General features: G+C 44.2%; 2 protein-coding genes across 4 annotated transcripts in view; both read left to right on the top strand.

Moving 5' to 3' along the window:
• Positions 1 to 12946, top strand: part of MRPL52 (mitochondrial ribosomal protein L52) — a 14667-nt gene extending 1721 nt beyond the window's left edge. For both annotated transcript variants that reach the window (XM_066603970.1, XM_066603969.1), the window contains exons 2-5: positions 6201 to 6306; positions 6398 to 6465; positions 10883 to 10947; positions 12766 to 12946. In XM_066603970.1, the coding sequence (XP_066460067.1) occupies positions 6201 to 6306; positions 6398 to 6465; positions 10883 to 10947; positions 12766 to 12912 (386 nt within the window). In that variant the 3' untranslated portion in view covers positions 12913 to 12946. The remainder of the gene's footprint in view (positions 1 to 6200; positions 6307 to 6397; positions 6466 to 10882; positions 10948 to 12765) is intronic.
• An 18189-nt stretch (positions 12947 to 31135) lies between these two features.
• MMP14 (matrix metallopeptidase 14) lies at positions 31136 to 69096 on the top strand. 2 transcript variants are annotated; one of them, XM_066603967.1, is made up of 11 exons: positions 31136 to 31487; positions 49175 to 49219; positions 62208 to 62356; positions 63223 to 63345; positions 63431 to 63738; positions 63932 to 64099; positions 64355 to 64521; positions 64636 to 64774; positions 64930 to 65080; positions 65173 to 65288; positions 66424 to 69096. In XM_066603967.1, the coding sequence occupies exons 1-11, from the start codon at positions 31407 to 31409 to the stop codon at positions 66741 to 66743; spliced, it is 1767 nt and encodes a 588-aa protein (XP_066460064.1). In that variant the 5' UTR covers positions 31136 to 31406; the 3' UTR covers positions 66744 to 69096. The 2 variants fall into 2 exon arrangements, with proteins under 2 accessions (XP_066460064.1, XP_066460065.1); XM_066603968.1 differs by lacking the exon at positions 49175 to 49219.
• The last annotated feature ends 45323 nt before the right edge of the window (positions 69097 to 114419 follow it).

The raw sequence follows: 114419 nt of genomic DNA, 5'->3' as shown, positions 1-114419 counted from the left end.
ATGATTGGCAGCTCTCTCTCTGTGCACAGTAATAGGCAGACGGCTGTCAGGGATTGGAGGGCGGAGCTAACCTGCAGCTCATGAATATCCAGGACTACTATAAGTAGTCCTCTATGCATGTGCTGCTACTGATAAAATGCAAGTTTCTCCAAAACTACTGCAGAGATCCACACAGCAGACATATCACTGTAATCAGTGTGGCTGGCACTACCCTGTGCTGCCCTTAGAGAGGGCTCGCAGGTTACGTGGGGGGCTGTAGCATTTATTGGGCCCGTTTTGGGGTGCAAAAAAGTTTGACTTTTATTACACTTTTGGGCCGGCAGGATGAAATAACATCAATTCTGCCTCTTTTTTTCCTTTTACGATATCACTACGCATTGTGACATGATACGTGTTTTCTGCAGGATGGCACGATTAAGACCGCACCAAAACTAGATAGATTTTTTTTTTTTTTTAAGTTTGCGTAATAAAAACACTATTTTTGGAAAATACTCTTTTTTTAGCATCGTTGTATTCAAAGACTTATGACTTGTGTTTTTCTGTGATGAGCTATATTTTTCAGCGGTACCATGTCGGTGATTTTGGGGTATAGATGACTTTTTTGATCACTTTTACTGTGTTGTTTTTTTTAGCATGAGAAATGGGTGGTTTTCTAAAGCTCCTGCGCACTTGCGCATTTTTTAACGCGCATGCCAACGGGACTTTCTGATGTTAAAAATGCATCACGCAAAAATCACAAACTTGCAATGTGTTTTTTACATTAGAAAGTCCCGCTGATAGTCGCGTAAAAAAAAAACCGCGCCGTTAAAAAAATGTAAGTGTGTGGGAGCCGTAATCTGTAGCTGATGGGCGGAGGCCTGCCGGGTTTATCATTCAGCGCTGTGAGGACACAAGCGTGTTCAGACTGTCTAGTATAGGTTTACGCTGTCTAACATTTAGTCGGGATTAGGGAATCTGCGCCAATGTGTTTTCATCAAAGTGGGAGAAATATTTGAATGATTTCCAGGATGTGATGGGGCAGATTATAGGTTGTCTACATCTGCACAGTGACGGGATATTGGATGATAAATCTGGCGCATCTTTACCCACTTTGGCCTGAAGAAGAGCCTCAGTGGGCTGGAAAGCTCGCTATAACATTGCGTATTTTTGTTAGCCATTTAAAGCTATTACATCTTGCTGGGAACAATCCTGTTTTGCTCCTCTGGTTACACCGCACCAAACCTTTTCCTTTTCACACACTTTTATGACCCCTATTAATTGCTTTAGTTTATTCCAGTTTTTGTGGCAAAACATTGATACAATTTTTGACACACAATGTTGCATCTAGGAGCGCCATCCGCCTTTTGTGAAGCCGCTGACGTTATTTTGGACACAGCACAAAAGTGTCTAAAACATATCCAAAATGTGTTGCATGTAAGGGTGGATTCACGTCAGAGGGGGGCGCCGCCACAGCAGAACAGGCTCCAAATACCAAAAGGAAAACTGTTGCATCCAACGTTGCTTCTTCCATCCCAAAACCGTAAAGCGGGCGGACTCCATTATAGTCAATGAGACGGAACCGTTCAACCATGGGGATTCCTCCATGAGCAGAACAGGAACCCGGAATCCCCAGCACTGGACATCAATGGAGGCCGTGCATGTGAATTCTGTGTCAAAATAGAGCGTGCTGCAATTTTGCTTCCTCTCGTGGGATATGCAATTGGTTTCTGCGAGTGCGGCGATTGTGGAATCTGCAATCCAAATCCGCCCGTGTGAGCCCGGCCTGAGAGAGCCCCTAGTCTCCACACCTAATATCAGGAACATGGGGGAAATGAGCGATCTAATGGCCAGAATCCAGTATCGGTCCTCATCTACACATGGCCGTTATCCGCAAGGTTAATTACCACCTAACGACATCCCTTCTTCCTGATGGTAATTCCATCCAATCTGCTATTTAACAAGGCAGGAAATTGTAAACTGAAGGAATCTCCGTCCTCTGTAAATCCGTGGGGTCGCTGCTCTTATCTCCCTGCTGTAACCTCCCATCGGGGCGTTTAGGTTCATACTAGTAGATACACAATTGTTTGGACCCGAATCTTTACCCCATTCGCCCCTCTTACACCCGTGTGCGGGGTATGTTGCACAATTTCCTTCCTCGGTCGCTATTGGAATACCTGTGTTCATTTTGGAAATTCATGTTGTGGAAAAAAAATACTTGGCGTGTCCGCTCTTGGCGCGGTCGTCACGGGAAATCCACACATAAACCGCGTTGGGTTGTGCGCATATTTTCGCACCGTTGATTGAGGCTGAATTCCCGTGCAGATCTGCATGATAAGCGCTCAGAGGCTCAGCCTCGCCGTTCTGTCCGGGATTACAGCGTTATCCAACGTGGATCTGACGGCAATAAAGCCCATGTGATCGAGGCCTTAGGGCGCCTGCGCACTGGCGAGAAAGCCACAAGACGCGAGAGTGAGTAAAACGCTGAATTATGAGACTTATGATTTATAATGGTTTCCTGCACATTTGCAATGTTTTCACTCGTGCGATGTTGCGAGAAATAGAAATTGCGGCATGTCCTATCTTTCTGCGATGTACGGGTTTTTTTTTCCTATGGAGCCCCCTTTTTATCGAGCAAACTTGCGATTTTTGTTCGATGCGTTTTTAACATTTAACCCCTTGAGTGGCGGGTTTCCTACCACCCTGTCGTGCCCACCAGGGCAGGTTTTTAAAATGGTCTAATCATTGAATTTCAACTAATTTTGCAGTTGCGTCTCAAGAGCCATAACTTTTTCATTTTTCCATTGACATGGCCATATGAGGGCTTGTTTTTTGCGGGACAAGTTGTGATTTTTTAAACAGGGGGGAGGAAAAAAAGAAATGAGGAAAAAAGAAAAAAAGGGGCCATGTCATTAAGGGGTTAAATAATGCATTAACTTCCTTCTCTGGGTCATTACGACGCACACGGATACCACATGTGTGATTGTATTTTTGATTTTTTAAGTAAAGGGAGACAAGTGTTTTTATAACTTTTTACCTTTTTTTTTTTTTTTTAATTTTTTTTTTTGTCCCTTTAGGGGACTTCCACAGGGACCCATCAGGACCCCTGATCACATTCCAGGGGTCCGATGGTGACAGCCCTTTACATGCTGCAGTGACAGCCCTTTACGTGCTGCAGTCACATAGACTGCAGCATGTAAAGGGTTAACACAGCAGAGATCGGAGGTTTTCTCTGATCTCTGCTGTAAGAGCTGGTACCTAGCTGTCCTCTGACAGCTAACAACCAGCTCTCCCTGCCACAGAGACCATCGGCTTGCTTCTGACAAGCCGATGGTCTCTATGGTAACCTGTGAACAAAGCAGGAGGTTGCCGACATATCGGCAATATCTTCTGCTGGTTTTTCAAAGCCCTTGCTTTGCTCTCTGTGGGACTGTGCAGGCAGAGCACACTGTCACAGCTTGTGGCAGTGTGCTCTGCAGCTCCCATAGTGATACATAGCCCGGGAATCTTCCGGGCTATGTCGCTATGAGTAGTGGAGCTCGTCCCAGAAAATTTCCGGGCGTGCCACTCAAGGGGTTAAAAGTCCTATTGACTTCTTTGCTAAAAAATCATGCAAGAAAATTGTGAGCGGCAGCGATGTTTAGTGAGGAAAAACAGCGCTGTCGCTCAAAAATTGCTGGGAAAAAGTTGCAATTTTGCCTTTTTTTTTTTTTCTCCACGCAGCGATATCGCGATCGCCGGTGTGAAGGAGCCCTTAGGGGATGTTCACAGGTAGCAGAAAGGATGCAGATCTTGCAGAGGAACTGGCTGCAGCAGCAATGTGGAGGAGACTTCAAGAAACCGCAGCCGTGCTTTGCAGAAAAAATCAGCAGCGTAAATTGTCTTCCCAGGCAATCAGTCATGACAGCCGCCTTCGTAAGACCCCAGGCTGCCATAGCAATCAAACAGCACCTTGTGATCTGCTTATGGAGGGGGATGTTCAGGACCCCCAAACACCAATCTGGATATTTTGACAGCAGCATTTAAAGGGTTAACAGCCGTGAATGCTGATCATCGCTGTAGCGGGCTGGTGTCGGCTGTCCTGCCCTGTCTTGAGCCGGATCAGCTCCATACATACACTGTGCCCCGAGACATCACTGTACCGCCTGGGCGTGAAGGGGTTAAGAAGGAGCGCCCAGCACATGGCTGAGTAAGGATGCTCCAGGAGGATGACAGCTCCTCTTTAAAGGGGCTTTACCACTACAGTAAATGATGGCATTTTTCTCGGCTCTACCAGCACTTACTAATCAGTGGAGTTGTCCGCGCCGGCCCCCCGCTGATCCTTAGAGTGGAGGGGCTGCAGCAGCTCCTTCCCGGCACAGCCACGCTCTCGGTCACCCACTGTGCAGGGAACTACAACACCGTTATTTTAGTCCATCCGCCGTTCCCCGGATCGGTGGGGGGCGCCGGCTTGTCTAGTTTTGCTTTAGGAGTTTTCCAGTCTGTTCCTTCCAGAGCTGCTGGGTCAGAGACCTCCTCCTGTTATCTCGCAATCATGATGCACTTCTAATCCCCTCACATATATAGTCGGGGGGCTGGAAGGTTTTGGTAAACCCTATAGGCTGCTCCACACGGGGTCTGATTTGTAGCGGAGGGTTGTGGAAAGAGGTCAAGAATTTAAGGCCGGTAAATCAAAACTGGATTTGAATTGCAGATTCCGCGATTGCTGTCCACATGGACGATCGGTATGCGGTAAAACGCGCGGATTAAACGGCATGTATGTTCCAGTTTCCTTTCACAGTAACGGATATGTATTGTGAGCGCAAGAAAAATCGCAGCATGCTCTATTGTAAAGCGGATTCCACTCGGACGGCCTCTATAGATGTCAATGGAGGCGTCCGACCCGCAGGCTATACGCAATTAACAGGAGCTGCCGGTACCTGCGTCATCGCTAAGCAACAGCGTAAATATACCAACACACAAAACCCTGCACTGCGCATGATCGCCTGCGAGCCGCCGCAGTCATATGTAATACAGTTACTTGCCATACGCAGGGTCACAGCCGGAATCTGACCCGGGCGTCTGAGCCCGGCCTAAGGGATCATCTTCAATTATGTAAATCTCTCCAAAGCTCACCCCATAGTGTGTGCTCTAACCGTGTCAGCGACTTCTAGTGTATGACTGGTCGTGGCCCACGAGGGCCTGATGTCTGAGCGCAGGGATCCGTGTACGGAGCAGCTTTTGTTCCTTCCACATAGTATCTGACTTCCGTTTCTATCCCGGCTGTCGGCTCGCAGGATCCATTCCTCCCTCTATCTGCACTGTGTTTCCCGCTGACTGCCACAGTCCTAATTGTCTCCCCGGGGCACCACTGACTTCTGCATCTCCACTATTTGTCTACTGGAAGATATTTTTGGATTCATCTATTTAAAAATAGACCTCCCAATTCGCAGATCTGTTCCCCAAGCAGATAGGACTGTGATGTGTGCTTCCTGGTAAATCTGTGCATTTAGCCCTCGTTATGTGCTCATTAGTATCATTAGCCAAAAACACAAAGAAGTCTGTTCCCTGGATGGGTTTTCTCAATCAATCGTCTAGATCCGGTCAAACTTGTGCCAAATGTAAGGGTTCTGAAATAACTAAGGATGGTTTATCAGTTTGAACCATCCGATAATGTAGGGCCGCCTGCACACGGCAGAGCCGGATTGCGCACGTGGAAGCCGGCTCTGGCAGCAGTGACGTCCGCGCGTACCTGCTATGTCGCCGGCTCTACTGTGGATGGACCCGGCGGCTCGCTGTCGCACATGAGCGGTGCACATTTTTTGTCCTGTGCTGTCGCTAGGCGATAACGCGGAATCCACTACCTGTCCGCAACGTTCATTTCAGACGGGCCGCGGGTCAGACGGCTTCCATTGACTTCAATGGAAGCCGTCCGTGTGGAGCCCACATGAAAATGGAGCATGCAGCAATTTTTCCATCGCAAGCGGAAATTGCAATTAATTTCCGCTGGTGTGTATGTAGGAAGCAGCGGATCTCCATAGGAAGTAACAAGCGGTATTTACGGTGGATTCCGCAGCATATATCCACCCGTGTGCAGGCGGCCTTAAACGGGATCCCCCAACAATGCACAGACCTTAGATTAGTTCTCTGCACCCCCCACCCTATAGGAGTTACCCTTCAGATCCCCTGTCCTAATGCAGTGAAATACAAGTCTGAATATTGCTGTTTTCCTTGTCTGTTTTCAGCGGCCCGCCTGCAGTCCGGGGTGTTACACAGTTTTGTACGGTGTCCATTGAAACGAAGTTTGCATAGCTGCCCCTTGCTCTGCGCTGCACAGAACTGGAGGATTAAGTAAGTGTTTTGCATTACCCTATAATTCCTATGCAGTCTATAGACTTCAGTACATCCACACCCTCCTCCGTTTTTATTTTTCTTCCTTTAGGCATGGCTTTGCACGCAGTGATTCAGAATATGGGCCTCTGACAGATCTTCCAGACTGGAGTTTTGCAGGTGTGTGTGTGTGTACGTGTGTGTGTGTGTGTACGTGTGTGTGTGTGTACGTGTGTGTGTGTGTACGTGTGTGTGTGTGTACGTGTGTGTGTGTGTGTACGTGTGTGTGTGTGTGTACGTGTGTGTGTGTGTGTACGTGTGTGTGTGTGTGTACGTGTGTGTGTGTGTGTACGTGTGTGTGTGTGTGTACGTGTGTGTGTGTGTACGTGTGTGTGTGTGTACGTGTGTGTGTGTGTGTACGTGTGTGTGTGTGTACGTGTGTGTGTGTGTGTACGTGTGTGTGTGTGTACGTGTGTGTGTGTGTGTGTGTACGTGTGTGTGTGTGTGTACGTGTGTGTGTGTGTGTACGTGTGTGTGTGTGTGTGTACGTGTGTGTGTGTGTACGTGTGTACACAGTGTATATATAATCTTGCTGGAGAATATTGAACTGTTTCTATACATTATTGCCTACCAGCACTTCTTTGGAGATGATGCAGCTTGTAAATGATTAGAAAAATGCAGGTTTAACCCTTTCCAATCCAATTTCCCTCCCACTCGCACCCTGCCCAGCTCTTTTTTATTTTGGGTGGTAAAGCGAGTTGTGGATTCCTTGAACTGTCATGATGATTTTATTAGCAATTTTTTGAAAATTTAACGTGAGTTATGAGTGTTTCACATCGGGAAGATCATTTGTAATAATGCGCTACGGAATAAGTTGGCGCTATACAAATAAAGATTATTATTATGCTGTAAATGTATGTAATATTAATATTACATATATTTATATAATACAACTCTTCATTTCTAATTTCTCTAATGATTCTATCTATGTCTGTAGTACAGTGCCATATAGGGGCATCTTATAACAGCATACATTGTGTATAGCATATGTTTCTAACATTATGCAGAGGAACACTCCCACATTGGTATAGTGTAGTATACGTATGCAGAAGAGAGCTCCCACATCGGTATAGTGTAGTATACGTATGCAGAAGAGAGCTCCCACATCGGTATAGTGTAGTATACGTATGCAGAAGAGAACTTCCACATCGGTATAGTGTAGTATACGTATGCAGAAGAGAACTTCCACATCGGTATAGTGTAGTATACGTATGCAGAAGAGAACTTCCACATCGGTATAGTGTAGTATACGTATGCAGAAGAGAACTTCCACATCGGTATAGTGTAGTATACGTATGCAGAAGAGAGCTTCCACATCGGTATAGTGTAGTATACGTATGCAGAAGAGAGCTTCCACATCGGTATAGTGTAGTATACGTATGCAGAAGAGAGCTTCCACATCGGTATAGTGTAGTATACGTATGCAGAAGAGAGCTTCCACATCGGTATAGTGTAGTATACGTATGCAGAAGAGAGCTTCCACATCGGTATAGTGTAGTATACGTATGCAGAAGAGAGCTTCCACATCGGTATAGTGTAGTATACGTATGCAGAAGAGAGCTTCCACATCGGTATAGTGTAGTATACGTATGCAGAAGAGAGCTTCCACATCGGTATAGTGTAGTATACGTATGCAGAAGAGAGCTTCCACATCGGTATAGTGTAGTATACGTATGCAGAAGAGAGCTTCCACATCGGTATAGTGTAGTATACGTATGCAGAAGAGAGCTTCCACATCGGTATAGTGTAGTATACGTATGCAGAAGAGAGCTTCCACATCGGTATAGTGTAGTATACGTATGCAGAAGAGAGCTTCCACATCGGTATAGTGTAGTATACGTATGCAGAAGAGAGCTTCCACATCGGTATAGTGTAGTATACGTATGCAGAAGAGAGCTTCCACATCGGTATAGTGTAGTATACGTATGCAGAAGAGAGCTTCCACATCGGTATAGTGTAGTATACGTATGCAGAAGAGAGCTTCCACATCGGTATAGTGTAGTATACGTATGCAGAAGAGAGCTTCCACATCGGTATAGTGTAGTATACGTATGCAGAAGAGAGCTTCCACATCGGTATAGTGTAGTATACGTATGCAGAAGAGAGCTTCCACATCGGTATAGTGTAGTATACGTATGCAGAAGAGAGCTTCCACATCGGTATAGTGTAGTATACGTATGCAGAAGAGAGCTTCCACATCGGTATAGTGTAGTATACGTATGCAGAAGAGAGCTTCCACATCGGTATAGTGTAGTATACGTATGCAGAAGAGAGCTTCCACATCGGTATAGTGTAGTATACGTATGCAGAAGAGAGCTTCCACATCGGTATAGTGTAGTATACGTATGCAGAAGAGAGCTTCCACATCGGTATAGTGTAGTATACGTATGCAGAAGAGAGCTCCCACAATGGTATAGTGTAGTATACGTATGCAGAAGAGAGCTCCCACATCGGTATAGTGTAGTATACGTATGCAGAAGAGAGCTCCCACATCGGTATAGTGTAGTATACGAATGCAGAAGAGAGCTCCCACTTCGGTATAGTGTAGTATACGTATGCAGAAGAGAGTTCCCACATTGGTATAGTGTAGTATACGTATGCAGAAGAGAGTTCCCACATTGGTATAGTGTAGTATACGTATGCAGAAGAGAGCTCCGATGTCACAGGCAGTTCTGCATTTGTATATTACACTATGCAGAAGAGAGCTCTGATATCGGTGCTCTCTTCTGCATAGTGTAATATACATATGCAGAACAGCCTCAGACCTCGCCTGACATGGGAGATATGTAGGGAAATCTCACAAGGTCCGATACTGTACTGTCCTTGCAGCTCTAGCACTACACCTCTCTACAGGTCTGTTAACAGGCTGCAGAGGTAGTCTGTGAACCGGACGTTACAGGCTGCTGCAGCCAATCACAGACCTCAGCACTTGAATATTGAGGTCTGTGATTGGCTCCAGCAGCCTGTGATCTCCTGCAGCCCTTAAACATAACGTCAGAGGGGAGTCTGGAGGTGCGATGCTGGAGCTGTGTGGACCCATGAGAGGTGATTATAGGATTGTTATCATGTTTGCGCATGGGGAATACGGATTTAAAAAGAAAAAAATAACTTGGACAACCCCTTTAAGCTTTACTACATAGATTAGGAACATATTATTCATGCAGGAAGTGGAGAAGTAGCAACTTTCAGAAATGTGAACAAGCAGTAGAACAGTAACAGATCAGTAGTTCTCAGCCAGAGTACAGAATCGCATTGCTGTTGTAGAGGAGATCTAATCATTTCAGCCAGCAGGTGGCGGCATCACACAGTGAATCTGTCTGCTGATAAAGAGTAGTAGTCTAATAATAATAATAATAATCTTTATTTGTATATAGCGCCAACATATTCCGCAGCGCTTACATAGACAGGGGGAATACAGAAAGACAAAATACAAACATTACAGAACCATGGTTACATAGTAATCAGATGATGGAAACAATAGGGGTGAGGGTCCTGCTCCAACGGGCTTACATACTACAAGTAATGGGGTCATACAGAAGGTAAAGGGGCTGGAGATGTTCACGGTATGGCGAGATGGAGATGTGCTTGGTATGGCGAGGTGGGGAGTGAGCGATGTTATACACATAGACAATGGTCAGACAGTTAGCCGTGTGACGGCAGAAACGGTGTGACTGCAGGAGCGGTTTATGATGGCTAGCAGGGATTGCAGTCACTAGGGCAGAGAGTATGTTATCAGGCGCAGTACAGAGGGGTTTGTTTAGTCTACATGGGGGAAGGAGATGCATGTATATAAGAGGGTAATAGGCTGCACTGTGTATGAAGCACATATGACTGCACCCTGCATTGGAGAGGGCAGTATTGCTAAACTTGGGAAACACATTAAACTTGATGCTATATGGAAGACATATAGCTTCACTGTGGGGACTCTATATGGTGGGGATGTCATTGTATTATGGAGCTTTGTGATTATCGCTGAATTTGGGAGCAGGTAGCCAACGCTGCATGAGGTGTTGTGACTCTATTTTCACCCTGTAGTTGCCAGTCTAAATTCACGCTAGAATTCTTCTCTTCCATTGTTTGTCTCTGTTTTTGGAACCAAACAACAGAAAGCCAAAAGCATTGAATTCGGTACATGCCAGACTTGGGCGGTAACAGACAGGCCCTATTGTCTATAATGGACTCTGTGCAGCATGCAGGAAAAAATTTTCCAGGTCAAAATGGCGCAGTATGCTGCACTATTTCATCCAGGACTTTGTGCCAGATCTGCGTCGGAGGCTCTGAACAGGACGTTGGATGTAGATGTGAACTTAGCCTTAGAGAGACCGCAAAAGTATCTGAAAAGACAGGGCACAAATTTAGTTGATCGTCAAACTTTTGAGCTATTGATGACTGCACTGTTATTGGATGCATGGAATTGTTATGCGTATGAACAGTTTAGCAAAGTTCTCCTATGCATTTTGAATTGTAAACATTTATTTACTTTTCATTATGTACATAGTTTCTCCTCCACTCTCAATGTATTATCATCTCTTAACAGATGGGCGACCAGGTCAACCATGGAAAGGACAGACCAGGAGAAAAGAGGAGAACAAGGAATTCGCTGTAAGTACATAGCCAGTATATGCTTCTGTATATGGCCAGTTTCACACAAGCGTATTATCTGCACATTTATGCATCCATAATGTGGACGAATGTCCCGGTCCAAGACTGCAGATATCCTGACCTGAACTAGGAATCTATGATGCTCTGAGTTCAGGTCAAGATACCAGCAGTTGTCCGTATTATAGACCTATACTGTAAATGTGCCCATAATTGATCGTGGCCTATAGGGCCTTGCACAGCTCCTTAGCATTCCAGACAATATTCGCTTAACATTCTTGGTAGTTGTAAAACTAGAAATCCTTTTGGTTACACCACAGACAGGTCTACTGATCTGGTGGTACATTTGAAGTGTACCTGTACTTTCAGGTGACTTTCCAGAGTAAGCTGCTATCTGTGTACATGAGGAATAGCACTATTTATGACATTTATCAGCAGTTGTTTTCGCTCTGCAGGCTGTATATCCAATTTTCAGTTCTCTCTGATCTAGTGGGTGAAGGCTGCTGCTGTGATGTCTTCTATAAACTGCATATAGAGAAAACAGCAGATTATGCTCCCTAACTGTCTGTAGCACACACAGAAAAAAACCCTCAACATAGCGAACCCTAAAGAAGTACTGAGAAATGTAGATTGCATCTTTTTTTTTTTTAAGTTAAATTTTTATTGAAGTTTTCCATATAAATAACAATCTCTCATCGCCAAGGAGAAATATACAATACAGGATGAAATATGCATCTATTGTCGGTAAATCTGATGTATAACGAGAGTCAGGACCAAGGACTGCTTCGGCCCAGTGCCCTTATAACAGCATGTCACACCAGAAATATCCCAAACTCCTTGCGTGGGAGAAACACAAAAAATAAGGGGGGGAAGGGGTGAATAGGGGGAAGGGAAGGTATATGGAAAGAAAGGTAGGGTAGAGGGAATGTAGATTGGATCTTTGTTCCTGCATTTTTTGAGCGTCAGTGATGCTTTTTCCTGAGAATAATCTGACATCGCTGCCACCTGAAATCAAATCACATGATTTGTTTTAGCGCGAAAGTCAATAGGACTTTCTAATGTTAAAAACGCATGGCATGAAAATCGCAAGTTGGTGCGTTAAGATGCAATAAAGAGAAGGCACCAAAGGGGGGGGGGGGGAAATCGCACATCACAGAAAGATAGAGTATGCAGCGCTTTTTTTCCTCGCGACATCGCAAATGTGAAGGAAATCGTCGGTTTCATAATTGTGCATTTTTACTCACTCTTACATCACGCGAAAATCGCTTGTAGTCTGTAATCTGCGCCACTTTCCTATAAAGTGGACTAACTGAAAAACATTAAAAACGCATTGGTGCCCATACGTGCAGCTTGCCACTCTATGTTCGTCACATACCTATCTGCTAGATATACCCAACTTGTGTGCTTGAATGCAAAGCATGAAGCAAAGGTATAAATGGTGCAATGGCGTGCTAGAAATGTCAGGAAGTATGCTAACATTGGATAAGGCAATTCTGCACTGCAGTACAGCTATATTTACTATACATATAAAGTTGGAGTTCTTTGCGCACGCTGTCATCAGATTGCGGGTGTCCATCTGCCTGTGACAAGATGACCTCGTTAGATGGGACCCTATACTAGACTCAACTCTCTTTGGCCCTAGACCCTCCAAACTCGAGCTTCTCACTACATCCATCCATTTTTCTTTGGCTCTGGTGTCTAATTGCTTTTGTAGCACTGTAAGGCATGAATGCAATGCAAGCAGAGCCGTGATATATGTTACACCGGCTGGTTTCTGTGATTATTGGTCTTATAGCATAACTTTTTCCCCTCCTTTTGCAGAGTCGTATCATCAGGCTCAATAATGAAATTGATCAAGGAATGAAAAAGTGGACAGAGAAACGGGAAGGTCTCAAGGAGCGGCAACTTTTGAAAGAGAAGAATCAACTAAAATCCAAAGCTATATTTAAGAAAAGTTCAAAATCCTAACAAATATTCATGTATTAAATGTTTCTTTTCAGTTTTTTGTTCCTTTGTGAAGGTCACTGTTGATTGCTTATCTTATGTTTTTATCATTATGAAGTGAATCCTTAAAGTGTTCCTCCAGTTTTGAGACGTAATTCTATCCTGGGCCCACAGAGAGCGGGTGGTATATTACTTGCAGTAGTTCTTTGCCATCTGTCCCATCTGCCAGTTTTGTGTCTCATTTTCGGTTGTCCAAGATAGTAAATGCAATCTTCATACTACCTAACCCCCATAGTGCATTGGCAGTGTTAGACTACCAATGCTCTAAACCTGCTATCTGATTGGTCAGTGCTACTCATGTGATCAGAGTGCAGTGCACAGTGTGCAATTTGCTAGATAAAACATTGCAGTGGCCAGAATCAGTTTGTTGGAGGGTTGGCAGAGAACAACTACTGCTGGCAGTATACCCCCCGCTTTTTCATGAGCTTCTTCTCAGAAGGGGATGGCAATAATTGCCATGATGTTTTTCCACACTCGTGAGCATTGAATCCTGTCCCCATACTACAATTCTGTAGCTGTATCTAATGGTCTAGCAGAAGTTGTGGTCAACCTCTTAGTGATCTCCACGTGTTCCTCCATCCTCAATACAGAGATCAATCATATGCTTGTCATGAGACATTTGAATCAGCAGATGCTCCCCATCCCCTAAAGGCTGTCACCGTAGCAATGAAATCCTTTTTCAACTTTAATGAAACTTGTCACCGAAAGGACCAAAAATAATAAAACTTAGCTTTTATTGATTTTTAAATAATAAAAAGGCGTCCTTATATTTTCTCATATGTGCTAAAAGTCACACAATAATTAAAAACAGTAGGGCTTAGATATATAGATGAACACTGCTCTGTCCCAACAATCTAGGTGCATTGGCCGGGAATCGAACCCGGGCCTCCCGCGTGGCAGGCAAGAATTCTACCACTTCTACCACTTTTGTATTCCCTGATGTCTTTTTCTATCCAGGGTTACTCAGATTTCTATTTGTCAATGACTTGCACCACCAGATGTTTATTAAAGTGTGGTGAAGCACTCACTGTCAGTGACCTTGAACACTTTTAGTTCTCTATCACAGGGTAGGCCTGATGTCCTCTGATTAGTCACGGTACAGTGATGTCTGTTAATTTACAGTCAGTAATATTGTACCTGACACACACATTTACTAGTACTGTCGTCCCATTTATAACAGTTGCTCATTAATATTGCTTGGGTCGTATTTGTTCTTATTATTTCTAGAACAATATCGCGGTGATTGATTTATGTAGAAATCACCCCGATATGTCACCAATAGGTGTTAAGTCCGGAGTATGTTTTTGTATAACGCAGACCCAAGCTTATATTGGCTTGATACTCTATGGTATTCCCTTATGCTTATGACTGATCGCATGAGCCATTCATTTCTTATGGCTCATGTGATTATATACCAAGGTTAATTGCAACCAGACGACAGTTTCAGTGATTATCAAGGATAGAGATAAGTTGTTCCAAATAATAGTGTGTTTTCAATATGTTCTCTCTCCTACTTATACATAGGCTCTATTCCGGAGAGATGATGCTCCCACTTGTATAAGTGATTATTACAGGTAGAACGTATATAAGATGAATAAAGACAGTGGCTGCATTAAATGGAACAGCTGCAGTATTCATCTATGAGCTACTCATCCTTCAGGATTTAAATAGCTGCAATAAAATGCTCTGTCCTAACAATCTAGGTGTATTGGCCGGGAATCGAACCCAGGCCTCCCGCGTGGCAGGTGAGAATTCTACCGCTTCTACCACTTTTGTATTCCCTGATGTCTTTTTCTATCCAGGGTTACTCAGATTTCTATTTGTCAATATGTTCTCTCTCCTACTTATACATAGGCTCTATTCCGGAGAGATGATGCTCCCACTTGTATAAGTGATTATTACAGGTAAAACATATATAAGATGAATAAAGACAGTGGCTGCATTAAATGGAACAGCTGCAGTATTCATCTATGAGCTACTTATCCTTCAGGATTTAAATAGCTGCAATAAAATGCACATAGATAGTTTGGTGGTAGCCCAGAATGAATTCTAGGCTATCACCTATATCCAATGCCCTTTTGGATAAATCTCTGTCTCTGTATATGCAGTCTGTTGTGATGCACCAACAGCTGCTGACTAGAGTGATAATGATAGACTCTGTCTGTTATAGTTGTAGTTGTATATGTCTACGTGGGTTGCATTATGATGAACATACAACCCCCACATAGATTAGTTCTTATGGAGAGAATCGGCCCATGGAACCTATCCCTCCCTCTCCATCTACGCGTTTCCACAACCTTGGAGATGGTTGCTTCCTCAGGATGGAGCTAACCTAACATGACCAGCCTCTCAGGCTGTCAGGATGTAAAATGAGCAGAGAATCTGCTCTATTAGTTTACGCTATATTTGGAGCACGGGTGTAACTATAGGGGATGCGGTTGCACCCAGGTCCAGGAGCCTTAGGGGGCCTATAAGGCCTCTCTTCTCCATATAGGAAGCCCAGTACTATGAATAAAACATTATAGTTGAGGGCCCTGTTACAGGTTTTGCATTGGGGCCCAGAAGCTTCAGGTTACGCCTCTGCTTTGCAGCATAGAATAACGCAGTCGACTATGCTATTCTATACTCCAAATATAACGGAAACTGACACCAAAGTGGTCATGCAAGCTAATGGTTCTTTTGTATTTGGTGGGGTCCGTCACAATGCTGTTTTTGGCACCTGTGACGGAACCCAGTGAATAAACCTACGGCCTATTAAAAACCACTGTAGAAAATCTTTTATTTAACCTCCACCAGCCTGAACTGTTGACACCTAACAGGAAGACTTCCTGGATTCATGCCGCTTGCGCCAAATTCTGACCCTCCTATCATCGTGATACAAGGGAGATCTGGAATCATCTGACCAAGTGATGTTTGTCCACCGCTCACTAATCCAATTTTTGTGCTCTTTTTGCCCATTCGAGTCTTCCTTTTCTGTTCCTCTTAGCAATGGCCCTAGAAGTAGTCATGTGCTGTTACAGCCCAATCATGGTAAGTAACGACAGGCTGTGCGTTCAGCCATGTTAGTTGGAGCTCCAGCAATTTGACTGTGCACCCCATTTGTCAGAATTATTCTTGGCATTCTCTTCTGTCCCTTTCATCGACAAGTTTACATCCACAGCATCTCCTTTCGCTGGATGTTTTTCTTCGGTCACACCATTCTTGGTATACTCTTCACAATGTTGCAATTTTTTAAATGCTGTCTCGGGCTGGTCTAGCACTGATGACCATGCCTTGTTCAAAGTCACTCAGATCACTTGATTTTCCTATTTTCATGTGGATTCACTCGGAAACTAATACACAGAAAACTCGCTTTTTGCTACACTCCAGGGTTATGTGTCTATTCAGAGAAGCTCCAATTATGAAAGGGCCGGTGTCTGAGAAGGTGGCTATGTACTGTATCTGTGTCTGCAGGCACCTGGAAGGGGGATTTATTAAATGAAAAGTGGCGTACAAAATTGCAATTCTCCCCCAGCCTCTGTACATAGACTGCATAGGAGCTGGTACTACCCTGTTTCCCCGAAAATAAGCCCTACCCTGATTTTTCGGAGAAACTTGAAATATAAACCCTACCCTGACAATAAGCCCTAACTGCATTACACTAAAGAAAAGGAATACGACCCAGCCAGCTCAGTCGGGATCCTCTTGCTGCTTTTTGGAGCTCCGCCGTGCGCCCTGCAGCTTTCATTCACTTCCTGGTTACGGGATTCATAAATCCAACCTCCAGGAAGCGATGGCTCTGATTGGTTCTCAAGCGCTAGTCAGCCAAATAATGCAGCGCTTGATGACCCAATGAAATGGCTGCGATTGGCTCATCGAGTGCTGCATTGATTGGCTGAGCAGTGGTCAAAGAACCAATCACAGCCATCAATTTATGGAGGCGGGATTTATGAATTAACCAGTGTCGCGGCTCAGCATATCGGAGAGCAGCGGGAGGGACCTGGACTGAGCCTGCTAGGTAAGTATAACAAGACATTCCCCGAAAATAAGACCTAGCACCTCTTTTGGGGCAAAAATTAGTATAAGACAGGGCCTTATTTGGGGGGAAACACGGTACCTATAGCAACCAATCATATTCCAGCTTTCATTTTTCCAGTAAGAAATAGAAAGAAATGCTGTGGTTTCTTGCTATGGGCGGCCCTCGCCCCTTTAGTCTGCCCTAGTTCTTCTGCAGGAAGCTGTGGGTGCCTACAGACACATGGAGTCCAGAGTTGGACATCCAGCTGTGGATACAGCATTGCTAGCAGCTGCCGGTGGCTGCTGACTACAGCACTTGTAATGGCAGAATGTAAACTGCATGCCTGCTGCTCGGGTTTTCCCCGGAAGTGACAGACATAATTCTCATGAAAGCTATTTCCAGGGTGTATACATGAGGAAACGGAGTCATAACGGTTCATCATTAATTAAAGCTTTTCATCCTGATTACTTTGCATTGAAAGCTGCCACAAAGAAGATGTCTGTTACTGATGCCTTTGAATGGGAACAGTAGTCCATTCAGCATAAAGGAAGTTTGTAGTATGACTAGTCGGTTACATCAAGGGAAACTAAATAACCCTTTATGGTTGGGCACAGGCAAGTGACACTGGGCTGCGATGGTCTTCATCCCAGGAGCTTTCAGCCCTTTTCTGTCTGGTAGTAATGTCTTCCTCATCCATCTGTATTTGACAGACTCTGCTCGCCGTAAGGCCGGTGTCACACGGGCGTAAGTGCATTTACGCCATATATTTGCATAATGGCGTGCACATGTGCGCTTTACTGTACTTTTGTGCAGGCAACTCATGTGCATTTGCAGAGACAAAAAAAACATGTAACCGATTCCCATTCACTGAAATATGCAATTAAGTTAATTAGTCCAATATGAGCTATTTTTGTGCGCAAATGTGCAGGAAAATACGTCATTCTGAATATCTTTTGGATCAAGTGAAATGTGCAAACAAAATAAGCTTATGGGAATGAACCCATTGAAATCAATGGGTTCTATTCACTGTGCATTGCGTGTGCAAAATGCTGCGCAAATACGTTCGTGTGACAGAAGCTTAAAAGCGCCTTCACACTGGCGAGAAAATCGGGCGAACTTCTTACGCTGCGAGAGTGAGTAAAAACGCGTGATTATGAAACCAATGAATTTCAATGGTTTCATTCTCATTTGCGATGTTTTCACTCCTGCGATGCTGCGTGGAAAAAAAATTACAGCATGCCTTTTCTTTTTGCGATATTGCTAATGGTTTCCAGCGGGGCCGGCCCCATTGAAAGCAATGGGAGAAGATCGCGATCACCTGCTGCAACTGTGACAGCTGCAGCAGGGGATTCCTTCAGCCACGCAAGGATGTGAGTCTGTAACATCCAGTGGTTTTACCTTGTTTTAAATGGGGTTGGCGACAGCAGCAGCGCCGGCCCTATTGAAGACATAGGAAGAAGATCGCGCTCCTCTGCCACTGCTGTGACAGGGGATTCCTTCAGGGATGAGGTGATTCCCTGCAGGGATGAAGGTATCCCCTGCCGCTGCTGTCACAGCTGCAGTAGGGGATCGCGATCTTCTCCCATTGCTTTTAATGGGGACGGCGCTGCTACCCTTGAAATCTGCAGCGGCCAAATCCACACGTAAATGTTGCAGATTTGGCCGCGTTTTTTGTAGTGGATTTTAACCCTTGTGTATCTGTGGTTAAAATTATCAGCATACGTAGGCATGCAGTAGATTCATTGTGGAAATTGTTCAAAAACCAGGCAGCTGGGTGGAAAGCCGGGTGGACCCTGTTATAGTCATTGGGGTTTGTCAGGCGATGTTCAGTTACTTCCAGAGACAGAACCGTTCGGCCGTGGGGATTCCCTTTTCCTGCTCCCCTAAGACATTAGCAGCAGATGCTCTAGGTCCTGCAGGTAGCCTGGTGGACCACCACGGGTCAGACTTATTGTTCCCGCACATCTCACAAATGTTCAATCAGATTGAGATCTGGGGAATTTGGAGGCCAAGTTAACACCTTGAACGTCGTCACGTTCCTCAAACCATTACTGAGCAATATTTGCAGTATGGCAGGGCGCTGTATCCTGCTGAAAGAGGCCACTGCCATTAGGGCATGCCGCTGTCATGGACTGGTGTACGTAGTCTGAAACAAGGTCAATAAAATGAATATTTTAAAAAACTCTTCCGCATATTCAATTTCTTTTCAAATTTCCTGCTTTAAAAGAAAGAGCTATTTCCATTCACATTGTAAAGTCCAGTGTGATCATTTGAGGAAGTCTGAAATGACCATATCCTGTCTAATCACTTCCCCTCTCAGGGTTGAGTTGCTAGTGATTCCTTATTGACTCATTACTCTGCTTCACACATGGGCACAGATATCTTTCATTTCCTAGTTAGATTTACCTTTTATTAAGAAGTCTCACTACTGAGCTCAGGAAGTCACAAAGGAGAACCACCTGGCAAAGCAAAGAGAGAATACAAAAATGGTTAAAGTAGGAGTCTTTAAAATGATATTTCTTGATATCAGGGGCGTAGCTAAAGGCTTATAGGCCTGGGTGCAAAAGTTTATCTTGAGGCCCCCCAAATTCTCTTAACCCCTTAATGCAGAGGGCTAACTTGAAGCTCCTGGGCCCCAATGCAAAATATGTAACGGCCCCCAACTATAATGCTTTATACATAGGTAGTACTGGGCTCCCTATATGGAGAAGAGGGGCCTTATGGGCCACCAAAGGCTCCAGGGCCCAGGTGCAACTGCATCCTCTTACGCCAGTGCTTGATACGATATGCATTGACACACAAAGCACTGAATGTGGCCTCCTCTCTGCGAGAAGACATAGGAGGGTTGCTGCATGTTGCTTGGGGCTGGTCGGAGTGCTTCTTAGGATGAGTAGCGGTAAGGTTAGCAATAAGAAGAGCTAAGATTACGCCCAATAAGCTAGAGGAGTGTAGCAGTCAGAAGGCGGGTTTGGTTAACATGCATAGTACTTAAGGACGAAAAAAGACATCTGTCCATCCAGTTCAGCCTATTACCCCCCAATGTTGATCCAGAGGAAGGCAAAAAAAAAAAAAATGATGAGTTAGAAGCCAATTTTCCCCATTGAAGGGAGTAATGTTGAGGGGACAAAACATAGTTTTAATAAGAAAGGGGGGTTTGGATTGGACCAGGTGTGAGAAGAGGTATGAATGGGCTTGGGGGTATAGAGATAAAAGAGTTTCCAGGGGAGAATACCTCCATTTCTGCAACAATTATTTTTTCTGATGGGTTTGTAAGATACCTGACAGAAAGAACCTCTACATACTTTCATATGAAATTAGATATATCGGGGTATAGTACAGGGTTCATGTATGCCTTGTATGGTGGCTCTATTATGTTACACAAGGGAGCTGTAGTATGATTATGTGTATGAGTCTTTACAGGAAGAGCTGCCAATATTACCAAAAAAGCCAAGAGGTGAAGGAGCACTGTAGCCAAAGTGACTTCCCACAGGATGGGTGCAAACACTGAGTCCTCATTTCAAGGTCTCCAATACATCCAGTAGACTGAAAAAGAAGCAGCTCTCAACAGAGTAAGGCTCAATGCCCACGGGCGAATTTAAATTGCGGAATCCACGCAGTGCCCATAGGGAACTATGGGCGTCTGCCCTTAAATTTACACATGCTGATCTGTTTTCTGGATTCCACATGCTGGAAACAAATTGCAGCATGCTCAAGTGTGAATGACTGCCTGTGTGCAGTGAATGGAGATGGGTGGCCAGAAGAGATCGCCAGCCTCACAGAATGACTATCGCTCCTGTGTGATGGGACCTTTAATTTAGCCATGTTCACAAGGCCTTGAGTGAATAAATGACATATTTCACCTTACTCTATGGGGTGCTCCTTCTTTTCCCCTCTAGAACAAGTTGACAATATTGTTTCTGGATATTCATAAGCTAGAGATGTGCGAAATGAAGTAGTGATGATGTGTGCAGGCAGTTTTTTGTGGACTTCCTGTCATTATTCTATCTGAGGAAGACTACAGTCAGGCTCTCCCCAGCTTGAAATACCTGATCTCAGGGAACAAAAGATAGTATTCAGACCAGTAAATAGACATTAAGTAAACGAAGTTTAGTTTTTATGTAAGGCTAAATTCACGCAGCGTTTCTGGGCTTGTCTCTTTCCTCTTAAGTGTTTCGTCTTTTTTGTTGCAAAAGCATGGAGTTGGAAACATGGTCCGCTTTGGTCTCTGCTTCGACAAGGTTTCCGCCCCTGTCTGTCTTTTTAGCTGGATAGTAAAGCGCCATCCACTGTGTTTTCTGTTCAGCTAAAAAGAGAATCACAGGGACGGAAACCTTGCTGAAATGGAGACCAAAGTGGTCTCTGTTTCATGGCACAACTTTAATTTCATATTCTTCTCTTCTGTGACAGGCTGTTACAGGCAGGAAAAACAGTTACCATAAATGTGCCTCATTAACTGCAGGGCCCAGAAGGTTGTCAGAGTGCTGGTCATGTGACCTGGAGGTCGGAAGAGAAGTGCAGAATACACAGCCTGGAGGGGACGAGCTACAGAACTGGATTCTTCACAGCAGGCCAGTGATACTGTGATGGATTACTCAATAATACATGAAAAAAACCCTGGAGTGCTTCTTTAGTTTGTTACCAAGTTAAATACTACCAGTCTACTATTCAAGTTCAGTGGGCAACTTCGACTACACTTTGCAGCTTGGTTCAAGTTTCTCCAATCTACCACGGAAGAGACAGTGGTGGTTTTATTGTCTTAACAAGCACAGTGCTTCAGGAAAGGACTTTCTGTAAATCTGAACATCTATGCTCACATTTTTTTTTAAATTCCTTACACAACCCCAATTCCAAAAATGTTGGGGCGCTGTGTAAAATGTAAATAAATGTAAAGAAAAAAAGAATGCAATGATCTGGAAATCTCATACAGGCCACCTGTAGACGGCCGGGTTGGATCCTGTGTAAAATTGCAATTGATTTTTCCTTAGCATGTCCATGGACAGTATTTGCTGCGGAATCTGGAGGTGGACGCCCACTCCGGATTCCGCAACGCACATACGCCCGTGTGCATTGGGCCTGATGTTCAAGAACTGCGCCTCTATCACAGAGAAATCTGTGTGAATTCCTGTAATTCTCTTGCTTGTAAAAATTCTGCATTGTTGTAGTGCCGTTCTCATCAGTAAATTCAAGTTCAAGTTTGCCATTTATAATATAAATGTATGGCACCCCAATTAACCCTTTAGTGACAAAGCCTGTTTGCGCCTTAATGACAAGCTAATTCCTCCGTTTTTTCATAACAGCATTCCCAGAATCCGGACGTGCCGCGTGAGCATGGTCTAAGGCCTCATGTCCACGGGGGGAAAATCAGAAATTCATGCAGAATCCCGCAGCGGGTTCCTGCTTTCCCGCGGACATGAGGCCTAGAAAGAAGATTCACTTACCTGTCCGGACGCTGCGGATCTTCCCTCCGTTGCGGCTGGATCTTCTTTCTTCGGCCCGGCGGATGTGCTCGGCACACCGGCAGTGTGCCATGCACTCTTTTTTTTGCGGGTGTGCCGCGAATCCGGACAGCTTCCATAGGCTTTAATAGAAGCCTGCGGGAGCCGTCCCCATGGGAGACCCGCACTAAAATGGAGCATGCTGCGGCTGTTTTCCTGCAGACGCAATCTGCACCTCAGGGGGAAATGACAACCACAGGTATTTAATTACCTGCAGGTGTCCAATGCATCCCTATGGGGCGCAGATCATGCGTGCGGGACACCCGCTGCGGATCTGTCCCCGTGGACATGAGGCCTAACTCTGATCATCTTAATCTTTTATATGTATATTACTTTCTATTTGAGTTTCTGTTATCTTTGCAGTGGAGTATTCAGGTTAGTGGGACATTCCAGAACACTCCCATATTCTCATTGTTAAGGACCCGGCTGGGTGTGTGTGAATTCCTCTTGCATGTTGTTACATATTTTTTATTGTCTTCCTTGCACGTGCCAAGGAGTTCCCTCCGTGTTGTTCTGGAGTTCATCCACATACTGTGTGTTTATATGCTTTATAGAGTATAACTTGGGCATACCTGGGCTTGCTTGGACTGTAGAGAACTGTATATATGCAGCCTCTGGTCAAACCTATTAGTGTGGCAGCGAATAGCTCTACATTGTCCATTCAGCCATTCATAGAATTCTGAGTTTTGTTTTAAAGAGGACATGGCATCTATCTTGTCATGTCTGTTAGTAAATGCTTGCAATGCCCATGAAATAACAAATCTGCAACATCTGTGTCTGCATTCTTCTATTATTCCTCCTGGAAAAGTATGCATAAATTGACAGCTGGGTGTTACCCACTTGTCAATAAGGTGTGTCTTGGCACAGTCTCATATTGTCAGCACTAACCAGTGGCAGACTGTGGAAGGACACCCCATATTGAAGAAGGATAAAATATGCAGGTGTCAATTCATTTATACATTTCCAGGAGGAATAACAGAGGAATGTCCAGGCGGAAAGTTCGAAGAAAAAATTCTCCAGGATTGTTATTTCATGTGGAATACAAGCATTTACTAAAAGAGATGTGTCAAACAGTGGATTCATCCTCGCTTCATACGAGTGCATGCGTATTTGCGCGCATGAGCGCAGCATTTTTACGCAATAGATATTGCTTTTTCTGCGTAATTTAGTGTACTTTTTGCACACACAAGTCATGCGCAAACAGATGCACACTAGTGCTAAATGTCTGATAGTGATCTCCCAAGAACGGGTTTGTAGCCGAGAAGCAGTGGTGTAGGTACGGCTAGCAAATACATACATTATGCAAGTATACTAACTCCCTGGCACCTATAGGTGGCGCTTACAGCTGGGTTTACAGAGGGATTTTGGCCTGCAATGAGGATGATTGACTGAGATATCACACACAGAAATGGTACAGGGGTCATTTCCAGCTACACTATTGAAGAAGTAATCTGTGCACACCCATATCTTCCTTTGTAGCCGGTTCGATTCCTATAAGTCAGTCCGGTAATGTCGCGCTCTGCAGCCGGGTTCGTCTTGTAACGCCCCTTAAGTTTTATTGTTTTTGTAAATGTTAAAAAGGTGGGAGAAGCAATAGGAAGGCAGAGATGCAGACACAAAGAATGGAGTAAAAAGAGGGGGGCGAACAAGAAGAGGGGTGTGGGAGGAAAAGTAGGCGGGAGTTTCAGGAAATGAGGGTCACAAGGAAGAAAGGTGGGGGGAGTAGAAGTGACGGCTCAGCAAAAAACACACCCAAAGTTTATGCTGAGACAGGCTTTCTAGGGTTGAGCACTGTGGGGAGGGCAGGCTGCCAGGTGCATGGAGGGCTAACTCACAGATGATGGGAGCGCTGCGGAGAATGGCTTGTGTAACCTCTTCTCTTCCAGACTCCCACCAGCCATCCTTGTTGGTCAGAGCTGCTGAGAGGAGGGATTTTTAAATGACCGCTGCTGTCTAAAAAGCATTTTTACATCATTTTACTGCACAGAGATGCTTAGTACAGACATTTTGCAGGTCAGCCAAACATTCGTGCCCTTGGGTGACCTTTTCAAACTTTTTCGTATGTGTCATGTGTTACTGGATTAGTCTTCGTGCTCTAAACATTTGTGGCATGCTGAGTACTGAAAAATATAAGGCACCTTATACGGAAGAAATGACACGTTATTTAAAGAGAAAGCCTAGAATATTGCCAGGTCCAAGCTGAACTATCGGGCACAACTATGCCCAGTAACTGCTGACTAGAAGAAGACCCCATACACCCCCAGAGTAATGAGCAGCTCCTCTGAGTGGCTTAGAGTAAACTATTAATGGCCTATCCTTAGGATACGTTATCAATAGTAGATTGGCAGGAGTCTGTCACCCAGGACACCCCAGCTGATCAGCTATTCTCTGGCCCAATGCACTTGTGTAACTGAGCTGATTTCTGCTGGCAGCAGACAGCTTTACGCTCACTGCAGTGGCCAGGCTTGGTATTGCACGCAAAGTTCACATTCATTTCAATTGTACCTTGGCCTGCAATACCAAGCCTGGCCACTGAAGTGAAAACGGAGCTGTCTGTTTCCTGCTGGAAGCGGCTCAGCGCATAAGCACATTGGCCCAGAGAACAGCTGATTGGCAGGGGGCCCTTGTGATAGACCCCTGCTTAACTACTATTGTTGACCATTCCTGAGGATAATCCTTTGAATGTTTGCATTTTTGCACTGATCCAAATGAGAAATTCTCAGTAAGGATTTGCAATAACTATAAGCTAAGTATCAGTCTGATACAGCAAAGTATCTGTAGTAAGTAGGTAGCATTTCTCACAATATCTTCTATACATGTGCCCACATAAGCATTACTTAATGTTCCTGGGCCCCAACCGCTAATCTGTAATAGTGGCCACCTCCTACCTTGTGCATCTTGTCTCCTTATGTGGCAGAAGGACTTTTGGGAGCCTTCAGTCACCAAGGCCTGGGTGCATTTACAACCTCTGCACCCCCTCTAGCTGCAGTCCTGTTGCCTAGGACATCCGTGTGTTCTTAACAAAAGGGAGAGATCACCAACTATTGTCTGTAGTTCCATATAATTGCTGGACCGACTTCAATTGTGCCACTGTGTCAAACTGATGATCACAGCAGAGACTGGCATTGGAAGAGGGCATGATTCAAAGGTCCTGAGTACCAATGCAAATTTTGTAACAGAATCGCTGTGACTGGCACATTTGGGTGGTCTCTGCTGTGGAATGGCTTCCTTTTACTGTGATACATGCATGGAGCCGTCGTTGGACCTGTGTTCATTCCCGGGATTCTCAATGTGAATTGGTACCTAAATCTGCCAAAGATGACAATGGATGACTTCTTGGGTCATCTGCCCCTGCTGTAGCAGAAGGAGGCCAGTTCAAGTACACTTCCCTTGCTTCCGTCCCAGCAGCGGTCCTACAGGACTCAAAGAGACATTAAAGTGGATTTCTACTTTTCACATGTTACTCTTCAACTTTACAACTGGGTTTTACTCTCTCTTACAGGGGCCACAACACATAATTGAAATAAATGCTCCATCATGTGTACGTCTTCCTATTTAAGAACTCTATTGTTATTTCGATACACTACACCAGTATTGGGGTGTAGCACTGGACCAGTGTTTTTGATTGCACCCTGTATGGTCTCTGCAGTGGCTGGCCCATTTGTAATGCCTCTGTGGTGGTTTGTGCATTTGTATGGTCTAAAGGCTGATTTACATGCAACGATTATCGCTCAAAATTCGTCAAGTGACGGCTTTTGAACAATAGCCGTTGTGTGTAAATGCACTCCCATCGTGCACTTACCGTGCACTCTTCGTCCATCGCTGACTTCAGGTCAGCATAAAACCCATCGTCCCTGATAACGGGGACGGCATGCTGTGTTCTCCGCGGGCAGCGCTGATAGCACTGTATGCAGCGGGCAGCCCGCGGCAGAACAAGAGCAATGTATTTAGAGAACAGACCACTTGCTTTTCTCTAAATACATGCAAATGAAGTTAGTTAGCTACTAATGGGCTGATTAGCCAATTAATAGCTAATGCAAAATGATCGCTCAAAACTGTCAGTTTCTGACTAATTTTGAGCGATCATCTTTGCGTGTAAAGAAAGTCCGAACGACGATTTGGCCGCTGCTCCTAATCCCAGGATTAGCCAGCAAAGTGGACGAGATTTTGCAAAAATCTTATCCACATGCTGCGGCCAAGCCGCAAGAAAACTGTCATGCTGCATGGAATTCAATTCCACGGCATGTCAACTCTTTTCTCTTTTCTGCAGTGGCCTCTCTCCTCTCTATGGGGAGAGAAAGCCGCATTGGAATGACGACGGTGATACTGCTCCAAAACCCGCGGCTAAAGAAGCTGCACTTTTCCAGCGGAATTCTCGTGGTTTTTCTGTGCGTCCATTTCGTGAGAATTCCGCTGGTATTCCGTCCCGTGTGACCCCAGCCTTGGCCTGGGACATGGGCCTCATTTTTACAACTAGTATAAACAAAAAAAGTAGAGATGTCAAGCAGTAACAATAGAGGTATTGTGTCTGTCCGCGGGAATGTGTTCATTCAAAAGAAAGATAAGGAGAAAAGTAATTATGATTACCTGTTGTGAAAAGATCACCGTCAGAGAAAAAATGTCCGAGGCGCGTGGTCCGGCAGGACCTGTTACATGGAGCGATTATCGTTTTGATTCTCACTGGATCGCAGGAATGTGAACGCTATTCATTCAGTGTAAATGCCTGCATGATGTGAACGACCAACAATAATTCATTCACCATTCGCATCATGCAAGCATAAAAAATCTGATGTGTAAACAGGCAGTTATGTATGAAAGACTGCCTGTTTACTGTGACTAGAGGTACATTGGCCGGAACGATAGCTGAAAATGGAATGATATTTTTTTTGTATGTAGTCAATTTCAATTTGGGCTTACCAGGACCTGAGATGCAGTGAATGCGTGGCATCTGACAGTCAAAAGGTCTTCTAGTCTGGTGACATCCGGTAAACCTGTCCCGTTGGCTTCTAATGTAGATGCCCTGTGGCAGGTTGACGGGATATCACTCTCTGGCCTCCTATTGGCTGAAATAGTCACATGGGTAAACAAGTCACGTGACTGCTGCAATGCAAGTAAATAAGGCACCAGAGAACAAGGTGCGCAGGTGGAAGAGCAGTGTGACTGTAGGGAAGTTTTTTGTTTTATGTATCTGTATCACCCACACCCGCCACCAATGTTTAAAGAGATTGGAAAACCCCTTTAACTCAAAAGCAGAGGAGAAAATAGTCTGTGCAGAATAGGAACTTTTATTATACTTCAGATGGACTGATGCCCTCTTATTATGGTATACTACGGTATTACACAGCATTAACCATAGGTCTGGCTCCTGAGAACCTGACAATCAGCGTATACCACCGGGGAAGTTACAGCAAGTCACACATTTCCCCACCAGCTGGGTGAATGTAGTGTTACATGGCAGCAGTTTATGTGCATGGATGACCCTGTAATACAGTATACTGTGAAATCTCAAATATTTGATAATAAATATTTCAGAGTGAAATCGGACACTGGTGTTATGCCATCTGAATTGGTACCACTTGGTGGATAGGACATGTCTGTAATAATGTCTATTGCCAGAATGATTGATTGTAACTCAGGACTCCCATGGCAAGCCACATGCAAGGGGTTGCGAGCCAAATGTGGCTTCCGAGCCACTGATCGTGGACCCCTGCTATATAGTATATTAGATTATTCATCTTTTGGCAGAATGACTAGCAAGAAATATTTACATGTTTATCTAGCTTAAAGAGTACCCGCATTTTTTTTTGGTTTTTTTTTTAATGTACAGAATAGGTGATTTCAAGCATTTCTGCATGTAGCTGGAAAAGGCTACAGAAGCCTTGCTACATACCTGAGTTATATCAATCCACTGTAGCAAATTATCTACAAATAAAGAGAATCTAGGAATGTTGGTATTCTCCCATGGAAGGCTGCTCTATTAAGATCACTCCAACAGCACAATAGACAATCCTGCAAGAGGTGAGAAAGAACCCAAGGGGAATAGTGAAAATGAAAAAGGTTTGGTACCGTGTTAGCCAGTAGAGCAAAATGTGATTGTTCCCAGCAAGAAAAACCAAGTAATCTTGTAGATATGATACCTTTTAATGACTAACAAAAATACATGATGTTACAGCGAGCTTTCCAACCTACGCAAGGATCTTCCTCAGGCATAATCAAATAGATTCAAAGAGATCTAGGGAAAGACTCTCAGAAGACTCTGCAAACTACAAACACCTCTGTTCATGCGTCTACTAGTAGAAAAACACTGAACAAGAATGGTGTTTTTTGCAATCTTTGAAGGGAAATGCACAGCGCTATGATTGGAGGAAAAGAAACACTGCACCAATCGTAAAATCTCATCCTAACTGTGGAGCATGGTGATGGGAGCATCAAGATTTAGGACTGGTTTGCTGGCTCGGGCCCTGAACGCCAATCATTTTGGGGAATGAATTCTATGGTATATCAAAAAATGTTGCAGGAGAATGTAAGAGCAGCAGTATATGACTTCAAGCTGAAGAGATGGGTCATGCAATAAGACAATGACCCAAAGTACAAAAGTAAAGGCCCATTTACAAAGATCGCTCAAACAATAGTTTGAGTGACAGCTTTGAGCGATCATTTTGCATAAACTATTAAGTAGCCACTTAGCTACTTAATAGCTTATTAGTGTGTAAATAAAGCCTTTAGCTGAATGCAGTTAATAGCCCAAGGGCTCTTATATGCTTTCAGCTTCTTTGTTCTCCGACAGGTAATAATGCTATCAGCGCTACCCGCGAAGAACGCAGTGTGCGGTCCTGACAAGACAATTTTTAGGTTGGCCTGAATTTAATGATCAGCTAGCAGTGTACGAAAAGTGCACGATGGCTGCGCATTTAGATAGCTTTTTAGCAATTCTTGAGCGATTATTTCTTTGTGTAAATGGGCCCTAAATCAACTACAGAATAGTTGAAAAAGAAGATTTGTGTTTTGGAATGGCCAAGTCTGAGTCCTAACCTTATCTCTATCAAGTTCCTGTGGCATGACCTGAAGAGTACTGTGCATGCAAGGCATCCCAGAAATACTGATGAACTGAAACACATTACCAGTAGAGATGAGCGAGTATACTCGCTAAGGGCAATTGCTCGATCGAGCATTGCCCTTAGCGAGTACCTGCCCGCTCGGGAGCAAAAATTCGGCTGCCAGCGGCGGGTGGGGAGCTGTGGGGGAGAGCGGGGAGGAACGGAGGGGAGATCTGTCTCTCCCTCTCTCCCCCCAGCTCCCCCCTGCTGACTGCCGCAACTCACCTGTCACTTGCGCCGGCAGCCGAACCTTCTCTGCCGAGCGGGGAGATACTCGCTAAGGACAATGCTCGATCGAGTAATTGTCCTTAGCGCGTATGCTCGCTCATCTCTAATTACCAGTAAAGAATGATCCAAAATTCCTCCTCAACACTTTGCAAATCCTTTTCCAGCTAAAGGAAAGGTTTGGAGGTGACTGCTGCTACAGGAGGATCTAGAGGTTATTAAATGTAAAGGTTTGGTTACCTTTCTCCCAGCACTGTAGATGTTTACTCAATATGTTCAATAAAAGACATGAACATATAACTGTGTTTTATTAGTTTACGCTCTTTTCCCCTTGTGCTCTTCTCAGCAGCTCTAGGAGTGGCGCTTTTCTCTCCAGCTTAAAAGACTGATGGGGACGGAAACCATGTGAAACAAAGGCATAAAACTCTCCATCTCACATATTGAACCCTATGGTTCCTTTCCAATTCTATCCTGATTTCTGTACCTATGCAGTTTTCTGCATAAAAGACAAAAACCTGAGACTGAGCCGTTGTTGGAGAGAAGAGCTTTAGTTAAGCCCAATGCACATGGGCGTATTTGCACTACGGGACCGGAGCTCCGGATCCCACAGCAAATACAGCCCATAGGACATGCACTGAAAAATGCATTTCCATGCCCACGAGTGGAAATCAACTGCGAAATTCGGGGTGGAAATCGCAGCATGTCCTATTCTAGTGCGAGCCTCTAGGCTCTGCACTGCGCATCTGGCATCCGCAGAGCAGAGAGAAGACGTCGGACAGGTAAGCCGGGGGTCACTGCAGGGGCACAGGGTCGCATCCCGCTGCGGGGATCTTGCAGTCGGAATCCGACCCGGCTGTCTGAATTCGGCCTTAGAACGTGTTTGTCTATAATCATGACTTGGAAAATAATCAAACCACATTTTATTAGTAATTAAGGCAGAAATGTGAATAATTCCAGAGGGTTCACTTACTTTTTCCTGGAACTGTATACGTCAGGTACAGTCTGCATAATGTATGTAACCTATTATAAGATTTGAGTCTGCATATTAGACATACTTCATGTACTATTTGTGTGTGTATACTACACTGTCTAAAAGATAGAATTGTTAATCTGGGTTTAAAGTTTAGATCTACATTTCAGGCTGGGCATAATCTATCGACACCAAATCTGAAATTAGCCCTGTAAGCCTAATAGCAGAGCTCTGTCGTCATATTACTGAGAACCTTTGCTAGTAGAATGCCTTCACCCCATCAGCCCACTAGGCAGCTTTCACATCTTTGCATAGCTACAAAGAAATATCGAATTTGTTCACTAGGGGGTGTACACATCACATTTTCCAGTACCTACCAAATGTGGGAGTAGAGACCACGTCTGCAAGTCAGAGGCAGGACACAGTTGGAAAAGAGATTGTTGGAAAGAGGAATATCAAACTAGGAAACAAAAAGCTGCAGAAGAGGGTAACAGAGTTCATGGAGAAGTAGAAGATTAGATGACTGTTGGAGGACAACTCCCTGTGACCGAGGAAAGGATCACCAGTAACTGGCACTGAGTGGGGAAGAACAGAAGAAAAGCCCATAATTCTACACTTTCCTAATTTCCCACCTCCAACCGTGCGAAAGACTGATTGCAGCCCCATTGCAAAGAATGGACTCTCTAAACACAATCTGGATATGGCTCTTACTGTGTTCGGTATACACCTTCACCCTTGCCAAGTTCAGCTCAGAGGTGAGATGATGCATTTCTATCTATCTATCTATCTATCTATCTATCTCTTAGAAAAATATATATTTGCAGAATATATTGAAATTTCCAGTGGGCTTTTTGATGGTCCCCTTGAAGCCTGTTACTTTTTCTCCCTCCCTCCTTTTTTTCCTGGAGAAGTCATTCTGGGCTCTCCTTGGAATCTGAGGTCACACATGAATCCTGTTAAAATCTGGAAATGCGCTTTCTGGAAAAGATTCAATGTTTGGGGCGAGAGCTGAAGCGAAGGGGAGAGACCCAGAATTATAGTTAATAAGGAGGGGAAGTTAGTGCATAGGGAATATGAAGGTTTGCCTGATTTCCAATTGATAGAAACGATGATATGGAAGAAAGCAAGAACAGGGTTGCAGTACAAAGAATAGGGAGCGAGACTAGAGAGGTGTGAAGACTGCTTATACTAATACAGGATAAAAGTCTATGTAGTTCCTTCTGCTTGCTCCAAGAAAGACATTTCTTGCAGGAAACCAAGCTTTTTTATCCTACAGTCATCCATTTGTTAATTTCCTGATGAAGGAGCCTTTGTGCTTGGGAAATATACTTTTTCTGGTCAGCTAATAAAGGTAGTACTTCTATAAGGCTTTTGTCTTGTTCGACACAAAAGTATTTAGCATCACAAATATCCTACAATGTTTTTGGTGTTTCTGCCATTAATTCACAAAGATATCTTTTATTTTAACCAGTTCTTCAAAAAAAAAAATGCAAAATGTGGTGTATTAAGTAAAATGGACCAGAGAAGAAGGGGTGAAAATAGGAGCCAGGAGACTGAATGAGGAGAGTCATTGTGGGAGGAGGAGGTGGGGAGAGAGAGGCCACTTGGAGGATCTTCCATTGAACAGACAGATTTCTTTGGTCTCCTTGTCCTAGCTAACCAGAGACATGGAGCTTAACAACAAGCTATGTGTCTTGTGAATGCAGCAATGTTGTCTGATTTTCCAAATAAATGAACTGATTTCAAAGACTCTGCTATACAAATGATGTCTGAGAGCGGTAAAACTTGAGTTAGTGTGCAAAACCGAAAAAGGTCCACGACTGTTTCAGAAGGGATTCCAAATCGAAAATATGAAAGCCAAGTTGCCTTTTTCCTTATTTTAGTCACTTTATTAAAGGCTGATAATCACCATAGCTTGCATTGACTAAACACTATAAGACAATGTTACTTCTTTTCCAAAGTTGTTTATTGTTTACTGTTAGTTACACCAAACATATTTCATCATAATGCAGAATCAAGCCTAGGAAGTGTGCATCCATTATAGTGACGCAAGTACATGGCATACATAGGGTTAAGTTCCCAGACTTAGTTCTGGTCCCCGTTCACACAAAGACTTACTTAAGTTTTGCTTTGAATTGTTCCAGTAACAATCTGAAATGAGCGTTCTCCTAAAATGTCGATGTAAGCATTCCAGGCCAACGAGGGAGAAAAGTATTAGTTCAGCAAGAGACATTACCACATTTTCCTCCATTTTGTGCAGATGCTGAGTTTTTGTTAACTTTTTCTATTGCTGAGTACTTTACCCCCCCCCCCCCCCCCCCCTCATGACTCCTCACCTATGCTTGCATTCCTGGCAGGCACAATCATCTGTTTATCCAGTGACTACTTCACCACATCTGCATTGACCAAGGTATTGTTAAAGGGGTTGTCCAGGGTTAATATGATTTTGTAAAACCTGATCTCAATCTGTTAAAACAATAAAAGTGGACATACCCGCCCTCTCTCCCGGCGATCCAGCACTGCAGTCTTTGTTTAGGAACGGCTACCACCTGACCACTGCAGCCAATCAGAGGCCACAGCAGTCAGGTGCCGTTCTCCTGGCATCATGACTCCAAGGACTGAGCGGTGATCTGGGAAAACAGTCAGGTGATAACTGTTCCTAAACAAAGACCAAGAGGACTGCGGGGCTGCAGCGCTAGATCGCTGGGGGGAAGGGCGGAAAGTACCACTGATTGTTTTAACAGATTGGGATCCAGTTTTAAAAATGATATGACACCCAGACAACTCCTTTAATAAACCAGAAGATGATGTTCCAGCTACCTTGGGAATTTGGAAAATCAATTGGATTGGAACTATACTAAAAAAATTGCTTATAACTATTTCCGCCCTGGAATATTTTCTGCCATTGGAAATATCTGTGCATGCATGCAGTTTTCCTGGCAAGCTTCCCAATAATGCAAAGTATTGTAATGCTTGTCAGAGAGGGCTGGGAGATTTAACGTCTATTACTAACTTAGGCCGGGCTCACGCGGCCGTATGCAAAATCCGTTTGCGAAGGCCGGCAGTGGATTCCAGCCTGGCCCTGACCCTGCGTATGGCCACATAATGTGCTGCATATAACCACGCACTCACGCAGGCGGTCATGCACACTACACCTTTTTTTCAGAGATGACTCAGGTACCCGCAGCCCATACGCCATGTAATAGCGTATGGGCTGCGGGTTTACCCACGACCATAGAGCACAATTGGCTCTATGTCGTGGATTCCGCGGTAAAATAGACCATGCTGCGTTCTATTTACCGTGAGCGTATTGCTCAATTCTGACCCGCTAATGTGAGCGGAACTGCGAAATCCAATGCATTACCGCGGATCATACGAGCGCGGAATCCGCAATTTAAATCCGGTTGTGTGAGACCGGCCTTAAAGAGACAAAAAAAGTCTGAATTTACTAATTCCATTGTGTCTAAATCTTCAAGAAATCCAGATGTTTTTAATATATGGGTAGGAATACAAAAGTGGGTCACCGAGCCATATAGGGTAAGCCAACATTATCCTCATTTAGCATTCTCCTTACTGAGCAAATTCTAGTACGAATAACAGAAATGTCGATTCAGCATTAGAAAATTAACCAGTTCATAGTTAGAAAAGTTTAACTTCATTAACAATAATATTCTTATTTTATTACCAAAGATGATAAATACACAGAGCTGATGGAGTCAGCACCATGCACTCACACACACCAGAACTATACCTCTACAACTGTGTACATGCTGCATGTATATACCACAGGTACTGCATAGGTATCCACATGCAAAGAATGACGCATACATAATTGTGTCCTTAAAGGGGATGTCTAACAGCGCTATAGGTGGTATGAAAGGATCTCAAAACACAGGACTATGACATAGCAAGGGGTGCATTCAGGGCCGTATTTACACCCAGGCATTGGAGGTCCAGTGCCTAGGGCGGCTGCTGTAAGGGGGCAGCTCCTGCCTCCCTGCCAGCTGATTTAAAAAACAAATTGCTTTGTTTTGATTCTCTCTATGTCGAACTTCCAAGCAAAGGGGTACAAAGGGACCAGCGTTACTTGGGGAGGGGATCAGGGGCATAGAGGGACCACCGTTACTTAGGGAGGGGTCAAAGGCACAAATGGACTACTCTTACTTTGCATGAAGGGGCAGAAACAAAGGTACCACTATTACTTAACAAGGATGATAGGGGCACAGAGACCACTGTTACTTTGTGGGAGACACAGAGGGGCGGACCACTACCACTTTGTGGCGCACTATTGCTTGTTATGGGTACAAAGGGGACTTACTACTTTGATGCACAAAGTGGATATTATTAATGTGTGAGTGCACAAAAAGGGGTACTATTATTGTGGGGCACAAAGGAGGAATCATTAACACAGGCCAGTTGCGAAATCTTTCATTAAAGGGCTTGTACCAAGATTTCAAGTTTTGCTCTATCCACAGGATATCTGAAGGATAGGGGTAATCTTGCTGATCATGGGGGTCTCACTCCTGAGGTCCTCACCGATCTTGAAAACAGGGGTCCCATGTTCCCAGTTCTGTTCACTGGGGGGTTACTGCACCTCCTCACTGTGAGAGGGAGATTGAATGGAGTGCTGGTTGAGCAAGCACACTAATGCTCCATTTACTTTCAATGAGACTGCTGACATATCTGAGCGGCAAGCACTCGTGTGTTTTCATCAGCCCCATTAAAATGAATGGAGTTCTGACCGCGCATGTTCAGTCAGCATTCTGCAGAGATAGGCAGAGGGGGCCTCAGGACCCCCTGTTCTCAATATCAGCAGGGATCTTAGCAATGAGACCCCCACCGCTCAGCAAGTTATCCACGATCTTGTGGTGTGGTGGTGATAGTGTGGTGGAAATATACAGTATGGTGATAACTTTTTGACTCTTGTAGTTTATTTATATCCTATCACTGTTGAGTGGTGTTATTTAATTACAATATGCAGTGTTAGAAATAATGGTACAGTGGTGTTATCCAGTCACTATATGGGGGTGTTATCTAGTCACTATATGGGGGTGTTATCTAGTCACTATATGGGGGTGTTATCCAGTCACTATATGGTGCTGCTATCTAGTCACTATATGGGGGTGTTATCCAGTCACTATATGGTGCTGCTATCTAGTCACTATATGGGGGTGTTATCTAGTCACTATATGGGGGTGTTATCCAGTCACTATATGGGGGTGTTATCCAGTCACTATATGGGGGTGTTATCCAGTCATTATATGGGGGTGTTATGTAGTCACTATATGGTGGTGTTATCTAGTCACTATATGGTGCTGCTATCTAGTCACTATATGGTGCTGCTATCTAGTCACTATATGGGGGTGTTATCCAGTCACTATATGGGGGTGTTATCTAGTCACTATATCGTGGTGTTATCCAGTCACTATATGGTGCTGCTATCTAGTCACTATATGGGGGTGTTATCCAGTCACTATATGGTGCTGCTATCCAGTCATTATATGGGGGTGTTATCTAGTCACTATATGGGGGTGTTAGCCAGTCACTATATGGGGGTGTTATCCAGTCACTATATGGGGGTGTTATCTAGTCACTATATGGGGGTGTTATCTAGTCACTATATGGGGGTGTTATCCAGTCACGATATGGTGCTGCTATCTAGTCACTATATGGGGGTGTTATCTAGTCACTATATGGTGCTGCTATCTAGTCACTATATGAGGGTGTTATCCAGTCACTATATGGGGGTGTTATCCAGTCACTATATGGGGGTGTTATCTAGTCACTATATGGTGCTGCTATCTAGTCACTATATGGGGGTGTTATCCAGTCACTATATGGGGGTGTTATCTAGTCGCTATATGGTGGTGTTATCTAGTTGCTATATGGTGGTGTTACTAGTCACTATATGGGGGTGTTATCTAGTCACTATATGGTGGTGTTATCTAGTCGCTATATGGTGGTGTTAACTAGTCACTATATGGGGGTGTTATCTAGTCACTATATGGTGGTGTTATCTAGTCACTATATGGTGGTGTTATCCAGTCACTATATGGTGGTGCTATCCAGTCATTATATGGTGGTGTTATGTAGTCACTATATGGTGGTGTTATCCAGTCACTATATGGTGCTGCTACCTAGTCACTATATGGGGGTGTTATCCAGTCACTATATGGGGGTGTTATCTAGTCACTATATGGGGGTGTTATCCAGTCACTATATGGTGGTGTTATCCAGTCACTATATGGTGGTGCTATCTAGTCACTATATGGGGGTGTTATCCAGTCACTATATGGTGGTGTTATCCAGTCACTATATGGTGGTGTTATCCAGTCACTATATGGTGCTGCTATCTAGTCACTATATGGGGGTGTTATCCAGTCACTATATGGGGGTGTTATCTACTCACTATATGGGGGTGTTATCTAGTCACTATATGGGGGTGTTATCCAGTCACTATATAGTGGTGTTATCTAGTCACTGTATGGGGGTGTTATCTAGTCACTATATGGTGGTGTTATCTAGTCACTATATGGGGGTGTTATCTAGTCACTATATGGTGGTGTTATCTAGTCACTATATGGGGGTGTTATCTAGTCACTATATCGTGGTGTTATCTAGTCACTATATGGGGGTGTTATCCAGTCACTATATGGTGGTGTTATCTAGTTACTATATGGGGGTGTTATCTAGTCACTATATGGTGGTGTTATCCAGTCACTATATGGTGGTGTTATCTAGTCACTATATGGGGGTGTTATCTAGTCGCTATATGGTGGTGTTATCTAGTTGCTATATGGTGGTGTTACTAGTCACTATATGGGGGTGTTATCTAGTCACTATATGGTGGTGTTATCTAGTCACTATATGGGGGTGTTATCTAGTCGCTATATGGTGGTGTTAACTAGTCACAATATGGGGGTGTTATCTAGTCACTATATCGTGGTGTTATCTAGTCACTATATGGTGGTGTTATCCAGTTACTATATGGTGGTGCTATCCAGTCACTATATGGTGGTGCTATCTAGTCACTATATGGTGGTGTTATCCAGTCACTATATGGGGGTGTTATCCAGTCACTATATGGTGGTGCTATCTAGTCACTATATGTGGGTGTTATCTAGTCACTATATGGGAGTGTTATCTAGTCACTATATGGTGGTGTTATCTAGTCACTATATGGTGGTGTTATCTAGTCACTATATGGTGGTGCTAGCTAGTCACTATATGTGGGTGTTATCTAGTCACTATATGGGAGTGTTATCTAGTCACTATATGGGGGTGCTATCCAGTCACTATATGGTGGTGTTATCCAGTCATTATATGGGGGTGTTATCTAGTCACTATATGGTGGTGTTATCTAGTCACTATATGGGGGTGTTATCTAGTCACTATATGGTGGTGTTATCTAGTCACTATATGGTGGTGTTATCTAGTCACTATATGGTGGTGTTATCCAGTCACTATATGGGGGTGCTATCCAGTCATTATATGGGGGTGTTATGTAGTCACTATATGGTGGTGTTATCTAGTCACTATATGGTGGTGTTATCTAGTCACTATATGGTGGTGCTATCTAGTCACTATATGGGGGTGTTATCCAGTCACTATATGGGGGTGCTATCCAGTCATTATATGGGGGTGCTATCCAGTCATTATATGAGGGTGTTATCTAGTCACTGTATGGTGGTATATCTAGTCACTATATGGTGGTGTTATCTAGTCACTATATGGTGGTGTTATCCAGTCACTATATGGGGGTGCTATCCAGTCATTATATGAGGGTGTTATCTAGTCACTATATGGTGGTGTTATCTAGTCACTATATGGTGGTGTTATCTAGTCACTATATGGTGGTGTTATCCAGTCACTATATGGGGGTGCTATCCAGTCATTATATGGGGGTGTTATCTAGTCACTATATGGTGGTGTTATCTAGTCACTATATGGTGGTGCTATCTAGCCACTATATGGTGGTGCTATCTAGCCACTATATGGTGGTTCTATCTAGTCACTATATGGGGGTGTTATCCAGTCACTATATGGGGGTGCTATCTAGTCACTATATGGGGGTGTTATCCAATCCCAGGCTTTAAGAGGGGCGTATTCAAGCTTATTCCCCAAGGCGGCCTAAACTGTAAATATGGCCCTGATTACAAGTGGTATGACTCTATTGAATTTGGATGTTCTTTCCTTACAATTCACAAACTAAGGAATAGCAATATAAAATGTAATACTTTTGCCTCATAATAATCCTGCCCTGAATTTTACATTCATTTCTTTAGGGTCCTTTTACATGGGACGACTGTCCGGTAATTACGCGCACGACAGTCATACCTATGCTTGCGTACAGGAGCAAGGATTGCTCAGTGAATGGAGGTAGAGCGGGCTGGAGATCTCTTCCGTCCACCCACTTGCATTCACAGTAAACAGGCAGTTGCTCATAGACGAACGACTGCCTGTTTACACGGGCCGATTGTTATTAGATTTTTATGCCTGCAGAAATGAAACATTATTATTCGGCATTCATTGACTACCGGTATTTACACTGAACGATCATCATTCAGATACCGTCAATCCAATAATATTCTGAACTATATCGTTCAGTGTAAGAGGGCCCATAGTGGCTAACCTTCCATACTTTGGACAACACTCTTAAGCTTAGATATTATCTTGAACCCAGCCATCAGCAGAGCTGTCTTTGTGATATTCGCTATATGCGCTTTTGGATTTGCTGAACTTTTTGTCTACAATTCGTTAAGAAACCGTTATCTAGGGGGTAAAGAATGCCAGCCAATACTTTTGTTTGTACTAGAACGGAAGTCTCCAGTTCCTGGGCTCTGATGCTGCTACTATGAAGTCTAACCCCATCTGCACTGGATGTGGGTCTTCAGAATGAATGCTGTCATGGGTAGTTTCCCACCATTGCGGCTTGTAAGGCTTTGGCTGCATAAGTAACATTATTGAAATGACTTGTCTCTGGAAGTGGCTTTAAAATGCATCCGATGAAGGAAGATATGTGGCCACTCAAAAGGTCTAATTCTTGCTACATCTTCATCTAAAAGGCTTATACACATTACATAGTTGAAGGTGGGCTGACAATATAATTTGTGTGCAGCCCCATGTCCCGAGACGTGCTGTTTGGGTAAACAAGTATCAGACATGATAGATTTTAACCTGCCTAAAGGTGCCTTTACATGGGGCAAATAACGTTCAGAGAGTCCCTCAGAAAAGTCCCTGAAACATACAATGTCAGCCGTTCCCTTCTTTTACACAGAGTGATGATTGTTTATTAGCTGTTTGCCGAAATCTCATTCATAGAGGGGATCTCCGTGCCAATTCTTTCACAAGACGTTCAAATACAAATGACTGGGACATTACATCAGACAACTTTTGATGAACGAGTGACTTTTTTCGTAGGCTGAACCGAACCAACTAGCAACCAATCACCCATCACCCTGTCTGTGCCTGAACAATTATCGTTTCAATTTGCTATTTCGAGGGATTATTTGGTTAATGGTCGCCCCGTATAAAGATACCTTAAGACTTTGTTGCCTGGAGATAAATGACCCGTCACTTTTCTTCCTATGTCACTAATCATGCACAATTGGGCGAACCTAGTTAGTATGATATAAGGAGACACAGATTAGATATTAGAAAAAAACTTTTTGACAGTGAGGGTGATCAATGAGTAGAACAGGTTACCATGGGAGGTGGTGAGTTATCCTTCAATGGAAGTGTTCAAACAAAGGCTGGATAGATATCTATCTGGCATGATTTAATGATCCTACACTGAGCAGGGTGTTGGACCCGATGACCCTGGAGGTCTCTTTCAACTCTACCATTCTATTATTATATGATTTGAGAGTTTGGGGAGATTTGTCAGATTTTCTTGATTTTCTGTCGACATGGCAAAGTAGTGCAAGCATTGCTTATTAAATATAGATTAGCTATCCAAACTACTAAGTGTGCTTTCTGGCCCCAGCTCTTTACCAGCATGCTATGCCTATAGATGTGTCTTCTGTTGCTTATTTACGAGTGATTTATGACATTTGAAATTTTATAATGGCATATTTATTAACTCTACCGACACTTCTTGACACAAATGTCAGATGCTGTTCATGTCTGTTACAAGGGGTGCAACTTCACATTTGCACAAGTGGGAGTGTTTATGTACAGCCTGTCGTTGTTCTATAACCTGCACCATATTGCAATGTTAGTGGCCATTGTATCTCAATAGCCCGTTAATGAGGCTGTCACCTTGTCCTTCTTGTACTACTTAGATTTATCACAAGCCCCAGCAGATGTTTTCTTATTAATCAATTACTGCATTACTTTGTCAACAGTCCTCATTGTCCCTTGATATGGTAACTCCAAAAATGCTTTCAATATGTCCAATACCATGGCAGAGCTGTATAACAAAACATGGTAAATAGCCACTTTTAGTTTTAGGTGGCTCTAAAAGTTTGCTCCGCCTAAAGGACCCCGGATGCATGTTGTTGGGGCGCAATAAGGATGAACAACTATTGATCGAACAATCCTATATTGCATGATCATTTTGCAGATGCAGCAATACACATTTTGGTCTATATTGGTCGTTACAGTCATTCAAACTGGTCATACATGTTCAGTGACGTTGGGTGTACGACAGAGGCGTAACTTGAAGCTTCTGGGCCCCAATGCAAAACGTGTAACAGGGCCCCCAACTATAATGCTTTATTGATACTACTGGGCTTCCTATATGGAGAGGAGAGGCCCTATGGGCCCCCTAAGGCTCCTGGGCCCGGGTGCAAATGCATCCCCTGCATCCTCTATAGTTACGCCACTGTTGTACGATCTTTGTGCGAACATTGTTTCAAGAAAGATCTTTGTGGAAGAAAATTATTTAGTTTCAAATCTCAACCAAATTTCCTTTTACTTTAGTTTAATATTTATGGGCACCTGAAGGCAGAGGCGTAGCTAAAGGCTCATGGGCCCAGATGCAAAACATTATCTTGGGGTCACCCAACTTCTCCTAACCCTGTAATGCAGAGGCGTAACTTGAAGCTCCTGGGCCCCAATGCAAAACCTGTAACAGGGCCCCATAGTACTGGGCTCCATATATGGAGAAGAGAAGCCTTATGGGCCCCCTAAGGCTCCTGGGCCCGGGTGCAACCGCACCCCCTGCATCCCCTATAGTTACGCCAGTACCTGAAGGCAAACTCGAGGATTTGGAGCTCTATACCTGAAAACAAGAGCCTAACTAATCTAAAGATCTAGTTAGAAACTGCTCAGCAGAGAATTTTGAACATATTCAGAGAAAAACACTTAATTATGGGAAAAACAGAAAGGCAGACATTCACATTAATCTATGACCATGACCGGCTTCTGAGTTGTCTATAAACTATCCTTCTCAAGTTTTCTACTGCTAAACTATGCCTGTGCAGTCATGTGTTATATGCTGATCGAAAAGCTACATCTGTCCAGACCTGTTTGTTGATGCAACATTCCTGGTGAAACGCAGAGAATAAAGTGCAGTCAGTGAGATCATTGGATTCAGACCACCATATATCAGCAGAACAGGGGCCTCCTGACTCCAGAAGGGAGTTGATGAGGTGGAGAGGTGGTCATGCATGCAGCATTCCCCAGCACAGTTCCATGGCAGGAGTGAAACACCATAATGTAGAGAACAGCCTGTAAGTGTGGTTTCTTCAACCCTGGAGTGATTACAGGGGAGAAGAGGACCTCAATTTTAAAAATAGGTGAGAGTCATGGAATTGAAATCAGCTCGTATCTGACATTTATGGCATATACTTTTGATATGTAATAAATGTCTCAGATGGTGATCCCCATTTAAGTTTTATTGCAGCCCTAGGAAGTGGTTCAATATGACAATGTGGCCCTAAGACCCGAATAGGTTGTGCATCCCTTGTTCATAGTATCTGTTTCTTTACTATTCCCTAATCACTCACCAATGAAGCTTACAATCTAATTTCTGTGGTACATGTACTTATGGGGATGTCATGGGATACATATGAATATAGTCAATGACATATGTCATATTACTAAAGTGTGCTAAATTGGGAACTCTTAGCACCATAATATTCTAAGGGGGGTTTCACATCTGCATCGGAACCTCCAGTTGCTTTTTCTTCCGTACCAAAACGAGCAGCTGGGCAGAAATCGAGCAGACCCCATTATAGTCAATGGGGTTCTCCCACCGGGGAGCAGGAGCCAGCTGATGGTTCTCCGCACTGAGCCTATCTGACAGATAAGTTCATCGTGGAAAATCGCAGCAATTAGCAGCATGCTGTGATTTGCCCCACGCGAGCGGAGATATGCTATGATTCTCTGCTTGCGGACAGGGGGGCTACACTTTCCATAGCAACACTATGGAAAGTGTGCACTGCGATCCCCGTGGCTGGATTATCGCCCATGGACAGGCAGGCTAAGGCTAGTTGCACACATGAACGTGGCAAGCGCGGTGATTTCAAACGCGCCGCTTTGCCATGATTTGACTTTCGCTTTCGGCCGCAGCTCCCTGCAGCTGACAGCATGTTTTAGTGCTCCCCTTCATTGTGATGGTTGATGAGGTGCGCTTAACGGACAAAGATAGAGTAGACAGCATTTGAAAATCCCAGCGCCGGAAAGCGCCGACCAGCTCCGTGATGGAACGCCACATTGATTTTAATGGTAGCGTCATACCGCGAATAATGCGGCATTCAAAACAGCATTCAATCCAGATAATAGATCAGCAGTTAAAAATGGTAGAAAACCCCTTTAGGTACAATGAAATGCATGGAAGCACAAAATAATGTTGAGTTCCGATATATGTACAGGCACTATTCAAAAGACTGAGCCAGTGCAAACATCAGTTCTTTTTGTGGTTGAAATAGGCAAATACTGTTCAGGTTTTATATTCCCATGATTTCAGGAAATGTTGATTTTGAGCCTCACATACCAGAAACTTTACATGAACTGTGGATTTTTTTTACTTGGTATGGAAAGTTTAAGAAGTCTGTGTTATTAGCAAAGCTTGTTGAGGAAGCAGATATACCATATAAAGTCATCTTAATCTGCCCCATCATCCAGCACCATGGATTCCTGCTGTGTGAGTTGCCCCATTTGATGAATTGATTTATCCTCTTGTCCTGCTCAAGGTATAACGCTAGTAGCATACAGCGGTTCACTTCAGTCCGGTGTCCTAGTTTGTTCTCTAGTCCATACTTTGTCAAAAAAAAAAAGAATTGCATTAGGGCTCATGTCCCCGGGCGTATGTATAAAACGATGTGGGTCTACCTGCAGCGTTTTACCGATTTTGTAAGCCTGTGGATGGCTGCAAGTGTACTGCACATACCCATGTATCACACACACACACACGGACATGCGCAGTATGACTTTTTTTAATCCCCTGCTCTGTTTCAGAGTGTGGATGGGCATGAAAATGGTGCCCATACGCAATGTATTGTGTACGGACAGCGTATCATACGCAGCCTATACAAATTTATAGGGCTCACGCTGCGTGGTACGCAGAGAAATAGAGCATGCTATTGCTCATTCATATTGCAGTGTCTACACGCACATGCGCATGGATCAATGAAAGTCCATTGACTTTCATTGACTCCATTCACCACATATCAGACGGCTGTGCAACGCACGCGTAATACAGGGTGAAATTACAGTCATGGACATGAACCTTTCCATAAACTAGGAATCGAGAAGTCAAATTTGGACGTATGTTTGTAAAGCTGGCCGTAGACCAGGAGTGCAGACCTGTTCATTTTCTGTGGCTCCGAGCTATCTCTGGCATCCCCCATAGTTGGGACTCTGCTCTGTTCAGTACTCAAGGGAGAAATAGATGGCTGGTCTTGAATGTGACTTTGGCCATTGTTATTCATGGGGGATGTGGAACATTCGTCTGTTTCCATAAATCCCTATAAAATAGTTGTGCTTATGTGTTGCCACTTCAACCTTTTTTCTTTGGAATGTCAAATGGGGGAACAGGGGGCCCCCATTTTCTGTATAAATGTCAGAAATGGGACTCCCACTTATTAGGTATTTATGGTATATATAGTTTATATATATCAGATGGAAATACCCCTTTAAATGGAGTGTGGCAAGAAAAAGCATTATTCCCAGGATAGAAAATAAGTTTCTGACCGGTGATGGTCTGACCACTGTGATCAAGTGCTAGCCACTCTATAGTACTCCCATTAAAATGAATGGAGCAGCAGTGCGCATACAAGACCACCACTACATCCTGTTCTCAGGATCAATGAGGATCTCAGTGGTCAGACCTCCACAATCAGAAAGTCATCCCTTATGCTGTGGATGGTGGATAATGTTCTATGTTGGCAGAACCCCCAGTTTTATTGCAATCCTTGGGAGTAGTACAATCTAAAGGCTGATTTAGACACAACGATTTTCACTTAAAAATTGCTCAAAGCCATCTTTTGAGCGATAATCGTTGTGTCTAACTGCACTGATATTGTGCAGTTTTCGTTAAGCAGTCGCTGATCGCTGATTGTTCAGCATGCTGAAAGATCAGCAATCAGTTATCAGGAATTTACAGCGGGATACAGCTGATACTATTGTTTCAGCTGTATCCCGCTCCCTGAAGACAGGCTGGGTATGAAGAACAGAGCTGCTCAGCTGTGTTCTCCATACCCCGCTCGGAGCGCTAGGCTGTATAACAGCCGGGCGCTCGGAGCGGAGAACAGCTGGATGCAGAAGACAAGTGGCCCCACTTGTCTTCTGCATCTCCTCCTCAGAGCGCAAGGTGATCGCTCAACGTTGGAGCGATCACCTCGCGCTGTAAAATGCACACGATTATCGCTCAAAAATCGCTCAAAAGATTTTTTGAGCGATAATCATTGTATCTTAACCAGGCTTAATAGTGTGGTCCTCAGACCAAAAACATTGCACACACCTGAGCCATGCATCTGTGACACTTACTGTTCAGGAGCTAAATGCTCATCATTCGAAAATCCACTCCCAATACCGTCACAAAAAGGGAGGAGAACCCAATAATTCACAGATTTTGTTGTGCTTCTATTCAAGATGCTTCCGTATAAGACACAGTTATTGTATCAGATAGGAAAAACCCAAGCTGTCCGTGACCAGTTCTTCATGTCTTATAGCATATAAGTGGCATCTCTGGCCCTAGCAGGTTTGTATTTTCCCATTTATTTGCAGTAGGATTGATCCCAAGACATTAGTGTTTTAAAAACTTATTACACCTCCCTTAACGGTTTTCCCTAAAAAAAAAAGCCAGAGTGTCTAAGTAAAATTCAGGAAATTAATAGCAAGTGCCATTTTTTGGCGTAAAATTTTGGTGCAGAGTATACCCGCCACTAGGTGGCGTAAGCAAGAGAAGATGGTCTACTGTGTATTGAGTTGTGTCAAACGTATCATATAACTTACTCTGTTTTGATAAATTTGGCTCAATTTCTTCTGGTCTGGTCTAATTATCTTCAGTGTAACTTGGGGACAGTGTTGATATATCTGCCCCCGTGTGTGTGTGAGGCAAGGTACGTGGACATTTTTAGGTTTTTATTTCTCTTTTATTTTAACACAAGTGAGTCATTGCTACTCCCATTCAAAGGCTGTTGAGAATTTCCCTGGATACATTCCCAGTGTTATGCCTGTAATGTTATACCTTGCAGGCAGTTTTTGGCATTTAAAACAGTAATATTATGATGACACCAATGTGATAATATGTGTATAAACACAATATAAATAGTATACAGAACACAGAATTACAAACATAGTGTTATAGCAGAACAAAACTTAATATAGCAAAAGAAAACTACAAAAAGGAGTCAAGTAAACCCAAAAAAACACAGTGTACAGGAGGGCAAAATGTCCACAGCTGGTGTTGGAATAGACTATGGCACTTACTAAAACATCTCATATTGATGAAATCTACATATAACTTTATTACATAATGTAGGTAAACCGGTGATGTCATGTCTGTGTATGTACAGCTCTTATATGGCCAAGAGCCACTGCATTATTAGTGGGGTAATTGGAGAAGGATTAGGTCTTGTCTACCTAGAAATCCTGCCTTCAGCGCTGCAGACTGGGAGCCACCTTCCATAGGAATGCATGCCTCCAGACCTTCTACCTAAGAAATGTCTGAAACCTACCACCATTTAAAATACAATACATCCAATCAAGTGTCAGCAGTAAAGATTACGTGAGCATAAATGTAATTGAAAGAATCAAATATATACATGTAGTTAAAGGGGTTTTCTAGGACTAAACTATTGCTAGCTTGTCCTATTGATAGGTCATCAGTAGTTGATGGTGCGGGTCCACCACTTGGGATCCAACGATCAGCTGATTGAAGAGATTGGGTGAACACCACAGCCTCTTCTCAGGCATGCAACATCCCATTTATCTGTCACATGGCCTAAGGGCAGCTCAGTCCCGCTCAAGTCAATGGGATGGAGATGCAATACCAGGCACAGTTATTATACAATGTAGGCGCTGTGTCTGATATGGACAAACGTGACTGCGATGCTTACCTGAGCGCTGCTGTCACTTCAATAACTGATTGCTGAGGCATGTATTGTATATACTAGCAGCAAACAAGTAAACTAACCATAAATCAGATACTTTCTGTATGGAGAGAATACAAATAACTAGAATGCATTGCAAGTTGTTAATGATAATACTTCATTATTTCCCTTCTAAGTTTTAAAGGGAACCTGTCACCAGTTTGGAAGTGGCAACACCAATGGCTTGTAGATAACACGACATTGGAAAGTATGCCAATAGTTTTCTTTATTTATGTCAACATACCTGATAAAAGTAAGTTGAATCTTTCCCCTACTGTATGCAAATGAATGCTGAGTAGTCTGAAAGGTGGGCCGAGACCATCTATGCTGTCTGCAGTGGCTTCCAATCATCAGCCTTCCTTTTCCCGATTGATAGGTGACATCTCCTAGACATCCACAGTCTTGTCCATATCTTGGGCATGTACTGTTCAACCACAGACCAGGGCATACGAAGAGTCAGTTGAGTTTGTCACTAATAGGGCTAGACTACCTGCACATGTGCTGGTCCATGGCTATGTGAGATCTATGTCATGCATCAATCATAGAGAGGGCAGATGGGGATTGGAGGGCAGCAGACAGTCCTGGACGACCTACTTAAAGGGGTTGTCTCACGCCGAAACGGGTTTTTTTTTTATTCAATAGGCCCCCCGTTCGGCGCGAGACAAACCCGATGCATGTGTTAAAAAAAAAAAACGGGTAGTACTTACCCGAATTCCTGCGCTGCGGCGACTTCTTCCTTCTTCTTACTTACCTTAGTAAGATGGCCGCCGGGATCTTCACTGTGAGGTCCATTGCCGATTCCAGCCTCCTGATTGGCTGGAATCGGCACACGTGACGGGGCGGAGCTACAAGGAGCAGCTCTCCGGCACGAGCGGCCCCATTCAGAAGGGAGAAGACCGCACAGCGCAAGCGCGTCTAAAATCGCCAGAAGAGGCGATTTTAGACGGATCCATGGAGACGAGGACGCCAGCAATGGAACAGGTAAGTGAATAACTTCTGTATGGCTCATAATTAATGCATGATGTATATTACAAAGTGCATTAATATGGCCATACAGAAGTGCATAACCCCACATGCTTTCATGAGACAACCCCTTTAACCGCTTGGCATTCATTTACATAACAGTGCAGAAAAGATGAAAGCTCATTTACCAAGTATACAGGCATTAGAGACTTTAATTAAAAAAAAAACAAAAAAAAACTGTTGTTCTAATTTAGTCTTACCTACATGCCATCGGTGTCACCAGTTCCGGGCTGGTGACAGATTGCCTTTAGCTTGCGGGAAACTTGGTATTTCAGTTGAATATCCAAAACACCTCTCTGTTTGGAAGGCAGCATCTCATGTCACCACCTTGCAAGCCCTATCGCCCCTCCTTTAGGCTGGAATGTTTCCAAGACATCAAGCCACTCTATGCCTTGTCATTATGGCTCAATCAACTCTTTCACAGTCTTAGGAATTGAGAAGGTTAATAGGGCTTTTAGCGGTGGTGACACGAGGCACAACCTTTAAAACAGACATGCATCTGCCATCACTCACCTTCATTTCCTGTGTTCAGACTTATTATCTCTGTTACCTGCCAGAAAAGGACATCTAATAGGCGTCTTCACTCCCACTTGAAATCAGCACAGCTGTCTATTACACTTCCGGTTTCACAATGTAATATGTGGCTTCATTCACATTGATTTCAACGGGATCAAAGCCGCCTACTGGACTGTCTGTTCCAACCCCAATGACGACGTTCAACGCCGTTCCACTGAGAGCATGCAGGGCGATAAGCTGATTGCCAGGGATCCCAAGTGGCGATCGACTATTGATGACCTATCCTTAACCCAGAAAACCCCTTTATGGTCAATGATTCGCAATCTTTGGTGAAACCCTCTAAATAATTTTTCAATTTGCAGGGAACACCTGCTCCTGACCCCAACTCAAAAAAACTTGGTGTAGGGGTAAGTAAAAAAAATATATTATTCTTGCCTAACACTGTATTTTGGTTGAGACGTGTTGACTGTTTTGACATCTCTGAGCAGGTTGAAATCGATTTGCTGCTATGTTCTGGAAAAATCATGACCGGGTTCCAGAAAATCATCATTGGTATTAGCCCAAGGGAAAAATTAGACCGACCGCATTGAATCATTTCAACAATTAATTTACTTGCCAGTGAGAAAACTGGTTCTGGGGGGTTCAGCAGTTCTCCGTAGGAGTAAACGTGTGCTGAGCCGAATATATGTGTAAATGGGGGAAGTTCCAGTAATGATAAATGCCTCCTGGCTAGCAGTTACCTAATGTCTATGACTAGCTTCATACAAGGCTTGAAGTACAGAGTAGACACATAGTTGATGGTTTCTGAGTGTAACAGTAGAGATTACCCAGTTTCTTGTCGTGTAGTTTTTGTTGTTTAATCGCTGTATGTGCTCATAGTTTCTGCAGGTCTATGCTTGCTAGGCTTTACTCACATCCACATTGTGAAATGGAAACCCTAATTCACTGCCCGACCTGTTGCATGATAGATACCACAAGCCCCTGGGAAACCCCACTGACTTGTAATGAGGTCTGTTGGGCTACGCTGCGTACAGCGCCATTTTTCCCGCCAAGAACTATGGAAGAACTATATACGATCTACTATGGAAGAACTATCATCATTGATCTATGTTAATCGTGTTGATATAAAAGTCATGGCTATCGTTGGTGGGAACTGCAACTTTTTTTAATGAGGATTATAATACGGATTCCGGACTGACATCTAGGTCATTTTAATGTCCCATTGATTCAAGGATAATCCACACTATAGTTAATATGGCGCACATTTTTCAGCAAGTGGACATGAAAACCGTGTCATGAAAAAATAATGGACCTGTCAATTCTGTAGGCAGATTCCGTGCTGGGGAATCCACAAGTGAATTAGCCCAATGATTGAGGCCAAGCTGTGTGCAGATCCCCAGCATCATCAAATGGAAATTCACATCACAAGTCTGCAGTATTTGCACTGATGCCTGATGTGGATTTCCATTGATTCTTCCAATGCAGATTTAATATTGTGTGACCAGGGCCTAAATGTACACGTTCCTAGTAACATTTACAGTCGGGTAATTCTGTACTATCGAGTACATGACTCCCACAAAACATTTACTTTCTATGAGTTTACTTTACATCTCTTCATCCTATTCCTGATTGACAGTCTGTAGTATACTCCAGAGCTGCATTCACAGTCCTGCTGCCATTAGAGACATAGTCGCTCCTTGTTGTCAGATACATCCCTTATATCTTATCTGAGTTCCTGGTACAGTAGAGAAGATTTAGGGCTCCTGCTCACGGGCGGATATTTGCTGTGGAATCCACGGTCGCATCCGCATCATGAATCCGCAGCAAATACCGCCTATTACTTCCTATGGAGATCCGCTGCTTCCTACCCATGAGCAGAAATCAATTGCGATTTCAGCTTGTTAAGGAAAAATTGCAGCATGCTCCATTTTCATGAGGATTCCGCGCAGACGGCTTTCATTGACGTCAATGGAAGCTAGTGGCCCCTCCTGCTGTGTGCAGGAGGCCTTAAGCAGTAAAGATGGTGGAGGGGTAGAATGAGGGGGCGCATTTAATTTAATTATTAAATGGATGGATTTTGTCAAATACTTTGTGCACCTCTACATTCTTTTTTAATCAATGCACTTTGGAAATGAAGACTTTTTTAATGTTTTGGTTTCTATGCTTATATTATTTTCCAAGGCAGTGCAGACTGGAGGACTGAATTCTCAGCAAATTCTGCCAGTCAGAGTAAACTGACAGCTCCTCTTCTAGCCTGCTTCCCTGATGTGAATGTGTGCTCACTGCCTTTCCATTGAGTTATTACAGAGGGCTGTATGACAGTGCCAGGGTATGGTGGAGGCCATCAGGCAAACAGAGCGCAGAGAAAGCTACTATTCCAGAAGGCTGTAATTCACTCCAAATGAATTTACTGCTCTCATCAGCAGTGAAATGGGAACAGCAGCTTCTCTGAGAGAAGATGAGAGATAGCTGTGTAGTACTGAATGGATGTGGCTATGCTACACAGCTTCTGAAAGAGGAGAGGGGAGGGGGAGCTGAGCTTGTACACATTCATGAGAAGGACAAGTTGATCAGTGCTGGGAACACCCCCAGCCAGAAACGTGAATGTAGGAGAGCATGCAAACCTCGTATGAGGCTTTGTAAATACATGAGAAGGAAAACTCAATGCAAGAAACAGATAAGTGCATCTTTTTTTTCTGCAGGGACTTAGTAAGATATGTGTGTATTGATTTTTCATGCACAAACGTTTCCACAGCCTTCAAGTGTATGGGATTCTTTTTTGATATGGGGGCCTTTAAAATTCCTGTTTTTTTGATGGGTGGATGCTGGGGAGGAGTTAAAGACTATTTAAGTAATAGGCACCCTTGCACTTCCTTTCTGAAAATCTTTGAGTTGTCCTCCTTCCCCAGCTTTGGTCTAAGTCACCCATGTGTTCAGTTTCAATCTACTGTTGGGTTTTGGTGGTGTATTATAATTTCACAGCTGGCAGGTTGCTCTTGGAGTACATGGTTACTGACCTACATGCCCATCATACGTCAGGCTGGCATTTGGGTCTATTTTATACATTACTCCTTGTTATTTATAAATATCATTTGAAGAAAATGTAATGATTCACGTTTTTTTTAAATTTTGGTTTCCTAAATCTGTGGCCAACTCTGAATCAACCTGTAAGCATAATATCCAATTCTGTGTTGTTTTTTTCTTTCCTATATTGGTCTTTCGGACCCTCAGAATTTTAGTAGTAAGACACAGGACACTCATTGCGAATAACAGTAAGGGAATGATCTTTCATTGCAGAGTAAATCTACTTGCAGATTTTGATGCAAATTTTGGTGTGGATTTTCACAATGTAATTCCTGCATTCCATTGAAATGGGGTTTGTTAAAGCCCCATTGTACCACATTGTACTGTACATTGCTGCAGAATTTCGGCTCACATTCCTAGCTGAAATTCTGCAGTACTTCACCCTAAGGCTTTACTTGGCAGACAATTATAACACAGCCCTTGCCCCAGACAAAGCAAAGCGGCCTTACAGCTCTTATGGGATCCAGTAGTACCGTCTTTTAGTAACAAAGTAGGCCTTGTGTGGCTCTGTGGCCACTCACACTAATCATTCACTTTCTGCACTCGAGTCTTGGGTATTAGGCATTCATAGTGCACAGCGGCACGGCCAAGTCTACTGACTGGAGTTTCGCACTCCCACGGTCAGGAGGCTCCAAGGCCTCTTAGCAGCTACTTATCTCACTGTTGCACCCAAGCTTTTGCTTGGGCCTTCCACATTCTGCCTTTACATACCTCACGGCATCAAGCACAACAGCCACATTTACATGCCACACCATGCCCTTTATACCCTCAACAAGCAACTCCTTGAAGGGGCGAAACAAGCACTTTCATAGGCTTGGCAGACTCTCGTCTCTCCCTAGTATGGTGACTGGTAATTTCAACCTTCAATGGTCACTGTAGTGGGACCCAGACTAGGCATACCCCATCCAATTGGCCACGCCATGAGCCGTAGCATTAAAGCAATGTTTCACACACATCTTATAACAATTTCAACATCATTCCCACCGGATAGCAGGGGCTCCCAACTCGACCTCCTATAGTCACGTTGATATTCAGGTCTGTGTACCATATTTCCTTCCATTACATTTCTTTGCGGTCTCAGATTACTGTGCAGTGTTACGTTTGAAGACTTCACTTCCCAGTGCAAAAAAGCAGATCAATGCTTGTTTACTAGCCACCTTATTGGCCTCTTTACTAGAGACGGAACAGAGAGATGGAGAAGAAATGGCAGTACCACCTATTGGAAGGCAGCATTCCTGCAAGTCAATGTTAGACTCTTTATACAAGCCTTGTAACAATGAATGGGAATTGAAAGCCAAGCCAGAATCCATACATAGCTGATTCAGGCTGTTTATCCCTCATCAGTGTGCAGTAGGTTTCTGGCTTGGCCTGTGAGAAGCCTGTGATGTGGGTCAGGAACACTGACACTCAAACTGGTTGTCTGCTGTTATAACCCATGCTAAGGAAAACAAGCCCGTTCAGACACATTAGTTGGAGCTCCAGTATTGCATTTGGTTGCAATGCACTTGACTGTGCAGTGCCTGTTGGTCAAAATGATTCTTGACATTCTCCTCTGACCCCTTTCATCAATGGGTTCACTTTTGCAGAATACTTTTTCTCTATCACACCAAGTAAAAAGTAAAGTAATGGTTACTCAATTCTTACATGTAGAATTATTCTAGATGTAAGCTATTAATTGGGGTCATATTTTTATGGTTTCTGTAGGCCGTTTAAAATAGGCTTTAAGTTAGTTGTGTAAGTTCATATCATTGTGTTATTGTCACAATTAAGTCAAATATTGAATCATGCACTAATAGTCTTCTTAAGAACCAAATGTCAAAGGATTTATGCTGTGAATCAGATGATTGTGGCTGCTTGTGGATGTCCATAATAAACTAAGTTTATGTCTGGATGTCTGCTTAGGTGTTTTAATGTCTATGTGTATAATTGGGATTAAGGCGCAAATGAGATCTTTTTACACTAAGTGTCAGTTTACTTCACTTTTGGAAATGTTGGAAGTCGTTCCAGTGCTAGACATGGCTGGGCAAAAGATGGGATATGCAGTCAAATCCACTGGTTTATAATTAGCGTATAGTCCTCTGCCTGACATTTTTGGCATGGGGAAGCTTACCGGATACCATGGACTGAGGGCTTATTCACATAAACTATATTCTCGCATCATTGCGAGGAAAAAAATTGTAGCATGTTCTATCATTGGGCGTTCTCTCGGAACACTTCGCAGTCGCAGCACGTTTTACCTTTGGGCGTTCTCGGAATGCCTCATCCATTATTTTTAATGGGACGTTAAAAGACACTCAGATGCCGGGCGATGTGCATGCGAGTGTGATGTTTCCCATTGAAGTCGATGGGAAACACTTGCGATCCTATCATGTGAGTGAGGATAGCAATTTCACAGAAGCAATGTGGTTTTTTAATCAAAAACACTTTGCATCGCTATGAAAATCGCACATTGCCAAACGTGATATTGGGCCGCCTTTCTCATTCTTTTGCTGGGATGAATAGTGCAGCATACTGGACTATTTTAGTCATCCAAGAGCAACAAAAACATGATGTTATGATGAAGAAGAAATAGCCGAAGTGCTTATATTAGTTTAGGCTCTGTTCTTATCTGTTCCAGAGTCTCTAGTGCAGAACCACTCCTAAAACCCAGACGGGGTAAAGGCCGGAGGGCATGATGGAAGCCAGACGCTCCCCATTATAATCAATGGGGACTGTCTGCTGCTGATCGGTTTTGGCACAGGACAGATCCATTCCCAACACAGATTCCGACTGCCTGCTTTCATGGTAAACCAAGAATATGGAAACCCTGAATGCGAATGTGAACAGTGCATGAGATCAGTTCTCATCATGAGCAGTTTTGATTCCCATCATTAATGTCAGCGGTTTATGTTGATCAAAATAATGGAGCTGATGGTAATTATCGTCAGTTTACCAATCCATATAGCTATAATGCACAAATAATGCAAGCATGGGCCCAGTTTATGGCTATGTTCACACTGGATCCTCTTTTTATAGGAACCACGATAGTTATGAAAGTAACAGTAAACCGGGATTACTTTTGTAATGAATCCATGGCCGTGAAAATCGATCAAATATGAATTCTTTTGAATGGGGTCATATACATGTCCTTTTTTTGGGTGTTCCCCTGGAACTCATCGCCCATTGTATTAAATGGGTCTGGAAAACACATCGCACGGCGGGTGATACAGAATTCCATTAAAAACAATGGGAATTACTTGCTGATCCTTTCAGCCGCCCCGAAGGATCATCTCGGGCATTTTCCCTGAGATCTGAAGAACAGCCCCATACAATTCAGATGGTTGGCAGCCCCTATTCTACAGGGCCACCTTTATGGGCAGACAAATTGTTACTTTTCAGCCTTTTTTCTGTGTTATAGTGCTATATTACGGTATGTTATGTTATCTGGCAAAGGTGAGTTAGTAAAAGGAAAGTATTCCTGGTATTTATATTATTTCTACTGCAGTAACATGTTCTGCAGATCATTATAAACACTATTTAACTGCACTATTTCAACATGTCCAATCCTTTGTTCTGCCGGGAGATAATCTGCTGCCAGAAGCAGTGACTCATCTCCCTCATCCCTAGTGAATAAAGATAAGGGGAGAGTTATTAAAGGGGTTTTCGAGTACCTCTAACCGCTCTTGGCAGTGGGGGAACACATTATATATAATAAAAATAAATTACTTCCCGATGCGCGATGCTCCCCCCGCAACAAGTGCTGCAGCGGTCACGTAGGTTATTTACCCACGTGACCACTGCAGCCAATAGGAGGCTAGACAGGGACGTCATCAATAACGTCCCCTAAATCTGCTTCTGGGCTTCTACATTAGAAGGCCATATGACAGGTTTACCTAATGTCACCAGGCCTTCTGGTTGGGTGATGTCACCTATCAGATGCCTTGGCACCAGACCGCCAAAACAGCGGTCTGGCGCCACAGTTTGTATGTTGATTTTATATAGTTTTGGGCAATGGTAGCCCAAAACTATATAAAATTAATAGCTTGGAAAACCCCTTTAAGACCGGCGTTTGAAACACTGGTCTTATATTATTCCTGCCAGCGTGTGATGCACTAAATATATGAGGAGGCGCCTCTTGGCACCTCCATGTGCCAACGCAGAAATCTGTGCCAGCCGTGAGCTGCAGTAGATTTCTGCTATAATTTACACCAGCCTCTGGCATAAGCTATAAGTCAATATGTCGGCGCACATTGGCCATGGTCTCTCTGGAAAGTGGCGTGGAGCGGATTAGCTTTCAGAAATTCACAAAATGTTATCTTTTGCATCAAAGTGTTGCTGCTTTTTGTACACGTACGTAGGAACATGTGGTAACAAGTCCTCATTTTAGGGGAAAAAATTATTTCCCGACTTCAAGTCTGGCAATCGGAATAATCAGAGTTCTGGCTGCTTTATAGGAGCAGGAAAAGGGAATTCCCTGGCTGATTGGATGCGCTTTACGGAGTGTTCACATGTGCAGGAAAACTGCAGCAGAAACATTTACTGTTAAAGTACATGGCAATAAAGCAAATTCGGTTCACATGTGCAGGAAAACAATGCTGCGGTAACTGTACTGTAACCCTGAGGCAGAATGCAGACGACCGGGTCGGATTCCGACTGTGAAATCTTGCAGCGAAATCAGACCCTGTGCAGCGGCATTGACCCCCGCGTACCTGTCTTGAAGTCTTATTTCTGCTCCGTGGCACATGCACAGTGCAGAGAGTCGTGGCGGCGATGAAATGGATCCGCTTCGACTCGCTGTAGGACGGCTTCCACTGTCTGCAATGGAAGCCGTCTGTGCGAGGCTTGCACTAGAATAGGACATGCTGAGATTTTCCCCTGCACGTGGAAAACCACGGTTGGTATCCACTCGTGGGCATGGAAAGTGTTTTCCATAGCATGTCCTATGGAGAGTATTTGCTGCGGGATCTGGAGGCGAACGCTCGCTCCGGATCCCACAATGCAAATATGGCAGTGGGCATTGGGCCTCAGGCTGACTCCATGCGGGCGATTGCGATTTTGCCATGAGAAAATCGCGGCAAAAGCACATCTTTATTCATTCCAATTTATGAGCGTCAGCGATGCTTTTCTTGGAGCATAATCTTGCATCGCTGCCACCAGCGATAAAATCATGCAACAAATTTGCGCGATTTTCTATCACGTAAGTCAATGGGACTTTGTAATGTTAAAATCGCATCGCAACGCGCGTTTGTAGCATAGATATGTGATAAAAAGAAGCCTTCATGGGAATACATGGGAGATAAAAAAAAATCGCATGTCGCAGAAAGATAGAGCACACCACGATTTTTTGATCCCCTCAACATCAAATCAGTGAAACCGTCACAGATGGGAAGGAAACCATTGTAAATCATTGGTTTCATATTCTGCTTTTTTGCTGACTATCACAGCAGGCGAAAATTGCGCGATTTTCTCGCCAATATGGAGCCAGCCTTAGGGCTTCTACACACTAGGATTTTTTTTATGTGACAATATCGCTGCCTTTTTTTCAATGGGACTTTCTAATGTTATAATCGCATCGCACAAAAATCGCAAAAGCACAAACTTGTGAATTTTGAGTGATGCGATTTTAACATTGTGATATCAGGCTGTGAATCCTAGCTTGATATCGTGCTCGCCAATATGCAATTTTCCTGCGGATGCGCATTGTTTTTATCTCAAAACCACCTCACATCACTTCGGGGAAGTAGCGATCCTCTGCAGTGGCTAACAGCCGCGACGTAGGATCACGGAGTTTCTCCTATTGTTTTCAATGGAGAGACTTTGTACCGCATGCACCTAGCACGTGGTGCGATGCTGCCACCATCCCCTTTGAAAACAATGGGCAATGCAATGCGAGGGCACGCCCAAAGATAGGACGTGTCACGGTGCGATGCGGGAAGAAAAAAACCGCTTGTGTGTATGAGAATGGGGTTCATATTCATATTTGTGCGAGATTTGCTCGATTTTCTCGGCCGTGTGAAAACGGCCTAACCAGGTGTTTTACTGCATTTCCTGAATGTGTCATCGCACTCTTAGCCATAAAAGCGTGGTGCCAGGCTACTTTTCTGTGGCCCACCCTGTAATATGGGGCAACAGTTATGTAATGTCTATTTGTACCCCTACATACCTAATTTACCGGTCTCTAATAACTGGGAAGACGTAATAAGCACTTGACTGTGTGGTTGTATTGCATGCCTTAGGCCGGTTACACATCTTGCGTCTGAACCTTCAACCGGAGGTTCCATCATAGATCCGGCTGAAAATACCGGAAGGAAAAGCATGCGGCGCTTTTTCTTCCAACCATAAGCTGGGTGGAAAGCGGACGGACCCCATTATAGTCGATGGGGTCCATCCCGCGTAGTTCAGTTCTGTCCAGGGACGGGTCTATTCGGCCGTGGGAATTCCCCTTTCTTGCTCCACGAACGGAGTAGGAAAGCTTAACCCCGATGTGAAAGCACCCTGTTAAATAGGCTGGACTAGATGGACATGGTCCTCATTCGGCCTTACATACTATGTTACTATGTTATACAAGGAATGTTTTTGGATGAGTCTACAGTTCGATCTAAGGGTTATTTTTGTGTTCGCTCTGATTGCGTAAAGTTTAATTTAACTTAAATGTCCAGATTTCCTAATTGATCATGTAAGCCTGTTTGGTAGTTGGTTCTTCTAACTCCTCTCCCTTCTCGCCATTTCTTCCTCCCCCTTCCTATATGTGAAGGGTTTCCTGTGCCTGTGTTCCTGCCCCCAGCACCATACCCCTCCCTGCCCCCACACACTTTGAAGCTGTGTCCATTTTATAAAGTCTCCGGGGAGATAAATACATTATTCCTGCTGAACATCCCCCAGCACTCTCTAATGTATCTCCTTCTCTTTGATGGATGAATCACTTCGGAAATGCTTAACTCCTGCCCTGCCGGTGCTCTAAATGTATATTCGACATAGGTTTAGATTTCCATGCCTCCTTGAAATCACTCTATGTCTCATTCTACAATCTGACCTCTGTTATATGGTCGGAGGCAGGTCATTTAAAGGGTTACAAACCTTGATGGAATTATGCATTTCTCTAGGGTCAAAGAGATGTCTCGGAGAGGAAAAACCCTTTAATAATGGAAATGCATACGTGGCACAGCTCATCCATCTATACTTTAAAGGATTTTTCCCAGAAAAGACTTTTATGATATTTCGACCAGATATGCCATATGTTTATTGTATGTAATGTCTGACTACTTTCTGTTCATGGACCCTCTGATTTGTTAAGTGCTGCAGAGTTTGTTGGCTCTACAGAAGTAAAGATTATGGTTATTATTATTCAGATCAGCATGGCCGAACCCTAATCATTATTCTTTAAAGGTTTTTCTTCTGAAAAGCCCTCCAACAATGGGATATATGTCTCTGTATGTGTACCTCCAACTATGAACTATAGCACTTGGGTGTCAGGACTGGTGTGCGCACTGGCGTAACTATAGAGGGTGCAGGGGATGCGGTTGCACCCGGGCCCAGGAGCCTTGAGGGGCCCACAAGGCCTCTCTTCCCCATATATGGAGCCCAGTACTATGAGTAAAGCATTATAGTTGGGGGCCCCATTACAGATTTTGCATGGGGGCCCAGAAGCTTCAAGTTACGACTCTGGGTGTGCGTGATTACACTCTGTGTGCAAAATAGCAGAATATGTGGGCACTAAATTAGCATTCATAAATTAGAGATTATTAAAAAATGTATCACTTATAGTGAGCTGCAGATAATAGAATGAGCACATTTTATCGAAATTGGCTGGACTTGCCAACAAACAACTTACAGCAAGTTTAAAGGGCCACGCCGGTAAAAATTTTTACTCATTCATTATGTAACTAGTCCCGAGGTGTATATAAATCAAATAGGATTACCTTGGTTAGCTATTTCTTTCTATCTCAAACTTCTGCAGTCCTTTTCCTCAGGTGATCATGCGTTCTCATTGTGATCAGCTCAGATTTACTTGGGTTTATGTGCTCTCAAATTAGTCAGTTTTCCAGTCAGCATAATCTGTGGACCATACCACACAAGATATTTAGAAGAGGATAGCGGCAATCCTATCACAGTTATTGATGAGGATCTCACATAGCTCCTGTCACACCGTTTTAATGAAGCAGATGATACTTCAGCCTCCTGACCATATACTTATGGTCTGCAATTTATTTAGATAGACACTCATGGCAATGTCTTCCCAGCAGGCAGAGACGGTACAGTTTACACATGGCCATGTGATGCTGTGCTGATGCCTCATGGGATTGATAACACAGAATAGTAAAAGATGATGTCTAATAGGTATCATGTAGGAACCTGCACTGCATGGAAGTGACTGCAATATATATAGGAGTTCTCCAGGCAATCAAATGAGGGGTGGAGGGTGGAAAAACACGTTTTTGTCAGCATGACCCTTTAACTTTTGACAAGAGATCCCTAATAGAGATGAGCGAATATACTCGTTTCGAGTAATTACTCGATTGAGCACCGCGATTTTCGAGTACTTCCGTACTCGGATGAAAAGATTCGGGGGGGGGGGGCGGGGGGAGGCGTGGCGGAGCGGGGGGTAGCAGCGGGGAACAGGGGGGAGCCCTCTCTCTCCCTCTCCCCCCCACTTCCTGCTGCAACCCCCCACTCACCCACGGCGCCCCCTGAATCTTTTCGCCCGAGTACAGAAGTACTCGAAAATCGCGGTACTCGGGCGAAAAAGGGGCGTGGCCGAGTAGGTTCTCTAATAATGCTACAGTGCTAAAAACATCTAATTTCCTTCCTGGTCTGTCTTTGTACTAATTGCTTTGTTCAATATTTATTAGTATTCTTTGTAACCACAATTCTAAAAAAGTTGAGACGCTGTGCAAAATGTCAATAATGGCTAAAAAGAAAGAATGCAATGTTTTGAAAATCTCATATAACCATAATTTATTCACAATAGAACACATATCATAGTTGAAAGTGAGACATTTTCCATTTTTTTTACAAAAAATTACCTCACTTAGAAATTGATGGCAGCAACACAATCCCAAAAACGTTGGGACAGGGTTAGCAAAAGGCTGGAAAAGTAAGTGGTACTAATGAAAACCAGCTGGAGGGTCAATTTTGACTGTGTAAAAAGAGCATGTTAGAGAGGCAGAGTCTCTCAGAAGCAAAGATGGTCAGAGGTTCACCAATCTGTGAAAAACTGTGTCTGCAGAATTGTGGATCAATTACAGAAAAATGTTCCTCAACATACAATTGCAAACACTGTGAATATCCCACCATTTACAGTACATAATATCATCAAAAGCTTGTTATCAGCACACAGTTCAAAGTTTTCCTTGTATGGGGTTACATTAGTGCCTATGGCATGGGCAGCTTATACATCTTGAAAGGCCCTACCAATGCTGAGTAGTATATAGAGGGTTTAGAACAACATGTGTTCCCATCCAGACATCTCTTTCATAGAAGACCTTCATAATTCAGCAACACAATGCTAAACCACATACTGCATCCATCGCAACAGCATGGCTTCATAGAAGAAGAGTCCGGGTGCTGAAACAGCCGCCTGCAGGCCAGACCTTTTACCAATAGAAAACATTTGAAACGCAAAATCCGGCAAAGACGACCCAAGACTGTTGAGCAGCTAGAATCCTACATCAGACAAGAATGGGACAACATTCCTCTCCCAAAACTCCCGCAATTAGTCTCCACTAGAGATGAGTGAACCTACTCGGCCACGCCCCTTTTTCGCCCTAGTACCGCGATTTTCGAGTACTTCTGTACTCGGGCGAAAAGATTCGGGGGGCGCCGTGGGTAAGTGGGGGGTTGCAGCAGGGAGTGGGGGGAGAGGGAGAGAGAGAGGGCTCCCCCCTGTTCCCCGCTGCTACCCCCCGCGCCGCCACGCCGCCCCCCGAATCTTTTCACCCGAGTACTGAAGTACTCGAAAATCGCGGTACTCGATCGAGTAATTACTCGAAACGAGTAGGTTCGCTCATCTCTAGTCTCCACACATCCCAGACGTTGACAGAGGGAATGATACACAATGGTAGACATGACCCTGGCCAAATTTTTTGAGATGTGTTACTGCCATCAATTTCTAAATCAGTTTTTTTAATAAAATGGAAAAATGTTTCACTTTCACCTTCTGATGTGTGTTCTATGTTCTATTATGAATGTGATATGGTTAGATAAGATTTCCAAATCATTACATTCTTTCTTTATTTACATTTATCTACATTTTCCACTGTGTCCCAACATTTTAGGAATTGGGATTGTAGAATAAATTAGGCTAACCTTCCTTACGTTCTTCTCTGCCTTCAGGCCTGGCTACAACAATATGGATATCTGCCTCCAGGAGACCTTCGTACTCACACATTGCGCTCTCCACAGTCTATGAGTGAAGCTATTGCTGCTATGCAGAGGTTCTATGGGCTGACCGTATCCGGAAAGTTGGACAGTGAAACAGAAAGGTATTGAAACTAATAATATTTGAGTTTTAAAGGGTCTCTGTGTTGTACAACTGAGTATACAACACTCATGGCTACAACTATTGTTTTTGTGCAGTATTATCATAGGGAATGTGGAAAAAAAAACCATATGGCCTACTTTGTTTCACCAACATGGGATGTATACTAAGTAGCAGGCAAGCTGAGGACACTTGCCTGGTCGGTTATCAGGGCCTTGGAGATGAGTGGACAATAGAAATTATTATGATACAGCTACTAAAGAAGGAAGACAAGGCAAAAGAGAGATGGAGAGTGTTGGAGAAGAAGGGTAGTGGTAGAGCGAAAAGCAGTTTAGGGCGGTGACCCAGGGAACAAAGGAAATAAATGAAAATTCCAATGATGGTGTCGTGGATTATTCTCACTGACCTTTATTTATCAGACATTATTATAGCCTTACTGTCTCTTGAACTTTCTTTCTACTGATTGTGACTGAGTAGGACATCCATAGGGTGACCATTTGTACCTGTTACTTCTCTAAGGGTGCGTTCACACATACTGATTTGCCACAGATTTTGGTGCAGATCTGCAGCAGATTTCACCCCTTCAATTTAAATTCAATTGAAAGGGTAAAATCTGATGCAGATCTGTGACACAGTCTGCGCCAAATCAGCTATGTGTGAACACACCCTAAGTATACACAGAACCTCAATGTGGCTGTAGCTAGAAAAACAGTTTTCTTCCTTCTGGAGAAGAGCCAATTTGTATACTTTTTCCCAGGATCATTGCCTGTAAGACTCGCTACAGCAGCTGGATCTCTGCAAATAGAACTCGTACCCTTTGTGCAAAAGCATATTCTCACAGCAATTTACTAATTAGGATTTCATTTACAGGGCAATGAAGAGGCCACGCTGCGGTGTGCCAGATAAATTTGGTACTGAAATTAAAGCAAATGTAAGGCGAAAAAGATACGCCATTCAGGGTCTGAAATGGCAGCACCAGGACATCACTTTCTGGTATGTAACAAAAAAATTCTGCTGTATATATTTAGTATTAGGGGCTGTCCTAGATTTTAACAATGTACAACTCTTTTTTTCCTAGCATACAGAACTATACTCCAAAAGTGGGTGAATATGAGACATATGAAGCTATCCGGAGAGCTTTTGCAGTATGGCAGAGTGTAACCCCACTGCGTTTCCGTGAGGTTCGATATGTGGACATAAAGGATGGTCATGTCAAGCATGCTGACATAATGCTTTTCTTTGCTGAGGGGTTCCATGGGGATAGCACCCCTTTTGATGGGGAAGGTGGTTTTTTGGCACATGCGTACTTTCCTGGGCCAGGCATTGGTGGAGATACTCACTTTGATTCTGCGGAACCTTGGACATCCAGGAATGATGATCTAGATGGTAAGAAGAAGGACCATGAATTGTAGCAAAGTCTTTAGATGGAAACATTTAATTAATCTTCACAGAGAACTTGTCTGTGAAGAAACTATAAGATATAGATCAGCAAAAAAACTGTAGAAGAAAGAAGAAGACATTAGAAATCATTTAATGAAGCCAAGAATTAAAGAAAGCTTTCTGTTTCTTTTTCTGATAGGGAATGACTTGTTTCTTGTGGCTGTCCATGAACTAGGCCATGCATTGGGTCTAGAACATTCCAATGATCCTTCAGCCATTATGGCCCCGTTCTATCAGTGGATGGACACTCAGAACTTTCAGCTACCAGATGATGACCGCAGAGGTATCCAGCAGCTCTATGGAAGTGGTAAGAGTCTGGGGGAAAAGTATGAAAGCCTGGTTGATGAATATAGAAGCCTACGCAAAAGCAGGAAGGTTTAGACATTTTAGGCTAAAGTTTCAATCGAGTATAACGCCACATGACAGAGAAGACATCTTGTTGTTCGTGAATACCAAACCCTTACTGTATATTAGGCACTGTTTTAAAAGTTAACTTGCACTAATGCATTTGTAGTATAATTCTTTACAACGTTCCCCAGTTTATATTTAAAACCTTTTCTAGGTAATGGAGAAATACCAACACATGGACCTCATCCTACCCGGGGACCAAAACCGACTCCACGCGAACCTTACAATCCTAATGATCCCAATGTGCCTTATGGACCAGATATTTGTCAAGGCAATTTTGACACCATTGCTGTTTTGAGAGGAGAGATGTTTGTCTTTAAGGTTAGTTTGGTAGTAGATGTATCCATGTCTGTATAGTCCATCACTCTCTATGTGTCCAACTCTACAGTCAATAAGTTGTCTTTCTTTCTTGCTTACTAAGTTATTTCATTGTAGGAGCGCTGGTTCTGGCGTGTACGGAATAATCGTGTAATGGACGGGTACCCACTACCTATTGGACAGTTCTGGCTTGGACTTCCAAGTTCTATAAACTCAGCCTATGAAAGAAAAGATGGAAAATTTGTCTTCTTCAAGGGTAATTACTTAAAAGCTAACTTTCTTCCTTGCATTATACATTACATACTGGAATTTATAGTTTATTGTTCTTTTTTTTTAAAATTGCAATAGTCTAATCTAGATAAACTATTTAGAAACTATTTCAAAACTTTGGGGATATTTATATCTACGCAGGGGACAAGCATTGGGTGTTTGATGAAGCCATCCTTGAACCTGGATATCCCAAGTCATTGAAGGAGATGGGTAGAGGAGTACCAACTGATAGAATTGATGCTGCACTCTACTGGATGCCCACTGGAAAGACCTACCTATTCAGAGGAAACAAGTAAATGATGATGTAGACAAATCTCCTAAATCTTTGAAACTCATCTATATTGCCTTCAACTACATTCTCTCTCTTTCCATCGTTTAATTCAGGTATTACAGGTTTAATGAAGAGTTCAGAGAAGTAGACGCGGATTATCCTAAACCTGTCAAAGTGTGGGAAGGAATCCCTGACTCCGTTCGAGGGGCATTCATGGGTAGTGATGGAGGTAGGGAAGACAAAACCTGAAATGAAAAGCAAATAATTGGTCCATGTTTGTATTGGCTGCGTATGTAAGTTTATTTTAAGAGGGACAGGAAGATAAATTATACCTCCCAGGGAATTTAGAAGCAGGCCCTTTGAAATCTAATAGGGCGATTCTTCTTGTCATTGGGGGAATGTTTGGATGCTCTTATACGCATTAGGTCAAAAGCAAATTCTGTGTCCCCATTCTGTATCATCAATCTGGGAGGAGAGATAGCCCTACATACCTCTCATAGTTTAAAATGAAGAGTGTGTATACAAGTGTGGCCATCTCTCCCATACCTGATTATACAGAACAATAGACACTTGTCGATGTTCCAGGTTAAGAAAAACCCTATAATTATTTGCTGAGCCATATATGTTATACATAAATCTATTTCTTTATTGGCGCAAATAATCAGCTGTTCAGCTGCATCTGGTGCCATCTGTAGAATATTGATCTTCCTATGGTAAAGATAAAAGTTGTAGCGATCTCATTCACTGGGTTGGAGCCTCAGGTGTAGTAGCCGTAGGTCTGAAGAGTAGTCAAGGAGGAGCCAGGAGTCAGCAATGGGAGGTCTCAGTGTCATGGTACAAATGAAGGAGATGGACAGCGTAGTCAGAAGGGTAGCCAGAGGTTGGTATCAGAAGGTCTCAGTAAAATAGTAGAGGAGCAGGCAATAATGGAGCTGATCAAGGCTTGGAGCACAATAATCACACAGGGAAGGAGTGTCACGGCCAGGCTTTTATAGGAAGTCCCAATTAGCGGCAGGGTGGGGCCAGAACAGGGAGGCAGGGACTAAACTAGCAGGAATATAGAACAAGGCTAGATTTCAGCAAAGGAACTGTCCAAGTCATGGATGTCCTAGTGGAGAGAGCTGCCGACTGGAGTGCAGGAGGTTGCTGGTTTGAGCCCTGACAAAAGTTGAGATGACAGAGGGCACTTTAATGCTTGGACAATTTCAAGCATTTGTTTTGTACTTGAGTCAATACAGATATTCTTACATTAAAAAAAACGTTAACATTTGCATCTTATGCTGGACCTTATTGAATTTATTTTTCTTCTTTCACCTTATTCTTCTTGCCTTACTTAAAGTTTTCTATTTTTTCTTGTTTTTCAGCTTTTGCATATTTCTATAAAGGTAACAAGTATTGGAAATTTAACAACCAGCAACTAAAGACAGAAGCAGGATTTCCAAAGTCTGTCCTGCAGGACTGGATGGGCTGCAGCACTGCCCGCCAACCTGAAGACACCGATGAAGAAGTGGTGATCATTGAAATAGATGAAGCCAATGGAGGAGTGAGCACCGCAGCTGTTGTAGTTCCTGTCCTCCTCTTGCTTTGTGTCTTGTTCCTTGGACTAGCTGTCTTCATCTTCAGACAGTATGGCACCCCCAAGAGGCTTTTATATTGGCAGCGTTCATTACTGGACAAAGTGTGAGACCTCATGGATCTGGACCCTGCCCCCCATCACAATTTCTCCTGCCCTCCTCCCACACATCCCTCACACACAGATATCATGGGGAGCAATTTCCAGGGAAGGGAGGAAGGGAGAGTACCAGTTTACACCAACTTTGCCGCTTTTATGCGGTTGGATATTGCTATGTTTAACCCCTTCACTGCCAGATTGGAACTATGTCATCCATAACGGTTATTGCAGGGGTTCATGTATTAAATTTGATTGGCTATTGGTCAGGCAATGCTCTCAGTACAGCCACCACTTGCAAAATTCAGAGCAGAGATGGATACCCTCCTAAGGTCAGAAAACGCACATACAACTCCATGTTTCTGACAGACTGTGTTTTTTTTTACTTTTCCAAACACCACCAGCACCCCATCATAGATGCATACGTCTATCTAACAAGTGAGAATATTCATAAACCGCTGCCTTGTTTTTGGATGGGTACAGGAAAGTACAATGCGAGTGGGGGGGGAGAGCAACCTGTCTGACCATGTGAGCTTATGTCTACATGCCAAGAGGTTGTGGCTTCTGTGTCATAATGCCAATAGCACAATTAGATTTATGAATATCCACAAGATGGACATTAAAAGTAAATAAGAAGACGATTTCCTTGAGTCTTCACTAATATTGTCACAGCTGTGTTGTGACCTATCGATCTCTTAACAGACTTTAGTCACGACAAACTATTAGTTTCATTTGGGACCAAAGTATTTCCATAAAAGAAAATGTAACAAACTGTGTGTGATGAGGATCTTGATTTTTAGTCTTGTTGAATATAAAGTACTGTCTATGATATGTGACCTAGAGAAAGTGGAGATAGTTTAGCAAGTTGTGCAGAGCAGGAATCTCTGAAGACAAAAGAAGGGACACGTGTAAGGTCAGTATCAGTAAGCTCCCAAACTGCCCTGGAAAGTGCCCTGTATCTCTGTAAACCCATACAATGGCCCACATTTACTAAGATCGTTGCGCCTGTTTTCTGGTGCACTTTGAGCCAAAATTCTGGTGCAAAATTTTTGGGGATTTATTAATGATTTGTGCCCAAAATACAACAGTGTGAAACGCTCGCCCTTTTTTTTTCCGCTTGAAAGTGTGCATGGCGATGAAGACATAATTTTTGCTAAATTTATTACTGGCATGCGCTGGTTTTAAAGAGCAAATGAATGGCCTAAAGTAAGTCAACCAAGAGTTGGAATTAGTAGTAGATAATGTCTAATTTCATGCAAGATGCGCCAGATCTATCACGCAGCATGCACCACTAGTGACTGCCTAGTCTAAGTTTACGTTGCCTAAGTATTAGCGTTAGTAAATGTGGGTCATTGTTTTTCTATACCGCCTTCTCTGTCCTCCGTCACCCCCCCTCCCTATTCTATTGAATATTATACTGAAAGATTTAACTCTCAGGGTTATCTGCTGGTATCTGTACCAGATATTGGTTACTGTTTTACAGGTTCTGGCAGACATAGCGTTATGCTGGTTTTCTGTGATGGATGGGGTAATCACTGCTCTGAAAGATTATTTGCAGGTATCTGGCAGAGACAGATTTTGGGCTGTTTCCCATGTCTCTGTCTTAGAAGGGGGTTAATGCCTGCTTGTAGGTCTGTGATGTGGTTAATCATGGTTCCTAGTACCCCTGTAGCTGGAAGTGGAGAAAACCATTGCTCTGCAAGTGTCTTAGGCAGAGAAGGGGTTAATCAGAGCTTTGCAGGGTGGGGGCTTCTGACAGGGTGAGGTTAAGGAGGACAGATCACATGGTACGGTCAGGGGGGTGGGGGATCACATTTGCTTGTTTCCTGTCTTTCTCTGTATCTTTGGTTTATATTTTGATTATTATATTATTATTTGATAATGAGGCAGCTCCTGCAGGTCAGGCCGCTTTGCATTTCCCACCTGTCCACTGCCAGAGGGGTCAGTGGATCAATACAGATCTTGTCTAGATTATGCTCCACTGATCCCTCCTGCAATGAGTTAGCTGACTCCTTCACCCCTCCTCCCCTCAAGCATAGTGGATGGGGGTCCGAGCTTGCACAGTATTTGGGGGTTGGAGAGAAGCGTAAGCTCTTTCGAACCTAACTCCAAGTGCCTTATATCATTGAGTAACCTCAGTTTCGGTCCTGTGTGGTGCTGAAATGCGTATCATTCCATGGTTTACCCTAATTTATGGAGGGGATTGGGGGCCCACCTATTGGTCAAATTAAAGCTTGTTTTATGTGGACAAAGTTTGTGTTTTTTATGTTTTTTACCGTCTTTTATAAAATCACCTAAAAGCTATTTGTCATGAACCAATGGTTTTTGTAACACTAGAAATATAAAAATACAAAAAAAGTGTATTCTTTCTTCTGTGTGTATTGATTTTGCAGGTTTCCTACTATTACAAGCAAGCAGTGATGCTATACAGTGACACACTGCCTCTCTACAGCTTTCAACAAATTATCATTGTATACCAACTTAAAGAGGTTGTCTGGATCTGAATTATTGATGACCTATCATCAGGACAGATCATTAGCATTAATGGGCAGGGGTCCAACGTTCAGGGATCCCCAGGGATCAGTTGGTATCAGAAGCTGGGTTAGAAGCTGACAGCTCCGCAGACTTCGCAGTGGCCTAGTTTGGTAATGCAGGCACAGCTTCCATTAAATTCAATGCATTACCAACCCAGACTGCAAAATGTGGACAGAGCTGTCAGCTTTGGGCTCAGTACAAACTAATAGCGGGCCAGATAATAACTGATTATTGGGGGTCCCAAATCAATGAACTACTAAGGATAGGTCAGTTGGGACACTGTGTAAAATGAAAAGAAAAAAAGAATGCAATGATTTGCAAATCTGATATAACCATAATTTATTCACAGTAGAACATAGAACATATCAGAAGGTGGGAGGGAGACATTTTTCCATTTCACTTTTAATAATTTGCTCATTCAGAAATTGTTGGTAGCAACACATCTCACAAATGTTGAGTCAGGGCCGTGTCTACCATTGTGTAGCCCCTGTCTACCTGTCTACTCTGTCTATCATTGTGTAGCCCCTGTCTACCTGTCTACTCTGTCTACCATTGTGGAGCCCCTGTCTACCTGTCTACCATTGTGGAGCCCCTATCTACCTGTCTACTCTGTCTACCATTGTGGAGCCCCTGTCTACTCTGTCTACCATTGTGGAGCCCCTGTCTACTCTGTCTACCATTGTGGAGCCCCTGTCTACTCTGTCTACCATTGTGTAGCATCCCCTCTTCTTTTTACAATAGTCTGTAGATATCTAGGAAGTCAGGAGACCAATTGCTGGAGTTTTCGAAGAAGAATGTTGCCCCATTCTTGTCTGATGTAGGATTCCAGATGCTAATCAGTTCTGGGTCTTCTTTGCTGGATTTTTCCTTTCATAATGTACCAAATGTTTTTTATTGGTGAAAGGTCTGGCCTGCAGGCGGCCGGTTCAGCACCCGGACTCTTCTTCTGTGAAGCCATGCTGTTGCGATGGATGCAGTATGTGGTTTAGCTTTGTCTTGCTGAAATATACCAGGTCTTCCATGAAAGAGACATCTGGAGGGGGGGCATATATTGTTCTAAAACCTCTATATACTGATTGATAGTGCTTTTAAGATGTGTAAGCTGCCCATGCCATAGGCACTAATGCAACCCCATACCATCAGAGATACAGACTTTTGAACTGTGTGCTGATAACAAGCCGGATGGTCCCTGTCCTCTTGAGTCTGCAGGGCACGGCGTCTGTAGTTTCCCCCCAAAAAATTCAAATTATGATTCATTTGACCACAGAACAGTTTTCCATTTTGCCTCAGTCCTTTTTAAATGAGTTTTGGCCCAGAGAAGACGTTGGCATTTCAGGATGGTGTTGATATATGGCTTCTTGTTTGCATGATACAGCTTTAACTTGCATTTGTGGATTGTATGGTGAACTGTGTTCACACACAATGATTTCTGGAAGTACTCTTGAGCCCATGTAGTGATTTGCATTACAGAATCATGCCTGTTTTAATGCAGTGAGGCCTGATAGCCCATAGATCTCAAGCATCCAATACTAACTATCGGCCTTGTCCCTTGTGCACATTAATTTCTCCAGATTCTCTGAATCTTTTGATGATATTATATGGTGGAATATTCAAAGTTTTTGCTATTTTATGTTGAGGAACATTTTTTGTTCCACAATTTTTAGCAAGATAGGTGAACCTCTGACCATCTTTGCTTCTGAGAGACTCTGCCTCTCTAACTTGCTCTTTTTATAAACAGTCTGTGTACAATGTGACTTTGTAGAAAATTGACCCTCCAGCTGTTTTTCATTAGTACCACTTACTTTTCCAGCCTTTTGTTAACCCCGTCCCAGCATTTCTGAAATGCGCTGTTTCCATCAACTTCTAAAGTATTTAATTTTTTTAAATTAAATGGAAAAATATCTCACTTTCATCTTCAGATACATGTTCTATTGTGAATAAAATATGGTTATACGAGATCTCCAAATCATTGCATTGTTTTTTAATAACATTTATTTACATTTTACACAGCATCCCAACTTTTTTGGAACTGAGGTTGTAGTTCAGACCAGGGCAACTCCTTTAAAGGCACTGTCCAAACATCTTATTTTAAACTTCACCATCAAGATCAGTAGAGGGTCCAGATTTTGAACCGCCACTATCACCACTTTATTTTTGAGCACATTGCTTGAACATTCAGGGCGTGTTTTCACACGGACAAATTTTCCCATGCGAGTTCCATCTGATTCAGACGAGCAGAACTCGCACGGGAAAAGAACCCATTGATTTGATTGGGTTAATTCACACATGCAATTTTTCACTTGGACTACTAGTCTGAGTTTATGAAATCATATGTCCTATTTTTGTGCGATTCTTATTTTTTATGGGTGTGAGTTGCATATAACTATGGTGAGCCACATGAAAAAAAAGAACCAAGAAGTGAAGAGAAAAATGTCCATGAAAAGAGTGCAAAAATAGCCTGAAAATCGCATTGAGAATGGTGAGTTTTTGATTGACCAAACTTGCATTCATCCATATGAATACAGCCTTAAAGGGAAACTGTTACGTCTCCATGCTCGGTTAAGGCAGTTACTCGAGCGAGCATCGCTCTTCTCGAGCAACTGCATACCCGTCCGAGCAAATGTGCGGGGTAGCGGGCATACTCGGACCAGTATGCAGTTACTCGAGAAGAGTGATGCTCGCTCGAGTAACTGCCTTAACCGAGGGTGCTCGCTCATCTCTAGACACAACTGAATTACCTATTCACAATAGGCAATAAGCTTTGAGTATCTACTCCCGCTCCCTGCAAAATGACCTGTGCACAAGTCACAAAGCAGGCCTAGAACAGTCTCCCATACAAGTCAATGGGTCTCCTCCTGTCCATTGTGTGAATGGCCCATGAAGCTGCTGTAAAGCATATTTTTTAATTCTCTAAATGCTGTTAAATGTAGTTCAGACAAGATGGCTGCTCCCATAGTCATGTATAGACAGCAGAATAAAAAATTCTACAATCAGAATAAAAACAGATTAGAAAAATGGAAAATGTTTCTCTATCTTGTTTTTAATTAATAAAATAAATTTTGGTGATACAGACCCTTTATAAAGTACTACAAAATATCAAGGATAAATATATGTATTTGTCACAGAAAAGTGGCTGGGACTTGCAGACAAGGAGATATGGCTAACACCTTATTGCCCTTGTTTGCCTAAACCTTTCCAAATAATATAACACAAGAGAATAAACTCTTACATTATTTTAATCCTTCATTAATAAGAAGTGCACATTTTGCTTTGTTGTGACCACCTATTCGTTGGAACTTCTAAATTAGCTTTTGAATCCTTTTGTGATGGGACGTGCTGGATCTGTAACCTGCAGATGTCGCAGAATACATCCACAAGCTGTGTCAACACAAAAATTAACCAAAAAACATGGGAACTATTTTCCTATCTAAATAACCTCAGGGACGTGGACCTGCCTAAGCACAGGCAATTTACCCTGACAAGGACGTACCTGAACTCATACCTCAGTCCTTAGTTAAGCCTACGGGAGCCAGTGGAAACATAAGAAATACAATAGAAAAGAAACACAAACTTAGCTTTAGATGCAGCAGGCAAATGAACAATCCAGTAGAGAGTTCTGAGAGAGGCCACCGTCAAAGCTAGACTGAAGATTCAATGGCAATTCTGTCCAGCATCAGCCAGATTAGCTGTGACAATTACTCACAGGAGCAGTTTAAGCATGTCTCTCCTAATACCACACCCACCGGGGCCAGAAGATGGAGAACCACCAAAACTGCACCAGACTATCAGCCTGGCAGCAATCCCAAAACCGTCGCAACAACGGGCCCTATTTTGCCCCTTAATGACCTTGTGATTTTCTTAGTTTTTTTTCCTCGTTGTATCAAAAAAAGCCATAACTTTTTTTTGTTGATGTAGCCATATGAGGGCTTGTTTTTTTGCAGAACAACATAGCCAAAGTTGTATTGTTTTAATAGCGCCACTTTCGGTTCCATGTATTGTATAATTTTTATTAAATTTTTTTGGGGTGGGCTTAACCCCCCCCCCCCCTAAATTTCACAATTGTTTTGTGGGTTTTGTTTTTATGGTGTACATTGTGCAATAAACAAACATGATGAGGTTATCTTCTGGATCTTTTTATGTGTTACAAATTTTGCACACTACAAACATTTTTAAAAATTTTTATTGTTCCTCTGCTGCCACAATACAAGACCCATAACATTTTTATTTTTTTAATGGACAGAGCTTTACAAGGCTTTATTTTTTACGAGACAACCTGTAGTTTTTATTGGTACCATATTCCGGTACACCAAGTGTATAAAAGTCAGATAGTATCATCTTGGTTAGTTATTTCTTTCTGTCTTCTCTTCAGGTGGCCATGTGCTCTCAATTCTGATCAGCTCAGATTTACTCGGGTGTATGTATTCCCAAAATAGTCAGCTACTCAATATGACACCCGTGTGATGATATTACATAGACTGTACCACACACACACTCTTTAGAGTGGGACACAGACACTCCTATAACAGTTACTGATAATGTTCACAAAGCTCATGTCATACCGTTATAATAGAGGAGATCACAGCTTATCCTTCTGACTGTATACTTATGGTCTGTAGCTTATTTAGGTGAACACAGAATGTAATGGCAGAGTTTGCCCTACAACATAGATAGTACTGTCTCTAACTGCTCATGTATTGCTGTGCTGATAGATTATGGAATTGATGTGAAAGCAAAAATCTCAGCATCAAGATGGTGCCTGTTAAGTATCAGACAGGAGGGTGCTCTGCATGGAAGTGACTGCAACATACAGAAGGGACCTCCTGAATGTGACAGACAATCAGATGAGAGCAGGCAGGGATGGTAAAATGTGTTTTTGTTGGAATGGCTTTACTGCTGCGGGTGGAATTGTTCGTACAAACAATCCCACAGACATTTGTGTTGCAGCCAATCGATATCTTGGATGTATGGCCAGCTTTAACAAATGATGCTAAACAACCACTTTGTTATTGATTGAACATGTTGACAAAATTACAGTTGAAGACGACAATTTGCAACTGCAAAAAGACAATATTTTTGTATTTAAAAGAATTGCTCCCAATCTTCCACTAGAGCAGAAATCCCTCCACAATGTCAGGCCTGCGCCTCAGTGTGTAAATGAAGGTTTCTAATGTAGAATTATAAAATTGCTCTATGTAGTTTTCTTGTTACATTCACTTACAGGTTCCACAATAGGAGGTGTCTTGAATTACTGCAGGTCGTTATTTCCTTTGTGCAGATAGATTAGATAATTACAATCTGTCTGTAGAGGGAGCTTGGTAATTACAGCAGCCTCTGCCCTGTTTAAAGCAAGCAGTTTAAAGGGCTAGTCTTTACGAAATTAACTTATACCCTATGCGCAGGATAGGCAATAACTGTGGGATTGGTGAGGGTCTGCTGGGATCTCCACTGACCATGAGAACAGAGGATCAAAGGTCCCCAATTCCCTAAATGAATATAGCGGTGGTCACATGTGCACTGCTGCTTCATTTAGTTAAATGGGACTGCCAAAGATAGGCAAGTTAAAGCGCTTGGGACCCCCATTCTCGTTATTGGCGGGGGTTAGGACCTCTACAAATCAGGTATTGGGTAAAGGGGAGAACTTCATTTTGTGGAACAACCTCTATTAAAGTTCAGTGAAATGGGTAAGAGGAGGAGTGTAATATATGTTAGTTGGCTTGTAGAAGTAACCAGGCAGTAACCAGGGACGGAGCTGCAGTCTATAAGGGGTAGTCAATGGGTTCCGCTTTAAAGGGTTAGTTCACACACAGTGGAATTCCTGCAGAAATTCAGCTGCAAATTGCGAGCCAAAATTCAACAGTAATGTACAGAAGGACATTGCCTTTTAACAAACTCCATTCACTAAGGGCTTATTCAGATGACCGTATATCGCTGGGTTTTCACGCCAAGCCGATATACGGTATCCTTGTCTGCAGAGGGAGGAGGATGGAAGAGCCAGGAGCAGGAACTGAGCTCCCAGGCCCTCTCTGCCACTATTTGCAATGGAAGGAGGTGGGACGGGGGCGGAGCCAATTCCCGCTGCTTAGCTTCGCCCCGTCCCACCTCCCATTGCAAATAGTGGCGAGGGGCGGAGAGAGGGCGGGGAAGGGGCTCTGTAATGAGGCACCAGCTACAGACGCTCCTATATTGCAGCGCTAGTTGCTGAATCCTTCATAAAAATTCACGAAATGTTCACAGCTGCTCATGACCTACTATAGTCAGGGGCAACTCTCTAAGTGCTGCTGTCAATTTTGACAATGGCATTTAAATGCCCCGATCATTGTTCGGGGGGTCATAAACACCTTCCCCCACAATGACATTGCAGAGTGCCGTTTGGTTGCTATGGCAGCTGGGGGCCTACTGTAGTATGACATTAAGCTGTATGAGTGATCAATCACTGACAAATTCAATTCCCCTATGGGGGCAAAAAAAAAAGTCAAAATAAGTTTAAAAAAGGTTTAATTATCGAAAAAAATGAAAGGAAGTAAAAGTTTAATGTTTTGTCATATTAATACCGTATATTCTGGCGTATAAGACGGGGCGTATAAGACAACCCCCCAACTGTCGCCTTATACGCCTGGAATACGGTGTAAAAAAAAAATTAGTACTCACCTCCCCCAGCGTTCTGCGGCGCTGCTGCAGGCTGTCGCTCCCTCCTTGTCCCCGACAGAGCATTGCTTTCTGGATGCGGGGCTTGAAATCCTCGCCTCCAGTTAGCCAATCACAGCCATTCAACATTGAATGGCTGTGATTGGCTGACGCCGCATGTGTTAGCCAATCACAGGATTAGCTTTCTGGAGGCGGGGATTTCAAGCCCAGCATCCAGAAAGCAGTGCTCTGTCAGGGACAAGGAGCGACAGCCTGCAGCAGTGCCGCAGAACGCCGGGGGAGGTAAGTATTGTTTTGGGGGGTTTTTTGGACACATTTTTTTTTTTTTGTATAGCCGGCGTATAAGACGATCCTCAACTGCAGAGCAGATTTTTCGGGGTTAAAAGGTCATCTTATACGCTGGAATATACGGTATTTAAAAAAAATAAGCATATTTGGCATTGCCACATCCTTAAAAGTCAGATCTATGAAAGTAACTCATTATTTATCCCACACGGTGAACATCATCAGAAAATGAAAACTCAGCGCCAGAATTGCACTTTTTAAATCAGCCTGTCTCCAAGAACGCAGGACGTCCTGCAAAAACGAGGCCTCAAATAACTTTTTTATTTTTCTGTCAACATAGTTATGGCTGCCAGGAGATGGCGGCAAAAAATAATTCTACTTTCCAAAGATATTTTATTTTTTAAAAGTAGTACAGCAAAAGTGAATTTGATATAGTTGTAATCATACAGGCCCACAGAATAAAATTATTATGTCACGTTTTTCGTAATACGTCCCTTCAGTGCCACTCAGTTTTATCATAAGATGGATTGGGTTTGCCAAGGGGTGCCATTTATCTGCTCCCCGAATGGAGCAAGAAAATGGAAACCCCTGGCGCTGATGTGAACGAGACCTATCGGTGGCAAGATGGTTAGATATGCTAAGGGGTACTAATGATCTAACTTAGATTATGTTTAAGATGCCCCTTGCTGTTTACTCTGTGCGCCTCCATTAATGGTTCATTAATACAAAGCCACAAATGTACTTCGTCCATCACAAAAGACAACAACTGAGAGAGCTGTAGAACTGAAAAGCTGCAGTACCAACGAACCATCACTGATTGTCTCATCCCGCGAAATATGTTCTTCTGAGTTATCGAATAAATCAAAATAATGTCCCCTAATATAAAATCAGTACCTCTCACTTTGCAATACTCTTGTCACTAACTCCTCAATTCAGCATCGCCCGAGGTGGAGGAGAAAGTTGCCCCCTGGATACAATGTCTCACGACAAATTGCGGTAACATTATCAATGACCTAAAAAGCACACCAAGTTGAAGCTAAGACCTTTCCCCAGCTCCTTGCTTGGTTCTACAAGCCTCACTGTATTGTGCTCCTACTATTTCTTCATTTCCCCCACGCATTTGTTTGTTAAGGACCTTCACACAACACTAATTTGGTCAATATTTTGCATCTGTATTTGCAAGCCACAGTTAAGAGTGGGTCGAATGCACAGTGTTGGCTGACAAATACTGATGCAAGGAAATACTGCTCTGTGAAAATGGCCTTACTTGACCCAATCCTGACTTTATTCTCCTCGCTGAACTCTGCTCCAGCTGTCTCTATGTTCCAGCAGCTGCGCCTCTCATTCCATGGGTGTCACTTCAGAGTGCCAGCGGATGACGGCTGATGTTTTCCGTAGAATGCCAGCATCTACCACTGCAACAGCAGCATCGTCCTACAATGTACACACAGAGTCCATCAGAGCCGATACAGCAGTGCAAGGAGGCGGTATGGCTAAGGAAGCAGTACAGGGTCTGCGCCAGAGTTCTTACAAAGAGGCGCAAAGCAGCTCCTATGAATGTTACTGCACATTGAAAAAGTAGTCAGAGAAATATGAATTCAATGGAAGCCGTGCCTGCAGTAATAAACGCCGGCCACTAAACAGAGGTCGGTGCAGCGCTGATAGCATGCGCACGCTCAGCTGAACAGTTAGGGTCCCATCCGATCAACTATTGATGTTCTATCCTGAGGATTGGTCATCAGTACTAATTTCCATGGAAAAGCTCTTTAGTTTGTATAGCCTGGAAGAGAGAAGAAAGAAGAGCGCATGATGGAAACTTTTAAAATTTGCTAGGCCTCATGCCCACGACTGTGACGGACTCCACCAGCAGAATATCGCAGCAGAGTCCAACACGGCGCCCCCCAAATAGCCCATACTCACCTCACCAGATCCGCCGGCGAGTCCAGTACAGCATATGACGCGCCAGCAGTGGGCGATGATGCTGTGGGCGGTGAGGCGTAATCACGCGATACTTCCACTATGCTCATAGCCGAAGCATTGCGTGACAGAGGGCTTCCATTGACTACAATGGAAGCCGTCCGCGTGTTTTTCCGCGGAAATTAGAGCATGCGATTTCTTTCATGCTGCGGAATTCCTTATAGCGTAATGCATGTGCATTTGCGCATCCCCATTGACTTCTACGAGGACTTTTGGTGCGCAAATGCACAGGAAAATAGAGCATGCTGCGGTCTTTTTTTACTTGACCGAAATGTGCAGCAAAAATACACGCATGTGATCGAACCGATTGAAATCTATAGGCTCTATTCACTGCATATTGTGCGCACAAATATGCCTGAGACGCCTGTGTTGAGGCCGAAGAGAGAGATAAAAAGGGAATAATTTAAGGGCAGACTGGATGGACCATGTGGTTTTTTCTGACATCACTTTTCTCTGCTCGTATTTACAGAGTAGAGCCCTTCCCTTATGTATATGTCAGCAGGTCCCTGGCCAGAAGAGCCTATGGATGTGCAATGGGCACAGCTGGTTCTTCTGGTACGCAGCCAGGTCAGACGTGCTCAGCTGTGGGGAGTGGTTCGAACTGGGGGAGGCTTGCCTTACAACAGTATGTGAGGTGCCACAATCAGTCGAGTTCGCCCAAAGTTTTAAAGGGAGGTTCCCCTTTCAAAAAGTGATGACAAATGGCTATGCTATGCTATTGCATTCTGGCTGGTGGAGATCTGACCTCCCAGCCCCCCACTGATCTTAAGAATGAAGGGGCTACTGGTTTAGTACTTTAACCCTTAATTATTTTCCCCTGTGCAACCTTGTTCCCAGTTACCACTGTGCAAGGACTACAACATAGCTCTATTAGGCTTTATATAGAAGGGCAAGTGCAAGTCGTACCTGAGAATCTCAGGAGCAACTCGCATCAGACAGCCCTGGGACACCCATCTGTGTTCTGTCTGGTCTACATAGACAACACATATAGCATGTCCTATTCTCGTTTGTGATACGGATGAAAATAGGACATGCAGCGTTTTATTATATTGTTTGTGTGCAAAATGTTAACAATCATAGACTATAATAAATCTGTGAAATACATAGACAGTAGAGATGAGCGAACGTACTCTGTTCGGGTGTTTTTGGACTCGAGCACCGCTTTTTCCGAGTAAGTGACTACTCAGACGAAAAGATTCGGGGTGCGCCGGGGGTGCGCGGGGGGTTGCAGAGGGGAGGGGGGGAGAGAGCTCCCCCCTGTTCCCCACTGCTACCCCCCGCTCCACCACGCTGCCCCCTGGCGCCCCCCGAATCTTTTCGTCCGAGTAGTCAGTTACTCGGAAAAAGCGGTGCTCGAGTTCAAAAACACCCGAACCGAGTACGCTCGCTTATCTCTAATAGACAGCATACGGATGGAAAATACGCCAGTGTGAATAAGCCATTAACGTGAATGACTTCATTTACCTGCACAACCAGTGGATAGAAATGCCACATCTTCATTCCCAGGATTGCTGTGAGTCCCGGTAGTCAGACTGCCACCAAATAGGAAAGTTGATACCATATCAGAATGACATGCCATTACTTCATGGGAAGGAAAGACTATTTCAAATTAACTAAAGTGCAACTTTTGACATATTTTTGGTATTTTTCATTTTCTTAAATAAGATAGTAGGAAATATTTGGAGGGCCAACATAAAGTATAATACAAAAATGGTATTGTATAATTACCCAGTTGTGTAATATATATATAGTATATACAAGTTGTGTATTACAGGTAATCCCGCATACTAAATTCTATGATGCTTATTGAATTCTGGCCAAGTTGCAGAGTTTACATGTCCTAATAATAAATCTTGTTATTTGTATAGCGCCAACTTATTCCGCTGCGCTTTCAGGTAATTTATTTATTACTCCCCACCAAGCTGGGTACTCATTTTACTGACCTTGGAAGGAAAGAAGGCTGAATCAACCTTCAGCCGGCTACCTGAACCAAGCGGGGATTGAACTCACAACCTTCAGGTCGTGAGTGAGAGCTTAGGACTACATTTCTTTCAGATATTCAGTTATAGGAATATGTATTACGGTCCTATTCTAGTACTAGTGATAGCAATACTTTTAATATTAGCCTTTTCCCCTTCATTTTATAATGGGGAGGATGCTTTGACTGTGTGTGTCCATGTGAACTTTGTAACGTTCCATTAATAAAAAAAAATGGATAACACATGTAAACCGAGGACATTTATTCAGCTGTGTTATTGTTTCCTTTTTTTCTACAAATGTCGGTCTTGCTTTATTCCCTCATTGATTTCTTCCTGTCTTTCTTTCTCCCATCAGCCTTCCTCCTCTGCTAGCACTACTCTTCCCCTCCCCTCATCTCCTCTTCCTGGCCAGGGGTCTGGGTCCTGTGATCACAAAAGCTGCCAACATTCCACAGAAAATGGAAACAGAACTATCCAAACTCGTGATTCCAACATTACAAAACAAAGAGAACGACGGGGATAAAAAGAGGGAAGGGGGGTTGGAGGCACAGGGATATATAGAAAGGGGAGAACCAAATGCAATGGAAGAAAAGGGAGGGTACAACTGCAACTTCTGGATAGGAAAAAGCACTGGATACTCGGAGAGGAAAAGGGACACGAAGGCAGATTCTGATTCTTAATTCTCCAATGTAGAAAGATACACAGAAGTAGTGGAGATTAGACATTGTTACTCCCCCTCTAATAAAAGTTTATTATATATGGGGCCGAGCGAGTCTCCATCTATCCCAATAGGCAGATATAACTTTGCTGTCCTTAATCACCATTTGGGGTTGTGAAGAAGCAGCCAGCATCTTATTGCACTGCTGCGGAATTCTGATGTAACCTCAATTACGCACAACAAATCATGATTCAGATAATGATACGCAGACAGTCTACTGGATCCGGAGTCATACACTCATTTATTTATGAAGGATTGATTAAATTCAAAGCTATTCTGCAGAGTGAGGACTACCACGTTACGGGGTGAGCATACAATAAGAGTCTGGCACTGGTAACTTTGGGAGAGTCCGGAGTAGAGAGGTTAAGCAATCCCTGGGGCATGGAAGCCTCTGGAAAAAACATGAGAACGCTCTTAAGGCAAAGATGTGAATTGATAATTACAGATGGTGAAAAGAATAAGAAGCAAAATGATTACAGAGCATAGCGGCAGAAACATTAGCGTAAAGAAGGGTAACAAGTCATGACCTACTGCAGGGGTCCCAACCTCTTTTTTTTCTAGACAACTTTGCCAAAAATCATGGAAAATCAAAATTTTTATGGGCACACTGGAAAATTGAAATTGAATGAGAGAGATAACAATATGAACACATTAGCCATATATACTGTGAACGCCTTCTCCGGCTTCAAAAAATCACAGATCCATTTATAGGTACAGCCATGGTCCTTTAAGTGAAATCAATGGGGTAGCTACAGGAATTGCAGTGGTCATAATTATAACCGAGCTCCTAAGACAGGGGGGTCCCAGAGGCCCCCTTGTCACTGTGGTAAGCAGGGATGTCATCACCAAGACCCTGCAGGGACCCAGCTCCCACCCTGCAACTTTGTGCAGTACTTTCACTCATAACTTCACTCACGCTGCTGCCCGAGTGGTTCGACCCCTCTCTCTGCTCATACTTTAGGGTCATTTTGCATGGAGCAATTAATCGTTAAAATAAGCAAACAATAACAGCTTCTCTGTGCGTCTGGTGCTGAGGGCAAACATGGAGACGCGTATATAGCAGAGGGGCCACAATAGTTGTGTGTGGGGGCCACAGATGAGCACTAGAGGTGTGTGGGGTTATATAGGCAGCCAAAATACTGAGCCCACTCCCTTTGCTGTCCAGAATTATTGAAATGATACAAACAGCCAGCCTCCTATGTACAAGCCTCTGACAGGGTGGAGGAAGACTAGCAACCACGTGACCTAGTGTCAAGACTGGGCTGGACGTCGTGGTGTTGGCACCGCTGCACCGAACTGGATCAGGTAAATATTTTGGCTGCCTAAATAACCCCTTTAAGACTATAGCAAAGTCCATGGCCACTAGTGATATATCAATGGACAATTTGAGGGACCCAAAGATGCAATGGAAAGTTTTGGGCGAACGACATGTGGCAGCGATGAAAAGCGGGAAGGATGCGGGGCAGATCTAGAGCCTTTATCTATGCCTCTGAGTGGGAAGCTTAATACTGGGGGTACCACAGTGAAGCTGTATTCACTTAGGATTATGCATGGCTAGTGCACAATTTGGGAGAGCATCCTAGTTTATTGAGTTTGTCAAGGACCTAGATACATAAACAATATAGACATTCCATCTTTGCCATATCCCACTGACTTTAATCGAATCCAACGGCAATTATTGTCTGTGGGACCTGGCAGGCCCGTCGAATGAATTCTTCCTTCCCAGTAAGTTTGTTGTCCCTGAAGATAACCAGCACCATACGTTTATTTTTCCCCAGCTTTCTCTTGAGATAACATACATTCAGCCAAGCCAAAAAATCATGTCAATAGGGAAATCAGGACAGAAAACATATAATCACCTTCATTTATATAGCACATACATATTCGGCAGCACTTTATATCACTTGATATTATGGGTTTTGTCCCCATTTGGGCTCACAATTTTTTTAATTCAACCATTTTTGGAGTGTAGGAGGAAACTGGAGTAACCTGGAGGAAACCCATGCAAACAGGGGGAGAACATACAAACTCCATGCAGGCGTTGTCCTTAGTCTGATCTGACCCTAGGACCCCAACAATGCCTTCACCTTTTTCCTATCTTATTTCTTTACAGTTGTTTCAGCTTGTGAAGTCAGGGAAAACCTCTTCCTGGGGATTGGCCAACCTAAACTGGGTTTCTCTCTACAGGCCATATGCAACCAATGCCGCTTACGTATGGATCTTGAATCTCAGTTAGGGTGGCTTCACATCTGTGCTTGGGGTTCCACTTTCCTGCTCCATTCAGGAAGAGGGAAAGGGGAATCGCCGCAGCCAAACGGTTCTGACTCTAGACAGAACCTATTGAATATAATGGCGTCCGTCCTCTTTCAACCCCGCTGGCCGGTTTTTGGACGGAAGAAAAAATGCATGTATCGCTTTTTCTTCTGGTATTTCGAGTTGGATCTGTGATAGAACCTCCATCCGGAGATTCCGATGCAGATGTGAAACCGGCATTATAGAGACAGTTACATGTCAGCAATAATTCATATGCTTTCCTTAATACTACGGTTGGGAAGGGTATCATCTCTCCTCAAGGAGAGCACCTAGGAGGTGAGTGAGGAGACTTAGAAGGCCATGCTTAGATCCTCTGAGAAATACGCAAATAACAAAGGTGGAACAGTACCTCTGCAGCGCCACCTATTGGATGGCAACATTCCTGCAAATCAATGTCAGACCTTTTATACAAGTCTTTATAACACTGATTGATAATTGAAAACCAAAGGTCAGAAACACAAATAACTGTTTTGGGGTTTCTGACTTGGCTATGACGTGAGTTAGGAAGGGTATCATCTCTCCTTAAGGAGAGCACCTAGAAGGTGTGTGGAGACACCTAAGAGGTGAGTGGGGAGACTTATAAGGTCATGCATGCTCCTCTGGGAAATATATGCAACTAAGGAAGATGGAGCAATACCTCAGCAGCATGGTTTTCTGGCTTTTGGTTTTCAATTCTCAATTAGTGTTATAAAGACTTATATAAAGGGTCTGACATTGATTTGCAGGAATGTTGCTATCCATTAGGTGTCTCTGCAGAGGTGTTGATCCATCTTCCTTACTTGCATATTTCCCAGAGGAGCTAAGCATGACCTTATAAGTCTCCTCACTCACCTCCCAGGTGTCTCCTCAAACATCTTCTAGGTGCTCTCCTCAAGGAAAGAGGATACCCTTCCTGACCCACATCACAGGCCTCTCACTAGCCATACCAGAAACCTACTGCACACTGACGAGAGGCAAAAACCCTGAAACAGCTGTATGTGTATGGCTTTCTGTCTTTTGGTTTTTCAATTCCTAATCAGAGTTGTAAAGACTTGTATAAAGGGTCTGACATCAATAGAGGCCATATGCGTGGAGCCGGCGGGAAAATAGAACATGCTGCAATTTATTCCTCCACTCATGGAATATGCAATTTGTATCCATGAGCGTGAAACACAAAGCAAAAGTTTATGCCTTTCAATGCCAGCGTTTTGCCGCAGATCCTCCTTGCGGACACCCATTTCGCAATTGGAATTTGTCCATTTGAGACCCCCCGCATTTTCATTTATACTAATTACATATTAAAGTACATTTTATATATTGTGTTCTTTAGTTTTGTCTTTTTTAGAGAAATCGCTAAAACAGGACATGAATTAGGTCAGATTGTGAAACACAAAAGCAGAGGTTTTACTTAGTAGTCTTATTCCAAAAATAAATATATCACTGTCATGTGCACGCAATTTTCCTTCCCACTTCCTTCTTTCTTGGGACTTTTTTCAGCTGGTTCATCACCATTCCTACTTGAAGCATACAAAACCACATCCAGGAAATGAGACTAGACATAGCTGCCCCCAACAGAGTCAAGACCCTTACCAATGATCAACCCACCTTCCAAGACATACAGCCACCACAGGGATTCTTAAGTCTTCCTTGCTGAACTTTTGCAAATCAAAGAAAACCTGACTCAGGAATTTAATATAGGGACTCTGTGGTCCTGGACTAGGGCCAAAATTATAAATGAGGGGCTTCAAAGCCGCGAGCAAATCAAGTCTCCCAGTCTGACAATGCTAGTAAAAAAGAATACAATAAAAATATGAAATAGTAAATAAATGTCATAAATATAGTATAGCACTATAAACATTGACCCAATATGTGCCACACAACGGAAAACACAAATATGTTGATTAGAACAAAGAAAGAAATTCATAGAAGAAATAAAATAAGCAACAAAAAGTATGTGCAAAGCCAGAAACTAATTCACAGCAAATAAAACAGTGTCCAGATGCAGAGAGACTGGAAAGTAGAGCAGGTCACGTCAGGCGAAGGAAATGAAGTAAAACACACAACAGGAAAAAAGCAAGGAGAGTGACAATGAGCCCAAAATAGAAGATTTTTAGAGGTAACAGAGGGTGAACCATGGAAATTTCGTGAAAGCAAATCTAGGGAAATATATATACCTACTGTATTTCCTATATACTACCTCCAAATCATTAGTATTCTTTATTGTTCCAATGCATCTAAGAAAAAAAAGCTGCATGTTTGCAAATAGTCGTAATTAAAAGGGACTGTACAGAATTAGAAAAACATGGCTGCTTTCTTCCAAATACAAAGCCACACATGTCCACAGATTGCATGCAGTATTGTAGTATAGCACCATTCACTTCAATGGAGTCAAGCTCCAACACCAGACATAACCTTGGATGGTGTGAAGCTGTTTGTGAAGAAAGCAGCTGCTTTTCTACTTCTAAACAACCACTCAGGCTGGGTTCTCACTGGGCGAATTCCAGACAGAAATCCCGCGGTTTGGCCTCAGCGAAAAACCGCGAGATTTCCGCCGGGAGAACCGCTGCTTCAAAACCCGCGGCGGTTTTGAAGCAGCCCGGCCGCTCGCTCTATGGGAGCGCCGGCCGCAGCGAGAAAAAAAAATGAACATGCTGCGGTCGGCAAATCCGCGCCGCAGCGGCGGCTTCTGCCGGCTTAGTCGCAGCGAATTTGCCGTCCCTTGTGGACGAGATTTCTGAGAAATCTCATCCACATCGCTGGCTAATCCCGGGATTAGCGGCCGCATGCGGATTTGCCGCGGCGAAGTTCCGCACGGAATTTCCGCGACAAATCCACCCCGTGTGAACCCAGCCTTAAAGTATATTATACCACTTTGTTGTCTATGGATCTTCTGTAGACCTTCTTGTTAACCTACTGTCTGAGTCAAACTGCTTGCTGTCAGTGAATGGGAACACACTTGTATAATACAGCGACTGGAAAACTTGTCCTGATCAGCTAGTCATTCAGAGGCATTCAGCCTCTGCTTATAAACAAGAATAACTCAACAGCAAGCAAAGATCATGAAAACTGAGTATTTGGAATGAAAAGTATATTCGGTGCTTAAAGGGTGCTTTCACATAGATGGAATTAGCCCACAATCCGCACCGCAACATGCAGTAAATTCCACACTAAAGTCCTTAGGGCTACTTACGGATAGTGATGTGGAATTGAAAATTGCTTAAATCTGCCTGCAATTCCTCATCAAAATTTGCAGTTAGCCCTGCAGATATTGGAGTGGAATTTTGCAGTGACCGGTTAAGCTGCATCGTGCGGTGCATCCTGGCAGAATAGTTCTGCGTGGTGAAAGCACCCAAAGGGTTTTATCAGATTAGGAAAACATGCTGTTTTCTTCAAAAACAGCTACATTTCTGTTCATGGACTGTGCCTGGTACTGCGGTTCAGCTCCATTCAAAAGAATGAGCCTGAGCTGCAGAACCATACACAACTCATGGATAATAGTGGTGCTATTCCTGGAAGAAAGCAGTCATAGTTTTCTAATCTAATTAACCCCTTGAACCTTTAGTTGTACAGTAATTAAAAAGGATGTCTCATCTGGGTGTCATAGTGGGGTTCCCTGCTTGCAACCCATCTATAAGCCGGAGAAGACTCCCATATCACATGGTGGCCCATTCTCACATATTACATTGGAGCCCATTAATTTGAATAGGCACTGTGTGAAATTACATTTTCCCTGTAGCAACCAGTACAGAAAAAAATCATGGTTGTTTGATATTGTCAGAGAATAAAGAAGCTAGCTCTGAGATGATGTGCTTAAGTTATCATCCATCCAGCTTCATTCTGAGAGGAGATTGTTCAATTGAGAAAACTTTTGTAAACTTTTTAACTTCACACTGTCAGAAGCATATACAGAATCTGGATGCAAAGCTTACTAGAAACCTGTTACTGAGTTTCACTCTGAGAACACAGCTATCATATGTTATCATTTTTAAGGAAATAACAATAAATATTTGGTTTCACCAAACCTCTCTTCATCACGTGAGTCATGAGGTAATGTAGGATAAAATACATTGCAACATGTTATTTTTCTGTTGCAAGAGTTGTGAAATTGCAGATAAACTGCGTACAATGGAAAGGACTTGTTACTGTTTTACCAATTAAGGACTTCTACAGATCCTAGTAATAATCATTTTCTTTATTTCTGTTTATTTATAACATAAGACTAGAACATTCTGCAATTATTATGACATTAAGCAAATACAGTCACATGTTTATTTATTAACTGTATCAAGTAGTTCTGCCCAGCAGTCAACATTATTAGAGCTTGCCATATACTTCAGATCAAATTCAACCACATCCCTTCATTACAGCTCGATTGGCCGACAATCTCAAGGACCTTTCACACGAGATGGAATTACGCCGCAGGACGCAGTCAAATCCGCAGCTACGGGATGCCACACCAAAATTTTGATGCAGAATTGCAGACAGGTTTTACCCCATTTTCAATTCTGCACCAGAATCTGCAGTTAGCCTGTGGGTTTTGGTGCAGAATTTACTGCGGCTTGCGGTGTGCCGTGTGGCCTATTCCATCTCGTGTGAAAGGTGTCTTATGGGTATTGGTATAGTATGACTAGATATCAGGTGAAAAGGATTGGGTATGCCCACTCCGCTGATCCAATCATGCATGTTTATGGGGAACTTGAGCGAAATAGCAGCTCTATTTCTTCATCTGTTGTTGCTTATATAGCACCTACATATTTAGCAGTGTTGTACAGAGATAGTCATCACTCATATTAGTCCCGTTCTTTAATGGGAGTAAACCGAAAAACCTGGAGAAAACCCACTTAAATGGGGAAAACATCTACATTTGATGTGGTGTTCATGGTTGGATTTGAGGCTTAGGACAAACACTGCTACAAGGCAATTGTTACGTTCCTCACCCAAGAAATGCTTCCACTAAGCCACAATTGATTGGATGTTGGCTAGACAGAGGTTGGAATACAACAAGTCTCCTACTTCTTCTTACTTGATGCCCTAAGGACCTTCCTGGTTGACTTCCCTTATTATAGTCACCAAGTGAAAGGCAATGCACTGAGAAAACTGTAGTTAAGTCAAAAACTGAGTCTAGGGGTGTTACCAGGAGAGCAGTTTAGATGCAACAGGCAGAAGGACAACATGAAGACAAGGTTGGTAAAAAACAGGCTCAGGGTTAAAAACCAGGAGTAGAACTACAGATACCTGGCAACATATTGAAAAGGTTGAGTCAGGAGAAGAATGCAATGGTGAGAATCAAGGTCATAGTCAACATTAGGTTCATGGTCAACAATGAGAACAGGTGATGTCTTCTCTGATTATAGTCATTCGCTTTCCCCATTTTTTCCATCTTACCTAGACTAGTATGAAGGTTTCTTACAGCTATGACATGGCTCTGCAGAGTATGCTGCTCCAACTAATAACAACCACAGATTGCCCCCTTGATGACTACAATATCCCCTTGACAGCCACAATGTCCTGTGCACCAGAAACAATGTACTGTGCGTGCCAGAATGTCCCATGTGGCAGCCATAGTGCCCCCATTAAAGCTTCAATTCATGATTATAGCTACAATTCCCCAATGCCAGTCAAAATGCCCCTCTGATGACAGCAATAATGCCCTCCATGCCAGCCACAATACTCTTATGACAGTCGCAATGTCCTTCTTTGCTAGTCACAATGTTCCCCTCATGTCAGATCTCAGGGAGAAAGGGGTATCCTCAAAGTTTGTTTGAGTAGGGAGTACATGTTTATAGAGTGGTGAGAAATAGCTGTTGGCTATCTCATGTGTATGGCTTCCTTTGCTTTGTGCTCTCATTCATACTCATACCTACACACAACATTAATTTTGCTATTACTGTACATACAGTATAGAATATGTAAGCCATGACGTTGAAAGGAAGGTAATGTGTTTTAGGCAGCTGTGAATTCAAGACGGAAATTCAATGTGCGCCTTATTGTAACTTAGTACAATGTTCTTTTCTCCCTCTTATGAACTATTGTTTAATAGGAAAAAAAAAACTGACATCCCTTGGGGGCACACAGGTGGCAGTGGGAAGAACAGAAAGTAATAGGAAATTATATCAGAAGAAGTGCCCTCAGGTATCGATGTTATGGCAAGGAGTCGGTGCAGATTGGGAACTTAAAGTAGCCTTAGAAAAAAATTACAAAGTGGCCCAATGTTGCAGGTGGGACAACCAGCAGCAAGTGGGGCGAAATAGGCAAGTGTCAGAATGTCAGCTGCAGCTATGTTGACTGTAGGAAGGGAAAAGCCTAAGCCAGATTTAAGGTGCAACCTTTTTTTAAACTTTTAAGCCTCCATAACATAAATGAACATCATAAACTGGCTTCCCTTAAAGGAGTTGTCCCGCGCCGAAACGGGTTTTTTTTTTTTTTTTTTTTAACCCCCCCCCGTTCGGCGCGAGACAACCCCGATGCAGGGGTTAAAAAAACAAACCGGAGAGTGCTTACCTGAATCCCGGCGGTCCGGCGTCTTCATACTCACCTGCTGAAGATGGCCGCCGGGGTCTGCTCCCTCTGTGGACCGCAGCTCTTCTGTGCGGTCCATTGCCAATTCCAGCCTCCTGATTGGCTGGAATCGGCACGTGACGGGGTGGAGCTACACGGAGCCGGCATTCTGCACGAGCGGCCCCATTGAAGACAGCAGAAGACCCGGACTGCGCAAGCGCGGCTAATTTGGCCATCGGAGGCCGAAAATTAGTCGGCACCATGGAGACGAGGACGCCAGCAACGGAGCAGGTAAGTATAAAACTTTTGATAACTTCTGTATGGCTCATAATTAATGCACAATGTACATTACAAAGTGCATTAATATGGCCATACAGAAGTGTATAGACCCACTTGCTGCCGCGGGACAACCCCTTTAAGCCTTCATGACAGACATTTATGTCAAGGGTCATGCGCCTGCGTGCTTGCCCTGAGAGTTCTGTGTTGACTGACAGTTAGGCTCTCACTATAATGGCCAAGATCAGAGAAAATTCTGATTCTGGTCATTTAACTCCATAAAAGCCGCAGTCAATAGTGACCATAGCATCTAGGTGGTTAGACAAAGGAAAGTGGCTCCTTCTTTTCCCACCAGCCCCCATAAATGCAATTTTGGGATGTCGATGGGTAATCATGGCAGCCAGAGGCCTAGAGGCATCTCATAGCTGTATGCCTATTATGCATCAACGAAGCCTGGTAGATTGCTTTGCAGATTTAGACTAACAGGAAATAATTCTTTGCAGAGGTGTAAGTTGAAGCTCCCAGGCCCCAGTGCAAAATCTGGAACTGGGCCCCCAACTATAAAACTTCATTGATAATATTAGTTTGCAATATGGGGAAGAGAGACTTTATGGGCCCCCTAGAGCTCCTGGCCCGGGTGCGACCGCACCCTCTGCACCCACTATACTTATGCCACTGATTCTGTGCTATACTGAGTATACTAAAGCATTATAGCAGTGATCAAATGATCACTGGGGAAATTAAATACATAACGGAATAAATGTTAAAATAAAGTTTATTTTAAAAAAGTACACGTTTAAAAAAAAATTGTTTTATTTTAAAAAAGGTGAAAAAAAACCCAGAACAATATCAGTTTAATCATGAACCACATAATTACCTCCGTACTGTGATTGTACAAAACCCACTATACCAACATTACCAGTAATAACACTATATAAAGGACAAATAATACCATTACACCATGATATATCAGTCTTTCACAAGCTTTTCATCACTGGGAAAAACATTTTACCTTACGAGACTCCTGCCCAAAAAGGGGGAAGTGACCACAGACGCGACTAGGGTGTGGCTTATCATAACGTATGATTTTACCTCCGATATTCCGGGCACCCGGCAACCTCTAGTCAGCGCAGCACCGCTGGCCACTTTTGCATCACCTGACCAGTGTTGCTGCACTCAATAGAGGCCGCCAGGTACCAGGTGAGAAGGCACCAAGAGCACAAAGACTTTGGAGGTGAGAAGGAGTCTAGTATCTTCTGAAATCAACTGCAGAAGCACAGTTGATTTTGAGTCCCAATCCACACCAATGGTGGGTATTTTGACTCAGTGTCTTTTGCAGAAATGCTGCAGATTTTGTAACTGAATTTTCCACTGCAGAAAATCTGCAGCATTTTCGCTAGGTGTAAACATACCCTAAGAATGGGTCCACACAGGTAGAAGACCAAGACGCTGAATGTACTAATAGCCAACCATTTTTTTCCCCAGAAGAGGAAGATGAGGGTGGGTCAGTGCACGCAGTCAGCCCTCCACAGGCAATGCGGGGGAATGCAGAAACGGAGGTGCCAGCTTCCAGTTCTCCCAGTGACATAGAGTTCACCCAGAAGGAGAAGGATGATGAAGAGGAAGAGGAGATAGAAGAGGGTGGAGTATTTGAGCTAACATGGAGAGGCAGAGAGAGTCATCATAGCAGCTTGCAGGGGAGGAGGAAGAGATGGATGTTGAGGGGCAGCACCTTGCCAAGGCAATGGGTAGGGTGTCACAGAAAAACAAAAGGACAGTAGCACCACCCTCAGGTACTACTAGTCGCAGCAGTAACATCAGGCCCACAGCTGGGTCTGCTCAGAGGACTTGTGCAGCCTGGTCATTCCTTGAAACCGCAAGTGATAACAGAATAGTGGTCATCCTTAAGACCTGCATCCAGTGTTTAAAATGCAAGAAGAACATAAGCAACCTCAAAACGTGTATAAACAGTCACATGAACTCCCACAACCTGCTGCCTTTGAAAGCCCACCTGGGTCAGAGGGCAAAGAGTCAACCTCATCCTTGTAACAAACAAGTCATGCCAGACAAAACCCATTTCCTTCTATGACAGAATCACTGACTGGGTTGATCAGGAAAATGTGGTGGATATAGTATATCTTGACTTTAGTAAAGCATTTGACAAAGTATCTCATACCATACCTATTGAAAAAATGACCAAATATGGGATTGACAAGGCAATTGTTAGGTGGATTCACAGCTGGCTGAGTGATCGTACTCAAAGAGTGGTCATAAATAGCTGCACATCCAAGTGGAAGAATGTATCAAGGGGGGTACCACACGGCTCTGTCCTAGGCCCAACGTTGTTCAGCATTTTTATAAATGATCTGGAGGAGGGAAATGAGGGAAAACTGATCACATTTGCTGACGACACAAAGCTAGTTGGAATAGCTAGCACTAGGGAAGAGAGAGAGTCTTCAAAAAGATCTAGAAAAGCTTGAACATTCGGTGGTGACTAATAGAAGAGTATTTAACGAGGAGAGATGCAAAGTCCTACATCTGGGCAAGAAAAATGAAAAAAAAAAGACATACAGAATGGGAAGAATTGGCCAAGCAGCAGCACATGTGAAAATGACTTGTGTATACTAATAGATCATAGACATAATATGAGTCAACAATGTGATGCAGCAGCAAAAAAGGCAAACAATTCTGGGATCTATTAAGAGAAGCATAGAGTCTAGATCATGTGAGGTAATTATCCCCCTCTACTCTTCCTTAGTCAGACCTCATCTGGAATACTGTGTCCAGTTCTGGGCACCCCGATTTAAGAAAGAAATCGACAAACTGGAGCAAGTTCAGAGAAGAGTTACTAAGATGGTGAGTGGTCTGCAAATCATGTCCTATGAGGAACGGTTAAAGGATTTGGGAATGTTTAGCTTGCAAAAAAGAAGGCTGAGAGGAGACTTAATAGCGGTCTACAAATATCTGAAGGGCTGTCACAGTGCAGAGGGATCAGCCCTATTCTCATCTGCACAAGGAAAGACTAGAAGCAATGGGATGAAACTGAAAGGTAGGAGACACAAATTAGATATTAAACAGTGAGAGTGATCAATGAGTGGAACAGGTTACCACGGGAGGTGGTAAATTCTCCTTCAATGGAAGTCTTCAAACAGAGGCTAGACAGACATCTCTCTGTGATGATTTAGTGATTCCTGCATTGACCCGATGACCCTGAAGGTCCCTTCCAACTCTACAATTCTATGATTTCTGCTCAATCTTCCACCGCAGTTGCTGCCTCTTCCTCCATCTCCCTCCTTATTCATGCAGTAGCCTCTAAGCACAGACAGGCAGTTTTCTGTAGGGGCAGTAGCATGCCTACTTCAGGCCTGTCTTCCGCAATTGACAATCAAGCTGCAGGATTCAGAGCCAGGAGTGGGAAACAGAAAGCAGAAGTTGAGCCACCACCAGTATCACCACCTTTACCAACATTGACATCTACTCCATATTCCAGCTCATCCCAGGTTAGCAACCAGCCCTCCATCCCCATGTGTGCCATTGCTTTAAGGAAGCAACCAGAATACTCAGCTGTAATGATGCACTGATCAGTATGCCTGTTGTCTGCCTGCTTGAACAAATGCTACAGAAGGAGGAGGAAGGGGCACAATATAGGTTCAGAAAAATGGGGAGGGGGCTATGCAACATTCCTTCTGTCTCTCACTACCCCAGCTATTCTACGTAGAAGGTGAATTGGACCACCGCTGATTGGCAAAGAGTTGCCTTCTCCGATAAGTCACTTTTTCTGCTTCATCGAATGGATAGATGTTGGCGTGTTAGGCGAGAAACATCAGAGAGCACATACAGTTACTGATTATGAGTTCACTCACATGAGCATGTGGGGGCTGCATATTACGCGCATATATTTAACGTGTGTAATACGCAGTCCTAAAAGCCCATTGATTTACATTGGGTCAGTCATGCATTTTCTACCTTCATATAGTATGCATGTGAAAAAAAACGCAAGCTGGAAGAACACAAGCTGTTGCTGGCAGTGAAATGGTCTGGGGAATGTTCTCATGGCATTCTCTGGTCTCCATGAATCCATCCTTGTAGCTCAGGTACACCTATACATGCTGTTTGTCTTCCCTGGGGCAGATGGGATCTTCCAGCAAAACAATGTGACATGTCACACAACTAGAAATGTCCAATAGTGATTGGAAGAGCATGATCAAAACTTCCAAGTACTTCCCTAGTCCCCTAATTCCTCAAACTTGAACTCAATTGAGCATCTGTGGGACCACCTGGATCATTATGTTCACTCTATGGATACTCCACCACCTTTCAGCAACTGTGGCATGCACTGCAGTCAGCATGGCTCCAGATACGTGAGACAACCTACCAGCACCTACCAGCACCTTATGGAGTCACACCTAGCCCATGTAGCTGCTGTCTGTGTGGTACATGGTTACTCTGGATATTAGCTGGTGATCATAATAATGTGACTCGACTCTGTAAGTTGTGTTTTCCGCATTAATATATTGTGTATATCCATCCTTTGGGACTATATATATTACGTCCAATCTGGACAAGGTATTTTACATTCAGCTCACACATAACACCCCAGTCTGCTTTAAAATCTTTGCTTGGGAGAGACCTTGCTGATGTAGTATAACTACCTTGTGTCTTGTCGCAGTGGTCAGTCTTGCCATGGTGTATGACTGTCTTCTAGAACCTCACCTTTATGCAGAGTTTGTCTGTTCCTCAACCAGTTCTAAGCCTCCTACACAGCAGTTTCTGTTTCAGTTAACAACTGTATTTAAACCTACATATGAAAATGATGATCATTACCCCCTGTTTGGTATAATTGGTTAATCAGACACCTAACTATAATCCTACAAAATCCCTGACTGTGTGCAAGTGTACCTAGAAGAATTGAGGTACTAGTGTAATGTATCTCCACCAGCAGAATGGGTGGAGACATGGATTGGGCACCCTTACACCCTTACACCCAAACAACTGTTGATTGGCTGGCGATTTGGCTGGGCGACACATTGAGGACCGGCTTTTTACAATCTGCCGCCCGTTGCACCCTCCGCCACTTACCCTGCGGCCGCTGATGCTAGTTGCCGTCTAGTTCTGCAGCCGCTGCTGCTGCTTCTACTCGGACATCTCCTGCAGCTACGCAACCCCCATGCTGACTAACACAAACACCGCAGGGAAGCTCCAAGCTCCTGATCCTCTGTGCCCTATACCACTGCTCTAGGAGTTCTGCTCAGGAGGCTGATGCTCCATTATCTCCTGACTGGATCCCTTCTGCACCTTCCGAGCAGCAAGCTTCTGGAAGTGGATGCCTTTGCCTGTCCTAGCGGCATAGCTCTTGCTGGTAGCTGGACAGGTTCTAGAAGCACCTCTGCCACTCACCCTTCGGCCACTCATAATCGTCGCCGTCCACATCATAGAAGGCGCTCCGCCAGTCCTGCTGCCTCCGCTCCTGCTCCTACTCGGACGTCTCCTACACCCACGGTATCTGCTACAGCCACAAGACCCTCACATCGACAAACACACACGGCAGGGAAGCTCCGGATCCTCTGTGCCCTCATTGCTAGCAGACAGGGACGGCAGCCAATCCGGAGCTTGAGGTCGTTACCTATCACTGAGTAGATCTCCACCCGTAATTCCAGTGTTGACATTGCACTAGTACCAAGAATTGATGTTGTTTTGAAGGCAAAGAGTGGCCCTAACAAATATTGAATTGTTTTTTTTTTGTTCATTCACTTTGTATTGTGTTAATTAGTAGGAATAAACTATTAACACTTCTATTTTTGAAAGCATTCTTATTAGAGATGAGTGAGCATACTCGTTAAGTGACAATACTCGCGCGAGTATCGTCCTTTTCGAGTACCTGCCTGCTTGTCAGAAAAGATTCGGGTGCTGGCAGGGGATGGGGGGCAGCGGGGGAGAGCAGGGTGGAACAGGGGGGGGGAGAAAGATCTCCCCCCCCCCCCACTCCCCCCTGCTCACTCCCGCAACCCACCGCTCACTCCCACCGCCACCCGAATCTTTTCTGACGAGCAGGCAGGTACTCGAAAAGGACGATACTCGCTCGAGTATTGTCCCTTAACAAGTATGCTCGCTCATCTCTAATTCTTATGTCTTATTTAGACGAAACGACAGTCGGCTAAATGACTGCACAAGTGCTGACGTCACCGCTATATTGCTAGCGCTCATGCAGAGCGTTTAGACAGACATATCCTTGCTGGGTTCTTGCTCAGCGCTTCGCAATCTAAGTGAAGCGGTGAGCAGGGAGCGTTTACATTCAGCGAGAAGCGAGCGATGATTTTTATGCTGGTTGAAAGTGACAAACTGCAAACGACGCCCTTTAGATTTGGACACATTGGTTATCGCGCAAATTTGTTTGATTTAACGAATTTTGCGCGATATTCGTCCCATATAAATGGCCTTTACTTTGCAGCACTTTTCCACAAAACTTTCGCACAGCCATGCAGCTTTGGTAGCTCCATACGCAAAATACATATGGGCTGCGTTATAGAGAAACCCATACTTTATTCATATATATATATATATATATATATATATATATATATATATATATATATATATATATATATATATATTACTGATTATGGCCTCACTCACATGAGCATCTGGGGGCTGCAAATTATGCGCGTATATTTCACACATGTAATACGCAGTCCTAAAAGCCCAATTGGGTCAGACATGCGTTTTCTTTGTGCACCTTTTATGCACGCGAAAAAAAACCGCAACCTGTCCTATTTTGGTTCGCAATGCTCACTAATGTAGGCTATGGGAATTTAACATACACAGCAAATAAGCATGTTACATGCAGATTCGCTGTGTACTGCCTATTTTACGCACTTGAAAAATGCACGCAACACATGCCCGTGTGAGTGCGCCCTGAGGCCGGCACGGAGATCTTAGGGAATGTTAGTTTTATAATTAGGCTCATTGAGGGAAGAGTTAAATTCTCCTGCCCTGGCGTGTGTGGGCTGGCATCCTGTGGATGTGGTCAGTCTCGTGGTTGGTCTCCATGGCAACCCTCCTCTGGCCTGCTCACCTCTGTTGGCGCTAATTAGCATGATCTCATAAACGAGAGGCATAAGATACGTGCCCTGCTTAGTAAGAGGCCTAGTTTTTCGATCATCTCTTGAAGAAAGAGATCCCACACACTATGTATGGTCCAGGCACCTCACCGGGATCTTGTAATGTGAGAGGAAACTAGCTCTTCCTTTCTGGTCAGGACACAAACATGAGCTCATCTAACAAAGGGAAGTACTAATTATGATATATGGAGCACTGATGTATCTATGAAGACTGTGGTGCATCTGCTTCTGTGTCCGGTGGTAGAAGAACCTGGTAGACTGAGCTCTGTCCCCGAATGTCAGACATCTTGTATAGGGTTTGGAAGACCTGGAACCATTCTCCAGTATATGTTGTTCATAAGGTGCTTTCACGCCTGCGTTTGGGTCAGTTCAGGGTTTCCGACTCTCTGCTCCCTTTTTGGAGGAAAAAAAATGAAATAAAATGCAAAAAAGCAGATCTATTTTGTTCCCCCATTCATTTCATTGGGGTTTCAAAAAGACGAAAAGACTTCCGTTTGCTTTTATTCTGTTAGGTTTCCATTTTTTGACCGGAAAACAGAACAGTTTGGAAGATTTTTCCAAGCCTTCGGACCCATTCGCACAACCATATTTTCAGGCCATAATATGAGGCAGGTGTCCGTATGCTGTCTCATGTGAGTTGTGCTCAAGCTTCTTGGGCACAAACGTATACAGTCATGTGAATCCGGACTTACAAAGGTTTCCATCATTTCGATTTGCATGCCTCTGGCTGGCACCAGAGACTTGAAGCTGTAGGGTCCCTATGCAAAATCTGTAACAGGCCTCCAAACTGATGGAAGGGGTTTGGGGTAATAACCTCAGTAGTGCTGTTCTGTTTGTAACATTATATTTAAGAACTGTAGCTTTAAGATGGAGGTAAGTTTGGTGAAGCATGGGCTGGCAGGTACCATGTGCCACAGGCAGTCCTAAGGATCAGGAAGAGTTAGTAAGCAGCGAGAGAGCTAGGTGATTCAACATGGTGAGCGCCTGATAGTTAGCTTTGGGACTGAGAAAAGAAAAAGAGAGTCCCTGTTGTTGAGTAGACTTTCCCTACAGGAGTGAGACACTGCTGTATTAATCCACTAGACAGATAGAGTATCGCCAGGAACAAATTTCGGAGCGCACAAGGTACCAGTACTCAGCTCAGCAAATGCAATGCCAGGCTGACATTCCCTTGGAGATGCCAGAGACTGCTTACTGTTATGTAATGCCACGTTAGCCTTTGAAAGTAAAGACACCGGTTTATAGCAAACGTGGTCTCCAAGTGATTGGACCCGAGAACTGAAGGAGCTGTAGCTACAACGTGTGCCAAGCAGGATGAACATTGGGCCTACCATTTCCTCCCCACAAGTCACCTGTCTTGGGCACTTCCTAGTTAGACCCCCTCCCGAGAGCCAACTACCGAGCGTCCCTTGGGGATAGTTATCTTGCTGAGGAAGTCCTCTTGCTGGAAGCCTCCAGGCACTGATCCTCCAGACCTGTTCTGAACTTTGCATTATAACGCTTTATTTACAGCTCAACTCTCCTGGATCTTGGGGAAGAGACCTTATAAGCCCCATAGGGCTCAAGTGCCCAGATGCGACTGCACCCTTTGCATTTACTATAGCTATGCCCCTGGCTGGTAACCCCAGAAATCGGTGACCTCACCAAGTTGCAGGAGAGATGTTCTCCAGTGGTGTGCCTCCTGCCGTATGGTTGTGTACATGCTGCTAGAGGCAATAGGCAGCTAACTGGAAAGCTGTATTTTCAGGTAAACACCAGCAGCAGTAGGAGAGAGGTTGGGCTACTTGGAGACGTATCCCACAGCATGCTTCAGACAGTGGGATACATTGCACCCTTTTGTTGGAGGTCTCTGTTGGGAGACCCACTGGCTTATAACTCTAACATAGACTGCAAACATGATTTGAACAGGGCCTAAAGAAGACTAGCCACTACTACAGTATGACCTTCCTGACGTTAATCACGGGGTTGCATCAACCACTTGTATACAATGTCCAGGGCCTCCAGGGGTATCTGTGACTCCTATGTCACTACTTGTTTCCAGAATTATCTTTAGTAACCTCAGCTACATGTTACGTTCGTGTGGGCAAGTGAGCACCGGGCCCACACGAATGTGAGCAGATCGATAGGGAATACCAGATGAACTACCATAGATTATCTTCTACTAGGGTAAGTAACAGTGACCTACCTGAGCGGGGACATCGCCCCAATAAAGAGCAGCCCAGCGATCTTGAGATCTGGGCCCTTGCTGCTCCTAGGAACCCATGCACCCTGGATAGGACACATACACATGCCACCACCGACAGGGACAACTGGACAGAGTATGAAGACACACAGAGCTATGATCACACCATACAGCAGCAACCACACAGCCATTAGTAGCAGATGTAAATGCTATAAATGCCACGTATTAGTTGACTTTTTGATCAAAATATGGAAGTTAGCGGGCCATGTCACGGCTCCTGGCTTTGCCGTTAGTCCCTACACTAATCAGGAGTCCAGCGACATAACCAAACAAAACCCAAAACACAAACGTTTATTACAGCCACCAAACATAGAACCTGCTCACACAACACAGAGAGAGAATGAGAACAGAGAAAGCTGATCACACCCTCACCTGGAAAGACAGCTTATATGTGTACTGACCTGGAGTGATTGGCTGACTGGAGACACACACACAGCCAGCACAATCCCCCACAACTCCAGAACCACAGGTCTCGGGAGACAGACGTGACACTACATGCCTGCAGTTTGCATGTTAGCAACTTCTTAAATTACTTTTATTATTTCTGTAGGGGACACAGAGGGGACATTATTGCTGTAGAGGCAACATAGGGGTCACATTACTGTGGAGCCACAAAGGGGACTTATTACTGTAGGGGCAACAATAGGGCATTGTTATTTCATGGTTGGTACAGTGAGTTAATTATTACTATATGGGAGCACTAATACTGTGTCATGGCCATTAGTAGTAGAGGTACGATGGGGAGAATGTGCAGAGATAAGTAGTGGTTGGAAGAAGTTGCCATCTAGGTCTGAACCCGGATAGAAGAGAAAAGGGAATCTGAATGATTTCAGTCAGAGAAGACGCCACCTTTGATCACTGGAAGTAACTGTGCTATAGACACTATCACTGTGCAAGGCCTCCTGCCCACGGGCAGATATTTGCTGCAGACTCAGCGGCAGGCGTTCACACTGCGGATCTGCAGCAAATGCCGCCCATAGCATGATATGGGTAATTGATTCTTCCTGCACACTTGCGAAAACCAGTTGCTAGGCGATGGCGCTGGAAAAGCAGTGCAGACCATCTGCAGTACAGATAAAAATGAAAGCAACCAGGTATGCGTAAACACCGGGCAATATTCGGCATGTGAAATCCAGCTCTGCGGTGTGCAGGAGGCCTTAAAGGGGTTTTGTCATTAAAAAAAAAATTATCTAAACTTACCTATTCCTTCCCTGTCAGTCTCCTTATCACATCTTCTCCTGGTTGAGCTTCTCCAGTGCCCCAGGTCAGTTCACTGCAGGCTGAGACCAGCTTGTTATGAGGGCTGGTTATCACAAACTCCTTCCTGCTGGGTCAGTGAAGCTCAGGTCCCTTGCTGTAGCTTTACTGCCTAGGAAGGAATTGTAATCTATTTCAGAGACAGCTCGCATGAGCAATCTCTGAAGAAGATATTCAGTCCTCCTGCTGGCCTGTGAGCTGTGACATAACATACATTGGAAGACTGCCAACTTAATGTATGTAACCTCACAGGAAGAAGAATCAGGCAGATGGAACTGAAGTGAGCCCCCGGACTGCAGGAGACAGGAGAAGATAAGGGAGGTGAAGATCTGGTAAGTAGACTGATGGGGGAGGCATAGATAAGTAGAGCATTTTTCTTTTTTTAGTGACAGAACCCCTTTAAACTTGTATTTGACCATTATCTGGTGATTGCTTTACTTAGTGGTATACTGAAGCTTAACCACTGTAACTAAGCTTGCTGTGATATAAAAGTTGTCTCATACTGTCTCCAATGTAATTTAGTTTAATTAATTTTTTTCTTGGGGGGGGGGCATAAATCTTGAGGCTTGTACCCCTGATGTTTTAGGACTCTGCAACGTCCTGGCTGTTAGTACTGTACCAATAGATCACTTAGAAGGCCACGCAATGCAGCTGAGAGCTATGGCTCATGATCCTTTAACTACACCTCTAAGTGCAAGCTAAAAAAACACAGCGCTGCAGGCTGCAATCAGCGATTTGTAAGACCCCATTTACACTTAAAGATAATTGCTCAAAACTCGCTCAAATGATAGTTTGAGTGACAGTTTTGAGCGATCATTTTCACATACTTTATAGTATCTAAGTAGCTACTATAGAATATGCAAGTGGAGCAAAACACAGGTGCGGCCTCTATTAGAACAATACAGCTGTTTTGCATAAGCAAATAGCTGTATTCTTCTTCACTCTGACTGCCAGTGTCCCCTCTATGAATTCACAGCAGGAAACTAGCAGCGAGAATCTTATCAGCGCAACCGGCTGTGATAACGCTGATAACAGCTGATTGCTCAATTCTAGCAAACTAGAATTCAGCGATCAATGACTCGTGCACGAAAACTGCACGATGTCCCTGCATTTAGACAGAATGAGAATCGCTCAGAAGATGGCTTTGAGCGATTCTCGTTGTGTCTAAAGTGTGCCAGGTGCCTCTTGCAGTGATTAGCTGTTTAGATAACACCGGTGCTCTCAAAGAGGAAAAGATCTGATTGTTGCGACAGCCATTCGAAACACTAATATACAGATTGGGTCTTGTAAAAAAAAAGGAGTTTGGCCATTGACAAGGGGCATGGTCTGTGCCCAAAACATTTGCATGGCGCTCTACCATTTCTCCCTGAAGGCAGTTTCTAAAAGTTGACAGATATGAATATACAGTAGTACAGTCCCAGCATTACAATAATGTTACAATTACAGGTATAGTAACATTTTGCATATAACAAAACACAATTTAATAACTTTTTAGGGGGGTGAATATGGGTCCCTGCAGGAAATCCCCTTAAATATAGATCCTAAACATTAAGAAGACATTGCACCTAGTACATGATGGTTAGAGGGTAGACATGGGGGTCCAGGAGCTTCAGGCTAGGTCTTTGTTCCAGAGGTTTCAGTGGAGAGCAGGGCACTCTGCTTATCTCAGAAGAAAACAATGGGATCATCCAGGAAAATTCCAACCTGGCAGATTACTTTTTTCCTGAGAACAACCACCCTAGAGAGTCTGACAGCCTCAACAGACATTTGACTGTTGGCAGATTAGTCTAAAAACAGTGGGATCTGCTGACAACAGTCCATTGTCTACGGAACATTCACAAATGACATCAGCTAACATCTCAGTAGAGCTACATTGCAGAGCTAAACCCTAATGAAACCCTACACAGAGTTAGTCTAGGTGAATATATCCGTGACAAATGGTTAATACACGTTAATTTAATAGATCTTCTTGGATTCGACCATCCATACATCACGTCACCCATTAAAGGGATATTCCTGGACTGAAAGGTCAACAATAAATGATCTTCGCGATCCCGCCAACTGGTTTCCTGCAGATCAGCTGATTCCCATTGCCGCTGACGGTGTGGTCAGAGTAGGAAATAGAAAGCGCTGACCATAGCGCTGCGGCCTGTGTTGGTATTATAGGCTCAGCCCCCGTTGACTTTAATGGGAGCTGTGTCTGCAATACCAACCCAGGCTGCTACACTATAGTCAAAGCTTTCTGCTTTCTCGGCTGACCATAAGAAACCAACTGGCCAGTCTCCGCCGATCATCTATTGGTGACCTTTTTGGTTGCCAATAGAAAAAGTTAACAAAGTGCCAAGATTACTCAATTAGACATTCTTCTCCAAATGAAGCTGGACTGCAGCAGTATGGTCAGCTGACCCCCTGCAATGGATGAACTGTGTGCAGTTGCCTAGTAGTTGCCCCAACAACAACTGGTAAACCAGAGATGACGAAGCAGAAGGAAAATTCCTACTGTTTGTAACAGCTGGCCATAGGTATCATAAATGTCAGCTGTAAAGTCCCCTGCCTTCACAACCGTCAGCCATTATTTGGCTAGGCTTTTTCATGCAAATCACTAATAAATGATAATCTGTTGAAAATTGGATCTGTAAGTAGACTTTACTTTCAGTGAAGTGAATTTAGGGATGCTTTCATACCTGCACTAGGGATTCTGCTTTCCTGCTCTGTTCATGGAGTAGGAAAGGGGAATCCCTGCAGCTGAACAGGTCCATCTGTGGACGCAACCACACAGCGCCAGGTGGAACCCATTGACTTTCTGCCCAGCTGCTCGGTAAGCCACATCTGTGATGGAACCTCCGGCTGGAGGGTCTTACACAGATGTGAAACCGGCCTAACAAGATGCTTTCCCTCCTTAACTTTCAAATAATAATAATGTTGTTCCTCTTTAACTGCATCTGGAGCATTTTGTCTGTGTATGGCCGTAAAAGTCTGTAATGCTATAAGTCTACTTGGACTTTGGCCAGCAGATACAAATATTCCGAACATCCAGCTCTCATATTTGCACGTGCTCTTATCTCTTCTCATAGAATCATAGAATGATAGAGTTGGAAGGGACCTCCAGGGTCATCGGGTCCAACCCCCTGCTCAGTGCAGGATCACGAAATCATCCCAGACAGATATTTGTCCAGCCTTTGTTTGAACACTTCCATTGAAGGAGAACTCACCACCTCCCATGGTAACCTGTTCCACTCATTGATCACCCTCACTGTCAGAAAGTATTTTCTAATATCTAATCTGTGTCTCCTCCCTTTCAGTTTCATCCCATTGCTTCTAATCTTTCCTTGTGCAAATGAGAATAGGGCTGATCCCTCTGCACTGTGACAGCCCCTCAGATATTTGTAGACAGCTATTAAGTCTCCTCTCAGCCTTCTTCTCTGCAAGCTAAACATTCCCAGATCCTTTAACCGTTCTTCATAGCACTGGCGTAACAATAGGGGATGCAGGGGAGGCAGTTGCACCCGGGCCCAGGAGCCTTAGGGAGACTATAAGGCCTCTCTTCTCGATATAGGGAGCCCAGTACTATGAGTAAAGCATTATAGTTGGGGGTCCTGTCACAGGTTTTGCATTTGGGCCCAGGAGCTTCAAGTTACGCCTCTGCTTCATAGGACACTATTTGCAGATTGCTCAGCATCTTGGTAACTCTTCTCTGAACTTGCTCTAGTTTGTCTATGCCTTTTTGTGGTGCCCAAAACTGGATACAGTATTCCAGATGAGGTCTGACTAAGGAAGAGTAGAGGGGGATAATCACCTCACGTGATCAAGACTCTATGCTTCTCTTAATACATCCCAGAATTGTGTTTGCCTTTTTGGCTGCTGCATCACATTGTTGACTCATGTTCAGTCTATGATCTATTAGTATACCCAAGTCTTTTTCACATGTGCTGCTGCTTAACCCAATTCCTCCCATTTTGTATGTGTTTTTTTTTTCCATTTTTCTTGAAAACAGGAAAACAATGGGAGAAACTTCGAGGTTCCCTGCATCCCTGAGGTGATGGGAGGCTGTTTTCATGAAAACGCCTCGCATCCTCATGGATTTCACATGGATGGCGAGGGTGATGTCCGGGGCGTGATTCATGGCCCAATATCGCCCTCACCCGTGTGAAGTTAGCTTTTAGGTATTTCACGGGAACCAAAGCAAAGTGGAGGAGAATTTGAAAATTTCATTTTTCTTGCAGATTTTCAACTTTTTCTGTAACACAACAGAAAGGATCAATATTTATTACCTTGAATCTGCAGTTTTTAGAAATATCCCCATGTGGCCCTAGTTTGTAACATGCAGGCCCTAGAAGTAAAGAAGCACCTTGTGGATTTGGGGTCTCCCTTTTTATTGAGCTATAAGTAGAACGATCATTTTTTATTTTTCCATCTATGACGCTGTGTGAGGACTCGTTTTTTGCAGGATAGGCTGACGTATCATTTTGGGATGTACACAGCATTTTTGATCAGTTTTTACTGGATGTTTAAGAGACAAGCTGTTATAAAATGCAATTCTTACATTGTTCGTTATTTGTATCTTTTGGAATCCGTTTACCATGCAGTATAAGGCCTCATGCACACGGGCAGATTTGAATTGCGGAATCTGCGATAGGCACCCACGTGGGAGATCCGCTGTTCAAGTCGCCCATAAGAAAGCATGGAGCGTCCTCAGCTCCATGCACACATGCCAGTTTGACTTGCGGATTCCGCGAGCGGAAAATAAATCACAGCATGCTCCATTACAGCGGGGCAGGGCAGGCTCAATCACCATATCCCATAGTAGCATGCAGAAAGCCAGATTGAAACATAAGGTAGCTAAATGTTCAGTGCAGACTAATGAGCAGCCACTCAACTTAACCCAAGGTTGGATGACTGCAGACAACATAGTCCGCACATTTGAACTGATACCAAGGATGCCAGCCATAGATAAGTGTGCCACACCATACAGGAATACAACCCCTACTGGCAATGCAGTGGATTGCCCTGTATCAGCACAGTACGCCACACTGGCAGGGCATCCTGGGCGCCTCCAGCATCTATAGCATGCTGCATGCCATCCTTGGTATGAGTTCATATGTGCAGACTATGTTGTCTGCGGTCACCCCAGTTGAATGGCTGCACATTAGTTTGCACTGAACATTCAGCTCCCTCCTATAGCAATCTGGCTTTTGCATGCTGCTAGGGTCTAATGCTGATTGAGCCGGCCCTGCAGTATCAGGTGATGCAGATTTGGCTGCTTTTTCTGTGAGTTATGTCTTTGTGCATTTTTTCTCTCACCTCTGTGATTTTACCGTTGCACAATAATAGCATTTTTCATAGATTTTTTTCTTCTCTTGCATCGCCATATTCAGAGACATATAACTTTTTTTATTTTTTCAACTGCTTGAGGGCTCATTTTTTGCGGGATAAGTGGACATGTCCATGTGTACTGTTTTGGGGTGCGCAAGACTTTTTGATATCCTATTATGTGTTTTGGTAGCTGAGATGAGCAAAAATAAAAGCAATTCTGACATTGTTTTAATTTTTTGCATGCTGTTGACTGTATGTATGCTATCCTTATTTTGTGGGTCATTATGGTGAATTTGGCAAATTTAGAAAATTTAGGGCTTATTTACACGAGTGTATATTGACCGGCGTTTTCATGGCCAGCCGATATATGCTTCCATCTGCGCAGTCCCCCCCTTCCTTCCCTGCCTCTCTCCCTCTCTCCTCCCCCTCCGGCTGTTTTCAATGGAAGTGGGCGGGATGGGGGCGAAGCTAAGCTCCTGCCCCTTGTCCGCAGCAAGCAATGGAGTAGGCGGAACAGAGCGGAGGTTAACTTTGTCCGATGCCGCTTCCTTTCATTGCAAACGCAAGGAAGAGAGAGGCAGAGAAATGGTGAGTGGGATGGAAGGGGGGTGCTGCTCAGATTTAGGCTGGATTCAGACGAACGTATATCGGCTCGGTTTTCACGCCAAGCCAATATACATCGTCCTCATTTGCAGGGGGGGAGGATGGAAGAGCCAGGAGGAGGAACTGAGCTCCCGCCCCCTCTCCGCCCCTCTGCACTATTTGCAATGAAAGAAGGTGGGACGGGGCGGGGCTAAGTTGTGAGAATTCGCCCCACCCCCGTCCCGCCTTTCCCGATTGCAAATAGTGCAGAGGGGCGGAGAAGAGGCAGAGAGGGGGCGGGAGCTCAGAGCACTGCTCCTGGCTCTTCCAGCCTCCTCCCCCTGCAGAGAGAGACGCCGTATATCGGCTGGGCGTGAAAACCCAGACGATATACGGTCGTGCGAATCCAGCCGGAAGCGTATATCGGTCGACCATGAAAACGCTGGTCGACATACGCTCGTGTAAATAAGCCCTTATATTGTTTTTTGTTAGATTTTACTACTTTGATACAATAAAAACATTTTTCCTACAATTTTGTTTTTTTTTGCATCACTGTATTTGGGCAGTCATAACTTTTTTATTTTTTTCATCTACGGAGCTGCATGAGGACCTGATTTTTGCGGGATGAATGAACGTTTGCCTGTTTACTATTTTGGGGTGCACACGACTTTTTGATCGCTTTGTATTTCATTTTTTGTGAGGCAGGATGATTGAAATCAGAGATTTTGGCATTGTTTTTTTTGCGATATTGGATAAATAACAATCGTTTTATAGTACCAATCGTTTCGAATGCGTCGACACCAGATTTGAGGGAGTATTTTTATTTGCGTTTTTTCATGAATAGATCGTGTTTTGGGTAAGTCACCGCTGTATTTGACCAGGTTGTATTATTTACATTTGAAAAAAACAAATAAATAAAGACTTACAAAAAAAAAAAAAATAAATAGTGTTTTTATTAGAAAATGATGATTTTTGGGTTTACTTTTTTTGGGGTCGGTTTTACACTTCAAAACACTATTTCTTTTTCTTACCCCATTGGTGCGTCCCACAAGGGGATTTGAAATCCGATACTTTGGTCGCCTCAATAATACACTGTAATAAAATAGGACCTGCTCTATTTCCTGAGTATTTGCGCACTGAGGGCCCCATAGAGGTCTCTGTGAGGTGTGCAAATACGCACTCAATATGCACGCAATCGCTCAATACGCTGCGCAATTTTGTGAAGATAAGAACACATCTGGACCTCATTAGGCTAAATAACCTTGTAAACTACGGAAGGGGTGTGTTACGCACATGTATGAACTGGCCCTGCGTGTGCAAAAAGTACAGTACTATGCAAGGACACGTGCGCAAATCTACCTAATCAAGCCTGAAGCATTCGTAATTGCACATATGGTCAACTGAAACCACCCCTTACAGACTCGCTTACACCCCTTTCCAAACACGGAGTTGTGTCCATGGGGTTGGAGAACTCAGCAAGCCAAGTGCTAGTCCCTCACATCGTTCTTCCTTCCATGCAGCGCTCGCCTATTGTGCTAGTCCCGACTCGCCGCAGTCCGTAATACTGCCATATACCGGAGGCCAGATGACCAAGAGAAGTGTGAGGGTGTGAAGTAGGCCATCCTGGGGCCTGCAGTCTACACCATAAGTGCTGGACTATAGAATCTGCAACGTGGAGAGGTCAGACTACAAGAGTGATTACTGTTTTTATACTGGAGACAAAGCTCATTATAAGAGGGAAAAAAAAGAAGAAACTAATTGAGGCATTTTTTTTCCCCCTTTTAGCTCATAGGGGCTCAAACAAAGCATTTCTTCTGCCTCGCTGAACGGCTTCCAGGCGAAATCCCATTCTGCACTGCCATCCTGTGGCCGTTCCTTGCTATAGCAGGGCACATAAATGGCGCTCATGCCACATAAGACACCAGTAGTAAATGGCACATGGTAGGTGAGGGCCAGGTCTGGATTTTGCATTGTGATTAGGAGCTTCTGGTTACACGTTTGCTATATAGGCAGGCGATACTAAGTCCTCACGCACATAGCAGAGGCTATACAACGACGTGCGGAGTCTGTATGGAGACATTCTTGGAGAAGAGCTCTGTGACATCGGATGAGTGCAGACACCTCAGAGACATATAGGGTAGGGTAAGGCCCCCTATACCTCTGTCATGGCTCCGCACCCCACAGAGTAGTAATACAGCCCAGTGTATGAGGCTTGGGGTGGTTTCACATCTGTGTTGGGGGTTCCGCTCCAATCGGAGGTTCCAACGCAGATGTGAAAACGGCCTTAGGCCGCTCTCACAAATGCGCTTTTTACCTTGATTTAAAACACCGCGGAAACAGCGGAATAACGCTCCCATTGATTTCAATAGGGCCCTGCAGACATGCGCTTGAACGTGGCGTTTTCTAACACTGTCTGCTCTATTTCGCAGCACTCTATCGCACCTCTTCAGCCATCACAATGATGGGGTGCGTTAAAAACGGCGTCAAAAGCGCAGCGTCTCTGCACCTTACAACCAGAGGCGTACCTATAGGGGATGCAGGGGATGCAGTTTGCACCCGGGCCCAGGAGCCTTAGGGGGCCCATAAGGCCTCTCTTCTCCATATAGGGAGCCCAGTACTATGAATAAAGCATTATAGTTGGGGGCCCTGTTACAAGTTTTGCACTGGGGCCCAGGAGCTTCAGGTTACACCTCTGCTTACAACGACCCTTCAGTTCACAGTAAAGATGTCACTACACATATAGAATGTATAGTGAACGTACCAGGTGCCCTTTTTTCAATGTCTTCATCCTATTCCCACTCTTTATAAATGGCGGCCAGCCTCTTGGGCTCTCCTATGTACTGGATGCTTCGGTACTTTGAGACACCTGCAGCTCTCGGATGAGCCAGTGCTGATGATATGGCCACCCTCTATCTTCCCCTGCATGTCTCTTGCCCCGAGAGTAGGGGTTGTGTGTGAGACTGCTGAAGCACTCCATGCCCGGGGGTCTGCACTGACCATATAGGCCTTATGCCTAAATGGCGCATGCACAAATACGCTCGCCGCTACAGAGTGTATCTGCACATGTACCAGCCAAAAGGATTTTGTTTTTTTAACGTTCAAACTTCATGCTATTGCGCACGAAAAAAAAAGAAGATAGAACCGCGCGAGACAGATGGGGCCGCGCGAGACAGATGGGGCAGCGCGAGACAGATGGGACCGCGGGAGACAGATGGGGCAGCGCGAGACAGATGGGGCAGCGCGAGACAGATGGGGCCGCGCGAGACAGATGGGGCCGCGCGAGACAGATGGGGCAACGCGAGACAGATGGGACCGTGTGAGACAGATGGGACAGCGCGAGACAGATGGGGCAGCGCGAGACAGATGGGACCGTGGGAGACAGATGGGGCAGCGCGAGACAGATGGGGCCGCGCGAGACAGATGGGGCAGCACGAGACAGATGGGGCAGTGCGAGACAGATGGGACCGTGGGAGACAGATGGGGCAGCGCGAGACAGATGGGACAGCGCGAGACAGATGGGACAGCGCGAGACAGATGGGGTCGCGCGAGACAGATGCGCGCAAGACAGATGGGGCAGCGCAAGACAGATGGGGCAGCGCGAGACAGATGGGGCAGCGCGAGACAGATGGGACCGTGGGAGACAGATGGGGCAGCGCCAGACAGATGGGGCAGCGCCAGACAGATGGGGCAGCGCGAGACAGATGGGGCAGCGCGAGACAGATGGGACCGTGGGAGACAGATGGGGCAGCGTGAGACAGATGGGGCAGCGCGAGACAGATGGGGCAGCGCGAGACAGATGGGGCAGCGCGAGACAGATGGGACAGCGCGAGACAGATGGGACCGTGTGAGACAGATGGGGCAGCGCGAGACAGATGGAGCAGCGCGAGACAGATGGGGCCGCGCGAGACAGATGGGGCAGCGCGAGACAGATGGGGCAGCGCGAGACAGATGGGGCAGCGCGAGACAGATGGGACCGTGTGAGACAGATGGGGCAGCGCGAGACAGATGGGGCCGCGCGAGACAGATGGGGCCGCGCGAGACAGATGGGGCCGCGCGAGACAGATGGGGCAGCGCGAGACAGATGGGGCAGCGCGAGACAGATGGGGCAGCGCCTATTTTTTCTTGCACGTAGGAATATTGCCCGAGAAACACGGCCGTGAAAATAAACCACTGCAATCAATGGCTTCGCCCAGTCACATTTTGCAGTGATTTTTACACCCGCAAAACAACGAAAACACGGTCATCTGAGTCCTAATAGACAATACGTGTCCGCTCACGGAGTGCGGTTAGGGGGCGGCTCCTACGGTGCGGTTCCTACGGTGCGGCTTCTACGGTGCAGTTCCTACGGTGCAGCTCCTACGTTGCGGTTCCTACGGTGTGGCTTCTACGGTGCGGTTCCTACGGTGCGGTTCCTACGGTGTGGCTTCTACGGTGCAATTCCTACGGTGCGGCTCCTACGGTGCGGTTCCTACGGTGCGGCTCCTACGGTGCGGTTCCTACGGTGCGGTTCCTACGGTGCGGTTCCTACGGTGTGGCTTCTACGGTGCAGTTCCTACGGTGCGGCTCCTACGGTGCGGTTCCTACGGTGCGGCTTCTACGGTGCAGTTCCTACAGTGCGGCTCCTACGGTACAGTTCCTACAGTGCGGCTCCTACGGTGCAGTTGGGGTGCGGCTCCAACAGTGCGGTTTTACCATGAATTGCTGTATTTCACGTGAAGGTAATTAAAACAGCAAAGCATCGGCAATTCATGGTAATCCGGCCTGCGCTTTTTCCAGATCCGCTCTTCACTGTGCGACTAAAGACACGTCCGCTATTAAAGGGAGTCTGTCAGCAGCTTTACCAACAAAAACATGTTTGCAGCTGTAGGTGCGGGCATAAAGAAGTAACTTTTAGCGTGTGTGTGTGTCGAGGAGGGGGGGGGTGCAACAGGACGCCCGACACTGCCGTCCTGTATTGCCATAGACTGTGATCGCTGTATAACCGATAAGGCATGGCAGGGCAGTAGCCCTGCCATGCCTTATCACAGTGATCATCAGTGCTATACTGCAAGTTCTCCAGGGGGGCACAAATTGTGTAAAAAAAAAAAAGTTAAAAAAATACTTTTTTTATGCTTTTTCTCATATTAGCATAAAAAAAGGTAAAAAAAAATAAAACCCCACATATTTGGTATTGTTGCGTCCGTAACAACACGTACAATAAGTTGCACATGCTTTTGACTGTGCAGGGAAAAAAGTGTTTAAAAAAATGAGGCAAAATGCTAATTTTTAGCATTTTGGCTCCCTAAAAACGCAATAAAAGTGATCAAAAAAGCTATATGTACCCCAAAATGGTACCAATAAAAACTACAGCTCGTCTCGCAAAAAATAAGCCCTCACAGAGCTCCGTACATTAAAAAATTACAGGACTTTGAATGCAGCGATTTAGGAGAAAAAAAAGATTTCCAAAAAAGGGTTTTTGCAGAAAAGTGGAAAACCTAAAAAAAAAATATAAGAATTTTGGTATTGTTGTAACCGTACCGACCCGCAGAAAAAAAGGATTGTGTCATTTATTCTGCATGATTAACGCTGCAAAAAAAAATCTTTGGCAGAATTGATGCGTTTTCTCTCCCTGTTACCATAAAAAAAATAATAAAAGTTTTACAATGTAGTCAATGTACACAAAAATATCGCCGATAAAAACTACAGCTCGCCACGCAAAAAACAAGCCCTTATACGGCCGCGTCGACGGAAAAGTAAAAAAGTTATGACTTTTGAAAAATGGAGATGAAAATCCGCCAAAAATCGTTGCGTCCTTACGCCCAGTATAGGCCATGTCATGAAGGGGTTAAAGTAGCAGCAAGATTGGGTGAATATGAAGATCTGAGCTGTGAAGAAATCATCATGGCGGTCTGGGCTAGAATAAAGAACAAAAGAGAAAAGGTAGATGTAGAGCAGGTACTGTTGTGTCTTGTCGTCCCTGCTCCGGTGCAGTCTAGTGCAAGGGCACAAGGGAGAGCGGCCGTGCGGTCAGTGGCATGACATGGCGGGAGGGGACGTAATGCTAACCCATTCTCCGGCCCAGCCAATCAAGTTGTGGCCATTAGTTGTGGGCATGTAGCTTGTCTCCACCCATTCTTCTGGTGGAGACAAGTTACAACAGTACAGGAGGTATCTATTACATGGTCACTGCATTATTTAGAGGTTACTAGGGCTGAGCTGCTGTATCTAAGCCCACCATAACGTTTTTCTTAGGGGGCCTCCGCACTTGTGATCGCGATATCGCTGCATTGTTTTAACATGAATGACAATAGGACTTTGTAATGTTAAAAACGCATCACACAATATTCAGTTACTGTACAAAATACAGAGTTTTCAATAAAACGAGTTTAAAAAAAAAAACGCATCACACAAAAATCGTAAGCTTGTCTTTGCGGTTTTTGTGTGATGCGTTTTTAACATTAGAAAGTCCTATTGGCATTTGCGTTTTAAAAAATGCAGCAAAATTGCGATCGCCGGTGTGAGGCGCCCGATACAGATGCTGTCTGTGAGAATAGAGTTTTACTTTTTTTTTTTTTACTTCCGCTGACTTCAATAGAAGCCGTCCGCACGCTGCCATTTTTCCCCAGTGAGTGGAAAATCGCAATTGATTTCCACTTGCGGGCAGGTAAAGCGGCTTTGCCACGGCGTGCTATGGGCGGTATTTGCTAAGGAATCCAGAGGCGGACGCCGATCCCGGGTTCCATCATGCAAATCCGTCCGTGTGCACTGGGCCTTATTTGGACCCCATTGTCCCCTTCACTACGTGCTCTTCGCTTAGGCATTGTCCACTGCACGCCATTACAGGGTTAATCAGAGGACAGATCTGCACACTGGGCGCATAGTTGTAGTTTACGCTTAGGTTAAGCAGCGCTGCTGAGTACAGCCACCTGATTGGCTCTTCGGCACCACGTGACTACACAGCGTGCACGCGGATTGCCTTCAGCAGCCGTGCACTACACACTACAGTTAAGCAGCACAGGGTTAGGGTTTAGGGTTAGGTTTAGGGTTAGGTTTAGGTAATCCTAAGCCTAACCGTAAACCTAACCCCGTGCTGCTTAAAGGGGTGGTCTCGCGAAACCAAGTGGGTCTATACACTTCTGTATGGCCATATTAATGCACTTTGTAATGTACATTGTGCATTAAATATGAGCCATACAGAAGTTATTCCACTTACCTGCTCCGTTGCTAGCGTCCTCGTCTCCATGGTTCCGTCTAAATTCGCTGGCAGCTTGCTTTTTTAGACGCGCTTGCGCAGTCCGGTCTTCTCCATTCAGCACGAGCCGCTTCAGTGTGCTCCCCGCTACAGTTCTTCTGCGCATGCGCAGACGAGCTGTCACTGCTCGGGAGCGCGCTGCAGCGGCCATTCTGTACCTTCCTCTGTTAGAGGAAGGTGCAGAAACTGGAGCTGCCCAGCGGAGAAGACCAGCCCAGCCCAGCAGCCCCGAGAAGCCTCCCAGGTAAGTGATTTGTCGGGGGGGGCTGCCGCTGCGCCGGGCTGCGCCGGGGGGGGGGCTGTCGCTGCGCCGGGGGGGGGGCTGCCGCTGCGCCGGGCTGCCGCTGCGCCGGGGGGGCTGTCGCTGCGCCGGGGGGGGGCTGCCGCTGTGATGGGGGAACTAGCGCTAGGCCGGGGGGGCTGTCGCTGCGATGGGGGGGCTGTCGCTAGGCCGGGGGGGGCTGCCGCTGCGATGGGGGGGCTGTCGCTAGGCCGGGGGGGGCTGCCGCTGCGATGGGGGGGCTGTCGCTAGGCCGGGGGGGGCTGTCGCTGCGATGGGGGGGCTGTCGCTAGGCCGGGGGAACTAGCGCTGGGCTCCGGAACCTAGCGCTGGGCTCCGGGGCCTTCACCTGGGCTGAGGGTCTAGCGCTGGGGAGCCGGGGGCTAGCGCCGGTTACCTGCTGCCTGGCGGTGGGCGTCTGGTCGGCGGCTGCGGGGCGTCTGGTCGGCGGCTGCGATGCGTC

This window comes from Eleutherodactylus coqui, chromosome 5 (genome assembly GCF_035609145.1).
Source record: "Eleutherodactylus coqui strain aEleCoq1 chromosome 5, aEleCoq1.hap1, whole genome shotgun sequence".
NCBI classification, from domain to species: Eukaryota; Metazoa; Chordata; class Amphibia; order Anura; family Eleutherodactylidae; genus Eleutherodactylus; species Eleutherodactylus coqui.
The sequence above is the reverse complement of the archived record's forward strand: the minus strand, read 5'-3'. Positions and strand labels throughout refer to the sequence as shown.

Excerpts from the sequence above, each read along its gene's own strand:
- MMP14 (XM_066603967.1), top strand. The coding sequence starts at position 31,407 with ATGGACTCTCTAAACACAATCTGGATATGGCTCTTACTGTGTTCGGTA. Across the intron at positions 63,739-63,931 it reads CAGGAATGATGATCTAGATG|GGAATGACTTGTTTCTTGTG; the intron begins GTAAGAAGAAGG and ends TTTTTCTGATAG. Across the intron at positions 65,081-65,172 it reads TACCTATTCAGAGGAAACAA|GTATTACAGGTTTAATGAAG; the intron begins GTAAATGATGAT and ends CGTTTAATTCAG.